Below are 144,179 nucleotides of genomic sequence, written 5' to 3'. Positions count from 1 at the left end.
GTTTCAACGTAGAGCTTTTAAATTAAACTCTACATATTGAAATTCTAGAAGCTATATTTGACCATAATCTTAACAATAGATTGCAAATCATGGCTACATTAAGTGGAATAACGGGTACTCATTTGAAATCATTTGTGTTTATTAAACGTAATACATAAAACAAGTACATCAGAATAGCAGTGAATTCAAAGCAGCGTTCGCCACAGAACAGGTCCTGTACGTTATTTCCATTCAATTAAGTCGGAGGAAAAATTCTGTGCAAGTAGAATTGCACTAGAAAGTGATTTCAAGGGAAAGAAACAAAACTCTTTCAAGCTATGCAATATCGCAATAGATATAGTCAGCTGACATCTTAAAAATTGGGAGAAATTATAAATTCAGAGCCTTGCTAACTATTCAAATAGAAAGCGTTCTCCCACAGCTGCTTTTCTGGGAACTGCATTCGGCAGAATTCTCGCACACAGTTAGTGTAACCTTGGAAATGTCTCTGGGTGTTGATTATTATAAAGAGCAATTGCAAAAAGGACAAAGAAGTGCGAACACATATTTAAGAAAGGTGTTCTTAATCTTTATACTTGAGCTGAATTTCACATGAACTTGCTTCCAGTCTTTCCTTGTACTTGACAAAGGAGAAAATCATCCTTTCTGACCTCCATGGTGGGTACTTAAAAAGGAGATAAGAGTTTTGCCAATATGGCTACTTAGTCTCCCTACCAAATTGCACCACTTCCTTCCACAGTCTTGCTACACACCCCTCTGAGCACACACAGCGCTTAGTTGCATGCAACACTGCCATCTGGTGATGAAGTGTTTTCATTACAGTAAGAGTAAAGACAGTTCTTTAAAAACAGTGCTAATCAAGCTGGCTAACTTTACTCACCCGTGAGTACTTTCGAATATGTAGGAGGCAAGAAAAGGGATAACAGGAAAATGGGCAACGTCCCTTTAAAGCACAGGCTTTTCTTACATATGCAGGTGACATCATCCACTGCAAAAACTTGTGTTTTGTGATGCAATATGCGCATTCGCGCTCTGGCAAGCTGTGGTTATTACATCTGTTACACCGTGCACACCAATCATCATCATCAGAACAGAGGAAAAAGCTGCAGCACGCAGGAACATAACATATAACTTGCACAAGTGTTTCAGCAATACAATAAACAAGAGAAAGAATCCTCTTAAGAATCAGAAGCACAACAAAAACAAAATCATCGTTATTGAAACAAGGTCAGAGAGGCAGGTCATCCTTATGTTTTACCCCAGAAAGAGTCTGTGTTCATAGTTTACCACTTGACATTATTGGGCAGCTGTACCGCCAAATAGTGCGACATTCATTCCCCCCCCCCCCCCCAAAGTCACTAAAATTGAATATCAGTAATCTGTATCAATGACTTGTCAAGTCCACAACTATGCTTGTAACACATTTGAAACAAGGTACATGCAGAAAACAACAAATACTTGCAGTGGGATATGTACAGCAGAAAACTGGTTTTAAAAAGCAGTAAGATAAATGTGACCACTATCATACACTTTTTTTTTTTTTTTTTTAATTTTAGTGTTTTCTTTGGCCTGTAAGAAGATTAGGCACATGTCTATCAGTACCCTCCCAGTAACTTCTGGAGCTGTGGAACCACTTCAACTAATTTTGGTAGAGAGATAAAATTTAAATATAATAAGCCCCTGCAAGTTAATTTAAAAAAATGAAGTCTTCTGAAGGAAAGGTGTGCTTTTCCTTGCTATGCATTTTGTTTTGTGACAGACAGCCAACTAGGATATTGACAGGAACCAGTAAAGCACCGCACACTGAAATAACAGGATTAATGCAGTGACAGGAAGAGAGGAAGAGATGGGGTCAGGGTAAGTTTAGAAGACAGAACAAAAATCCTTCGGATTTTTCCATCCTCTGAACAGATCTGTAATACACAGATATTAATGAAGAAATTAGTGTTCTGGGTTACTATTCTTTTACTTGGATGATAGGAATACCAGATTTCCTATCAAGACTAGGAATCATTCTTAACACAAAGAGCAATTTTTTTTTTTTAATTAAATTGTAGGAGCTGAGGGACATCCAAGAGTCATACCTGCAGAAATGGATCAACTGAAGTCACACAGTCCTCAGGGCAGGAGAAATGAAGCCTCTTTTATAGTTTGATACAAATAAACTATTTACATGAATAGTTCCTAATATTCTTGGGCTGTGACTGCTAACATTGCTTATTCAGTTACTGTTACTTGTCAGCAGAGAAGTCAAAACCAATTTTCAAAACAACATGCCTAGGATGCGCCTTTCAGCTCCTCAAATATCAAAACAATGAAATAACCAAAAGCAGCCAAGTTGCCCTGGCATACTTGCAAAAGGTGCCTTTATTAACTGTATATACTTAAAAGCATAAGGAGATCCTGTCATAAGGCCCTCAGGATGTCAGGCTATCGCCAGTAGTTCTTGGAAGCTTGCCATCTTAACTCAAAACCCCCAGGGAATTTAAGTCCAGCTAAGAGTAATCGTATCATAAGAACACGAGGTGCTCTTGTTGCATTGACATCTCCTTGCTTTTTAAATTATAACAGCCTATTACGACAATAACTCAAAGGAATAAACTAGAGAAAGGAAGCAGCAGAGCAAAGACTGAAAAGGAACACATGCCTGCAGCAGGCTGAATCTGCCTGGACCACAGAACAACAGGGGCAATCTAGGCAGAGCAACTCGGGGAAAAGGATGCCTAGAAAAAGAAGTTCCTCGGCAGCATTCCTGCCTCCGTTCTACGGGACAAAATACGGACGGCATGAAGGTAATGCAGCAGCTTGCTTGTACTTCAGAGCGCTTTTGGATATTGCCACACCACGAGGATAGCTGTCTGCTGCTGCTTCTCCTCTGACAACTATGGCAATAGTAGGATGATTTTTCTTCCCTTCAGGGCCCAGGAAAAAGCGAGAAGGTTCATAGTTTCTCGCTTCGCTGCGACTGAAGATCTTTGCTGCCCACATTTTGATCCTCTATTTACAGTAGCTTCCCCACATGCTTAAGGCACCACTGCTTCTACTGGAAGCAGGAAGCTTATGGTCACTCGTATCAGCAAGCGATACGAGTGTCTCTGAGACGGAGACACCTGAGCTCTTTGCTGAAGAGGAACAAAGTAGGAAGACAAGACACCATGAGTCATTAAGTATAATTCTGAATTCACTTGTGCATACAATTATCCAGGTTGGGGCACGTTTTGAGTGAACAGTTTGTGCACTTAATAGAAAATCAGATTTGGGAAGAGTGAACTCAGTTTGTGACACGATAAGGTTCAGGAGAGTTGCAGGGGACTGACATGAGCACACTGCTGGGCCCAGCGCTTCTACCTTTGTATTCTCAGCGATGCTCTCCCAGCTTAAGATCAAGAGGAGAAGAAGTCAAAAACAGAAAAGTCTGGACTGTGCACTGTATGAAAATGAAAAAGGAAGCTTTTTTATTTTATAAAAGACTGATGAAAGTGAAACCCTCAGGGAATTCTCTGAGCAAAGATTCCTGCTAAGAGTCAACACATCTTAAGTACAGCTGCCAGAAGAAGAGATATCATTTTCATTTTGCATTCAGGGTCACTAAAACCCTCCAAAAATAAGTTTGGAGTAGGAAAGAAAGCGATGACGTCAAACAGCAGAGTGTAGATCTAACAAGAACTCCACCACTAAACGTACATCTTAGTTGCCTGATCACATATACTTATTTTGGTAGATCCTTTTGGTGTAGCCTGAGGACATTACTCATGGGGACCCAGCACATCTCTTCACCTGCCAATGCTCCTTGTGTTAGCCAAGACCGTTCTGGGAAGAAGGAAGAAAAGAAGGGTGGAGGGAAGACAGAGAGAGAACGAATATCCATCCATTACATCAATTTTGCCACTTAATTTTTAACCACAAATATTCCTTTCTGCAATTCAGATACGTGAAATATAATGGAAGTACTTTGCACTCTCTTGCCACACTCAGATCGGATAACATTGGAAAAGCAATAAAATAGCCATTTAAGTGAACCTGAAACAAGCTCTTTGCTCCCTAATTCCTCTCATGAGTTTCCAGGCTGCTGATGTTCAGTTTAAGCATTTTTATAAGGGGGGAAGAAAACCAGCAAAATCGAGCCTTTTAAAAATGGCAGAGCCACCTCAGTGAATGCTAGAGTTGGCATCAACTCATCCTGCCAAGAGCACAAGCAAGCATTTAAAAGGGAACCTAATTAAGGAAACTGACTGGCGCTTGGTCTCATTGTCCATCTCTTGGTGTAAGGAGAAATCAGTCGAGCACAGACTTGACAGCAGTGTAACATAAAGGGCACTTTGCAAACTACCAACTAGCTACAGACTAAATTCTGCACTATGCACTCAGGCAGGGCCCTACCACCACTGAGTTGCGGAAACGGTCAAACACAGAAAGCCTATGAGCCCACAGGCCGATTGACTTTCTCATACCCTACACACAGCGACTCCCTCAGTATTTCACTGAGGATAGGAAGAACAATGCAATTAGCTCTTCTGGTGCAGTGCAAGAGCTTGGTGAATTAAGTTCATCCTCTTCTGATGAGCAGGATTTTTACATGGGAGAAACGTTACTGTTCTTAAATGAACAGTGAGTGTTATTTCTCCAAGAGTCACCTTCCACCAGCAGAGACTTCCCTGTGTCCAGAACCGGAATATTTTTACTCCTTTCCATTTCTTATTTATTTGTGCATATGTGAAAGTGCAAGAATATTTACACAGAGTGAAAAGGCATATTCGTATATGTGTTTATAGAACAAGAGCAACAGAAAGATACAGGTATTTGAATTCGTATCAAAATCTCTAAGACAGTCACATCTTAAGGAGATGGTGCAGTAATAGAGAAGCCCAGAAAAGAAATCAGTAATGCAAAAGCTTTTGTCAGGATGTATTCCAAATTATTTACAAATTGTAACTTATCCCAAACAAAAATCTAAGAAAAACACCTAGCAAACTGCTTCCTACATAGCCTGTATAGACTATCTGTTTAGCATACAGCTTTATAAAGCTTTACAGTCTCTGAACAGGAAGGTCATTTTCCCATGGCTGTAAAGCAAGGCACACTGGTACAGAGCACGACAGCTTCTAAAAACCCCTGAATAGTAGCCACAAACATTAAGACTTCTTATTTCTAATCTAATAGTGTATCTGTACCAAACTGCTACAACCAAAAGTAGAGTCTCTGATACCAGGCTCCAAAACATAAGTTTGCAATCAAAGCACACAAGACAAGAAGGTTTGCAAGAGAAACAGAAGCAAAGGTCATACAGCAAGTCAGCAAAAACCGGGAAAACAAGGCTCAGCACTATCTGATTCCAGTGGTTTTGCCCTGAAATGCATTAAAATCCATCATCAGGCGTCTTTCCATAGCTAGAAAAAGATGCTCTTGAGCACTGCTGGAAAGTCAGCAACTGTTTTTGTCCCACAGACTAAAGCTGCAGTTTGCTAGTCCTCCGTGGTAAAGAGGCCAGACGTTAAACCAGCAGCATTTTTAGAAACATGTAACATTAGATCTGAGGCTTTGGCCAAAGGCCATGTCCATACTGACCTCATTCCCAAAGAGAAGTAACATGGTTAAAAAAAATTTTAATTGAAGCTCTCTTATAGGTGCTTAACCCTAGTACCTAACAGCCCCAGTAAGATCAGGATTTTATTACATCTGCACTGTAAAAACACAGGAAACTGATCCTTAAAACTTCCATCACAAATGGATACAAAATTTTGAAGAGAAAAAAGCCATAGAATTTCACCCTGCAATACCATCCCCAAGCCTTTTGGGTCTTTTAAAAAAAAAAAAAAACACCCACAACACTCAATCTCTGTATACTGTCATGGAGAATTTAACACAGCCTTAACAAAACCATCCCAGTGCTTAGTTCCAATACATTTTAAATGCGTTCTTTATCTGATGTCAGTGTATCACATCTGCTTTTGCCTTCTTTATCCACCCAAAATTGTGCTGGTTTTGCCTCTCAAGGACAGGGTTACCAACCCAAGTCCTTCAGTAGTCTAAAGTCTATTCTACCCCACCTAGCGTACTGTAGCACAGACTAATCGCAATTAGCCCCACCTGCATTGGTCACCACCACAGTTTAATCTGGCAAGGACATACTAGTTCAAAGGCATATACAGTTGCTATACACTATGTTGCACAGGTCACAGAGGTGCAGCTGCACTGCTTCTTGTCTGATGCTAGCTCAAACACTGCTAGCTTGGGCAGAAGAGGCACAGGCAGGGAAAAGGAGATCTTTGTGCCACAGCACACTGTAGGAGACAGGTGTACCTTTTAATAAAGTTACTTACTCTGACTTGGTGACAGGAGCTGTTCTTCAGGCTAAGCCACACAAATCTTTAGACCAAATTATTTGATTCACCTGGATTTCGCCACAGTTTCAAGACTCACCCCCACACAAACACCAAGCAAGGTCAAATCTAACTTCTCCTGCAGTCTAGGATCTCAATCAGTTGTGGCTCTCTTTCCTTATGCAGGGGAGGCAGGGGCAAGAGGGGAAAAGCGTCCAATTCTCTTGGAGTCTCAAGCACGCCAGTGTTTAATGTTATTAGAGAAACAAGTGACCTCAGTCCAGCGAACAAATCTTCCCCCTGCAAACGCAGCTCTTGCCATCCAATCTCCCATTTAGGGATGGATTGCAGAAAAGCTAACCAGCATCTCTTCCAAAAGATCAGAAGCCTTGATGAATTGTTTGACACCTTCTAATCAAATAGCTTTTCACAACAGGCAGGCAGGGAACAGACAATATGTTAAGGGTTTTAAACACATTCTCAAATAAAATTTGCAGATCAATGACCATGGACAAAAGCTGAAGTTAAAGACTTCTGATCGCATTCCCTGCACTTTCTATTGGAAATGAACTCAGTGTATTAGATTTAAAAATTTAGATGCCCTGAAGAGTAGAAGTACATAAATTTAGGGGTTTGGTTACACCTGTTAAAGTAAGGGTTCATTTGCCAAATTCAAAAAAAGCCTTGTATGTCAAGTTTCAGGGTGTTCAAAACCATAGGTTACATGTTTAGATTCAGTTGAGCAGAGCTTGAGAGAGCCAGAAACGCCACAGGACAGCAAAGACGACAACAGCTCTGTGCTGCTGTTTTTCTGCTCACCAGATCCTGATAGTTCAAGAGGCCAAAACTACCACCTCCGCCACAAGTCTCCGGTTATCACCATGTTCAGAGCTCACTTACTGAGAGCAGCGGGGTCACCAAAGACCGGACTACCTCGCTGCCTGGACTTGGTGGGCAGATGCCCAGTTTCAGACAGATGCTGCACCCAGCACAGAGTCCCAGGCCCAGCACAGTTTCTTAAGCGTCTTTCAGCCCATCTCCAAGTTCGCAAGATAGCAAGCTAGTTGTCTCAGACATGGCTGTATGAGAACAGACCCTGCGCCACCATTGCATTGTCCCATTTTCCCCTCATTCCTCTCCTTAATCGTACTTTCTGCAGAGGGTTTGCTCTGGGTTAGGAGTGACTACGCTTCCACTTTAGGGAAGTTTTCAGGCTGCTTTACAATTTGTAGCGCGTGAAGATTTGACTGTCTCTAGCTTCTCGGCTGCTTTTAAGTATTCGGGCCCCAGAAACATAATATGCTAACATTACAAGTCTAATGTAAACTAATTGTTATATTAACATCCTAAATATTACATCAACTTGGTAGTTGAGAACCTCAATTCTCATTTTTAACTTTTGAAGAATATAGCCCTTATGGTGGCTAAAAAAAACTTCAGGAGAGCCTTTAGGTGTTATCCGAACAAAACAGAAAGAACCCAGAATGATCATTAAAATAGTTTTAGGCTAAGTCACAGGGCAAGGGGTACAGCCCTAATTACTTCAAGTTGACACAGCAATCCCTTGATTTCCAAGTTCAAAAAGCTACATAGTGGCATTTGAAATTATATTTTTAAATAAACTATACAATGAGACTTTGAGACTATATAGTCTCAAAGGACACCGCCAAAGTAAAAATTGCAAGCGTAAGATGGAAGACCTGGAGACTCTTGTCACTACAAGGCTGTATAGGCAGCCTTGGAATACAGCTTTTGGGGGAGAGCAGGGGGAAGGGGAGGAAGGAGAGAATGACTACTGATCTTTTCCTGTTTCTCATAATTCTGAGTCATAAAATCTGGAGGAAAGCAGTGAAGTTATCCTTCCAGCAACTGAGAAAGGAAAAACCAAAATACTGAACTGTCAAATATAAACTGCTGTCTAGTAATTTCAACACCTATTCAGAAAAGTAAAGCTGCAGCATATATTTAGGATACAAGTATATACACTGACATAGCATTTATTTATTCAGAAAGTTTACTCTGTACTTGTCCAAAGCAAAGTTTGACAAAGTAAGTTTAAGAGAGAGTTTGCTGAGGGACTTTTGATCAAGTTTTCATTTGAGTTCATCTTTGTTTTTCTGCAAACTCTTCACAGAAGAAAAAAAGTGTACTGCAATCAGAGTTAAGTCTTCAAATCTGAAGCCTTTTTCTGCAGTTAACTTTGTGTTTCCGTGCAGCCTATTTTCATCGCTTTTCCTTATAGGTATCTCTATGCCTAGGCTGAACCGGAAAAAACAGAAAGCATTGATAGAGATGAAAGACAGAAGAATACTTAGGAGCTCCTTGCTCTGAGACGTTGCCAGGAATGGGAGAAAAGAAATACAAGCACTAGCATATTAGACAGCTTTCTTGCGCTCTTAAGCAGAGAAGTGTTAAAAGCAACAAAAGGTCCAGCAAACATGAGATGCTGATTCGTTAAGGACTCATTACATTCTCTTTCCCAACCCAGAAACTCTTGAATCAAGCCTACATCTGGACAAAAAGATTAGACTTATCTGCCTAGTTATGTAGGCTTTCCAGAGCTATTAAAATGCCGTAAAAAAAAAAAAAAGGTTTTCTTTTGACTAGGGAGAAGCTAGCTGCTGGCCATTCATTTGTTTTCCTCTGGGCAAAACAATAGGAAGACTTGATTGAAACATGCTCCTCCTTGTCTCTTTTGCAGCTTCGCTTAACTTCAATAATCCCAAATCTGTATGTGAGCAATAAACTCTCATGACTGTACAACCCTAAAGATAAATGATTTCCTAGACATATTTGAATCTAGTTTTACATGCCTAAGAAGAATCATTAAAAGCAGCATCTTTTCTTGGCAAACACTCAGAGATATAAAAGAACACTTCGTTCCATGCACATGTAGTCGAGTGACTTCAGAGTTCATTCTTCAGTCACCACTACCTAGTGTGACCCCATTTGTCTTTCCCTTCCCACCCCCATAAGCACTTCTTAGTATCTGTTCCTTTGAACAGCTTGTAACACTTTGTTTAATTAAAGCCTAGGGCCTGACATGTATAATTTTCTTGATTTTTCTGCTTATTAAAATTCCCTGACTTCTACTTAAAAATTCAGGAATACTTAAAATGACACATGTTGTAATAGCAAGACTATATTTTAAGTCATGTTAAAGCAAAGAGCAGCTCTCAATATCAACACGCGAGAGTTAGGTCCTACGTTCAATTATAAGGACAGCAACTAGGTGTTTAAAACTGAATTGGGCTTTACATATAAATCCAAAATAAGCCAGTGTTTCTTTAGCTATTGGGCCATTACCCATCAGACAAAAGCATTCAACACTTTGAAAGCTCTAAGCTCTACTAATAAGCTGCTTCAAATTTTATTGCATTCCTCCTATGCTTTTCAGATCAGCTAAATGCTTAGATGTATATTATAATGGTTTACAAAATATCGCCTCTCAGAACTACAGAACGCATTTGGGAATGCAAGTATTTTGCCAAAGAGTTCTCAATCTGCTCTCCTATCAGCATTCAAACAGAAAGGTGGACAAGAGGGGCCGTGAGTGATCTTCGTAAGGATTTCTTGGAACTATTTAATCACTTCAACCTTACCTTCATTTATACTTTGTCCTCTGTGTCTCCTAACAGAAGGGTATCAGGCAGTTTATCTGAAAGGGGCCAGAGCCAAAGCCCTTCTCATATGGGGATTTCCAAAGCAAAAGTGAGGTTGGGAGGCACAGGCCCAAGGACCTTGCCAAGCATATGTAGCCGCAGAACATCACCAACGAGGACTGGTAGCAATTTTTAGACAGCTCAAGAGCCAAACCAGATAAAACCTCTTCCAGTATAGCTTTGGAAACAGACAGATGAACTTTTGCCAGACAGCAGTCCCTACTTTAGTACCAAGTGATAAAACGCATATGTTCCTGGCAGGCTGACATAGCAGCAGTCCAAGAGGCACACAGCCCTCTGCCAGACCAGGGCCAGGACTGCTCCTGCTCAGTGGTCACACTACAACGCCAGCTGGGACCTACTCTCCATTAATCCCTTTGCAGGGTGAGGCACCTTTACTGTTAAGCTGTAGAGGTGCACTGCAAAACATCCCACACTTCACAGACCCTCAGGGCACGTGGAAAACTGCAACTGCCAGTTGCTCAATAAATCAGATCTTTCAATACATCACTTAATTCCTTACATGGGTGTCACTGCAGAGAAATACTTGATTTGGACTACGCACTTCGGGCCAGAGGCAGGTTTCCAAGTGCAGCATAGTGAAAGTGCATTTGAGCACAACCCTTGACTTGGCTCTCAAGCTGATTCTTCTGAACTTCTTTTGTGCTTTCTACACATGAAGTATAGTACATGCAGGTCCTTTCTTGGTCACCACGTGGCATTCAACAAATAACTGATTTTGCAGTCTGAAGCCCAATTTCATGATAGCTTGGCATTTGCCGAAAGGCAATAAAAATAAAATTGTTTCATGGGAATGACATTTTTCATTTGACTAACATACTACCATTGTGAGCAGCTGCAACAAAAGAAGGTGGAACAGGCCTCTCTTCCCAAGTTACTGAACATTATCTAGAACCCATGAACTACAACAAATACCTCTGACTGGGTCATTTATCTGTAGCAAAAGAAAAGCTGGATTCCCCCCTAAGGATATCAGCTACTTCCAACTAGAGCTGCTTTAGTCAGTCCTGCTCTGCTTCACATTAAATTGCATAACTACTCACTACCAGAGAAAGCAGAAGTCTGCCCATCCAGGTGAAAGCGCTCACCATCCACCCAAGATTCACGAGCACTGCAATGGCCACTTAAGAATTTTATAAAGAAAATCTTCATGGAGGAATTCAGGGAAGCTTATTTCTGGAATACACCATAGCCCATGTTCTGCAAGGCAAAACATCCATAAGTCACACCAGTGGCTGTCTTTGTACGGTTTAAACAAACTAGAATAAGATGAACAGGGTAGACTGAGGACTCACCCTAGAAAACATCATTAGCCTGCTGTAAGTTACGGGTTAGGAAACCCTAATCCTTTCAGGCAGAAGGAACAGAATTTCACATCTGTGGTCAACATGCTACTCATTTTTAAGACAGCATCTCACACTAAGAACAAAGCAGACGGAAGATCACTATAATGAATTTATCAGCAGTCAAAACCGCTCAATGAACTTCAACAGTATAAAACTACACATCACACTTGAGGTTGTGCTCTCTTCAAGGTGTAGCCCATTGAGGATACTATTCGAATACTATAAGTGGACTCAACTTTACTATTAATTTACATTGGTTCCTAAAAAGCTCAGTAATAGAACTCAGAGTTTGATCTCAAAAGATAACCTTCACACCTCTTTACCAAACTAATATTGCAATAATCTTTCAAATAGGCAGATAGAAAAAAACAACGTAGAACTCTTCTCTCATCCCTGCTCAACTCTTTCCTCCCACCCCCTTCCCTGTGAACAGGAATCAGGAGTAAGAATCCAGGGCTGCTGTCACAATTGTGAAACTGTTTTAGCCACTGAAATACAATCTAGTACCAAGAATGTCTTGTCATGATCAAGACGTAAAGTTTTGGATGGGCAAAGACCAAACTTGAAATTCTTTTAACCACTGATAGAGCCTGAAAAAAAAAATGACTAGCATACATCTTGCAGTCTAAATCTAGGACCCAGGAAAACATCATTTTTAAGGATTTTCTTGAATCAGATTCCTCTAAATCCAGAAACCAACAAAAATCTGCTTATAATTCTGACATCAAATGAAGGATTTTTTTTTATTGAAGAAGCAGAAAAGTCCAACAAAATAAATATGCAATAAACTACAGAAGTGTTTTATGTTTAGTTTTGAGGCCAACATATTTTCCTTGTTAAATGTTTAACAGATTTCAAGTACAAGCAGCACAACACTGGCAAGCTGCAACTCCGGCTATGTTTCAGTCACATGGTTAATATCATGTCCTGAGAATGTCTTGATGTTTGTGGTTAGCTTTAAATTTCAAAGCACAGATCCTACTTGAAGAGGATACACGCTTGTATTGTTAATTTCTTTTTGACATTGTTCAGATCATCACCATTAGAAGTGCCGCAGGACAGATTACAGCCCTTACTCAGAAAGCTGCTAAACTATAAGCTTCCCACTGAACTCACTTACATAATCCCTGGAAAGGCAATTTTTTCCACAGTCAGTACATTCCATCAGTCTCTTGCTCTTCACCTGTAAGATCTCAGAAAACAATAAAATACAGGTACGATATTTGCATAGGTATTTGGAAAAGTTGCATTCAATTTAGCATTATGAAAGGTTTTTTTTAAATACAAACTCTGCTTCAGAGAAGCGATCACTTAGAATTATTTAAAACATAACAAAAGAGGCTCCATACACGTGACATGACAAAAAGAGCTGTCCGACTGAAAATGAGTCTACACAACATCTATTAATTCCTTGAATGCTTTTTCTTTTTGACTGTGAAGCTCATCACCAAAGCCCAAGGTTTTGTTTTTAAGGAATGTCAAAAAGGCGTCCTCAAAGAAATTCTAGTGATACAATCGTTGGCCTTATCTATGTTCTCAGGAAACACGTTATTCCCACCACTGCCAGTAGCACGGGCTGGGACACACTCTGGAGAGAAAATGAACTATTTAGAGAAAGGTTATAAGGAAAAGCTCCTGCCAGACAACTCTCACACACACATACTTTCTCTCATTTAAAATTCATGAAGATGAAGCGCTGCTTTTGTTTCCTGTCTCCAAGATGAGCCCTAATACTCTTGCCAAAAGCAAGCTAACACAGTGTAATTGTTTTTCATCTAAATTGCATGTCCAACCTGCTTAGTTTTCAAAGGACATTGATGATACTGCTTTGATACCCAACTGCCGGATGACAAAGTACAGGTCACACAGGCAGATGGGCATGATGAGAATTTTAATCATCCTGTCTTCCAGTCAGCTTACAGAACAACAGGGGGAAAAGGGGGAAAAAATATGGGAGAAGAGAAGAGTTATTCATGAGGGTGAGATGGCTATTTTCATTAAGGATAACTTGGAAAAACAAATAAGGAAACAATTCAGAACAGATCCCCTGAGGTGTTTTTAATCTCTTGTACTCCATACAGTTAAAAGGACTTTTTAAAAGGTTACAAAATGAAAGAGAACAGTCAGAAAGCACAAAGGCAGCTTTCTTTTGTACAAGGACACATGCCTTCTGAGAGAAAAGTGGCTTCAGAGTCTGATCTTCACAGAAGACATTTGAAAATTGTTGAAACCGTAAATTACAACCTAAAGTTATCATTCTTAAGCTTTCTCAAGTCCATAGACACACCTGAACTGTATATTCTATTAAACATGAATCTCATTTTTTTCCTCTTAGACATCTTATTTCACCTAAACAGTGAGATGCAGCTCTGAGAAGACAGACCCACATAGAAGTACATAAGGAAAATCGTGAATCAAAACCAGTCAGGTTTTCCACAGTAAACTCTCAATGGTAATCAGCCAATGTAGAAAGACATGACACTCGCTATTGATCCCTGCGCTTTGTTCTGTTATCTCGGGCTAGAACAAAAAGCTTGATTCTGTTTCCCATGTTCGCTCCAGTTAATTTAGATTTTTCCCAGTTTATTGGTTTCTAGTTGCATTTTCTAAGCTCCGCAAAGCAGGAAACATATTGCCTTCCGTGTTGTGCCCATAAAGCACGTGGCTTCAGCAGTTGCGTTATCCCTGCTGGCTCTCTGTAATCTTTTATTTGTCATATCTGAGCACTGGAAATTTCTGATTCAGCAAGCAGCAGAAACCCTGAGCACTTCCGTCACAGACAGGTGAAGATGGGTGAAGACCAATACCGCACGGAGGGAAAGGCGCAAGGAGGGTGTGCGGCTGCAGGATGATCACAGCATGGATCTATAGTGCATTCTGAATTAGGTAAGGAAAGCAGAGGTGGGTTTGGGCATGGGTTTTTTTGCACAAAGTCATATGAAGGCAGAGGTTTTTTGCAAAGTTGTAAGCACTACTGCTGTACTTGCTGTAAATGAAAGGACAGGTATCAGTTTCATATTTAATACATACCCTCCACTATTCTCAAAATAGTGCTCTTGATAAAGCATTAGTTCTTAAGTTCTCATGTTTTTCCTTTTTTCCCCCCCCCTTAGACTTTTCATGTGCTTATGAATACACATGTTCCTGACTGGAGAGAAACAAACCTAGAAAATTTGACCTCTTTCGTTTCATAAAAAACAGTTCTGAGAAATTGATCCAGGCCATATACGCTCAAATCTACACTCATCTGTCGCTTGCCATCTGAACACTGGCCGGTTGTGACTTCTTTGTCAGGGCTGGCACGTTCAGGAAACGGGAACAGTCATTTACCTAGCTACGCAATGCTGAGGGAGATTGTCAAAGCAAACATTTATAAAATACAAAGGGCTTAATATTTGAGGCGTTTTCACTCCCACTGGGGCACAATTCTTCAGGCTGCTAGCGTGCCGACCCTCAACATTTAACCAAATGCTTAAGGCACATGCTTAGCTTGGACGGCCTTACTTACACTTTGAGAAGACTGGCCTTTCTGCTCTGAGCTTTAGAGATGTTAAAGCAGCTTACTCCATCACCCCCACAGCCATACTACCTCCAAAAGTCCGCCCTAATGTTTCCAACACCTTGGAAGGTCCTGTCACCATCAAGACACTGACAAACTGATGAGCTGGCAAATTATCAAGAGAGCCTTCAGCTGTAACACAAGGAATTACAGAGAACCTTGAAACAAATCATAAGAGATGCTTCTATTGTTTATTCCCTTATTAAAGGGGAAAGAGCAGCACGATAAAAAAATAAAGAACCACGTATCAGGATGAGGCGCCAATCTGCTTCAGAAGTAACTGGCCTGGGCAGAATAACGCCAAGCTGGAGAAGTCCCAGACCCTGTTAGCAGGACCATAGATTGTGCATTTACTAAAACCTGGCTGGCCCTGGGCGAAGAGAGCCAAGAGAAGGGGCAGAGCGAAGCAGCGACAGCCATACCCTGAACTTCACATGAGCACTATTGATCTCATTGACTGGGTCACTGAAGCACTGCTGTACATTAAGGAGGGAAGAACAACCAAAAGTTCCATTAATTCAAATTGTTAAGTCAATATTTAACAGCACAGTCAGTGGCAGTTGCCCTCAGATGCACCTTTAATAAAACAAAGGTGAAGCAGACTGAGGCCTACGCAATCTGAATTAGCGCCAAAGATGTATTTCACGGGCCTGTATAAATGTAGATGCTCCTTGCAGCTATTTCATCTGATGTAGCAAGAAAAAAAAAGGATCCTGCTTCCATGTTGTATTATGCCCAAAGAAAGGATAAACCGTTTCCTCTTCACCTTGTGAAGTTTGTTCTAAACGGCTGTGCAGATAACCACTGACGCATAGTTGGAAAGAGTGGGGGGGGGGGGAACGCGGCAGAGAAAATCACTCCAATACACCACTTTAACGTGTCTCTTCTGCTATGTTTGTGGAACTATTTTTAATCGTGCTTTGGAAGAAAGATGAAAACAGAAATAAGAACAAGATACCGTTGAATGGGAACAAGAGATAGAAAAAAGCTTGTCAGTGGCAGTGTCCTGACTTGTTTCAGCTACTGTACGTGCATGACTCTCCTCTCTCAGCTGAATCAGCCACATCCTGATCCGATATTCAAGGCCTGTCTACACAGGACCATTCTAGAAAAACTTCTTTAAAAAAGAAAAATCATCATTTTTTTGTGTTAACACTCTTAAATCACACAGCATTAAACCAAATACAAAGTCGATTTAGGTCACTGTACTTTAATCTCCTAATAACAGCAGGCCAGAACGTACCTAAGCTTCCTCTGACCCGGAAAGTGAGCTTCCCGAGGCCTCATCGGGGCAGCCAGGCTCCCAGGCTGCGCTGCACAACAGATGAGTCAGAGAAACATAGCCTCATCAACAGCTTAATTGCGCTGGATTAGTGTCAGAAATATCTCAATCCATTCAACTTAAATAACGACCGTTATTAAAGTGCATCTCTTTCTGTCAGTGAGGTCACTAAGGTATTGGTCTGGAAGTCTAGATGCAGCTCCTTCCTTTTTCACAGCCATCCTTCCTTTCTGGCAACATCTGATCTCCTCTCCTCCTTCCCACCCCAAATTTATCCATCTGCTAGATAGGAAAAGTACTAGAACAGGGGAGTACGGTTTCTTCTCGATTTAAAGCTAAGACATTTTGTAGCTGTAAATGCAATTTAGATTTTAAGTATTTCTAGGTAAAGGAAAAAAAACAAACACACACACACCCCCTGCAAGAGCTTCTCTCATCAGGCTAAAAAAATCTTGATTATTCTAGGATCACCTAACAGGTAATGCTTTGGGGTTCCATTTCTTCCCACACACTGAAGTTTCATGAAATACTTCACGTGCATGCAATATGGTCTACTATACTTATTTAAGAAACTCCTTCATTCCCTATTTTGCAGGGACAAAAATCAGGCTTTTTTAATCATTAAGAAAGCCCTAATCACCTGCTTTGCTTTTTTTTTTTTCCTCTCTCTCTTCATTTGCCTATTCAGTGTCATGAGGTCCTTCTGCAGTCTTTTGCAGCTGGAATTCCTCCATGCCAGACAGAACAACTACAATCCTGTGCAAGCAAAAGGTAATACATCCAAGTAAAACATATACAGTGACAGTCCCTAAGCTGATTATTTCTAGTCACAAAAGATTTTATGATCAGACTAGGCAGTTCAATGAAAATATCAGCCAAGTGCCCAGTTCCTTGACACAAGATAATGCAGAAGCTGAAAGTTCACATGAATTTAAAAAAAAAAAAAGAAAAAACCACACCCCACAACCCCAAAAGACCGAGTTATCCACCCACCAGGAAACAGTGATATTGGTCCTAGTTCACAAAACTCCAGAAACACAAGTGTTACTATACACTCATCCTATGACCCTCCCATAAGCATTCACTACTAGCTACTGTCAATAACAGCATTTGGACCTTCAAGTTTCAGCCAGCACGGCCATTCTTTATTCCTCCTTTTTCTGAATTAGGGAAAGCATATTTTCAATTTTATGAGCAAACACAGATGACTATGGAATTGTCTGGCTTAATTCTCCAGCGTACATCAAGGTAGTAACAAAGCTAAGAGCAGCAGTTTTGATTCCCTCTTATACCAGTGACCAGACAAACATCCCTCTCATCCTATATCTGAAGGCTGGTAAGATACCTTACCAAACCTTGATGAAATTGCACAGATCGGTAGGATGAACTCATTGAAGTGATGTGCAGCCCTCCAGAAGTCTCCTGGAATTGCCTTTTAATTCTTTAATCTCATCACCAATTTTCCAATAGTTTTCTACATTAAAAAAAAAAACTTTTAATCATTCATACTTAAAGCATCTCTACCTCTATAGTTAACACACAGTATGAGGTTGGCATTAAAAAAAAATGCACACACACATAACCCAAGAAAATAGGATTCTTTTAAAATTATGACGAAATAAAGCAAGAGATGAAGACCAACCTTTGATTTTTAAGGTAAGCAGACTTAAAGTCACCATTTTCATGTCAAGGAGGCATTGTCCAGCTGATACACGTAGAAAAACACTAGGCGAAACTGATCCAAGTCATTTAGCTATTTTGGAAAATACCACAGTGTTCAATCAAAACAAGACTGTTAGCTTTTAGAAAGAAAATCCTCTAATCTTTCCGGCTTTCCTCCTTTCCAACACTGCAGTCTATTTTACAGAAACTGCACATTTTTCAAGGGTTTCAGTAGGCTAACACAATTTAAATGAACTTCTGTAGCAGAGCAGACAGTAGACCTTGAGTTCTTATGCCACAGTTTTCAGCTTAGCCTGTTAGATGATGCCTGGGCCCCGAGTCAATCCAAGAACAGACTGCTTTTCACTGATGTTGAAGACTGCGTTCAGAGAAAAAGTAGTATGCCTCAGGGAGCCCACCAAGATCTCTCAGACCACCTGATCTCAGCTGTATGTACCCACCACTTTAATGCAATTGAAAACGGCACAATTTAGAGGAGGCTCGAGATTACTGTAGTTTAAGTATAAACTTAAGTTTAGGTCACGGACTAAGAGGAACAAATTTACTTTTTCAGAACTCTCAACCTGCGGCAAGAGCTAACTAGCATTTACTGAATCAAAGTCTGCACTTATTAATCCTCCCTTCAGTGCTAAAACCAAGGAATAACTGATAGGAAGACAATAGAGTTACACTGCTTTAAGCCACCGCATACTATCATCAACTGCATATCAATACGTATGTTTTTGCCTTTTTCTGAACGACACTGCTTCCGTTTATTTTAGTAGCAGCCGCTACCATGGAACAGAGCATAATTTCATCCAATTAAATTTGCTTTGTTGCCAGAATTTCTCAAGATCTCCAAGTAAAAAAGCACGTTTTCTTAACACAGTTAACTTCTCAGTATTCCTATTACAAATTTAGAAATGACTAGTTAAGTAGACAATAGATTTTAAAAAAAACTGACATACAAGATAACGAGGAGTTTTCTTTTAGACTACAGCTGTTAAATTTTTGAAAGCATCCACTGTGGCCTAATTATTTTAATTTAAAATGCTCACTAAGTCTTTTTTATTCATGATTTTTATCATCTGCATGGTTCCAAGAAGTTTCACAGTTCCTTTGAAGATTTAAGTTAGAAATCTTGCAAGTAATGGAAGCATCATGTTTTCATAATGCCTGGGTCCAGGAGGCTCTTGAAAGAGGAACTGTGAATCAAGGTATAATAAGCTCCTCTGAAGTGAATTTTTAATTACTACTCTGCCCTAATGCAGTTCACTCTGGCCATGAATATCATCCAGAATATATTTTAAAACCTTTGTTTTCTGTCAATGTACCCTTCCATTAAAAACAGATGACATTTGTCATTAATGATGGTGTAACACCGGTATATCCCTAATGACTAGACTTAAGTTACTACATACTGCAAAACATCTAGCAGAATCAAACTTAGATAAATTTGATTATGGGGCCAATTTGTTGAGGTGGTACCTAGTTAAAAATCACAAATGAGAGTTATTTCCCTTTTGTTTCTTCAATGACTGAATTTCATTGCCAAAAACAACCTCCTCTAGTCAAAGAATATGTTTAATACTAGGAAAAGAGTCAAGTCTTTGGCCAAAAGGACCGAGACAGTTGTTCATTCTGGCATTCACAGGAAGTTCCCGCTTACAATCCCCAAAAGATGTCAAATCAACCCTGCCACGCTCACAACCAACACCCACATGACACCTGAATTCTCATTTAACATCAGTCAAACGGCTCCTTAGCTGCAATATTGATGCCAGAGAGAAGGATCAACACAAGAACATGTTATTCAAAGTTTCTCAACAATAAATTATAATTAACACTTCCTGTCAATTTTAAGATACTCAGTCACCCAGTAACATACTGTGCTCAGTAGTCTCACAGGAGACCTGCATTTGTCTTTTCATGCATATTTCTTCCCAACAGAGACACTTTATCCATTCAAATGAAGCTATATAAATCACAGCGACTGTCTTTTAACTAAATATAATGGTAGACAAAAGTGGCATGCATGCTAGCTGGCAGTGTGATTCAGTGCTCTTGTTGACAGTTTCTCTTTTCGGTAATGCAAACCTCAGCTAGTTTGATAACAGCATGCTGCACTTGGAAATAAGTGTTGTTTGGAGGAGAATGAGTTATTTTCAGTTGTCATTAGAGTGCTGCACCAGGGCTTTGATTTGCGTGAAACCTGATTATATTTAGTATCTGCTCATTTATCCACGTTAAATCAGCAGCACTGCATCAACACACAAAGTTTACCTTTCTGCCTGTATTTCCAAGATCTTCCTAAGATTTCTTATTATTAGACCGTCTCATACTTTAAAAATATGCATGTAATGATATATACACAGTACTCCTGGGTATTCATACATCCACTAATTTCTTACTTTTCCCTTCAACTTACCACCATTTATTTCACACTAAGTAGTAACCGATATTCGGCTTCTAGAAGACTCTTCTCCGGAAACTGCAACGTTTCAGGAGAGGCATGGTACCTTGGTGAGTGCATGAAATGATGATTTGCATCACCCGTTTCTTTGAACGGCACTGAATAAGTGATCTTACAGATGATTCCTTTCATGACATTGTTATGTCATATAGTCATATCTTTATTCTTGTCCAGCTGATCATAGAAAGCACATTACACACACAAGCACTCTATTAACACTCAGCTTACGTGTTAGGTGGGCAAAGCTATTATTGGACTGTGATGACAACAGCTCTCTTAAGGCCAGACACGAGTACCATACTCGTCGAGAACTTTGACGTCAACACCAAAAGTCACGCTAAATCACTAATGCATAAAGAGGGCATAATATCATTCCCTCCTGGGATATCTGGGGGGTTTCAGTCATCAGAAAAGACAGACATTAAGAGATTTCCTTAATTTACAACATAAGAGGGAGATCCTAATTTGTTTGCCTGCTTGATAATTAAAGGAAATTGATGAGCAAAAAAGTCTCTTGCTGGAGACTTTGACCTCAAACTACTTTTTTTTTTTTTTTCTCTTTCTTTTTAAAGCAGCTTACCTTGAGTGACCAGGTAAGGAAAAGGGGAAGAGAGGAAAGAGTATGACCCTGCGGCCAGTAAATACACAGCTACAAACATTATTTCACCCTTATTTAATGCTATAAGGTCACCTTAAATTCCCTCTGTGAAACTGCCTTGGCATTATAGAGGTCAAATAAACACACCAAGTATAAGCAATAACATACATAGGTAGACATAGGCTACAAATAAAGTATGTATGGGAGGATAGCCCTTCATCAATCTTTTCCCCTCCTTGGAAATAACTCAAATCAGGCATTCTCCTGTTGCGGCACCAAAGTGACTAAGATAAAGAGCACAGATGTGCAGAGAGTTAGTAGACAGAAAACACACAGAAAAGTATTTTACACAGCTACAGGTAGTTTATATTTCCCTCCTTCCACAGTCTTGGCTGACTTTTTTTTTTTTTAATCCTTTCTGTGGGGCAGATTCCAGCTGAAGTGCCCTTTCCGCATTGTGTAAATATTAGTAAAGTTTTCCTAGTGCACAAAACACTGAACTCCCAACATAGAACATAAAATACACCTCCTCACTCCAACTCACAAGAAAGTGACTATCACGAACTACAAGCCTTATTCTCCCCTACATCTGCTTTATAAGCTAAGAATAATTCTTCTGCAGTCAACACACCTCCATCAACATAAAACAGGCTCAGTTCTGTTACAGCTGCACTAGCAGGTTTTACCAGTCCTGGGCTGGTTCTGTGCAGCGAGTGCCTCCGCCGGTCTCCTAGCAGGAGCTCTCATAGCTGTGGCAATCTTAAAGCAGGGTGAGAAGAGGCTGTGATCCACAGGACACGGGAAAAGTGGAAAAGATGACAGAAGTTGAAAACCGATGTGAATAATTGCTACGCTTTTCAGTGATACTTAAGGAAACTCTCCACTCGCGTTATGAAACAACTTGTTGTATAAGACAAATGCCAAAGCAGAGAGGAAGGATGTCCTACTTCGAAAAGGCTTGGTGCTGTTGGCAGCTATTGGTTCAAACCAAAATATACTGGTCTGTTAAGAGTCCAGCTATCCTTCCAACCACTGCCCTGCACAACTATTGCAGAAAATGCTTCCCACTGTTACTGAACTAGGGTATTTATAATCTTTCCCATAAAAGACAGAAATTGGAATCTTATTCACATTGTCTTATTTTCATAGATTCACAGTCCCTTTTAATAGAGAGCTGCTCAGGCTCAATTATTTTGCTATCCCCTGCTATGGCTGTGTATCAAACATTCAGAAATCTGAATCAATTCTGAAAAATGAGCAGGCAAATTCTGGTGCATCCTGGTTGCACCTCCTCCTTCATCTGTTCACAAGCTTCCACACAGCTGGCATCATCTTCAGACCACGTTAGGATAAATTAAACTTCAGAAGCTTAGATCAGCAACTTCTTCAGCCCCTAAAGAACTTCACTGAAGCCCCAATTCCTGCCAAGTACAGCATTTTACAGTAATACACATATTGTAATAGGCTAAGGGAAAGGCTGTTAGCATAGTTTGGGGGTTTTCTTGCTTTGTTTTTTAAGGTTCATAGTTAGGAGTCACATGTTTTTTGTTTTGTTTTGTTTTTAAAAAGACCTAGCAATGGTTCCAGTGCAGAAAGTGCAGGAGCCCATACACCATGCACTTGTATGATTGGTCCCATGTACTAAGATTTTCAGAGAAGTTTAGCACCTGTTCCTTGAGCACAGCTGTAAGTATCATGTGCATTTGAAGTACAACATTTTTCAGCTGCACACTTTGAACTTGGGCCAGATTTTCAATAGAGTTCAGTAACCAGCAGCTCCTAGCATTTCACTGTGTCCTGCTGAGTGCTAAGCCCTTTTGAAAAATCTGACTACTTAGGCCTCCATGAGGACGTGTAGTTTTCAGAAGTTCATAACTCACTCAAAGGAAAAACAATTTTCACTGGAACAGTCAAAGCATTTTTTAAATGAGAACTATCGCTGTCAAACTTCAACTGTCCATGTCTTGCCTTTCTGGCATCAGAGGTTATAAATAAAAACACAGTTGAGAAAGTATACCTTTTACCACACGCTTTTCCTGGAATCTCTAATAGTAAAAAAAAAAAAAAAAAAAAAAACACCACACACAACCAAACACACACACCACACAGCTTTTGTCAAACTTTTTCTTCAAGTTCTCACGGACATCTAGCAAACTGCAGCCTGAAAGTCAATATTCATTACAAAGCACTTAAAAATAGAGGCATAAAATCACGTCACCTTACTTCCTATATTGTAATATTCACTTCCATTTCAGTAACAAGATACATATACAAATATGCTAGAAAATTATAGATTTACTTCCTATTCTGAACCCAGTTCAGCTGGCTGTAAAATGACAGTGAAAACTAAGCATTAGATATTGATTAAAGCATATTTTCCACCTATACTTTTGTCATAAACATCTACCAAAGGTAGCAGGAGACAGGTCACATCAATCCTGTCATCGTTCAGTCTAACCTGAAATGGAACCAATTAAAATGCTGCATTACCCAGCTGGTAATTTGCAATTAGCAAACTGCTTATTTACATCAGAAATTGAACGTTGCTGATCAGCAAGAAAGAGCGTCCTACCTCATACTGGGTAAAACCAACTTCTTAGGATTTAGCCAAGTACTGGGACAGTCGTTAGTAGTCTCCTTTTACTCTTGTGAATGATAACTACCCAAAGGATGTTAGTCTGTCATCAGGAAAGAGAGAATGACTTTATGTGAACTGATGATTAAGAAATCATGAGAGGAGGAAGGAAGATGGATCTGACAGATCTCCAGAAAGAAGAAACAGAGCATTAACAAACCTTGCATTCATTCCCAATACAGGTTTCTCTCATTTGAAGATACAGGCTATGCATACCCAAGAGTCAATCCTCTAACCATATAGAGCAAGAAAGCATCTATAGTTGTCCACTAGATACAGAGAAAAGGGTGAAAAAAGTGGGGAGCTCAAGCTCTGACAAGTAAGCAGAATGACTATCTGTCATCCGAGTCCTATAATTTTTTTGAAGCCTTATTATCTCTATTTAAAGTCTTGTGAATTAAGTGTTTTTCTTCACTTTTACCTTGCCCTAAGACCACCTAAGAGTTGCATTAAACTAGTAAAACACTAAGACATATTACCATCTAGCCATAGCAACACTTTATAGCCAGAAGACAGTCATATCTGGAGTCCCCTCCACATCTCTATCCAAGGACCTGGGGGTACATTCCTGCTCCTTTGAGAATGGTTTTGGGATTAGCGACCAAGGTCTGTACAGGTTAAGTGTCTTCTAGGAACCTATACTGACCAATCAAGATCACAGCAACAGCAGTTTAGCAAGGACTGCGTTGAACCATGTAAGTGCTAATTCCTGTGTACTTTGTGTTACTGTCTTTCTAGTCTAGCAGAGCCTAGTTCTGCAAAAAGTGGATTCATGTACCATCATAGCATTTCATGCAAGTGCTTGAAGAAACAGAGTCATAATCAGTGCTTCCTACTGTTTGTCCAGGTTTTTCATGTAAAAAAAAGAAAAAACAGATTTGAAATCAATAACACGGATGAAATCCAGCAAACGTTAGGAGTTTTCTGAGCTGGAAAACTAACTGGAATTATCACTACTGAAGCTGCTCAGAACTCAGCTTCTCATGCAGGAAATTCAAGTATGTTCTTTTAAAGGATAGAATAAAACGCTAGGCTTTCGTATTCTCTCTTAGCCTCAGAAGAAAAGCTGTTGGGTTGTTTTAGTGTCATATTTACTAAATGAAAGGGATTTTAGCATCCAGGAAAGTTTCCTAGAGCAAAGTACCGGTTAGAAATTTTGTGCTCTCAAGGCACCTGGCATCAGCTCTAACAGGAGGTACCTTTACTATCTCCAAATCCACAGGCACCAAAGCATTCCCAGCCACTGCATTCTTGGCAGCAGCCACTGACATAATTGTGACCTTTTAGCCTCTGGATACCTGCACTATGCAGTCCAGCACTAATCCGCAGAGACACGGATCCCGGAGCCTGAGGATCCCCAAACAATCTGCTAGGTGCAACAGAGGTTTCTCAAAAAAAAAAATTTATTTCCACAGAACACCATTTCTCCAAGAACTCCTACTACTTTCACAGCATGTGTCAGCAGCACTACTCTCAACTTGGTTATTTTGGACAGATTTGAAGTGTGATTTCTTTTACAAACAGTTCAGTTCTACTGAACTAGAACAGAGTTACACAAAACATTAAGGCACTAATACAGCCAGCACTAACACACATACTCAATTTGCCACAAGCAAGTAACCCCATTTAGTTCAACTATTAATGGATGTCATGTTAAGCACAAGCATTTCCAGGATCAAGGCCTAATCTAAATTGCCATCCCATGTAAGTCCTACATATGGGATAATACGCACACATACACAGAATATTACCCTTTTGTGAGACAAAGTCAAGAACCAGTAAGCAAGAAAACAGGAGAGTGCTTTTTTTTTTTTTTATTAGACACAGGGAGGAAAAATTGCCTAAACCTAACAGGAATACCAATTTCAGATTTTAATTATTCTAATAGAGTCACTTTCATTTGCAATTACACTTTTCATTTTACAATTTAGTAAATCATCACAGCCGAAATAAATCAGCCGATCTTACTCCTTCATCCCCAAAATTCTGATCTAATTTGCACACAAGACATCATCTCTGAGAAAAGACACTCTAGGCTATACTTTCACATGGTAGAAACAATCACTGAAAACTGAAGAGAAAGCATGTACAAATATTTCAAAGAGATAAGCCATACTGCCAATATTTAAGGACAGAAATCCCACGAAGATGGTTTAATGTTATGCAGCTTAGAACTGGGACAATTCCTTACCAAAACTCATGATGTTAAATGCTTCCCATGACATAGACTTTTTTTTTTTTTCTTTAAAAGAATGAAGAATACAATTAAGAAAACAAAGAAGTCATGATTGCACTCACAATAAGGCTATGTATCCATAGGGGAAAAAATTGAAAAATGATAAGTTTAATTAACCAGAGGTGTGATTACACATAATAGATCAGCTGCAATCGAGTCACATTGTGCCAAGTACTGAGAGGAAGGGCACAGATTTCCCCTGCAGGTTTTCAGTTTTTACATTCACATCATCTTCCATCATTCACACCACTACATTTTCACTTTAGGGTTTAAAAATGCTGTCACACAGGGTGGGGGGTAGGTGGGACACCTTCAGTAACGGTAGTGCTCCATCCAACCCTCAACTTCAGGACAGAATTCAAACAGGAAGTTGATGCCAGTGTAACGTATCACATTTATTCAACGCCAGACAAAAAGGTGTTGATGCTGATTGGCTTTATACTTGTACTTTCCGAGCTTATTTTTACTATACCTAAGAGAGCTTTCAAGGAAATTTGTTTTAAACACACATACATGCAAATAACTTCTCAGGAAAGGATAGGCCCATATTGGAACGCTGTTCTTGTTACAGGAAATTAATCCAGGAGTTGAACCCTGTAGCAGTCTCCTTCTCCACAAAAATTATTTTTCTGCCTAAGAACAGCCCCCAAAGCATCATTAAGCTGCATTGTTTCTTGCCAGAAATTCAAGCAAAACGGAAAGGTCTCCAATCTGGAGGAAGATTGTGACATTTGGGGTCTGCAGTTTGACCCACAAAAAACAATCCTAAGAGCAATTTTACTGTCTGTAATATGAAAGGAGAAAAAAAAAGAAATCTGGTATTTCAGTTTGCTCACAGTGTAAGATCCATAGTATTACAAGGAACAGTTTCCCAACAGGCAGCAGTACAGAATGCTTATGTAGAAAAAGGAATAAAGCCTGAGTTGTTACACTGGCTTGGTTGTTTCTTCTTTTGTGCTTGAACGCTGAAGGAGGTTTCACAAATGAGTTACGAAAATTATTTCCATACATGTAAAACTGGAAGACTATTGACAAATAAAACAGGAGGGGGGATATAACTGGGCAACATATTCTTTTCCCCAAAAGGATGGATAAAAAGGGGTTATGGGTTGAGAGTGTGAAATACTAAAGATCAAAACAAGGGTAAAATTCCATCAGGCTGGAACAAAAAAAGATACTAATAATGAGTACATCTGGATCAGACAAGGAGAAGAGACAAAAAATGTTAGAGCTCCAAGAGCACTTTTGACCCACAGTTTCATATGTGAATAAGGTTTTCCCTCTAAACATACACTGCTATGAACTGAAAGAAGAGTTCTTTATAGCATCAAGCTATATAAATGGGCAGATTCAGTGCACAAACCTTAAGAGATAAGCAATTTCAGATTAGCACCTGGGACAAGAGAGACAAGTTTTAAATAGTTCACACTCCCAGGACTTGCGAATAAATACAAAACTGGTGTAAGGCATCCCAACTGCACACAGATAGGGGATGAACTAATTGTATGGGGGAAAAGCAAAAAATAAAGTGAAAGCTATGCAAAAGGAAATACAGATACAAAACCACAGAGATGAACAAAATGAACAGCTTGAGCTATTGTAAAGAAAATGGAAGACACCCTACATAAGGCAGTAAGCTGAACCGAGAGAAATCCCCATGCTAAAGCCTGTAGAGAAGAAAAAGATACACATTGTGAGAGCAACACAGTGTCTTGGAGAAAGATTTTGCACTTCATGGCATTAATGCAATGCAAAATAACAGAAATAGATGGTTTCTAGAACTCAGCCTCACACCAGATGCGAGACAAGGCAGCAGAAGACAAACAGTACACTGAACACCAAATAGGCAGTGGGGCACCCGTGCACCTATGGAGCTACAAAGAGAGCTATGGGGGGGCAGGGAATAAAAGCTGCAGCCAAAGACAAACGTCACCGTTACACACGTAGCATTAGGGCAATGCAAGTTACAGGCAAAACTCTGAACAAAATTAGATATTCTAAAGTTTTAGGCAGTAGTAAAAGCACATAAGCCATACAAAAGAAATAGACATGTCAATAAAGCCACCATCACTAACAACGTTTTGCCAGTAGCTATAATATCCTGTGGCACCTCTGCAAAGCTATCACAGATTCACAGAACATTGTTACAGGATGAGAATACCCTCTATACTATACACTGAAACAGATAAAAAGCAGCTTAACCAGTACAACAGAGTTCACGGAGAACTTGTGTGTTATAGGGACAATGGGAGTAATAGAGCAAATGCAAGAAAAAAGGCATCATCAGTAACTTCTGAGAGTCGTTACTGCCAAAGATAAATAGTTGCAGAAGGCACAGAGAAGCATGAACAGACTAGTCAGCATTTTCAAGGTTAAAAAGAATAAGTGACTGTAAGTCATATTTTAAAAGTCACTAAAGACTGCTCCCAAAAAAGTCTTTTGGTAATTGTCTGGAAGCATAGCACTCATTTCTCAAAATTTGCTACAGGAGAAAGGGTCAGAGATTAATGCTGTGGGCTTTGTTTCCAGACAACTTTGGAGCAGAAGAGGATCTGAACCACTAGGAAAATAGAAATAAAGCAGATCAACTGAACTAGCTCCGTAGCTTCAGAGAGAGCAACGACAAAGAGCTAAGAAAACTAAGCACAAGCTATGAGATTATTCACATCTTATATTCTGACAACAATCAGATATTGACCATCTTGTACTACTGAGATCAACAATTGAAAAAACATCATTGTACATTAAAGCATTGAAGTCTGAGAACTAAAACTCTCTGCAGAACGCTCCAAGGCTATTTGGGAATAGAAATTCAGCTCTAGCAAACTCAAGCCTACTACATGTGCCAAACGTAACCAAGGATATTCAGCACGCAGGGAGCAGTGGGTGATACGTTCCAGGAAACGCAGTGCAAGCAGCAAGAGCAGCCAAACACTTCTCGGAAACAGAGAGCATCCCGAGCTGTTCTGGGGAGAAGGAAGGGGGGCTCTTCACTGGCTGATAGACCTCGATAACAGTTTAAGCAAGAGTAGCACTGCAGCAGAATAAAACAGAAAACTGATTCTGCTTCTCAACCACTAAATGCAAAATCCCATACGTTGTGTTGTAACCTGTTAGTCCAAATCATGAATTGAAGTAGGCAACAACCCAGCACGTTACAGTAAACTAACACTGATTTGGCTTCAAATTTGGCTTAAAAGAGCATAGGCTACTCGTCACTGCATTCAGGCACTGATTCGTGTTCAACTAACCCCAAGGCAGGATCAGGTGATGCAGTTACTGCCCCCATCATCACATTAACCACATGCCACTGCCTTCCAGGCAGGAATTCACATTGACATGGTTGAGATAAGATAGGTTCCCTCTGTTGAGGCTATTCTGAGGATAACAGCTCCCACCAGGGAAAAAGCACACTGGGTTGATCACGATCACCTTGGTCATCGCCCCAGCAAAAGCTCTCAGGACAGCACACCACAGGCTTTGGCTCAGCCTCTGAGGAACAGAAAGTCCTGCAGATGTTCTCTGCATGGACCAAAGACCTGTCATTGCAACATTTCAGGGACAGGGTGTTTCTGAAAACAAATGACTGTTCACTAGCAGTGTACGTATACAACATAGCCAGGAATTCAGTCATACTGCTCTAGCATAGTGCCACAGCCAACGAAAGGCAAAGCTGGGTCAGCATTAGACTCTTAACAGCTGCATGAAGCAAATAATATGTCAAGCCACCCTTCAAAGAAATAACTGCACAGGAAATCTCATTAACAAGGTCCCAATAAAACATTCAATGCCAAGATGCAGGCCTCAATAGCTGCACCCTTAGCGACACACAACTTCATCAGTACTGAGTACTAATACAGCAGCAGCTGTACAAGCAGCAGCGCACAAAATTGGATAGCCAGACATGCAGAGCCTACTACAATGGTGACTTCTGTGTGTCAGGGAAAGCATTTGAACTAGGAAGTAACTAGCATCATTGATGACATACTCAAAAATACTATATACACACACCCCCTCCCCCTAGAAAAGCCAGATAGAATAGACTATCATAAGAAGGAAGACAGTTCAACTTCAAATCACCCACAAAATACAATGCTTCACTCAATATTAGGATGCAAAAGGAAAAGTTTAAAAAAATCCAGAGGGAAAAGGGTTAGTTTTCAAGTAGATGGGGCAGGTTGCGCACTGCGTTTAAAAGTACGATGACAATGGTGATAAAGTTTTACCATGAGAGAACATAAACGCCCATAAGCAAGGTACAGTAGCTGCATTTAATTGCACCCTATTGTGAAAGCAGGGCAAAAGAGATATTATGCTAAATAGCTGCTTGATGAGGAAACTTGTAATATGCAAAGGACCGGAGAGAACTAGCACTCGGGGCACAGAGGAAAACGCAACTGCTGCACTAGCTTCATACACTCATTTTACACCTCAGCAGTGAACATCCACCTCAGAAGCACCATTTTTGAGAACAAAAACGTTTCAGCTTTCAACATAGCTAGAGAACCGTGTTTTAGCTCTCAAACCTGTCACCACAGACAGTCCAAAGCCAGGAGGGTCTCAGGAAACAAACGCTGAGCATTACAAACGGACAAAAGGAGCGAAGGAAACAGTCCAAGGCTCTCAACAGGATTTCAAGGCAAAGAACAAGCAAAGAGATTCGTCTTGTTCAACGCACAGCTGGCAACGCATGAAGATTTGCTTTTATTAAGGCACTGGTCTAACAGCACACTTAACCTTAAGTTTCTTTTTTAATAAGCAAGTCTGCTCTTTCTGTTTTACGTGGAAGAACTAGATCATTCTATACAAAATGATGGCACAGGCTTCCAGGACACCACATGAATTTTCAGAGAGTTTGCTGGTAGAGCTCTTATTTTCACAAGCTAAAGTGACTAAGGGCTTAGGTTCCTTTCTAAATATAGCATCTGTTGAACTTTTCCTCTGTCACAGAGAAGCTGAAAAGAACACAGTAATTTCCAGTTTTCTATATTAAGTCAAAACTAAATGAAACATTTCATCTTTGCAATATTCAAAGAAAACAGTTTAAAGTGAATTGACACTTCAGGTATTAAGTTTCTGCAGCTGAATATGTCAGAGTGGTTCAGATAATGTCAGAGTGGTTCAGATAAGTAGTTCTTAAATGAAACTACTTGATTCAACTCATACCCAGTAACCTCAATCTTTCCTCTACATCAAATTTCGATTTAGATTGATTGTTGATACGCACTCAGACATGCGTCAGATTTGATTATTTAATCTAAAATCACGTCACTACAGCAGCAGCACAGGGAGGATTTCCTCAATCTGAGAATTATCCCCCACAAAAAACAGATGCACCAGGTATTTCAGCTGCTCATTTTTCATCTTCACCTTACAATTTCTTCAAACTCTTTTTTTTAAAAAAAGGCTTTTGTTAAAAACTGTGAATACATATTTGCACTTTTGCTGTTATCAAGGGTGGAGATACAAAGGAAAAAAAACTTCTAGTCAATGTTTTCCAGCTCTTCTCAACACAGTCAGAGCTTTTAGATACTCTGGATATTTTTTGAAAAGTCATTCCAACGACACACTTTTCCTAGGAGACACACAAACACAAGAATAACTGATTTCCATTTACTCAGGAAAGCACAGAACCAACATAATCAGATGTTAGTGGATGAAAAATGTTCAAGAAACTACAGAATGTTTCCTAGGACTGGTTACTCAGATTACAGAAAGTTTTGACTATTCTGGTACATGAACCCAGACACACAGACTATAGCACCGCTATCTAAAATACTGATTTGTGCTTAATAAGAGATGAATTCACTACGCACAGAATTAGTAGAAGCATTTCAAACAACAGATAACTGGAATCCACAGTTCCATGTAATTTATTCCTCATTTCCAAGACTTCTCATATATCAAGCAATAAATATTTGGAGTGGGTAAGAGGCTAATCAGATTTTTGTCGGCCTCTGTAAAGATTTTCTTTTTCTGGCAGGACTGAAACTACACTGCTGGCACATGAAATACTATAGACTATATTTGAGGACTCCAATGGTAGGAAAAGGTATGCTGTGCGCCCGATTTAAACAAAAGACTTTTCTCAACATTTTTCTAAAACATAATAAACTGAAGCAAAGTACAGCATGCAAGATTTGTCTGGCAGATGAAGCAACAGTCATATCCAGGTTTTTTGTGTTAATGTTTATTGGTTTTCAGCAACAGATTCACTTACATATCTCACTGCCAGTAATAAACTCCGTACTTAGTTCTTGTTTACATTTATGTTACAATTTTAAAGAAATGTAAAAGGAAACATATGCCCCATCACATTAGTTCATCTCGCTGTTTAACATCAGCTATAATGATCTTTTGAGAGTCTGAGTGAAGGCCTGGAGTTTCTCTACATGATGTCCCTTTAGTCTCTCGCAAAACAGCACAGAATGCCTGCCATGTAAAATTAGGCCTAACCTTAATTATCTTGCTGTCTATTTCCTGAGCTTAATTAACTTCTCTGAGTGCCTTTCTACACAGACTGCAGCACAAGGACTAGAACCCATTTCTTCTTATTCAGCATTTCATATTCTCTTTTCCCTCAGTTCCTAGGACAACAAAAAGCTTTTCAGAGTCCTAATTGCTATGGTAAAAGCTGAGATACAAGAACTGAAAGAAAAGCTACAGCAAAAAAAATATTGAGGATGTACAGCCATGCATACTAATAGCAGGGCAGAAATCTGCAAGTATGGAGAGATAATCCATCCTAGCCTCCAGATGAACTGACTTTAAATAATTAATCATCTTGTTAAGTAAATTCAGATTATGGGATTCAAATCCTAGTCATTACAGGTCATCAGGATGTTTTAGATGGAGTACAAATTGACTGCTAATACTTCTGCAGTGCTCAAATAAGTTTAGAATAATATAGCAGCTAATTTGCATAGCCAAGCCTCCTCCCCTGCTCCCCATGCAAGTCTTTGTGATCTGGCTACTTTTACCACAAATGAGAACCACACTATCAACTTCCAGCACAAACTAGTATCTCACATTGCTACTGCTAGAATTGCACTTTGTTATTCAAGACTACAAAAACACTTAATATAATTAAGAGAAACTTGCTCCATTTTTTTCTTTCTTCCATTTAGGAAGGAAAAAAGAATGCTTTCTTTCTGTTTAAGGAGGAAATACAAGAAGAATGTCAAAATGATTGTTTTAATTAAAAGAATATTTTCTTCCAAGCTCAAACAACCTCCATGAGTTATTATACTGCTTTTAGTACATATGACTATCCTCACCTCTACCTTGGCAGCAAGGAGCAGAGTTCTTTTGTTTCCAGGAACGATCAGGTGAGGATTGTGTGAATGGTTAGCCAATATGCAGGTGTTCAATCAAGTTGCTTTTCAACTAGAGCAGAGACAAATCAGAGAGGTAAAAAGCCAGTAAGCACGAAGCACTCATCCCCCAGCCAGAGCTCTGAGGTCTGCTAGGTTTCACAGAATATTTGGTTTAATCCCTCAGGATTTGATCCTGTCCATATTTAACCACCAGCAACAGAAGCCAAGTTCAGATGTAAAATAACCACCAAAAAATCATCAGCTCAAGTGTCCATCCAGAAACCAGGGAAAGCTATGCTACATTGTCAGTCGCTAGGTTTCCTTAACACTCAGAACACCAGCCAGAGAACTGAACAATAGTCTTCCTCAAAAAAAAAACTAAAACTCTGGAATGGTAGACAGATAACTAATTATTCAAGCATAACAAAAACTTCGGGTGTTTTTTTTTGTTTTTAAATCTTCTGCTTTGCAGGGGGTGCTTTTCCCTTCCTGCAGTGACCTGCCCAACTTGCTGTAGGCTGTGCTGCTGTGCCAGGGTGACACACATCATGGTGCGGCACGCTTTGTAACAAAGAGCGGAGGCAAGACAATCATAGGCACATAACATGTTTGTCAGGGTTGACTACTGGCCTTTTGACTTGTGCCCCAGTTGCTTCTGAGGTCCCCTTCCCTCTCTACATGTCCAGGATCCAGGGGAAGGGCAGGTGGAAAGGAGAAAGGCCTTAGTCCAACTGAATTAGTCTCTTCAGGCAGTATCTTGGACATGTTATGGTAAAAAACTCCCCCCATTCGGCTCTTCTCCATTTCCCTTGAACATCAATAAAGTGTCCTTTATACTAGAAAACAACCCACTGAGTAAAGAGTCAAGACTGAAGTTCATGATTTCACTTTCCTTCGTTTGCAGTCACACATCTCGGTCTTTTTGAAAGCCCGGAGACTCTACTTGTGAGCTCAGAAGTTACACAGGGTCACTTCTAGCAGCTACAAGCTACAGTTCTACTAGTATTGCAGGCCCAAGCCCCTCCACTTCTTTGCAGTGGCTTTCACTATGAAAATGGGATAGAAGGGTATTTGGATAAAGCGAATGCCTAGTATGCTCTCCTTCAGTCATAGGAACAGAAACGAGAAAGACATCAAACCCCATACTGCTATGGAAGTAGTACAGTGCAAAGCATCAGTGCAACATAAATGTACAATTGTATACAAGAGCTGTTAAATCCATCCTACTCCTTGAACTTCATGTTCACCCTGTCTTAATACAAACAGGCATACTGCTTATCAGGACTTCTTAAGAAGACATTAAATGGAGTCATGGACAAGACTGCTTATTACAGAAGTAGGTCAAAAAAGAGCGTCTTAACACAGCCTGTTATACTAAGGAACAAAATAAAGAAAAAAGGTTTTTTTAATTTATTTTCATATGAGCTTCCATAAGCTTTATTACTTAAACAATAGGTAACCTTGGTTTCTTTTTCCTTCCCCTACCTCAACTATCTATACCACCAAGCATTTCCCCCTTTCCTCTGCCCCCTCAGGTTCTCCAGGCTGGCTGCAAAGCAAGGCTAGGGCTAAGTAACACAATCAAAGGGTAAAGGCAGCTGTCAAAGTGGCAGCTGGGCAAACCCAGCCTCAAGAGGCAGCAACTCACGCTCCCAGGGCTGGCACTTCAAAGGCCACCAGCCCTGACACCTTATCTCAAATATCAAATGACAGAATTCTTCGGTCCTGGTTTACCAGCACTAGGCTAATGGTGCAAGAAACCATTACCAAGACTAAAGGAGAGTACATGGTCTTCAACCACGTACCTATCACCTTACTATATTTATTGTCTCTTAAAGTCCAACGGCACAGTCAGCAACCTGCCCTCTGCAGTACACTAGCCACTATATAAAAGCTAAATAGCGGCTGTCTAGTTTTCTTAGAGCACATCTTCTGGGCATGATACTGTATTTTAAGACAACCACCAGATGAGCTGGCTATGCTAAATTAAACCTCCACGCAGGAGCGGCAAAAACACGAGTTGTTGCAACCATCCAACAGCAATGGATACTTGCAAAGTGAATGTTAACAGAACTAGCAGCCACCTGGGTTCAGCTGCCTAGAAAGTTTTAGATATTACAGGCACTCTGGAATTAATTCTCACCAAGGGCTGCAACTACACAAACGTATGTAGATGTGTGCGTGCAAACCCACTCAGCATACATGTGAAGAGGAGGGAGGGGAAAGGGATACATCCCTAGCTATCTTTAAATCAGATAAATACCCTGACCAACTAAGAGAATCTATCCATGTATTTATGCTCTCCATCTGTCTACTTACGGAGAGGGATAGGCAAAGAGATTAAGAGGAGGTACAGACACACAGAAGTTCAACAAGTCACTCCGCACCAAAAGTGATCAAATTTTACAAGTTAGAGTGAAGGTTTCACACACATGCACAAAGCAGTGTGGAGTTTTCTCTGCCTCCCTTTGACACAAGGCAAGTGATTGGGAACAAACAGTTTGAGGGACTAACTGCAGTGTGGAATAAGCGGTGAAAGAAAGCAAGTTCACCATATCCCAACTGCATCACCATAAAGCTTTGTAAATACCACTTGCTTGTTAAGGTGGGGCAAAGGAACAACTGGGGAGATGAAGAACTGAAACCCTAGTAAGTAACTGCTGCCAACACAAACTCAAAGCTCATTTTGTTCAGGGAAGCTTTGTCTCATCCAAAAATAGAGTTTCAAAAGTTAGGAAAAGTTACTGGTGCCTCCACACACAAAAAGTTGCAGTGCATGTTTTATGCTTGCTAGAAAATACACTAGGGTTTCAATTGATCTAGATGAATGAAAAATATCCCATGTCTACTGAAGCCACTAACAACTTACTGAACATGCTCAACTGAGCTTCTTCCAGGTTCTCTCTCCTCTCATTAATAGATATCCTGGCAGTCAGCGGAAATAAAACACAGCATTTCAGGAGGAAAGGGAAAAGCCAGCATATAGCTGAAGAAAAACATAAATCGACATTTAAAGCAACCTTTTTTCCCCCTGCAGTTTTGCTTTTTCCACCCCATTGTTTGCATCCTACTGGTTTTCCACAGACATGTCTTTACAAGAGCTAGAGTTTAAATTCACATGTTGACATATTAAATTCATATTAACATACCTCTCTGCTCTTAAGAATTGCAGATTCCCTCCTATACGCTAAGGGATTGAGAGACTCCCGGGCCCGAAAGTTATAAAATGCCACTTGACATGCATACAATGCAAAGGAAAAGTTCCAGTGTCCATCCATCAGTTCTCCCCCTCCTGCCATGCTTCTACTATTATACACATGGGTATCTACTCCTTCACTTGACAAATGCCAATGTTTAGCTCACAGCATTCCCACAGCAAGGTTGTCCCAAGACACTGCAAGAAATTAAAGTACTCTTAAAACAGGAAAGAACTATTAGGAGGAGGCGCTCCTATGAAATAAGAAGCATTCTTACTTAATTCTAACGCCTGTTGGTTTTTTCTTGTTGTATTTTAAGATATCTTTGAATTGAGACTTTTTCCTAATACAGTATCAGCTTTGCTAAACAGTAGATTTGTTAAGTTTTTGTCAAAAGACTTTGGTTTATAGCAACCAACTTCCTAGACATTATTTAGTAGAATTAGAGAGCCTCCAGTAACTCTCATGAGGATAAGCACATAATAGACAATACCCTAAATCAAATGTACAATACATGCAAAGATGTATATTTCCTAGTCAGTTTCTCAATTCAAGTGTAGTTCGCAGTTCTTTGAAGACCATGCTCTCCCTGTCTACCATTGCACAGATTCTTCAGGGGCAACTGAGGACTTCTTCCCCAAACACCGAAACATCCTTATCAATGGGACGAAGATTCAAGCTGCCATGTTTACTCACGAGATTTCAGGCGTTACACAAAAAACTGTTTTGGTACTTCCCTCCACCCCCAACACACACCCCCCACTCTTAACTAAGTTTTGCAGTCATAGGGCTGGATTTACTGTATTTCTAGTCTGGCAGTGCAGTGAGATTACCAAGCTCTTTTCACAAATAGTACTTTGCTGATACCATTAGCTTAAGTCAAAATCATGAAGGAGGTATTAGAGGTGGATATCCTGTTATTTCTTTTTCATTTCTAGAGCGGAATTTGCAAGTAACATGAATATTTATCATTCTGCCCTTCTTATGACCACCATTCCTACTTGCTTAGTCATTACAGGACAGACAGCACTTTAAACACTACTTGCAAACAAACAAAAAGAAGAAATTACAGTAGTATATTTCCACTTCTCCAGCACAATATTCTCTCATTCATGCAGTTGCTGTTACATTAAAATATTGCCATTGGGCCTTAACAGAGTGTGAGGGCAAATCTGCTTACAACATTATATTGCAGTAACTGTGGGAAGTAAATATAATGACTTAAAACATATAATAAACAATTTAAATTGTGTTTTGATACCTAGAGCTGGAGAAAAATTCCTAAGCTTAACATGAAATCTAGAACAATAAATCTTGTTTCAGAAAGCCAACCAAGAAAGAGTGCATACTTATCATAACATCTAGGATACAGAAAGGGCCAAATAGCTGAAAATTCCTGCTAAATAACAGAAGAAGAAAAGAGAGGTAACACAGCATAAAATTGATATAAATTCAGCTGGCAAGATCAGACTAGATATGGCCTTTTGTGATCAACTAGCAAGATCATCCAGGCACCAGGAGTTGGTGGTGACAGGCAATTTTGATGCTTAACAGGAAAACAGAGTAGGGTCTAGGCTAGTTCTTCCTACACATGGGGACATGTTAAACACATACGAAAAAGTAGCTCTGTTTGAAACTGATACAGGGGAAAAAGGTAGAAAGAAACTTAGGTGAGAAAGGCAATAAAAATATTTCTGATTCTTAGAAAGGGAAGCAGGTGAAAAGAAAACAAATACACTTCAGAAAAGCAGATTTCTATAACCTTACAGACTCGGTAGCTAAGGTCTCATGGGACAGATGTCTGAAGAGGAGAAGGAGATAATAAGACCTGGTAACCTTTAAAGGAAACAATAGTAAGGGCACAAGTGCAAGTTATCACAGTACAATGAAAAGCCAAGGAAGGCTAGGAAGACACCAACCTGGCTGATTCGCTTCTTCAGTGATTTCAGAAAGAGCACAGAGTTAAAATTAGCTTAGATAATTCTTTAACAGGATTAGTAAACCAAACAAGAGAAGACAATCCAGCAAGGCCAAACCTCAAAGAGTTAAGGAGAAAATTTTAAGTAAAGTAATGTGACAACCACAGAAAGAGCTGGAATGATAGAGGATTTCGCAGTTCTCAGATTGAGAATTTGCTCCATTCATCACCAAAAAGGTTCAGGTATGATCAGATGGTTCCTGGCACTAGCCCCAGCAATAGACAGGTGAGAACTAAGGCTACCACAGGTTAGGGAGCACATCACACATTGCATGTTTTCAGTCTGGCAGAGCTGTTGAAATTCACCTTCAAATACACGAAGGCTGGAGTCTTCATGAAGAATGGAGCCAGGCTAACAGCAGACTAGTGCTGAGAGGGGAGGAGACGAACCTGCCTCCGTGCTGGCAACACGCCGTTTATTGGCTCAAAAACCATTGCTCTCAAAAGGCCACAAGCAGCAGCTCCAGATCTGGAAGCAGTTATCTTTGAGAGTTCATAAGGATTTGGGAGACCTCAGAAACGCAGAGGGGACAAGAATGGCGCCTATCTTTGAAAATGGGAAGAAGAAAGGGGGAAAACAGGAATCAGAAGCCTGTCAGCTTACCTTCACTTCCTAGGAAATAGCTCACCAAGAAAGCTGGAGCACCACAAAGGTAAAAAGATATGAGATAGAGCCACATAGACTTGTGGCAAGTCAATCTAACCTTCTCCCTTCCTCTAGCAAGGGCATGTGTCCTCCTGGACAGGTGAAAGTAATAAATGCTAAACCTTGACTTTAAGTCTGATTATAAAGCTGTTTCAGATTACATCCTCATGAGAAAAAAACACAGGAAAATAAATTAAAAGAAAGACATAAGTTAAATAGCAAGACTATTATCAGCAAGAGACAAGTTAGAACAGCAGATGGAGTCAGGTTTTACAGAGGTCCATCCCAAGTCCAGAACTATTCAGTAATTCCCTTACCAGTTAAAATGAAAAAAATTAACAGATATACTTAGCAAATTTACAGCTAATACTAATCTGAGAGGGACTGTAAACTCAAGGACTGGATGTGAATTCAAAATTCCAATTAACTGAATTCTGACTTGTTAAAGAGGAGGCTGGGCTCTGCAATAGGAGCAAGCATGACATACTGTGCTTGGGGATAACCAGCTGCACAGTTACAGGATAACAGATGACTGGGCACACAGCTGCACTGCACACAGGTCTAGGTCTACAGCTCACTAGAACAGTTCATAAGCCTAGGGTAAAAGTACCATGGAAGAGTTTTTGTCACCCATGAGAATTTCTACAGTGCAGAAGATGAATTAGTGCCCAAAACTGGGCATGCCCCTCCAGCTGAGGGCAATTTCACAAGAAGAGATATGAACCAGCTGGAGAAAGCAGTAAGAATAATCAGGGGTTTGGAAAACAGGAAAGGCTGAAAGAACAGGAGTTACTCCATCTGGAGAAGACAGAAGGGGAACGTGGTGAAAGTCTTCCGTAAGAGAAGAGGTCACTGAAAAGACACATACAGTAGAACAAACTCTTAAGGGCCATTATCAAAGGACAATAACGATCTTGAAGCTTGAAAGCTCTAGGCCACATGCCAGGAAAGAAATCTTTACATTCAAGACTCTCAGAAATGAAAGACGTAGCCTACAGATGCTCTCTTTGAGATCTGTTTGGACCAATCTCTATGACAAATGCATTGATACCTCAGCATCTCAGGCAGTCCAATTTCCTCCGATTCCAACTCTGTCACTATGAACAATCTCCCACTTTGGAACAAAAAAGGCGTTATGCAGCAGGTATGGTCTGTCAAACAATACATTAGCAGATGCAGCACCACACTGATCCTTTAAAACTTCAAAATGAATTACAATAACCAAGTAAAAAAAGCTGGATTTAGGAAGAAGGTAAGCAATTGTCCTATATGCACACATCTGAATTACAAACAGGGATGTCACCTGCTTCAGACAGACATATTTTCTTTTTTTCCTGCCAATCCCCAATGATTTCTGGATCTAAAGTTTTTTTTAACCCGTATTGCCAATTTACGATACATTTTCTTCGCAACGTTAATATTGCCTCTGCCTTCAGCAATCCCTGAATCATAGCACTGGATCATTACTTGCTTCCTTGTTATTACCGTTAGTGAACTCGGCCCCTGCAAAGGCTGCCATGGAATTACAGAAACCGAACACAACCGACTGATACACAGCATCTCATTTAAAGATACACGCCACTTAAAGCGCTCAAGACTTTTCTCATGCTGAGACATTACCTTTGGAAAGAACCTCTCCCTATGTTGCCCACCCTGCTCTTTAAAGTATTCACTTGTACAAACAACTCAAACGCGATACCAGGAATACAACAGTAGATGGCATAACTACACTGTGATCTCGGGGAAACTTCAGCTCCACGTTTTTTCAAACATCACTTTTGCATAAATCATTCAGACCAAACAATTCTTAAAAGAGCTCTATAGGCAACAAATTCTCTTCGGGGGGGGGGGGGGGAAGTGCTGTGAAAAAGAGCTGTGTTTTCCTGTCAGAGAAAATCGCACTGTAGACCAAAATTTTATAAACATAATCTTGGTAAGAGTCAAACCCTCAATCTAAATGAACACACTGATTTGGGTAAATTAAGTTTTGAATTGAACAAATTAAGTTTTGAATTGAATCAACATGTGGTTGCACCCCTCAGAGCTGCCCCGACCTGAAAATCCACCGTCTATGATTTAGTCCCAAGCTGGGGTTCAGTATTTAGATTCCTTTCTTGCAATTGCAAGCAGCAAAAGTTTAAGACAACCATTATGTTCTTATGTAGATATACATACAGTGTGGTTAATACTACTAACCATTGCGGTAGGCTATTTCCTTCCATGTGGATTTCATGGCAAGGTTGATTTACTTGAACATTATAAGGGTTTTGGTTTTTTAAAGAGATCCTGATTACATTTAGAACTATAGCATATCAGAGGTCTTCCCTTTACCTTCTCAACTCACTCGGGACTTGAGGAATTTTATCTGAAGTTAGTTTTAAGGTAAGTGCCCTCAGTGCATTTCAGACAATGACCTCAAAGTGATAAGTACATATTAAAGCATGTTATTGTAAAGATGACACCATAAACAAAGTATAGACCAATAATATATCAACTTCAGAGACAGATAGCACTAAAATTAAGCTTCTATGCTAGCAAGTGTTAATAGCATCTTAAAGAAAACTGAACTGCATGGTGCTCATTTCCTTCCCATGAGAGGCTGTTCTAAGATGCATGCTGTCTTAATTATTCTTTGATCTTTCTAGCGCGCAAAATGAACTCTCTCAGACATCAGCATTACCTTGCCATTATGATCCTCGTGCACTGAGCTGTACCACGAGCTCTCAGAAGGAACAGAAACAAATAACAGAAAACATCCCCAAAGTGCTGTGGCACCAGAGTAGCTGATAGACGGGATACAGCATCTAGATGCAGCAGCATCCCACAGGGGACACTGATCCCTCTTTAGGATCCCAGATCCTGTTTAATTCTCACTGCATCTCCATTTCTCTAGCCTTCTTTGCTGCTGCATTTCCTCATTTGGAGGAAGGATGCAGAAAAAGATAACAGCTAGAAAAAGATAACAGCTAGAAACTTTTCTATAATTTAAGCTTAAGTTCTGAAGACTCCAGGCAAATAAGTCGCTCTTACGGCAAGCTCAAGCACAGAAGCGACATTACTCCGCTCCCCATTTTCATCACCTCTTCTTTCCTAGCACTTGCAGACACAGCACAATCCATGTCTAAGTTACACTTATAACCTACCATCTAACGGTAGGTTCTCCTGGTGATACACTGAGCACGCACACTTTTCCTATACCACAAAAAGCCCTCAATACATCCTGCATAGCCTAGGAGGAGATCCTTTTGCAGCACTCCAGGACAAAAGTACTCACAGAGGAGGAAAGAGCTAGGTCCCCTTATGGAAGCCTTTGTCAGCAAGGACTCATGACTTTGAAATAGAAATTACGTTCCACGTGCCTGTTCTATTGTTTCAATCAGTTGTTGACATGATACAAGCAGAGGGTTTGTGCAATCACATTTCGCCCCCCCCCCAATGCATTGCAGTAGCCCTAATTACATGATCAAACTTATTTTTAAAAGAGAATCCAAGTCATTCAGCATCCAGGATGCTGGCGGTCAGTAAACAGAGGCTACTCAACATTTTATTTGTTCCCATCACTCAGTATGCGGCCCCACAAACACACACATTCTTCAGGCTCCACATCAAATACTAGATACTATTAATTTAATTAAGCAAAGTGAAGTGTTATTTGTTACCCATCATATTGGCATAGCCTTCTCTTCCAAACACTCCATAAAGTAAAAAGGCACGATTCCTTTAGTTTTCACAAGTGATAAATTAAAGCAGGAGTGCTAAAGTTAACACAAGGATGACAATTCTTTTTCTTCAAATTCGCACTACGTGATTCTTCAAGTTTTCAGAACAAAGTTTCCACTCTGCAGCATTTAGCTGTGAAGTATAAGCTTGTCTGTCAATTAGCATACTCAGAGAAGAAGTAGCATGCAATTAGTGGGGGTTTTGGTTTTGTGAGTGAGTTCGTTCAGTTTTCAGGCATTCGATTTGAGCCACTAAGATTCCACTAAGATTTTGTGCAAGAGGAAGACAGTTCTCAAGGAGAAGCTTCGACTGCCTTAGTTGTAAGGCCTCTCTGCCGTATGTCAGTCCTGAAATGTTCCTATCTACGTATCACTCAACCCCCACAAACCTCCACATTTTGGACCTTATACCTGAAACGTTTATCATTTTCTCACTAGTGTACGGACTATTCAAAACACAGGAAAAAAGCACTCAGAGACTGTGCTTGGGAACAGTCCAGCTACCCGCAAAGAGTACCTGGCCAAGACTCCGTGTTGTGCAATAGAAACTCTGAAAAGGAACAGTTCCCCTCGTTTCTTCGGCAGTCAAAAACAATTTCAAATACGTATAACCAAACCTATTAAATGCATCAATAATGCTCGCACAGTTTGAGATGCCTTGCAACACGCCTTTGACTCAAGGGCATCCTTACAGAGAACAACATTACTGCTTCCAGAGAAAAATAATTTGACACGAGCTGACAGCCAAGGACTCCTCTGACCTTGACAATTCTATTCTCACACTCCAGCCAAGTCAAGTTACACCTTAAAGGGATTCAATTTAGTTTCTAACCCAAACAGGCAGTTTTTGGAGAAGTATTTTACAACAGAAGCAGGTCATGCAACTCCTCCCCCTGTTTGCCCAGTACCTCCTGGAACTCCACCAAAACTTCCAGGGTAGAAAAACATTCAGGATTTGGCCCCAGGAAGGTGTGCTCAGACTTTATCTTACAATTACAATCTCTAAATGAAGTGAATGGCCTTTATATATTTATCCAACAACAGCATTCACTACCCCAGCATGACTTCACGTATCCTCTGTCCCAATTTCCTATTTGCCCATAACAGTCAAGTCATACCTGCCTTATAGGCGATAACATTGTTCCCCGAAACCAAATAAACTTTTCCTTTTGTGTCTGAGGCTTCCTTCAGTATTAAGGCTACTGCTTATATCAGGGCACTAGACAGTGCATCCATAGCCAATATAAAAAAACCTTATTGTTTACTCTAGGTAAACAGCTCACGTACAGTACTCCACGTTTTGCTGCAGTGTCATCTATTACACTTTTAAAAAGTTACAAAAACTGTATTGCAGGTGTGGATCTTTGTCCATGCTGGGCAAACTCTGCTGAGGCTTGCAAATGCAAACCCTGACGTAAGCTTTTTCCACCTTATAGGTAAAGGCGTCCCTCCTACTGCCTGTAAGAGCCCATACATTTTTGCTGGACACCAGCTTGACGCTTCATGTGCCCATATGCCGCTTTTTTTATTGCGGTATTCCAAATTCTGAAGTCATCTCTGTCATGTCAGGCATTATTTGCCTTCTAAAATGGACCACATCCATCACTTGGCAAGTTCTAGCTACTCTATCAAGCATTCGTTCCTTTTTTCCCCAGAGTTTTTATTCACATTCTGATCTTCTAGCAGACACTGACCTCCTGCCAAGTACTAAAAATCAGTTGCTCGACCACTTCGATCTCACTGCAGTTCTGTCGACTCCGATTTAACCGAATGTCGTTAAACATAGCGAGTCCTTCAAACACGAGGCATCAGAACTGAAACTCCTTCCTGAAGATACTCATCAGCTCTCATTATCTGCTTGTAGGGTCACTCGTCATTTCATGTTTCTCTGTTTACCTTTTGCTTTCAATTGCTCCATCCAGAAGTGTTAGCACACTACCAGATGCGATATACAGTAATTACACAGAAATAAGATGGCTTACGCAGAGTTAAAAGATGGCTTTGTACAGCACAGAGGGCAAGCTTTGGCAGTACGGCTCTTCGCTGGCACCGTGCGGTTTCTCAGGTGCCAGGGGTCTGCAGCTCTCCTGCAAGCAGCAGCCAATGCGTTTCCTGCAACCACTTGAGAAACGGCCCCAACCGCTCCTGAAGAGGGCAGCACCGTCACAGGAAGGCAAGCCAGAGAAATGTCTCTCTGGCCTTTTAATTTCTTGGTAACCTACTAATACAGTCATGAGCCACCCAATAAAGAGAGTGCCAAGCATGCTGTGAAGACAATCTGACCCTTTTCTGGATAAGATTAAAGGCTGCCTCAGGTTTTCCTGCAACTTTGTGCTTTTAAAAGAGCTCGAATTTCACGCAAGGTTACCTGAACTGGTCCTTCACAAATCTAAGCACACAAGACTCCTGCATATATTTGTCTCAGGCTATAGTTTCCCCAATTTAGATTCCAATTTTTATTCTTCAGTTTCCTGGAATATTTTTGGACTCTTTCCACACACCAGGAAAAAATAACAATTTTATGGTCACTTTACTGACCCAAGAATATGTCTCTACAGTACTAATTTGGTAACAGTGTTTGAAAAGAACGCGTACCAAAACAGATACCTCACAGAAAATACTAAATTCAAATAACAGAGCTGCAAGTCATTCTCAGATCTATTGACAGTACTCAAGCAATAGCATGGGTATTACCATTGGCTTATGGTTATAAAGTCGTAAATTTAAGTATAGCATTAGAGCTTGCTCACAAAGTAGCAGGTACATTGTCAGTAAGCGCCCGCACAGGCACCGTCCTGTCATTGAGATAGTTAGCAGAAGTATCATACAGTAGTAGCAGTAGTTCTAGGGTTCTTTAGCCATGAGCAGGACAGCTCCAGAACCGATGAAAAAAGGTTTTTATCTCCCTTCGGGATATAATAATAATGACAATTCTGAGCTTTCAACGGCATTGACATCTTGCTGTCTAACAGATAGTCACGTAGACACACATCAGTTTACTACAAGAACAGCAAAGAAAAAGCCCCAAACAAAACCCCCACAGACTCTAAACTAAAATTCAGGCCCAGATTGTACACAGGTACACTTCTGTGCACAGGTTTCTGGGCCAAGACCAAGATCCCAGGCACGTTGTGACTCCTGCTTTAAATATTTGACTAAAACTATCCCATCAGTAGGTGACTCATTTTTCATAAATCTGCCTGGTTTGATTCAAATCAGCATCATAACTAGAAGCCAAATAATTAAGTATGCCAGACCGCAGTAACTAACGCTTTCAGTACAATTGGATCCTGATCCCGAAAAGTGCCACCACAAAAGAACAGAACAAAGAATTGTCACGGTTTCAGAAGAGGAGCCACACTGCCCTTACCAAAGGGCACTTCATGATCAAAAGGCATCAGATACAGGAGGCATGGGGCTAATTAAATAATCAATATTAGCTGCTATTACTAATGGCCAATGGCACAGCTGAAATCTTTTAACATCAGCATACCATATAACCAGCATGCAGAGCTAGATCCTAGCACTGTTAACAATAAAGTCCCCAGCAGCACTCACTGCCTGCCACGGACTCCGAGTGCTGGGGCAGGATGCAACAAGGTTGGAGAGAAACACAAACCCCAGCTGAAAAACAACCCACTTCCTGCAGAGTAGCTTGCTCCATTTCTGTCTTTCACTATGGATCACACTTTGATTGTGACAAAAAAATGCTCTTATGGCTTTCAGGCTATAAAAGTAAAAGCAGTCAACTAAGCCAGTTCTTGAGCAGAACCCAAAGTTTACTTTATACGGGCCATGACTGCTCTAGTTTTCATTTTAACAGACATTAGCTGCCCTCAGGTCCCAGCTATCCCAATCATCTGCTCAGTCTTGCTCTCTGCCCTCACCAGCTTAACAGCTGTGCACGCAGGGGTCTGCGCCACACTCACTCTATCACTTTAGGAGTTCCTAGGACTGCAGTCAGAGGTGCTGGCAGAAATCCACCATTACCCACAGAAAGCAGAGATAAACTAAGAGGTCCCGATACAATCGGCACCTGCTCACATCTCTGCTCAAAATTTGAGCCACCCAGCAAGAGTTTTTGTCCTGTTTAACAGCTGCCAGTCTTGTCTCAAAGTGCTAAATCCCTCTCAACCCAGCTTTGCTTGCCTGCACCCTACATGCTTAGCATGGCATTCAAAGCTCCCCATGTGAAACTGCAAACATCTGGGCTGTTAAATAAAGCATACAGAGGCTGAAAGAGATGTTAGGAATAAGAGCTGAAGCCTCAAGGGGCAGGCACGCGTTCTGATCATGCCCCCTCCCAAAGGGAGAGGCGACACGGGACCCCATTCAGCCTTGGCCACGTTCCCCCAGCAAAGGCAACACAGTCCTGGCCGACTGCTCTGTTGACTGCACTCCTTGCCCACCTCGTCAGCGGCCTCTATAACCTGTTAGAGATTGGTTAGTCCGAACTCTGGGGTGAAAGCAAGGTGTCATGAATTTAATAAGCCAGCCAAAGCCCCTCTGAGAAACACAAACACGTTCAGCTGGCAGCTAACCTCATAACAGGCCATGGAGACTACATATTGCCACCTGCACATTTCCTCCGATTTACTTTGCCCTGGATTGGGAGGAGATGAAAGGTCAGTTTTCCAATAGCACACAAGCACCCACATTTTGATTGACAGCCAGCCGAGGAAAGATTTTTGTACGTCTCAAACGAAGGCCCTTCAGCAAGCACCATGGCAAGCCTTACCAAATCATTAGAGCCTTCTTGCAAACGGTGGTATCCGCCACGAGGAGAGGGCGGACGCCTTTTTTTCCTGCACACTGAACCTTCGTGGCATAAAACCAAGCACACAAGGAAATCAAAACCTCGAGTATCTCCTAGTGCGCACCAGCACATCCAGTTGCTGCCATAACAACTATGAAAGAGGCAGCAGATGAGAGGTTATTTTCTGCACAGAAACATCTGAAGAACTCTTTTCCTCAGGAAAAGAAGAAAAGAACACTCCAAATTTTTTTTTTTTCCTCCTTCAGTTGTGAAAGGATTTTGAACCCCCTGCAAGCAAAAAACCTGCTTTCAAAGTTCTCCCATGTAGTTTTGGCTAGCTCAGACAAACAGGAAAAAACAGTCCTAAAGAACTAAGTTAATTAGAACTGTACAAGTTTACTTGCTTTCGCAGCTGAACAGTTTCTTTCCTTCCCCCCCCCCCCGGCACTTGCAACAAATAGCTGTGAAAGTGCTGTGCATACTTTCAGGAGGAAAAACTATTAAATAGACCCTTTTTCAGTGTAATCCAGCCAGAAAATTAATTTGCCAGTGTGCAAGCCAGGAATTTCAGATAGGCCTTTAAGCACATGACAAACAGAATACATTTATTTATATCCCTAATATAATGCTTAACAGCAAGTTAAATCACAAAATAAATCAGATGAGCATCATGCGTACACAATCTGTTCCATCAGTGAGACAGTTAAAAAAGTCCACAGAAGCATTTCAGATTAATTTGAGAGCTTTTTCTTCCTCCAAAAATACTATATACAGACAGGTTCAGGACTGAAAAACACTCCACTTCACTGTTCCAAATTGCTGTTATAATTCACTAACACACACGCACATTTTTCTTGACCTGTACAGTGCTTGCTTATGTCAACTTTTTTTTTTCCTAGATATTTCAAAACACTGTTTTGTCCCCACATTATTCTGGCCAACACAACCTGTGAACATCTGGATAGGGAAGGGAAACTACACAATTAAGCATTCAGTTTAACAGAAAGGGAAAAAAATACATTCAAGTCTAGATTATTAAAACACGCAACAAAGTTTCTTGCCACCTCAAGTCCCTTGCTGGGGAGAAGGTGAAAGGAAGAAGGGCAAGACACATTTAATGCCCCTACAACGATGCTTGATCCCTGTTTAACTGAACCAGAAAGTCTAGTGCTTATGATGAAAGAGAGGTCCAGCACATTAAATCTTTACTATAGCCTATGTGGTATTGTTTCACAAGCCAAGAAGGCTTGCCCTTCTTAATATAAATACAATAAAAATACAGAGGTCAGTAATTCTAGCTAACTAGAGGTGGCAGACTATAGACTGTACGCCTATCTGCATGCAACAGGCAGAGTTACTCACTAGGTAAGAGGAAAAGTTGGGCAGAAGAATTCAGTCCCCCCAGATCAGTAAGAGTCAGACACTGCAGAAGTCTTCAGAAGCCAGATCTAACTATTCATGAATTCCTAACTGAACTAAAACGCTTTAACATATTTCACTGTATTGCTATTCCTGCTCCCTCCTCTCTCCCTCCCTTTTCAAAGAATATAATGTACAAAATGTGGTTCAGAGACTTTTGTTTCCAAAGAGGCTGAAAATAAGTTGGAGTGTTTTTTGTTTGTTTGGAGGCAGGGATGTCTTTTAAATACACAAAATCCAGAACAGCGGTTTATGCAAGCTATTCTCCCCCCCCATAAATAATTCCAGTTTAAGTTTCCCCTGAATTTTTAGGACTGAAGAACTCAGTTCCACAAGTAATTTCAAAGACTCTAGGACTAGCCCTCCTTGCTAATACCAACCACCATCACACACAATTCTGCATCAGCTTCAGGATCGTGCAGCCTCTCCTCCTTCTCCAGCTCCAACCGGAGCTGCGTTCAGTTGTGCAAGCTCAACTTTTCCAAGGGAACATCTTCATTCTTGCTCAGGTTTATGGCCAGACCTTCCGTCAGTAGATATACTCTACCACTATTAAACTCCTACCTCTTTTAACATTGAGGGGAAGTAGGAAGGGAGTGAGTGATATCCAGAATGGGAGTGTCCACGGATATGAACAAATAAGATTGATATTACCTAATAATTCTTGACCTGTTCAACATGTATCTCTCTACAGGAAAAAAAGAGACATAAGTCAGAAGATTACTAAACTATTCCCAGAGATCTCTCAGTTAAAGCAGGTTCTGCACCCTGTTCATATTTCTCTGCAATCATAGTAAAGCACTGCTATCAATGAGCCCCTCTCCAACCGCAGGCTTGGCAACAACTTTCACACCAAATTTGATCGCAGATTGCCACGTTAGTCTAGTCTGTGTCTGCAAGCTTACGTTGTACAACGGACAGTCTGAATTAGCGCTCATCATCATAACAAGTGTATTCCAGAGCGCAGACAGAGCTGCTAACTACACAGTTATCACTAAGGGTTTGTGATCAAGCATAAACCTCCTGGCACATGCAGAAACAACCCTGATTCCAGAGCTAAACCTCCTTTGATTATATTTCCCTCCCTACCCCCACATTTTCAGCACATAGTCAATTCTTGCATTTCACAGTTAGGCTCAGGTATTTGTCACTCTCCCCAATTCATTTCAGATGTGTGATTTAATACACCAAACACCTGCTATCTTGAAGCTCTCCAACATGAAGTCAAGGAATTGCATAGTGACAAATACCCTCCTCGAGGAGCCATAAAAAAAAACACCCACACAACTAATAAGCTGCAGCTCACAAAGCTAGTGCAGAGCACCAGCTGAGCAGTGCAATAGCTCACTAGTCTTCTCAGAATTATCCCCTAGCCCAAGTCTTTCTCCCCCCACCATTTTTTCCCCTCTTTTGAGGACTCAAGCTACTAATTCATAGAAGTTACTTATTATTCACCACAGTCTGCAACACCCAATTCATTAACTTTTCTGACTTCCCTTATAATTAACAAGCCACATGCATCCACACTACACACAGAGCAGCAGCTGAGGCAGCAGGACCTCACTTAGCACTCATTCGAGCTGGACATACGTTCTACTCTGCAATTACTTAGTGATCCCAAACGTAGAAAACGCAGTATTGTCACACAGCACAGACAACACTGAAACGCAGCATAACAAACATACCTTTGCTAGAAAGGAAACAGATTTGCAACTTTTCTATTTGTGGACTTCTCTTCCCACCGTTTCACAAAGAAGCTGGCAAATAACTGAGGAGTAAGTTACTAAGCACCTGTTCCGACCATCAGGCTGCTTTCAGATCACAGCTTTCTCATTTCTTCCATCATTCTTGGCGCTCAAGCTCTTTGAGTAGTTTTAATTTCTCTTCTTAGAAAAATAACCAAAGTCTATGCCTCATTTATAAGAGTCAGAAGGACTGAGCGATAACAGTGGAAAACAGTTTCTCTGGAAGAAAGACCACTGCAGACATACTAGATCACGTATATGTTCACTGCACAGGTAATCAGAAAGGTCCTAGAGCAGAGCATTTGCAAACAGGGAGTATTTTTAAAGGGTGCTCTCAAACTGAAGCATCACCAGACGAGTTTTTTGGGGATAAACAAACGAATGGAACATTAAACACGCTGAGCTATCTGCTACTCATCCGAAGGTGCAGAAACTCCACATGCAAGAGTTTTGCACTGCCATTCACAGCTGACCGCAGGATTTTATGACTTCTATTTATCACAGCTCAACACTATTGTTGGCCACCGTCACAGGGAGAGGGGCAGCGGGGGCTGCAGCAGCAGGGCTGGGTCCCCCCACAAGCCCAGTCCACCAGGGTGCCAAGACCCACTAGATGGTGCTCTTCTACCGTATATTTAGGATTTATTTAGCTTTACCACAGTAAGAAAAATACTCACTGGAGTGGGTGGGAAGACACTTTTGGAAGAAGGAAAGAGGATGAAGCTTTACACGAACTGTTTTATCAGCTTGCTCCTCATCACTCCTCTGTGAGCAGTACTGGCTCCATCACGTTCACCTGTCTCCTTTGAGACAACATTAGATCAGAAAACTGAGCTTCATCCTAGTATCAGAAACCTCAGGGCAGGGTGGGGAAGAGGGTCCTGTTTTTTAAACTGTTGTTCCCTTTGAAATAATTCAAGGCTCAGATTATTCTAGCAACAATCTCCACTAGTCAGGCAAATACCAAGTCATACCACAAGGCTCCTATGTCACTAATGCAGGGGTTTCAAGTAGTCTTTAACCATTATTGAAAGTAATTTTAACAAAAAATACAATTCGGGTTGGAGGCAACAGAACGTCATTTAGGTCATAGGCAGCGCAACCTGACCTTTAGTTTTCTGAACTTTTTCCAGTTTATACACTGATAAATGTCACAAGTTCACTGCACACAAAAAGAAAGACGATTTTTCCCAGATGGCCTATTTCGCCTTCATTTCAAAGTAACAGTCTAAGCTCTCACATACCCCCTCACACACACAATCACAGACTGAAAGATGCAGCTGACATCCTGAACAGATTAAAAAAAGAAATAAAAAAGCAAAGAAAAAGAAGCAGCAAACAAACTAGGTTGTTTTCAGAAAAATTTTGACGTAAAGGTGGTGGCTGAAACACAAAAGGCAATAACTTTGTCCAGGAAACAGCAGCTATGTACATGCAGGATCACAAGAGGAGGAATAGCGGGTAGAGATATAGGGAAACTTCACTGAAAGAGGAGGAGGAAGAAGAGTGTGGAAAGTACTAAGGTAACAAAACATAGAAGAGCACATCAGGAAGGATGATCATCATGACCAGATAACTGAGATTTAATCAAGAACCTACTTCCAGTGGAATTTAGGAGACAGGTGCCTGATTGCCAAATACCCAAACAAAAAATCAGAAGAGAAGAACTGAAGACACCAATTACCAGCGGGCAGTGAAGAACCACGTTACCATCTATGGACCCTACTTTCTAAGGGAAAGCTCAAAAACAAGGCTGAAACCAAGAGAAAAAGTTAGGTTTGACATGCATTAGGCACAGAACAAATCCAGTGCTTTTTTCCCCCCTGTTTGTAGTTAATCTGTAGATAAAACTGCTATTATATGTGCAGAGTACATAGAAAAAGAGTATTTTTGATTTTTTTTTCTTTCCTTCCTTAACACAAGTCATAGCATTTACTGCATGATTAGATCACTTGGAGACAGATTAATAGGCAATATTAATAACCATAAGATTAATAGGCAATATTAATTATTTTTAACTACTAGAGATCTTCTTATGATAACATTAGGAAGTTAAAAATAGACGTTAAGATGCCTGGTAGCATTGTTTCCAGTTTTACTGGAACACTGGATTATTCCTCCTGTTTTAGCACAAACAAACTTTGTTCCTGTAGAGTACTACTGTATTATAATTAACAAATTGATATCTTGGCATAATAAACTGACCTAAAAATCCACAGAGGTTCACACCTAAAAGATGGTTCTAGACATAACAACAACTTACTTACAGTTCTTACACTTTTAGTTCACTAGCTGGCTCCCTAAACCTTTTGTTCACAGCAAAATATGTTTTTCTTAGGGAGTAACACTCTATACTGAAATATCATCTAATTTCATAATATAATTTATGTAATCACTGGCAAGTACAAAACACTTGTAGTGTAGTAATATTTCAAACATACAGATTTGAAAAAAAAAAATATGTATGGTTAATATTTGAGATATTTCATTTAAAAATAAAACTTGCAAGTTACCAATGCTGCTGCATTAGATGCATTTTACATCCTAGTGCAATCTCATTGCAAGGGATTAGAGAAAGAATTGTCAGGAAGAGATTAAAATAGACTTATGTAAAGCAGGTCATTAAATATCTAATCCCAGTCGCCATCCCCTCAGGGATTTGTGCAGAAACGAACAGACCAAAATTACCGTGGTTCAGCTCCTCTTAGCAATGCCACCTACTGCAAACCAAGTCCAAAGGGAGCATATGCAACTCGTAAGAAGTAGCAGGGAGCCCCTCAGTTCAAGCCGAGGGGCAGAAGTTTTGAAAGCCACCCTCTCCCCCTCGCTTACTTGAGGGATGCGGGCAGCTTGAGCAGTGTTTTCAAACACTCAGCGTTAATTGGTAACAGAGACTAGATCAAAGTCAACCGAGTTCCTTTAACCTGCCCCACATGCTCTCAAGTCTTCAAGTTTCACTTAACCTAATTGTAAAAATGGCTAGTGTCGCTCTGCTCAGGGTGGCGTTAACTTCATTAGTTGCTCTTTGTACAACTTTGAGGTTCCTTGTTAAAACACATACACACACAGAGGTATTTCAGGCTAATAAGGGTGTATTGTTATAATCTAGCATTACACGATTCTGACTGCTTTAAGTAGTTGAAATGGTGCAAACTCTCTTAAATGATAAATACTGGCACAATGCTCAGTTTTCATTGAAATGTATTTTATAAATCCTTCTCATTAGGCCAAAAAACATACGCCTACTAGCTCTAGACAAAGAGACTAAAAATAAATAAAAGCCACACACATCTGCTATTCCACCACATGAGATCCTTCCCCTATCTGATGGTGCATTTGTCTGCCGCATCTTGCCCAGAACACAGCTTCTGCTTCCCAAGAACTATTTTTTTGTTTCTTTTGCAATCTAATGATTATATTAAACTTCAGCAGAACAAGACTCTGGCCTGGATTGACTATTGCAATACAAATAAACAAAAACTCACAAAGAGAGAGGACGAACAGAAAGAGAAAAAAAAGCAACTAAATACATGCTTCAGACTTCTTACTGTAAAGAAATGGCTCACCAGTACATTTGGTGCCAGTATAAAAATCTCAGCTTAGTAGTTTTGCACTGGAGGTTCTTTTCTCCCAGAAAAAGAAAAAAAAAGTACAGTTGATTTTGAGGAACAGGTCTTATAACTCATCTTTCACTTGAGGCAGTCACAAAGCTTGGTATTTTAAGACACCTCTCTCATCATTACACTAGCAGTTCTTCACGAGATACCTAACTCTACTCAAGCTTAGCACAAGGGACCTATAGCTCTGCACTTAAGGTTTCTGATTCCACTCCAGCAGCCAGCCTGCTGAAAACTAGGTATCACCACATTTAACTTGCATCCATCAAGATTTGTTACCAACCTATAAATTAAACGCACAATTCTAGGCGAACACGTCCAACAAGGATAGCTGAACTCACCCAGCACTGAGGCAGCTCATAAGGGGTTTCCATTTTACACTCCTCTGGAGCTAGACCAGCATCTCACCCGTTTGCTAACGAGCATTGCAGCCTCTTTCCTTCTCCATACGCAGGGCTCAGCCCCATCTGCTGAGCAGGTACAGACTCACCCAGCAGCAAACAGGCTCACTCACTGCAGCTGAGATTATAGAGGCCAGCTCACCCCACCTGTGTTTCTCAGCAGCCGCCAGGAACAGCCTCATCAGGTGCCTGCTCTCACCTGGGAGAGAAGCAACCCCAGAGGCGTGCATGTGCACGCTCCTTCTCACAAATGCCCAGGCACAAGAGCTAACCTTCGTTACTGGGACTGTACTTGAAAGCAAGAAGCGGTGAGAGGAGAGAGAGCTGCAGTCAACCCACTCAGCAGCTGCAGCAACTAATGTTGTAGGCAGGAACTGTATAGGCAGCTACTCATGCAGGACACCTGAGAGTGTTTTGGAAAGAAGGATGGTCACCAAATCAAGGGGAAAAACAAAAGCAAAACCAAACAAAAAGCGTCCTATTTGCAAACAAATGAGAAGTTTGCTACTGTAATAGTCCGTACCTCCAAATAATATGATTTCTATGTTCTTCTTTCGCCCTAACGAAGGAAGGACCCCAGGCTTATGTAATTTGAAGTTTATATATGGCTAAATATAATATAATCTTATAGGGAAGAGAGCCACACCAAAGACTTAGCTCCCTTTTTGCCCTGACGAGGCTCCTTCTAACTGTGATGCACTGGCAAAAAAGTTTTGCTTTTAACACAGTTGCATAGAGAAAGATAGCAGATTAAAATAGATCTTCATGTATGTAGGAACTGAAATTTATTGCTGAAAAGACATTCCAAAGGAAAACAAAATTAATCAAGTTTAAAAAAAAAAATTTGTGTTTCACTTCTCAGGAAGCGGCTCTACTGTGCAATCGTGTAAGATTAAATCTGTCTCCCGGATTCTTCCTTCTATTGTTTGTGTTAAACACAATAAAAATATATGGTAAGAGGTAGGAAGGGGACCTAATAATCAGGCCCGTATTCTTATCAGAGCGGTAAGTTGCTACATTTCTTATAAAGAACAGAAAAACATGTCTGAAGTGCTTTAAGTTCCTGGACCTATTTACTTTCCTCATGTGCTACTCCAACCACTTCCTGCGAGAGCCAAGGCGATCAAATCCATCATGTTTTCAGACTGTGTTTATTGATTAGGGCAGGCAAGGTAGCTTTTCTATTAATTGAGTTTTTTCCATGCTTCCTATCTACAAATTAAGTTCACTGTTGCAGCACATGGCTGTCTGACAGAGATCTCATTATGAGCCCGATACTGAAGCTCTTGTTCACTTCACTGATTTTGTGCAGTGCCCCGAAACGCCCATCGCGTTCTAACAATTTGCTGTGTTACCGCATCACGGCTAGCCTTGTTGGAGCTTTATTCCTGTTATCACCTTGTTGCTGTTTTACCGACAGCTATATTACCAGTCATCATCCCGCTGCACGTCCCACATGTTACTACGGCTCCTGCATCTCCCTGGTGCTGCTGCTCTGGGTAAGCATCCCTGGAATTTCACATCTCGGGCAGTAATGCCCACGGTCGTGCCTGTCCAGGCAGCCCTTGAGAGGGGGTGTCATTGCCCACAGTCGACGATGGTATTATACACTGTGCAAACCAGTACCTTACCTACCCACTAAAGCATTTGATGAAGCAGGGCGTCTAGATAAAAGACGGCTAGCGCGGAGTTCACCTCGGGGAAGATGACAGTACTATGGTTAAGCAGAAATTGAGACAGTGCTTATTGAACTTTTGCTGCCTTCCGCGTCAGCATCCACCAGGTTGGTAAAATACTACTGCTTCCCATTTCCAGCAAGAGTTTATTCCAGGCCCCAGCTACAATCTTCACAGTTACAGTAGAAAGTCTGAAAACACGACCTTGGCAAACTCATCACAGATCCTGACTATTTTTTTTCATCTTCTTACACTCCTCAGAGGAAAGAAAAAACAATTCACGTTTACTTAATGCTTGGACTGATAATAATGCAAGCCTCTAGATATCACTCCAAGAGTGAAACATGCAGCTATTTACAGAACTGAATTGCTTTATTTTTTTTTTTAAGTACATCCTTCACGCATCCATGAGGCAGACAATAAGCCATTCACCCACACGGACAGCACCCTGCAAAAAGTCAGGTGCTAGAAGCCTATTTGCTTCTCATGACAATATTCTCTTGTATACTACCACAAAAGCAGAATCTGTTGTCTCATTCCCACCCAAGCCGCTCATTTGAGGCATTTTCTCCTTCTGATTAGCAAGAACCCCTCAGTCAAACGGAAGGTGTATTTTTGGTTATTATTAACAAAGCCGAATCACTCACCCTCACGGGGCAACCAACTCCCATACTTTTTGTCTTGCATTTCTTTATCAGTCCCCAGCGCCACTAAAGCTGTACCTCAAATTTTCCACAGACTTCGGTAGCTCCTAACTTCACAAGAAAACTTTGCAAAACTTCCTCTTCCCTAGTACTATTAGTTCTTTCTTTCTCAAGTCAGTGTTACCGTGCATAACCCCATCTCATCAGACTGTCTTCTCTACTCCCACGGCTTTCTTCCAAGTTCATTGAGTGCTTTTTTTAAAAACAAACAAACAAACAAACAAACAAGGAACAAAACCCCACTCTTTCCTGCCTGGAAGTAGAGGCTCTGAAGCACAGCTCTGCCCGAGTACTCCAAGAGGGTACGTCAGCTCTATACAGCTGCAGAGGATGAGTGAGCCTAAGGAAGTTCACAGGCTGCAATGAGCACAACAACATCTACTGAGGCAGCCACCATACTAGAGAGCAGAAAGGATGTAGCGCACACTTCTGTAACAAGATGAATGAAGTGAAAAACAGTCGCAGGCTTCCACAAAAGTCAGGAAACCACAGTCATTCAGTCTCTTCCAATACGCCTCTAGGTATGCCACCTTCTTGTATGCCACCTTTTCACCTGCTTCTATCAGGGCATCTGGCTGGTACATGGAGTTTTCTGTCTCCTTGCTCAGTAAATGAGTTTCTCCCTTGCTTATGATTCTTCCAGTTTTGCTCTCCTCCGGTATTTACAGCAGCACAGAAAGAGCCACAGCAATCCCAGATATCTGCTTGTAGCTTCCTATATACTCACCAAAGTATTGGTGTAAGTTTATGCAGAAATAGGCACAACTCACTGTATGCAGATTCACTGCATGTCACTGTGGTGGGTTAAGCACAGAGCTGAAGAGATCAAACACTAGTTCCACAGTAAAAACAAGGCACATAAGATTAGAAACAGGAACTGAATAGATGTGAAATAGTTATCTAGGACTGTCTCAATCAATTTAACAATGAAGTAAATCTGATCCATATTTTGTTGCATTTTATCTGTGGAAACAAGAACGGTGCATTTTGGGAATGTGCAAACCAGAGAAGACTGACCAGTTCTTGCACAGGCTTGGTCCAGGCAGCAAAAAGAAAAAGAAGTGGAGGCGATCCTAACCAGGAAGGACAACATCAGCTCTGAATCAGAGCAGCTGCTTTTTAATATACCACAGAAAACAAAAATGATGGGAGCCAAACCAACGAAGCAAAGCTTCAGTGCCTCAGGCTATTAGATAGATCTAGGCTTTTTCCCCTGCTATTCCAGGGATCATTACAGACTAATTATGCAGACTCTTACTCCATAATCTTGTAGCCCTGTAAATCCTGAGATGCAGTACGAACTGATGAAACACCCGCTTCTCCTGCTCTTTATTATAAAACCTATAAGGTTTTGCGGCTACACTTCAGCCAAGACGTAACTGTTACAAGACTGTACATAAAAACGTTCACTGCCATCCCAAATCACTGGTATGACATTCTGCCCCGAATACAACAGCTGGTTTACTGTTGATTTAATTTTGATTCATTCTTGGATGGTAATGAAACTGAATGTTTCGCTCAGAAAATACTCCCAGCCATCTCTGCACCTTATATATATATATTTATACATAAATAAAAATAAGGACTCCCTTTACCATCACTGTAACTTGTAGTCTTTATCCAGTTTCTTATCAGTTACCTGTCACAAGGCACAAAGGCTTCCTCAGCATAAGTGAAAGCCCTCATTCCGAGTACCTAGAATTGATCCCTTTTTCTTCCTATCTGGTGCATGAGATCATTTAATAAGACACAGGAACTTACAATAGGCACGGCACAATTGCCATTGCTAACATACTTCCCTGTATCTCTTTCCCCAGAAGAAATACTTTGGGCATCGGAAAAGTAAACATAAACCACCATTTCTTTTACTGGAATAACTCGCTTTGAAAAGATTCACTAGAGATAGGAGGACAAAAAAAGAAAAGAGAATTATAATTTGCTTAGCACAAAATTGTTACCTTTCAGTGGTGACTGTGCAGACTGAGAATAAAATTGTGTGAGGTTCAAGGACACTAACCGCTTTTTTTCCCCTGTCTGCCTATCAGAAACAATTGCAACAGTGCTAGACTCAACAAGATACAGCCTAGCAGGTAAGCGATAACTGAGTGTCAGTGACAAAGGTCAGAATTAAAAGGCATAGTTTGATAACTGAGAAAAACAAGGATACACATGGCCAAGTATGGGTGCAGAGTTGAAGAAAAGTGAACAGAGGAAGAGAAACAAAAAGTAAAGGGGAAAAGGCTGGTTTTCATGACACCGGGCAGCAAGAGATAAGAGTCAGAGAGCATACTCAAGCCCACAGGGCACAGGGCTGAGCCCGTGATGTCACGTTACCAATTTCTTCAGCGCATGATGAACAACTCTCCGGGGAGCAGTCAGTGTACAGCAGATAACTACACCGTCAGGAGTATCAACTTCTCCCCACACCTGATCCACCGCATCAGACCGAAAAGATACACTGACAAAATTGGTGTCCATTAACTAATGCTAAGAGGTCTGAAACAAGTGACTAAGAAAAAAGAAGTACTGTCTCTGCCATAAGTCTGCAGATGTCATTTTTCTATAGAGATCTAAACCTCCACTGGAAAATTGTATGGATACCCAGAATCAAAAAGACAAAGAGTGCCTGCCACAAGAATTTGCACAGTGCTTATAAACTACAAGATTTGCAAATACTTGCACCAAATAAGGGCAATCTCTGGTTCCATCAAACAGCAGAGATCCCCTTCCAATAAAAATGACACGAGTTCAAGTCATATCCCTTGTACAGGCATCATCAGATGAGCCCATGAGGGCTAACTGCGAACTGTCGTCTCCTTCTCCAGCTCCTGAACAGTCTCCAAAACATCTGACCACAGTTGTGCAGAGCCACTAGAAACCAGGATTAAACTCAGTTTGTCTGAGTCTGATAAGGAGAGCAAAGCTCCATTTCTTGGACCTATAACAGCATCTCTATCACCATTTCAGCTCCCATGAGAGCTGCATTTTGTAGGCCTCTTTCCTTCCTTCCACCAGTCCAACCAGCCGCCACTGCGACACTCAGCGAACGTGAGCCCTCTTAGTAAGCAGGGGCAGGAAGACTCTCAAGCCACCATTGCACAAGACTATTTTGCTTGCCCACATAACTCCAGGGACCCTGCCACAAAGTTAATGTAGCCGTGCCCGAGCTAGTTCTAACCTAGCTTACTCACTAATACTCACTGTGTGTCCACAACAGCGTTTGGCTCATCAGCTAAGTACCTGATGTGGTTAGCACAGCCCTAGCTCGGGTGAGTCGAGAGGCCCTTCAGCACAGGCATACTCAGTGTGGTCATTTTTTTACAGGCTAGAAAGCATACACTCACCCTGTGTTAGTATATGATGGAAAGCAGCAGTTTTAAGAGGGCCGTGGTGCTCGGCAAGAGAAACTAATTCTTTTGTGGACAACAGGAAGAATGTATAAACTTGAAGGAAGGAAATCATGTCATGGTTGCTACTCGGTGAAAATGTTCCCGCAATTACCCTTTCAGGGAAAAAAGTCAATTGCCCTCTCTCTGTACTTGTTCTTTAATGCTCAGGTGAAACACAGTTGCCATTCGGACTTTTTATAAAAGGTTGTCGTTACATTTTACTATATAAATAGATTGTTTTCAAAGATAAAGGTTAATATTAATGGCTTATGAGTTCAGAACGTCACTGAGGCTTTCCAATTGGTTTTAAGGGTATTTGTTTCTTTAAAAAGAATAAAGACTTCTCTATCAGAAGTGGGTAGAATGTGAACAAAGCAACAGAGCCAAGGCCAATTCTCCTTGTGACCACAGGAGGAGAATAGCTTTACTCTGCTGTATTTGTTGAAGGTTATATTTCTGTTTGTTTGCTTTCTAAGAGGAGGACTAAAGTACAGAGATACTGCATAGCCAGACAGCCTTGCGTTTTATTCTACAATCAAGCAGAATCTCAGTAACTAAAAGGCCTAGATGGCTGCAAATTAAAGTTGTACATAGTTCTGGAAAGAGACGTTAAATGAGAAAATGCGGGTCAGGGAAACCAAGAAGTCCAACACAATTTTCGATCTGGTTAAACAATGCCACTAAATACAGTTCGTTCAACGTGTTCCATTTCATAGAGGGTATCTAAGAGGATCAAGAGTGTGTATTTCATTCCTTTTTTGCCTTCCTTCTTTCAAGACTCCTCATATTTATTTGGAATTTCCACTTCCGAGGAAATGTGCTGGCTGCCTGGACCTTTGCTTCTTGCCATTGATGCTAATCCTGTATTTTCATAGTTACTATATTTTCCCTCTGTTATTTCTGTCACAGATTTCATCACAGTTTGCTTAACACTGATCACAAAATAAAATCTCTATTTAAAAAAGGAAAGACCAGTTTTTGAGTCATACAAAGAAACCAGAGAACAAATTGTGCCGAAAGACTAGATTTCTGTGAGCTAACCAGTAAAACATGAGAACAGTCCAATGCATTTGTGTTGCTTCATAACCTATTTATAGATGCTGCAGATCAGAAGAGAGAGTTACATTCCACATGTTTGTTCAGTCTCATAGACAAACCCTTACTACCATGTAGACCCTAACTAACGTTTAAGGGAATTTCTGGAGGACTTGGGCTGTTAATTCAGCATTACGGAAGGTCTTAAAATTTAGAGAGACATGGCATTTGCGTTTTCTGGACTAACCTAATCTTTATAGTCATCTTCAACAAACAGAAAACTGTACAAGTTTGCAGTTAATGTCTGGCATTTTCTGTGAGAAAAACAATGACTAGACAAACCGGTTTTGTTCAGATGTTTTGTGATAATTTGAGAATTAAATTATTATCAGTATTTAAGCTGAACTGCAATGACTTTATTTTATAGCAGCTATGTGCATGCATGAGCACGAATTTGGTGCTGTGGAAGTGCAATGAAATAATGTTGACATTTCAAAAGGGTTGGATATAGTCACTTTTAAAAGATATGCAATTATATTGTTCAAACCTGGATAATTAGAGACACGTAGGTAATTTTTAAAGTAGAATTTGTGACAGGGAACATTATGACAGGGACGCGCTAACCTGGCAATGAAACATTAGTTGAATTAGTGTTCTTGTTTTACACCCCTTCTTCTTCTTTATTCATCAAAACAATTCGCTGTTATTAATAATTATATTCCAAAGACATACTGTACCTAGAATTGGAGAGATTTGTTTCAAAATAAGCCTATGAGGCACTGTGGATAAAAGGAAAACCACTTTATGATGTCATGTCAATGTTACTTATTAACTGATTTAAATAACCAGCCTGAGCTTGAGTCACACCAAGAATGCACTTCCTATCGCAGCGAAACGCTGTGCTTTTGAAATATCACTCTAGAGCGGAACTTATTTAACTCTGCAGTTAACTCCATTGAAACGATGAGAAAAAGGAATTCCTTGGAGGACTCCGTTTTTCGTTTTGAAAGTCAGAACAGCTCCCGAAAGTCAAGTAATGACCCTTCAGTCAGCCCTACAGAGAGTTTTGGATCAGTATTTTTAAGGTAAATTCAGATCTGTGTCTGAGTGTTCTGTATGTGCTTCGTGCCTGGACGGTGAGGGCAGCGACACAGGAGGGCACTGGGACACACACAGTAATGAAAATACCCTAACGAGGAAGCTTAATTTGGGAAGGCAACGCATGCAGAGATGGTAATTTCACCTGTGCTACCGCTTGTGCTGGCAATGGGAGAGCTGGTGTAAAGCAGAAATGTGTGAGGATGGACAGGAGGTGGTTGTTCTCTGCGTCTGCATATCCACTTCAGTAAAGTAGCACTTGGAATACGTATAGCACGGTCCACTAATAAACTAAAGTCTTAAAACATCCCTGCCAGGTTATCAAGGACTATCTGTGACTCGAGTGGATCTGTGTACAAAACAAAGGTAAACTATGTTACAACAGAGAATTTGACAAAATATTTTCATGTGTATTTTGGCCTATAGGAAACTTTACAATGCTTACTCAATTGTCTTTCAAGGGAAACGCTGCTATAAGAACAAAACGTATTCATGTCAGTCGAGGCTTCTAAAGGGTTTTCTAACAGAATGATCTACTGCAAAGATTTTTTAAGGGCAGAGCTATCTTCTTACTTTGGAAGCGTGGATTCATTGTCGAACTGTGGACTCGCACCAAGGTTGATTCATCGCCAGGAAGGGTTCTGGACAGAGGGTGCACATTTTAGGCGCCATAGATAAACGAGGAAAGGCAGTGTCAGAGAGTTACTGGCACTTAGCACTTATACATCCACTGCAGGTCAAAGACAGGTAAATTTCAGTAGTATCTATTTCAGCCCTTTACAAATAAAATAAATTTAAAATATTTGTAAAATAATAAATATTAGTAATAAAATATTATTATATATTATGTTTTGATAATAATAATAAAATATTTACTGTTTCTTAACCAGCCTGAGAATTCTCCCCCAAGCCCTGTCCTCGATATCCGCCCATTGCCCAGCCCGCCCTGAGGAGTGGCTTGCAGGGAGCACCTCTACATATTCTCTGTGGGACTGAATTATTTTTCTTTGTAGAACTGTACAAATTCTTTATACGGGGTGACAGCTAACATCACTAATTAGGTCACAGGTATAAATAAGTTTGCTGGCCTCGTTTTCTCCTCTGGTGAAATATAATTAGGGTTTTTTATTATTATATCTGCATAAAGTCTTTTCTAACAACTCGAATGTCAGAGCATCCACCAGTCTGAACCCAGAATGAGGAAAGAGAAATTACAAGTTTTAATTAGAGCTCTCAGAGGCGCTTACCTAGAATGAATCAGTTAGAGCCTGCTTTTTAAAACAACATCCGCATGTGTATTTGTATGCCCCTTTTGATCTCAGTGTTCAGTTAGGCATGGGAGATGAGTATGTACAGTGAAGCAGGGAGGGTTCAACACAAGTAGCTGATGTTTAACTGCTGCTAATTCGGGCAGCATAAAGTTTACCCTCTTTTCGCTGCCCTGCTTGGAAAACGAAGCAGACAGATTTACCCGCTTCCTTATTTACTAATAGATAACTGGTATACAAACCATACGTGCTCTGAAAGCAATGTGATCAGCCCTTATGAAGAAGAGAGTCCTTTGCCTCATATTTCTCAATAATCAACTGGCCTGCCTTATAGCAAGTGGCAGGGGCAGGCCCTTTGGAAATTCGGTTTACTCAGCTGCTATTTCAGGAAGAAGGATAATGTGATCATAAAGCCCTGTAGTGAAACTATACCTCTGTCAACGGCAAACAGTGGAATAACAGGCTGCAAGAACGAGACAACCTAATAACAAGAGTGCACGTTTGCACACTATGGCCGGACTGAGCTCTCTCACAGAACTTGCTTTTCATGTGTTTGTCACAGTTATGATATGCTTATCCGAAATGAGGCACATGGAAAATCAGGGAAGTCACTTCTGGGAAACGGAAATGCAGGCTTTGCATTTTTAGGTACTATTTTCAGGACAATCCTATTCACTTAGGGAATATTTCCTGTATATGAAGACGCATATACAGAGACAATTTACTATATTAATGATTGCAATTATTCATGCCTGAGGTCAAAGACTGACTATATACCTAAGCTGTTATATACCTCTGTCTTTACCTCACTGTAATTGGCACTCTGCAGATGAGCATGACTTCGCCAGAAACCAGGGGGTGATTAACATTTCACGTAGGGGAGCTCACAGTTTATCACCATGGCAGCATGTTGCTTCTGACACAGAACTGATTTCAGAAGCAGATTAAGGCTCTGGAGCTATAGCTGAAGCGTCAGCCACGTACACAGATCAGAGACTGATATTGATAAGAGCATTGGCCACATGTGCATGCAGCATTTCATCAGTATGAATTTATAGAACTGTCCTGACATCAGGACAAAACATTTTCCGGTAGTCCTCACCAAAATATTGGCAAAAGCCAAGGGGATCTCAACCTCCCCGTTCGAACCTATCCCTATAACGGACGTGAGCTAAAACCCAGCATCCAGATTTCCTACAACTTAGAAAAATCTCAAGATTTGTGGGTTTGACCAGTCTTCAAAATTATCCTGAAAAAAATATGTTGGACATGGGGATGTGATTTTTAAGTAATTTGGGTCAGGACTACTGACTGCGAGTTCTGTGAGCATCGTACTGCTAAAGGATGTTAACATCAACCTTAGCAGTAATCAAATAGCAGAGGTATAAAAGATCTAAGTATATCAAATGCTTGTAAACTAAAATAAAGATTCAGCATTGGCCAGCAACATTAAAATTAGCTGACATAAAACAATCAGAAAGGATTTCCAGTACGGAAAGTAATGTTTTCTAAAGGCATAGTCATGGAAACGGGAGTCAAAAGGGTTCTTGACTCCAGTCCTGGTTTGGCAGCTCATGTGGTGTGTGGTCGTGTATAAATCAATGCAATACTATACATACGTTTTCCATCTATGATTTGGCACTAATATGAAGCTATGTTTTGCATACTGAGGTTTGGAAAACATTACTTAGGAAAAACTGTGTAACTACTTGAAACTGTAACATAAAGGGTAAAGACAACGTTATGTTGCAGTTGGGTTTTTGTTTGGACAGAATTTTGGACAGAAAAAAAAAAGGACCCATACATTCAGTTTTTCTCTCTGAAGATTTTATTTTAGATGGAAATTGAAGTTCTTTTAAGCAAATGGACTTTGGTGTTAGAATCATATCTCTCAGAAATATCTCCAATGCACTGCTGTAACGCTGAGGCTTAGTTCAGACAAATTCAAACAGCAGTGTTAAAGAGAGAAGCAAATATCCACCACCTTCTAAAAGATGTATTATCTTTACAGCTCACTTATGAGCACCTGAAACACTGCCAACCACTTTACTCCTCAATGAGTACTCCTCAATGAGTCTGGGATTTGGCATTTACCCTGTGCGGCCCTTATGACCAAGACATTTCTGGATAGAATTTTCTCTGAGAATAATACAGCTGCTAGTTCTGCCTGAGACAAAACAGTAAGTCCATACAGCTCAGTAGGACAGCTTATTATTCATAATCCCTCTGATGTAAAGACTATAAGAGAACTGATAGCATCATTCATTCTTTTACGTCATTTTGGTTTCTTGCGTCCCTCCCTCTAGTTTTGCTCTCCTCAGGGCAGGAGCCATCAAGTCCTAAGTTCTTTGAAAAGTCTACGTACTATTTTTCTACTGGAAGATTCAATCTATTGCTTACAGAAGCTATATTTTCATTTCTTTACCTAGTTGCACATTATACTGCTGCTCGTTAGAGACTGCCAGACGATCAAGGTTTCTCTTGACTAAATGATCACCAGTTTTACATATACCATGAATATATGTGTGCATGCATATTTGATTCAAGAAGGTATCCATACATATTCCTTTACTATATGCAGTTTCAGCAATTACATACACACCTGATTCATTAGACACACAGCTGTTTGATGTCTTAAACATACTGGTGCCCCTGGCTTGAAAATGTTTTCCCTTTCCCATCCCATACACAGAGATGCTACATTTGCATGTGACCCAGAATTTCCTTTGGGCATATATAAATGGAAGATGACGGATTAAGCTAAGCTGACTCACAAGGGCAGAACAAGCAATATTTGTGTTTAGCTCTTCCTGCCTAGTTGGCCCATGTATTAAATGGTGGTTATAACTGCACAAATTGGGTTTTACTGCCAAGAGATTTGGTACTTTTGTTTTATCAATGACAAGGTCTAGGCATTGTAACATTCCAATAATGCCAACCGTGAAGCATCTGGGACAATGTATGGCTTAGGAAATACGCCCTGACTGCTCTTTTCTCATAAAGTAAGAGGAGACCGTGACCTGCATTTTTCTGGTAAATGGTAATTGCCTGAGTGCCAATTCATAGGCAGCAGAACTGAGTTATTACATGCACATGTTTCCATGAGCATTTTGGAGAGAGATGAATGTTCCTTTACTTCACCAATTCCATTGCGTTTTGCTGAGGTTGCATACTGCTGTTAACCCTCCTTTCCACGTTGTTGTTTTGCTCATGAGCACACAGTGTCTTCTTTGACTCCACGCAGAAAACTGTGTGTAGGTCACTAGTATCAAAATGGCAGTACACGTGCTGATAAAGTATATGTACAATGTGTTACACACTCACTGGGAGAGGAGCTGACACCATGTTACTAATACCCCAGAAGTTGGGTGTGTTTTATGTTTTATTCCTAGAAAGTTCAGCTGACTTACATGATGATTTCTCTGCTTTTTCCTGCTAGGTGCCACAGTACATAATTGTATATTGCATCCAATTGCTTCAGTGCTGAGCCATAACGAACAGCCTCAGCACGCCCCATCGTTTGTGTGCTCTAACTAGCATCCAGTCTAGCTTACCTCACATGCTCTAGGCACTTTCCTGCCCAAAGTGGAGTTCAACCAAAGCAGTAGTCTAGACTCCTTTAAATACAAAACTGGAAAGAATAAGTAGATAATACTTCTGGCATATTGCTCATAAGAAACCTATCACTCGATACAGGTGATATAAAGCAATCTCACATTTTTAAAAACAAACACATGACTAAAATCTTAATCCGGGCAGGGGATGGGATTCAACTGGTCAGAATTGCTTGATATGCACAACTCACTGTTCTGGCCCCTAGTTATCCTCCAGGATCTATTTAGGACCTTGGTTTATTCCATTTCTTTTGAGCATATTTCAAATATGCTGAGTGATTTGCAGATGTTTCTCAACACTCCTCCTTGAGGCAGGACTTTCAGCAAGACTAGATCAGGTCAGCTGTTGCTTTGTCCAGCTGAGTCTTGAAAATCTCCAAAGATGGAGAGCCTACAACCTCTCTGGGCAATCTCCTCCAATGCTGCAGCACCCTCCAAGTGAGGAAGGTTTTTCTCGTTCTAAGTAAGGATATTGCACCTCCCAAGCTGCAACCCATTTCCCTCTGTCTTGCCACTTGTGGCTGACTTGTATATATTCCAGAAATGAAAATCTTTTACTGATTCAACATCTTTCCAAACACATCTAGCATGTGTCTCGTGCTACCACAAATTCTCTATCTATGGTATCTAACATAAATCTGCTTCCCTGTTGTATTTGTACTGAATAATGGAAGGAGTTATTTAATGGGTCTTTCATCCCTTAAAGGCTTCCGAGGCATTTGAATATCTTTCACAGCATTTTACCAGATGCACAACACAGTATGGAAAACTGAAGACAAGATGTAACCAGGGATATGGCCTGTAACCCAAAAGAGCCTGCATTTAGGTCCTGCTAATGCTCTATCTCTTTGCACATCTTAACATCCGATTTTGGGAGTTTTGAACAATTTTTCCCATTAATGGTTTTGACAAAAATCACCTAATTCATGGAAAGCATTTAGACTGTTACACCTACAATTTGGAAATTCGTTGTACTGAAACTAATTGCCAGCTTTACCTACAAGTTCTCTATAGCTACACTTTGTATTCATGACTGTAACAGACAAAGGATATTAGAGAAAGATACATCCTGTGAGATAATATTCACCAGCTTGCTTTTAATCATAGGTTACTGCAGCAAGCATTTCTCTTTTAGATCAGATTTGTTTTCAGCTTAAAAAGGAAAAGGTCTTTCTCCGCAGCTGGTTTTGTGGGTGAAAAATTAAAATACAATCTTTCATACACCAAGCCTACTTCATTAAACATGCAGAAAAAAACATGGACACATTTTGGGTACCTGAATTTGTGTTTAATATAGTAGCATCCATCTCCAAGGGAGCTGTCTGATGCAGTTTTAAACTCAGAATTTTGTTAAAATGGAAATTAACTGTAACATTGGAAGGAGCAGATAGAAGGGTACTTTTGACTTTCACCCTTCAGAGTAGGGGCACTTCCTGGATATAGGAGGAGGAGCAGGGCAAAGGTGTATGAGAGGTCCCTACTGAGGAGAGACGTGTTTAAAGTAGACAGAGTGCCAGAAGTCACTGTAGTGATTTCTGCTCTGTTCCTGCACAAGGATGTTCCCTCCTATTTACACGTGCTGATACCTACCACACAAACTGACAAATACTTAATGAACAGTCTTGATGACTGCACTGAAAGAAAAACATCATACTGTTGATTAATACTGTTGATTGATGCATCGATATTGTTGATTAAGACAATTTCTGACCCCATTTATTTCTGATTAGATTGTCTTTTTTTTTTTTTTAATCATTCACTGACAATATCCTATCCAAAAATCCCTAGGTATGGGACTGCTGTTTTATACTGACCTTGCCAGTGTGTCTCATTGGACCCCTTTACTCTTCCTTTCCTCATATCATTCAAGACACGATTCAAAGTTATTTTGATCAATTGAAGAAATGATCAAAAAAAAAAAAAAAAAAGGAGAGTGAAATTCAACAAGGACAAGTAGAAGGCCATATATTTAGTCACATCTAACAATCAGATAGTCAGGAACTGGAAGAGAACAGCCTCTGAGTTGTCCCTTTATAAAGGTTCACCTGGTCGCAGTGGTTGAACAACTAAACACGAGCCAACGTCATGCTGCTGTGAAACATGTTGACACCACACTAGGATATATAAACAAAGGTAGCGTACGTAAGACAGATAAAGTGATCTTTTAATCTTGCCTCTGGAGCAACTGCGTTTGAAGAGAGATCTGGACCCCTAGAGAGAACTCACAGTGGAGGAAAAAGGAAGATGTAATTTCTACCTTTTTTCTTAAGCTAAGGAGAAGAAGACAATGGGGGCAGTGGAGGAGACAGTTTTTCTTTTTCTTCATGATGAATAAAATAAGACCTAATGGGTTTCAATTTCAGCAAGAAGGATTCAGGATCAAGTCAGAAATTAAGGAAGACTTCCTCTGGATGATGATAGCAAACACTGGAACTGGTTGTCTGGCTACATTGCTGACTTTTAAGAACAGATTAGACAGGCATCTTGTCAGGAATGACATACAAATAGCAGGCATTGCTTTGGGATAAGGAACAGGATCATGTTGATTTTTGCCTATATGACATCACCAGAACGGCAGGTATTAAACAATAATTAGTAAACAGTAATTTCATAATACACTAATTTCTATTTCCTTCCCCAATCTGGATTTCACCCATTACAAAGAGATAAACTACAGTGTAGATTTTCACACAATAGGTCTCTGTTGTTGACAGCTTGGTCTTCACATACTTGCTTTACTGTATTTATTATACATGAGCAATTCTAACTGTATAGTAAAAGCTCCTTTGTGCTTTTCTGCTTACGTAAGACTCGCCACAGCATATCACAATAAAAGCATAAGGTCTTAAAATATATTCCACCCACATCAGCAGCTGCACATTTAACAGTTTAATATAAGGCACCCTCCCCTACATGTTACTGACAGTCCTGGCATCCAGAATTTTTTCTCACTGTGGAGCATCTCGCCTTGCTCTGGAGTTGCTGCACCAAACGCAGTTTGACAAAGCTCGGTCACAGAACATCTTTTTTACATCCTCAGAAAAAACACAAGCTAGAGGCATTCCTTATTACCGCCACTATCATTAAAAGAGCATAACAAAATACAGAAGAGCCACTAAAGAGGCATGTGTTGAAAATCTACCAGAAACAACTCTCTAACAAGGGTTAAGATAGCATGATATGGAACAAAGTATCTCAGCAAGGATTCATTTTTAGCATCTAGGCTGCAGGCATGAATTTCTTTGAACTTAAGTTTCTTCCATAGCGAATACCTTGACAACTTAGCACAGAGCGCTTTGCATACCTTGAGAAACAATGGCTTAATATGACGGCATCATTAAACAGCGGAGCCAGCTGACACTAGAACGACAGCCAGTGAAACCCAGGAGTCAGGGAGCTGCATTCTCAGTTCTTGCACCACTGACAGAGGCAGGAACTGCCAGCAGAGGGGTGAGGAAAACAAGCAGCAGTAGCATTTATCACCTGTAGCTAGATCTGCCAGAGGTTGCAAAGCAAAGGCAGCTCATTTTATTTGGTCAAACATCTGGAAGCCAGATGTCCACCTAGCATAAATCAACATTATTCTACTGAAGTGGACAGGGCCACCCAAGACTAGATGAACCAGCAGTCTGCCTTCAGCCTCTAAAATTAAGGAGTGAAATACCAGCTGAATCCTCTGACATATTTCTAGTGCATCCCAAAAGCCTCAAAAATGAGATGAATGCTTCTCTCCTGGCAGGCAGTCACTCTCCCTACTGATTCTAGGTGCACCAGCGCATGCCTTGGCAGCACATGCAGATCATAGGAAAAGCTCCCAGGGGACCTGCAACTGCACCCCAGAAGAGGGCTCCTAACCAACACAAGGAGACAACCCTGCCTCCCCGACCCTTTCAGCTCCAGCTGTGCAGCTAGCCCACACAGCTGAAATGGGGTCCACTTCATTACCCCTTGGATAAATGGGATGCAGCCAAGTAACAGCAGGTTGTGTCTGGTGTAAGAGGGTTGAGGAACTCAACCAAAAGTTCAGGCATTGTATGGGGAGCATAAGGCAACAAAGTTTCACATGTAAGTGTGCAAGACTTGCCAGCTCTGAACAATTTTTCTTATAAACTGAATTTCATTTATTTGCCATGTGTGCTTTGGTTTTGATATTAAATTATATGTAAGTTTTAGTTAATGTTTTCTCCTAAAGTACAGTTATTTTATATTCCTTTTTTTTCTATTCAGATTGGCATATAGTTCTTAAATTTTCCTGGACTGGAACTAATAAAATCCACCTGGTCTCGCTAAGAGCAGAAAGCAGCTTGTACTTCCTGCAGGGTCTGTGTTCCCAGTCAGTCACAGCAGTCCTCAGCCTCTTAACTAATAACTCTTTTTTTCTTTTTGCTGACTTTCTGAATATTGCTGCTGTAATACCCAGTACTCAGTTCTTTCACTCTTTCCAAGTATTGTGTAAGCCTCAAGCAGTTGGTGAATGGCCACGGGACTCCCAGAGGGCTGACGGATCTGTTTTAGGCATCTTCTCCTCTGCGGCATATGCTAGTATTTATACCCTACCTTGAACCTCCCTGAGGAGGACTGCTCCGCTGTATGTACTCTCCTTTCAACTCCAGTGAAGGCAGCCTGCTGGTTAGAAAGAAAGACTTACTACGGCCTGCAACAAATCAAATTATGGAAATGGGCTTCCTTCTGGGGATGTCTTTCTCCAGGTGGGCCTCTTTTTTTTTTTTTTTTTTTTGGCTTCCTGCTGTGCTGCCCTAGAGTCCATCTTTCAGTGGTGCTTTTTGGGGGGGGGGGGGGGGGACGACTGTCCCCCAAGTGAAACTATTTCTCAGGTATTTATCAAGCAATGATTTTTTCTTGTGTTGGTTCACGCTGACTTGTGCTGAGTGCTGTCACTTCCCTTTCCCACCTGTGTGCAGGTGCCCCCACAAGCCCAGCAGTGTGCGGGGGGGGGGGGGGGGAGCTGACATTTGTTCTAGTTTTCACGGGTTTTTTTCCTTTTTTTGAAAAAAACATGAGGTGACATGAGGTGACTTCCTGGGGCTGCTCAGCTGCCCTGGGGGTGTCGCAGGTGACCGCCTCGGCGGCCGCCCTGAGGCACCTGGCGGCGAGGGCTCGGCGGGGCCGCAGAGCGCCGCCTTCCCGGGGGGGGGGGGGGGGAGCCCAAACCCCTCATTTCCCCCGGCGGAGGACGGGGCCTGCCCCTCCGCCGCCGGCAGCGGGGCCGCGGCGCCGTCACTTCTCCCCCCCCCCCCCCCCCAATAAAACATTCAGGAGCCCTTTTGTGCCGGGCGGCCTCGCGCCTGAATAATTCACGCCGTGTAACGGATCGGCCCCCCCGCTGCTCGCCGAGCGGCGCTGCCGCGGCTCGCTCGGCCCCGCCCGGCTGGCGGGACGGGTTTCCGCGCCCTTCCCCGCCGGGCCGGGGCGGCGCCGCCTCGGGGCGGGGGCGGCGGCGGCAGAGGGCCGGGCCGGGCCAGCGGGGCCGATGGTGCTGATGAGCGAGGCGCGGTGCGAGGCGGAGGAGGCGAAGGCGGCGCGGGCCGCCGGGCGGCGGGAGCCCAGGGGCGCCGCGCTGCTGTGAGTGCCGCGGGGACGGGGCGGCGCGGGGGTTGCGCGGGAGGAAGGGCAGCGGCGGCGGGAAGTTACTGGGGGGGGGGGGGGCGAGAGCCTGGAAACGCTTCTGCGCTGCTGCAGCCAGGGCCGGCGAGCTGGCTGTGCGCGGCGCTGGGCGTAAATCAGCGCGCGCCCTTCGGGGCGGGCAGCGCCGGTGCGGTCGGCTGCGCGCAGGCCGAGCCGCAGGCGCTGGGGAAAGCTGAGGAAACTTTCCGCCCAGCGTTTGAGGCGGGCGAGGCCGAGTGAAAGGGGGCGCCGAGCGTCACCGCTGCGCCCGCGAGAGGCGAGCGGCGACGCCTTGGCACCCCTCGCCCCTCCAGCTGGCGGGCGCTGCGCAGACCGAGGCACCGAAACTCCCCCCGCCGCGCGCGCCCTCCCGGAGGAAGGCGAGAGGGCTTGAGGGCCGGCTGCGAGCGCAGGGGCGTCGAGGGCTTCTCTTGGTGCTAGGCCACGAGGCGCTCGGCGTGGCGGCACCCGTCCCCCGGCTGGGGCGGCCGAGGAGACCCACGCCCCTCCACCTCTCCGGTCGTGGGCTCTCGGTGGCTGCCGGAGGCGAAGATCATCTGTTGCTCGCGTGCTCGTACGCAGGGGTAACGAGCATCGCATAAAAGTCCTGCCAGGTCTCAAGAGCCGACTGGTTTCCTTGCGGGCTGCCCATTCACCGGGGAGCTGACAGTCCTGAGGAGGCTGCGTGAGATGTTGGACATCTGGGTAGCAGAAACTGGAAAATCTGGGGCTTGCAACTTTCTGCTCAAAAGAGAACAAGTTGTGACTTTCTCCTGATTTGGAATGATTCCCCTTCCCAAAGAGTTTTTTCCCTGCAAAGGTAACTGATCTGAAGAAGTAACCTCCAGGAGAAAGGAAAGCAAGTTGCCAGCAACCAGCTGGAAAGAAAGTCTGAGTTGCTCTGTGTTTTTTTTCTGACTGTTGTATCCCTGGTCTCCAGGCAGGTGTAGTTCCAAAGTATGTATGGCAGTGAAATCTGTTGCCAGAAATAACTTGCTTGTTGGACAGCACTAGGACTCAGAGTTTCTTCTAAGTGTCTTAGCCTGGGTGGCGTGAGCACTGGTGGCCAGCCATCAGTGACTTCGGATGACAAATGAGGCGATAATTCTCCCCCCTTCCCTAGAGCCTTCTGACTTCAAGCCTTGGGTCCTGATCCCCTACGCAATTATGCTGATGAATCTAATGAAGTTCTTAAGGTATGCGAGATCTATGTCTGATCCTGCTCTTGAGAACGGGGCCAGCCAAGAGTAACGAGTGCAGGGCAGTGTATCCCAAGCCTAATGTCTGAGATAATGTACTTCCCCAAACAAACTGAACCTCTGTTTTATCCTCAAGCATCACAGTCTTTCAGTGTTGAATTTCGTGCAGCTGCGAAAATCAGGTCGTTCCTACCATCATGATAAATGGAGGAAGTCTCATCACTGTGACTCTCCTCTTCAGCTGATAATTTTTCCCTTTCCAGCAGAACATAGGTAGCATGCCAGGGGAGCTAGGCAAGCTTTTATGCTGCAGGCTGCAAAGTGTGCAGCAAAACCAGCCTGTGCGGCAAAGGAATAGAGATACTGGGCTAGAGGGAAATGTTGAAATGCTTTGTCTTAAATTAGAAAATTGTTTTAAGTGTTTACTGGATGGAGGGGGAAAAAGTTGGAATTTGCTTGTCAAATTCCATTTTAAGTGACAAGTGGATCCTTCTGAAAAAGCGTTGTGCTCATTTGACTGTGAGTTAACCTCAGAAGTTGAGTAACTTTGGTTTGATAAAATTGGAAATATGGGGAGATTCTTCAGCTGAGGAAGAAGGACACAATTTGGGTTTTGCTTCAGAGTTAGAACTGAGTTAGCGGGTTAAGACAGTAGGACCTCCAAAGGCTGGGTTTGGGGTTTGGTTTGGGTTTTTTTGACTTGTTTTTTTTAGTTCATAAGTAAGTGGGGTTTTGTGGGTTTGTTTTTTCTTCCCCATTGTGTATTGTCAAGAAACAATGTGCAACCAGAATAGCTCATGCTGACCTCTGCTTGAAAGAAGTGCAGGCAGAGTTGTACCTTAAAGCCCTTTCCAGTGCCCAGGGGAGATACATTTCTGTGTGTACAGTTATCTGTACTTCTTGGAATTCAGGCATGCTTAAATGTATGTTCACTTTAGAGATGGACTTTATAGCTCTGTATGCACCTACTGCCGCAAAGGTGCCCATGGAGGGTAAGCACTTCTGAAGGATTTAAGTGTTAGAAAGTTTTTCCATGTGGGGGTTAGATTAGAGGAGTTTACATTTATAAAAGAAGAAGATTTTTGTGTCAGGGATCCTGGCAACTTATACATAAACAGTTAAATATGTTCACACTGATTAAAGAATGAGCTTCTCTGGTATGCTTAATAACAGCCATACCTTCTTTGCAAAGCTTGCAGTACAGCTTTGCGGGTTGTACAACCTTAGAGATAACATCGCCTGTAAGATGCGCACAGTTACAATGCACACCCAAAATAGTGAAGCACTGAAAATTTGTCATTAAATTGAGTGTTTCTCCCAAGAGAATCAAAAAAAGTCCCCAGAATGCTGTCCAAGTAGAGTTCCCTGGCCACTGTGTCCTGATGTGGCCTAGAACCGAAAAGGGGTCAATTGTTGCATTTTACTTGAAAGATGTGTATTCTTCTGACTCAAAAGGGGGAGTGCTTTGATGGTCCTGAACCTATCTCAGAAACTGTCTGTCCCACTGGAAGGACTGCTAGATAATTTTGAATAGATGTTGAATTACTGAAAATACAGTGCAGCATGTTAAGCAGAAATAGCAGAAATCTAATAACAAGCAGTTCTTAGTCAGCGTCTGACTCCTCTTGCGCGTGCTTCGTTCTGCTGAATTCAATAGGGCGTTTCCTGGTTTCCACAGATAGTATTGGGCCTAAAACTGTTAAATCTGTGTTTAGGCAAGGTACTCAGTTACAGTATGTGACTTATTAAGAAGCTCACTGGTAAGATGTTGCTAACATTAAGGAGCGCTTTGTTGTCTTACAGCGTAAGGTACTATCCAGTAACTGAGTATAACTTGGAAGTCGGGAGGCTGGGATTTAAAACTATTAAATTATTTTTTAAAATTTATTTTTTGAGCAAAACTTTGTACCTGTTGAAAAAAAATGTGCTTCTGAAAGCACTAGAAAATACTTACATGCAAGTTACACTCTCCTGGGAATAGAGAGAATGCAATTTTTATGGGTTATGTTTATCTGATATGTGTGATGCTGCAATAGCTGGTGTTAACTTATCAATTGATAAACAGTTAGAGGGTTAAAGATGACTGGTTCACCTTTTGTGTGATTGCAGCTCAGTAGCTTTTGTTCTAAACTATGTTACTTGAGACAAATGCAAAATGCAGAAAGGTAAGTGGAAGCTACTTTAACTGATTCAGAGTTGCTGTACAACTGACAATACAGGCAGCTGCCTGTAATTCTGCGCTGATCCAGATTAACTCCTTTCCAATAGCCAAAATTCTGCCGCTTTTCTTTGCAGAGAGGGGGAAGAAGGTGTAGGTGTATGCCGATGTTATACATGTTTTGTACTTCTACTAGATGAGGGTTTGTACACAGTTGGAGTGTCATGTTTTTTAATTTTCCCTTTAGTTTTCCTTGATTTTCTTTTTATGGTTATAAAATAGTTGTAGTACATGATAGTTGTAATACATGACCTGAATAGAAGGTCAGGATTGCAAAGTGGAACACTTAAACTTGAGATGTGACAGAAGAGAGGTTTCTAACCTGGATGACCTCCATTTGTTCATGATGATGGTCTTTAATTGTGCCTGTCTTTTTTCTTTTTGCTGTTACTCTTTCTTCGCTCTACTGCATATACACACTGAAGTTACAAAAGCAAGCTTTTTAATATAGTTGTACATGTGCTGTAACGTAGTGTTTGAACATAGTTTTAATATAGCTGTGCTTTAATACAGTGTTTTAATACATAAATGCATTTCTCATGAGTCTGAACAGGCCTTTTCTTAGTACCGCAGTGCCTCTGTGCTGAGGTACAGAGGCTAACCTGAACCTGGCTAACCACTGGCTATCCTGGAATACTCCCCATGTGCTGCCTTTGGTACTTAGTTGCAGAGATAGTCCATGAAGAATACTTGTTGGCAACATAATATCTAGATGTAAGCTTTGGGCAGTGGGATTTGTTGATGGTATTTGACAGGTGATGCGCAAACATAGTATATTAGCTTCTTACTGCTATCTCCATAAACGCTGAAATTAGGTTAGAGTTGTGTGCTTATCTAGTGATACCATGGCTGGGACTTGTGATCTTAATGCTCTGCAAGCAGCTGCTACAAAGGCCATAAATGTTGCTCTGATTAATTGGAAAGGATATACCCGTTTGACCTCAGCCAGACTAGGAAAAAAGAAGTAAACTTCCCAAGTGGTTAAACTAGTGGTAGTATCTCATCCACTGTGTCCCCCATGGAGTCCTTTCTAGCCTGTATTTCCTTTGTGACCACAGGAGATGTCAGGCCCTTTCAGCTAGAACACACAGAGCTGGTGAACCCATTTAGACTGTTGTTAGGCCAGAGAGATCTTTAAAGATGGCTTGTGTGGGTGGGGTTTTTTTTTGTTTGTTTGTTTTTTTGGTACTTACTTAAATGGGAATCTCTGGGTAGCAGTCTGGATCCAGTTGTTTACCAAATGTCTTCTCAAATATTGTCATTCCACAGCAAATTCTTTCTCTGAAGATAACAGATAGATGGCAAGACAAGCTGTCTGTGGTTCTCTTCTCTTCCTTGGAAGTAAACTTCTTCATCTAGAAACTCCAAAATGCTCTCCAAAATGGCAGAGGAATTTTTAGTGTTTTCTTGCGGAGAGACTTAAGAACAGACACTTTAAATTCTTGTTTTATTTTAGAAAGTGGAAAGGTCAAGGGAAATCCCAGGAGGACAGAGGCGACTGTTCCCAGCCAGCCCCCTGTCTGGAGCTTGTAAAATGGCTTAGTGTGCTGTTCCACGTTGGGATTATTGTTACAGTGATGGAGTTAAGTATTGAGAGACGAGACATCTAAGTAAAAGGGAGAGCTGGGGCTGTAGTGTATGTACCAGGAGAAAGCAGTTGCCTCTTCTGATCCTCGGGTAACTGAGCTTCTGTGCTTTATTTAAAGTATTCGCTTCCTCTTACAAAATCTTTTACCTGGCACTGCCTGGCTTCCACCTCCATCCTTTAAAAATATGACACTAAAGGGAGGAAAGGTAATATGCTTCCAGAAAAAGTAGTAGAAAATAATGTGGAAGCATGTTACAGGTAGTGAGGCAGCAGAGAACCTCAGCAGGATAAAGGATATAGAGGCAGACTGAAGCCTTCATCCTCGGTGGATAGGAGGGGGAAGCCTCCTAGTTACTTTACTATGAGGCTGTAGCTCCCGAGATCCTCAAGAAAATCTCCCATACCAAAGCATGCCTTTTGCAAAGATCCATTCTGGTAGGCACTTCAGCAGTGGTTTAGCCTTCTGCGAATGTTGCAGTAGAAGAAACGAAGTTTGGAAGTGATGTGCAAATAGTAGCCGACAAAGTACTGCAGTTAGGTATCTTGGTAAAACGATGTGATCTGTTTCCCTTTTCTGAGAAACTGAGCTGTGTTGAGACTGGCATCCTTTCTCATCCTCAAAGTACAGTTTCAGCTGCCTTTGGACGGTGGCTTTGGAAACTTTTAATGGTATATGCCCCATTAGTCCATCTGTTGGCTGCCTTTTGCTTCCCTCCCTCTTGCTAGCTTTCCTGATACAGCCTTTTCTTCTTACTGTTGTTGAGGTTTTGTTTTGTTTTTTTCTTCCCTTCTAGTTTAGGCTATTTATGAAAGACAGACCAACTAAGCTAAGGCACCTTGATGGTAATTTTCTAGTTAGCACCTGTTCTAGAAGAGCCATTTAGGTTTGTCTGGCCTTGTCCTGGGACAGAAGGAACGTTATGGTATCAAAGCCCATTGTGTAGCAAAATGGCATATATGCCTATTTTTGCCCATTTATAACACATGCAAACTTGTTATTGCCAGCATAGAAGAGAGTGGGTGTTGCTGTGGAGGATAGCATGTGGGCAGCGGAAGCGATCGTACCGAAGAAAGAAGCTTGCAGGGCATTCGGACGCATGCTCTGTAACACAGAAAATAGAAACGCAAACTAGCACTGGTAGGGATTTGACCACCACGTGTCCAATCTGATTTTAGTAAGAATGTCCATTTTCAGGACTGTAAAGCATAAAAATGCTTCTTTACAGGCAATGTCCCAGTCAAAGGAGCTGTTATGGCTAACACTGCTTAGAACCATTGTTGGAGGCTAGGATTTCCTACTATGAAATAATATATTTGTATTAGATTACTTAGGTTGCCCTGATCACTTCCATGAAAGCATAGACATGGCTGTTGGGGAAAAAGGGTAGGTTGCAAAGATACCTGTAGGAAATTCAGGGTTGCCAGACCCTTAGTGAGCGGGGAGCGTTCAGTAGTTACTTCACGTTGATCATTTTCCATCCTGGATGGAAGGTGGGGTGAAACTGCGTAGATGGACACAGCTAATCTGTTTGTTTTCATCTCCATCTGTGTTGTGTGTTAGGCCTTGTTGTGCACTATTCTAGCTGGGGACCCTACAAATAAAAGTTGTAGTCAGGTATCTCTTGAAACATCTACTTGAAATTTGCTTTGCCCAAATAGCACTGGGGCTTGAGGGGGGAGGGGGCAAGGGGAGTTGCCTTTTTAAGCACAGAAATCTGGTCGATGACTGAGTGATCTACTGTTGATGCCAGTTGTCAAAGAAACCACTATGTGATCAAACCACAATCTTTTCTTCTCTTTGTGGATATCCTGACTGAAGAACCAGAAAGATTTTCTTCTGTTTTGCATCGACTTAAAATACTTTGTATGCAGCATGTTGAGTCATTATTTCTAAAAGTGCCTCGAAAGGAGAAGCTTCTGATCGAGTAATCCCTAGCAGCCTCAGTTTCTAAACTTATTTTTCTTAAACAGTGGAGGAAGCAGTAAATGTGTTGGTAGGATTGCTCCCAATCTCTTAATCTCTTCTATGATCTCTAACCGTTCTTCAGCCTTATAGCAATAGTTAATGTAGCTGTTGGTGTCTGCATTTCTCTCTCTTGGCAGCTAAGACATGTTGCTGTGGAGCTGTTCCTCCAAAGAACAGAGATGCAGCTTCAGATTGTGAGGCCGAACCTATCTACTGACGCTGTGGTGTTGATCCTCTTGTAAAGAGGCTTGTGTTGTTCCTCGGAGAGATTTGTGGTGTTTCTGACTGAGTTACGTAGCTGCCATAAATTTCGAAATGGGTTAGAATCCCTGAGAAGTCATACGGAGCACGTGAGTTGTATGTAGCTGCAGTATCTTTTTTCTTTGATTTGGTATGAACAGTTGGTAGCCCAAAGATTTAAGTGCTTTTACCCTCTCTTCTGCACCCTGAATAAACTGTAGATCATGAATTCTTCCCCTTTTCTTGTTATCTCTGGAAGCCGAAGCTAAAATGTGGCCCAATGTAAGATTGCCATTTTCTTTTCAGTAGGCACTGTGATCCTGTCTTTTGTCTTTCTGGTTTAGAAATCAAGGCAGCCTAGAACCAGTGAATAGAGAATTCTTCCCACCTGAGGGCCTCCAGTCAGCTGGAGAATGAAAAGTGCAGGGCATCACAGTCCAAAGCAAATGTGAAGGAGTATCTTCCCCTAAGATCTTTTGCTTCAAATGCTTCCAGTAGTGTGTCTGTCAAGTAGGTCTGTGTAGTGTACTGTGCTGGCTATGGCCGTGCCTTTTGTTTAGATAAACAACTGTTGAAGATCCTGCTGAGAGTCCCATGGAAACTGCATCATGAGAATCTTGTGGGGCCGGGTGAAAAGATATGTATGAGAGGGCTTCAGCTCTTTGGAGTGGATATCCGGAATGGAAACTCTTGAAAAGACAAGAGAGCTAAATGACTGACGTTCCTGGTCTAGTGTTAATAAAATATCTTGTTATAGAGTCTCGTATTTCAGAGCACAGGGAATTCTTCTGTTTTTTTTTTTTTCTATGGAACTTGATAGCAGTCTGGTTTTGATTAGACAGGGAATACAGCCAGTTAATAATAGATGGTATTTAGAACAGAGAATTTACATACTTGCTAATGACATCTGCAGTGTCACAGTGATCTTGCTGATGTCGAAGTGGTAAGGTAGTGTGAAACTTGACCTAGTTATTATGTGAAATGTCTTTTGAACATTAAAAAAAATGCTATTTTTGTCTTTAACAAGGTTGGAGGGTTTGCTGTTCAATATTAATTCAAAAATTGCATTCATCTTTTTAATAAGGATATAGAAGCACAGACATCTGAAACTACTCACATGTGAGTAATTGTTTCCTAGAGGTAGCTGTGAAATAGAACATGCTAAATATTTCTGAAATTAATTGCTGTCTCTGATCTGTAAAGTAAGATCCACCATAAGCAAAGCACTTTATAGCAGTTAGGCTGGCTTTCCTTCCAATGCCAGCTGCTATCTTAATTCCACCTGTGTCCACAGCCCTGTTTCATCATAGAAATGCATAGAGTAACATGCAGCGTATACGCATGCACACCCATCCACATGCATAGGATATTCAATTAACATGCCGCTGTACAGCTTTACCTCTATTATGCCATGTTTGACTGCTTTCTCATGAGAAGAGTTAGCCTGTTCCAAGAACAACTTGGGTTATCTAGGCTGCCTTCTGACATGTAGTAGTTAAGTCTCAGTCTGGTTCCTACCTGTTCATCCTAATGAACTGACCCTTTCCCTCATGCAGAGCTGTACACCTCTGCTCCCGCAGTAATGTTTTGCTGCTCCCCTTCATCTTGGGAACAAGCACATCTGCAGGCTCTATGTCTGTAGTACAAAGTACTTCAAAATGAAATGCCATACTTCCAGAGACAGCTGTTTCACTTAGCCTATACTTAAGGCTGAAAAGTGAACAGCATACTGAGCATATTACATTATAGAAATACCAAATGTATACTGTGGGGGTAGATTATGGCTATTGGCCTATTATAGCAGCTGTTACGCAGTTCTTTGTGATAAGCGTACCTTGTAGTTTATTTTCTGCCTGTTTTGATAGTATTGGAGTCTCAGTGACTATTTGTGTTTAGCCTTCCAATTGCACAATAAAAATGACAGTCTTAGGTAAAACATAAAGAAACATGCCTCAGAAACATGATAGGACACGTTTTCTCACAAGAACAGTGCCTTGCACCACAATGCTGGAGTATGGCTAGTCTGGGCATCTTGCCCTCTGAGGGACAAGACTTTGTAGGAGCATCTTGGACATATAAACACTTCAGCGCTGTTGTTAGCAGATTAGAACAGTCTCTGTACTGGATAAACTATGAAGAGGACAGCAGAAGTGATCTGCATGGAGTGGGAAAGGTTTATTTCAAGTACAGAGTGAAATAATGCAATTGGATTAGGTAACGTATACAAGTTTGTCAGAAAAAAGCACGATTCTGATTATGTGTGTCCAAGAAAGGTCCATTTAAACTGGAGTGGGGTAGAAAAGAGAGTTAGTGGAGTGAGGGCGCATATCTTCTGAAAGAGGCCTAGAAGGCTGCGGTATGTGTTTAACCTAACAAAATGAAGGCTGAGATGGCTGTTTCAGACTGCTCCTTTAGGGAAAGATAAGTCAAGGTGAGCCTATGCTGAGGAATGGTTCTCTAGCCTGCCGCAGGCTTAGCAGGCTGTTATCTTTTCAAGCATATCTCCTTTTATCCACCTACAGCCATTTCGGCTTGAAGCATGCTGCTGGTATGTCTCCTGGATGCTGCCTGGATAGCCCTCTTCATCTCGCTCCCCCTCCACGGCTGTCTCTAACTGCTGTTGCAAAACAAATCCTTTCTGTATAAAAGACATTAAACTGGGTAACAGAGCTTCTAAGGTAACGTGACTGTCCCATCCTCAGAGCAAACGTTGCAGCAATACTGACGCCTGTTAAGCCCTAGGGAAATATTGGGGTGCTTGTGGTTTTGGAAACAACTGAAGTCAGTACTAACATATCTGGTTAGTCAAGGTGCCTGTTCCTCATACGTAGCTGATGTGCAATCTGTGGGGTGGGGGACTGGCTTGATGCAGCTTTTTGTGGCTTTTGAGTTTTTTAGACCTGTTGCCCAAGCTACCTGGTGGTCTTGATGCTCCTTGTGACAGATCTGGGGAGGCTTTGTAAAAAGATGTGTGGTGGTGGGAGCGGGGATTAGACAATAACCATCCTACAGTTTTTGAGGTCTTTATCTCTTATATGTGCCTGAAAAGTGTTCGTGCTGGTAAGACTTGGTATTGGGGTTTTAAAATAAAAACGTTACTTCATTAAGGCTCATTTTTCCAAACTGTGGTCCATTAGCATATCTCTTCTACATTATCTTTGCTCAATGCTTCTCATTCAAACAAGTTTTGGAGGGGAGAAGAAAACTATATTCTAGACTTCTGTTGGCTTTTAATTTTTTTCTTAGTGAAAAATCCACGGTGAATTAATGTGACACTTCAAGCATAGCTTCCACAGGAAGTCTGAATTTTCCAAGTTCTAAAGAAGATTAGCTCCAAACAAGAAAGTCATCTGAAGTTCAGAAAACTTTCTGCAGTGCAAGGAACTTGACTTACGTGTCTGTCACAAAGCTTTTGTGTTTTATAGAAACCATGCAAGTTGGAAGAGTTCAAGTCCCTCTGACTTTTAAAATGCATTTTCTAATAATGCATCTCTGAACGCTTCATTAAAAGGAAACTTAGTCCACTGCCTAGTTTAATGTATTTCTTTGCACTTTCCCTTTGCTGTGACTTAATCTTAAATTACTCAGGTCCGTTATTGGTATATATTTGAAAAATATATACGTTTTGCCTGCAATGCTTATAAATAATTTTTTAAATCTCTGCTTAGTTTACAAGGATATGATCCCATAGTAAGTATGAGCCTTGGGTTTGAAAATAATTCCTTATAACAACCTTCAACTTTTTTTTTTTTTTTGGAACAATAGAAACAGCTCTTTTATTTTAGCGTCTATTTGAAATAGGCTTGGTAGCAGTACATGTTAAATTTGAAAAATGTGTATTTTCATATGAACAAAAAGCCCTGATGTTTCGAGGTTTGGAGCTTTGCTCTCTGGTTTTTGCAAATATGGTTCACTTGTGTGGAAATATTAGCAGCTATGGTAACCATCACTGTAAGTGTCCTTTGATCTTAATTTCCCCACTCCACCCCCTTTTTTGGCATGAATTGCTGACTTTTGTGCTGCTTTTACAAAGCATTTATGAGGCCTGACTTGTACACAAAATGTAAGAAGGCTTTAATTTGCTAGAGACTTGATGAAAGATAATTGTTTTTAGGTCGTACCTGTGATCAGTGCTGCTCCAGAAGGTCAGCTAAAATAAGATTTTTCTGCTAGTTTAAAGATAGCTGCTAGGGACTTAGCTGCTATATGAAGCTATAACTATCAGAAGCATAAGGACAAATCCTCACATGGTTTTTCATTATATGAGGTGGGGCGAAAGATAAACATCACAAGCCCATATTGACTGATAGGAACGTACCTAGTTGGCAGTGTCAGTAGCATGTATTTGCAAGGGGGAGTCTCCTCGCCCTTAAGATGTCCTCAGCTGCCAGAGAGGATCCTGGGGAGGTGACCGTGGTGCCTTGGGATGGCTCTGCTCTTCACCCACCACCGGCAGCGGGATTAACGTGCTGAGGGCCTTGCTTCAGTCCCACGGTGCTCTGGCATCTGCAAGCAGCTAGAGGGAATGAGTTAAGACAGTAGAGAGTTGGGCATAGTAGTGGCTGATAGAGAAAGTGAGGTGTTCACCAGCAGAGAGTAGAACAGTCTTATGAGTTTAACTGCAAAATAAGGGAATAATTTGAGGGGCAAGGGAAGGAAGTATGAGTGGTAAGTAAGAAAGCATTTGAGAGCAGCAAAACAGCTAACTGGCAGTACTAAGTGAACAGACTGCAGCCTACACAGACTTTTATAGCTGTTCTAAAATCACTGGGTCCCAGCGAAGCTACGTGTGGTTCTGAAAGCTCCTCTTTCTCATACCTCTGGGTCCCTGCAAGTGTATTTGCCTCTGGAGTCGCGTGAACTTACAAAACAGAAGTCACCTTTCTGCTCTTTCTGTAGAGCCACTTGTGCTGTTGGTGGCTGGTGAGCCTGATCCTGAGTCAGGTTCAGAATGCTAGGCAAAGCAGTAGGAAACATGATTTCCAGTTGTTGAACCTGTGGAGGTTTATTGCGTTGAAGGCCTACCAAAAACTCCTGAAGTGCGTCTAACCGGGTGAGTGCAGGAACCTCGTGCAAACTCAGAAACCAAAGCTGTAGTGCAGAGATGTGGGTTTGACAAGAGCTGCTGCAGTCTGGCAGCGGCATCGCGGTGTCCAGAGAGCCCAAGGCAGTGAGGAAGGGCACCAGCCAGGCTCAAGGCCCCGGTAGCTACAGCTGCAAGGTAGCGCTGCATCGCATGGCCTCATTCACCTGGGAGTCCCCGTGCTGTGCTGCTCTTCCGAAACACAGACGTGCAGGAACCTGACAAAATGTGCCTCGCCCTGTTCCTCATCCCACTCGCGCCTGGTATCCCCGGCCTCCCTGGAAGCCTGAGCATCTTGGAATGGGAAACAAACAGACAGCGAGGCTGTGTGTGGCTTAAGAGCTTTGCAGCTCTTGCCCTATGCTTGTGAGAAGCCCCTTGGCTGGGCAGTTCTTTCCGCTTGACATTTCAAGCCAGGTGAAATTGTTTGGGTTCATTTGGATTTTCCAGGTGGAAGCCTGTGTTCCACTTGAATCTCTTGAATTGCTCACTTATTTTTAGCTGACATAAACTAGAATTAAAAGCTGTTGCCTTGTGGTCAGGCAGGACTGATCCAAGAGTGAAGCAAGGGGGGAAACAATTGGTTTTTTTCCACGTTGCCTTTATGAGTGCTGTAACCCTTTCATTTATGAGTGCTGTAACCCTTTCATGTATGCACAAAGTATGATTTAGCGCCTGTCAATTCAGTGCCTCTGCGGTGGGAGTGTTAAGGGGATGAGAAAGCATTAGATAGGGGAATGGCTGCTGTGGATAAACATACGGCCTTTGGAGAAAGCATCCGAGCATCAGTAAGGCGAAATGCCGTGGCTCGTGTTCTGTGACATAAACTGTGGTTTAGCTGCCAGGTAGGAGACCACAGCTCTCATTAGGTCTCAACAAACGTGTTCTGGGGCCTATCTTCTGATCCGAGTTGCCAGTTGCTTTGGTTATGCTTTGATCTTTTTATGCCCTTCCTAAAAGAAAATGGAAATTAAATCAGTCTGGGAACCTCTGTCAACAAAACTTTTGTCCTAGTATGAAAATAAGCTTTTTACTGTCATGACACTTTCACATGATGGCAGTGGCTGTGTTGCTATAAAACTGCAATATATATATTGTGTATATATAATGCAAAACGTTATAATGAAAGCTTCTGTAAACAGAGTTATTCGGGCCAGACATTAAGTTACCTGACAACATAGTTTGGCTTTCTTCCTGCCAGCTTTGAAGTATCCTATAATCTTTCTAAGGCCATAGTCTCCCAAAGGAAGGGGTGTGTGTCGGTATCATATTTAAAGCACTGCTATTCTTGAAACCCTGTTATTAATGACAGTGTTTTTTTCCCCCCCTTAAATCTTCTGAGATAATATTGCATTAGGAACTGAAAAGGGAAGTCAAGAAAAGATTCCGATGGCACATCTCTTAGCCCTTAGACTCGAGCCCGTTAACATATATTTCTAAGACAGAGGCACATGCTGCGAAGGGGCAATTCACTGTGGTGGCCAAAGCTGTTTTTGTAAACTAAACCCAGTACTTTGTTACTTTGAGAGGACCCTTTGTTGTGGAATATTCTGCAGGTGGGCTCTCATGGAAGATGCAACCAAGGGGCAAAATAGGACCCACTCTTTCAGATTAAGAAGATTCTGCTTGGGGAACTTTTCCCCGGATTCCTCTTATAACACAGAGCCACAAATATTTAGTTAAGTGCTAGGTACTGTATTGCAGGATGTTTTTCTTCTCCCAGCTCGCCAAACTAATTAATTTCTCTTAGTCATCAAGTTGAGTACTGAACACAGTCTCACTTAGGAAAACTCTGTTCCTTTTGGAATGGAAGTTAGAGCTACAAATGTTAAGAGTGTTGGAGTACTCGTGGCAGGATTTCAGCTTTTTACCTCCGTTACTAGAATTTCAGTACAGGAGCTTATCTGAGTGGTTGCTCAGATGCATAATGCTGTCAAGTCAGTGGATGCAAACTTTCCAGGGCTTTGGTGTTAACAAGACGTGGTAATTTTGTTCATTAACATGTGCTGTTGTCAACGCATTGCGGTAGCTTTTGACATTGGTATAAATCCTGCAAAACACATTGCTATCTGTTTTATTTTTCCTTCTGCAGTTCAGATGGAGAAAATGGATCAGAGGAAAAAAGAAAGACAGGAAAATCACCTACTATATTGCTGCAGACCCCTACCGCTGAAGTGGAGTGTTTTGATGACCGAAAAAAAGTTGGCGTTGCTAGGTAACGTCAATTTTCTGGTAGCCAGATAATCAGAATGGTTACAGCCCACTGGAGAAGCTGAGAGGCAAGATTTGTCAGTCGTCATTAATCATCCCAGTTGTGTTAGTAGCTGTGTGTAGCTAGCCCAGTTGGGCTAGCTTTAAGTGTGCGAACAACAGGGATCAAAGCCCCTTTCCAGGGGCTGTTATATCGTCCACCACTAGCAGTGAGAAGAGGGGGAATCTGGACTCGTGGGTGGACTTTGCTCCCCTGTACTAGAGAAACATATGTTGCACTGGTCAGTGTCATTGTTGGTTACTTTTCACAGCACTTGAAGCCTGAGAGTTAGTCACGTTGAGCTGCAGTTTAACTCCTGGGCTGTTTTTGAACAAGCATTATATCCCTGGATTAGTGATTGTGCCTGGTAAAGCCATGAATCTTAATTTTGGATTCTTTAACTCGAGCAGTGATGCTTCTTTGCACTGTATTTTGCATCAGATGATTGTAATCTCTCTGCAAAAACACTCATTCTTCCCCTGTTGGAGAATTGGAGTGCACTTGAAACTTTCCTAAAACAAACTGGAACAGTGTTAAAATTCTACTTCAAGAACTTGGATGCAAAACTTGAATACCTTTCACTTTGTCAACTGAGCGGCCAATGCAAAAGTCAGTAGTCAATCTGATATTTTGGTTTCAGTCACAAGGCAGAGACTTGGGAAACATCACTTAGCTTTCTGAAATACCCTTTGAGGAAGCATGCAGCTATGTTTTAGTAAACCCTCCTTTCAGTCTCCTCTCTGTCATACAATTCACCCTGCTGGAGAGGGGTTGACAGTTGTTTTTTTTTTTTTTTTGGTAAGGCTGTCTATAATTTTTTTGACCTAAGCTTTACATAGTTACACACATACGCATCTTCTATGAGGGACCACCAGAAGCCAGTTTCCCTGCCATCTAAATCAGTCCTGGTGTGCAGTCTCTTTCCTAAATTTAGCTCACCTCTACAACACTTGGGAGTTCTCTCCCTCTCCCTTCTTACAGTTGTTATTGGAAACCCTGATCCTCTCAAGTTTAGAAAACTAAGGCAGAGTTACTGTGGGGGATGAAGTGCAGTGATGGAAACTAAGGTTTTTGTAGCACCTTTCTCTCCCCATCCTACCTTTAGCACTTTGCAGCACATGTTCTTCAGGTCATTCAGCAGGTGAAGCCTGTGTTGTGTTGTTCCTTCTGTTCTTCCCCAGTCTGTATCTGAAAGCCTCTGAAAAAAGAGCTAACTTTTTTTGTAGCCTGTTGATGTCCTTTTGTCTGTGCTATAAATGTAAGCTCTCAAGGATAATGTTCTTTTCCACCTGATTTCTGAGGCAGTGTTATCCCACCTCTAATTTTGTTATGCTAAACAGGCCATGCTGTGAATTTCTGCTATATTTAAAAAAAAAAAAAAAAAAGACTTTTTCCCAGCCATTCTTGGACGCTTTCTCTGTACTTATTTTATTTCAAAGTTCCTGGGTTTTTGTTTGTTTCCTCTCCCCTCCCTCTGCCCAGTACAAATGGCCGAAGCTCTACGGATACAACTTCTTATACAGCTGGCACGCGTATAATCCCTTTTTGTGTATTGGAAACTTTGTCCCCAGAATTGCTGGCTACCTTAATGATTTCATTCCGTCAGCACTTCATAGCTGTCATCTGACTTGTGCACCTGTATTTCTTCTCCGTTGCACTTTGCAAATGAGTTCCCACTTTGTAGTAGAAGTTCATAGCTTTGAGTGCATTACCTTGCACTCCTTACTACTTTTATCTTACTTTCATTACTGTGCTATTAAAGAAACAATATTTCATGTGTCCTAAATAAAAAAAAAAAAGGAACTCTGAGCTAAGATCTGTGATAATTCATCAGGTTGCAGAAATGTATTGAACTTGATTCCTCCTCTGTTCCAACTAGTAATTTGGAATATTCCTTTTAAAATACAAAAAGACCTTCTGTGAGGGCTGATGTGGTTTAACACTGAGGTAGATTCCTCTTGAGTGCTTGTGTAATCCTTGATGAGTCAGATAAGAGTTACGGAAGAATTCATATGCTTCATGGAGATGCCTATCTTGTTGATAACTACCAGGACTGATGAAATGAGGCCGAGCGTATTACATGAAATGCCTTTTTTTTTTTTTTTTTTTAGGATGAAGAACAGTGCTGATAGTCCACCCATGACAATGGACATCAAGAGTGACTCCAAGATTGAGAGGAAAAAACGTGTCTCAAATCAGGTAGTGCAGAGGATATACTTATTTATATTTACTTAGAAAGAGTAAGTCGATAACTAGGGTGAGAGTCTGAGAGCATCCCCATTTAGCAATATTATAGTTCAATGTAGCATAAGGACATGTGTTCCTTTCTTCATCTGTGTGCTCTACATCTCTGTAGAGTAGTGTAAGGACTCGATAGCCATATGGCAAAAATTGAGATTGATGGTAAGTTGGGCAAAATGAGAAGGTACAGGGAGGAGAGGAAATGAAATGGGTCACTTGATTATAAAAATATCTAATAAGATATCTGTCTTTGGGCATGGGGCTTCTTGTTTTTTTAGCTGAAGGCAAATGCACACTTTCATAAGCTGTTTATGGAGGTTCCCATTGATGAGCCACTGAAACAAAGTAAGTATTAATCCCTTTGTCCTTGCTGACTCTGGAAGATAGATGCTGGTGACATTCAAGAGGCACTATCTGAATTTTAAAAACCTTAAACTCCACTTGCCTGCAGCTGCAAGGCTTTCATCTGTATGCCCTAGGTGTTCTGTTATCATTTTGCAGAATTTTGATGTCTTAAATCATCAGGTACTGGGCACCTTTGGGAATTGTTGCCTGCTTTGCACTTCTAAACAGAGTAGTAATCTGGTGCAACCTTTTGCTGGTACCCAAGTTTGTTACTTAATTAGAACTGGTCAAGTGACTAGGTGTTTTTTGTTGTTGTTTATGCTTTAAATTTTAAAAGCCTTAGTTAGGAGAAGGATTCACAATGTCTAAAGATTCATTTGTTCTCTGTGACAGCTGTAACAAATGAAGGCTACATAGATATGTGTTACAAATCTTTTCTGCAAGAAGGAATATAAGGCAAACAGTTTATGAATGAGATAAATGGTGTGCTCTGTGGCTACAAAGTAAAGGCAGTATTATTTTACAAGTGCTTCTACCTCTATTGGTCCAGACGAAGGCTATAGTCCTAGAGCCAAAAGTTTTGAGCCGAGCCTTCTATTTCATGAAGCTCTTTACATTTACATAATACAGTTACCTGACACCTAGTCTGAAGGTTATAGGAAGCTAGTTGGTACTCTCAGAAAAGATTCTTGGCTTCTTGGAGCTGGTTGTATGTTATGTGTTTCAGTCTTTAGTCTTCAGATGTTTTGAATTTAAACTTAGACTTGTGAAACTTTCTAAGCTCTTTGAAACAGTAAGTTTTACTAGTACTCAAGTGTGACAATGTTTATCAGAAGATATAAACCTACATAGGTTATGGCTTTAAAATTAAAAAAAAAAAAAAAAAAAAAAGCTTGTGGTGACCTGAAAGATTATAGACTGTCTGTGTGTTCTAGGTTTTACCTGTGCTCTGCAGAAAGAAATCCTGTACCAAGGAAAGTTATTCCTTTCTGAAAACTGGATTTGCTTCCATTCCAAGGTTTTTGGTAAAGACACTAAGGTTAGTAAAAAAATCTTTTTATGTACAGAACAGTAATGCTATTTCCCAGGACTCTGGTCATCGCCAGAAGTTCATGTTATTGCGGAAGGCTAGACTACTGCTAATACTTCTGGCTGACTGTTACTGGATACAGTGACTGTCGTGCAGCAATACCAAAAAGTTACTTTAGAGCTGGAGCGCTATTATTACTAAAGATCCATTCCCTCTCCTAAGGGACTTCCTGTCTGGAAAAAAGGAGATGAAAGGAAAGGATCTGACATGGAGCAGTGAGGGCGTTGCCAAGCCCACATAGCAAAAACTGTACAAAAAACACTCTTGGGAAAAGTATGAAAAAGAAGGTGAAGACGAGGCTGAAGAACAAGGTCAAGATGACTGTTGTTGGGCAGCTGGAGGGAAGGGAAGAATCAAGCATGTTAAACATGAGAACAATTACAGATGGAAAAACTGAATCTGGTCTCAGAGATGAGTGGCTAAGGGATACGAAGGATTCCTCTGGCTGCTCCTTCTGTTCCGCATGAACAGAGAGCGGAAAGAAAAACCAATGTGCTAGGCATTTACTTCTGAGCCTAATGTGAAGAGCAGACTACTTTCTGAGTAGTCAGGAAGATGGTAACTTGTTAAATCATTGTATACTCTTTCTCAGTGCAGCTACTGAGACTTTCAAGAAGCATTTTTTACTATAAATGACCTGCTTAAGGCTTAGCCCCTCTCAGGTGAATGCTATGCATACAGATAAAAAGAAATCCTGTCCAACAGTTAGTGTTCTGTTCTTGTTGTTTTGGAGGTTTGGGGCGTTTTTCTTTGTTTACATAAACTCTGCTCTATCTTTGAGCTTTCATTAGGAAATAGAACTTGATTTACTGCAAGGATTTCTTTCTTTTCTTTCTCAAGTACTTCCTTGAACAAAGTTCCTTTTTAGGTCTGGACTCCTGCTCAGTGAATAGGGTGCTGAACTGCACTGTACTTTAATTAAGGAAACAAGTTGAGGAGCTGACAGTATCTCTTTACTCTGCTGTGAACAATTTTGATGGTACACCACCTATTTTCGAAAGGACCTTTAAGAAGGTGAAATAGGTTTGAAGAATGACTAATGACGTTGTTGTTCATAGTGATCTTATGGCTTATTGTGTATTACTGCCCGGCTCAAGAAACTGTAGTTATTGCTGGTTGTCAGTTAATGGATGCTGTTAGTCATCGATAGTGCGTTGATGCAGACGGCATGTATGTCAGTGAAAGCCATGTGGCACAAATAAGGAAACCAAAACTAACAAAGGGTCAGATACTGATACTTGTAACTTCTAGCAGCTATCTTGGCAAGTAGTTTCATTAAAATTGATGAAGTTATTGTCTAAGTAATCTCCTGTTCAGCCCAACTAAATGTAGATGGGTATACTCCAAGCTGAGGTGCAATTTTCTAAAATTCTAATTAAGCTACATAAATACAAAGGAAGTCTAACAAAGCTCTATCAAGTAGAATAGAAAGAACTAGAAAAAGATGTAGAAATAGAGTCATACAGTACTAGAAAGTGTTATTTATGGAATATCAAAAGAGTTCCAGATGTGGGGATATATGCATATTTATGTATATGATGCACAAGAGTAAAGGTATAGCAGGGCTGAGCAGGGTAGACTATTTCTAAATATGGTCGCAGTGTTATTCCATCGGTGTTCAACTCTGGGTCCCTGTTTAAAAAAAATACTTGGTGGGGGGAAAGTAAGGAAGGTCACTTAAGGAGTAAACTTGGTCATTCACTCCCTCTCTGTCCCCCATCACGCTCTAGAGCTTTGTTCAGCCACACAGAGCAGGCAAAAATATTTTTAGAAATGTTAGCCACAAAACAGTATGAGAATCGGAGATATAATGAAAAATAATATAATGGGGGAAGAGGAAATCAAGTTTGACAGGAGGAAGAACTTTCTTAGTAGTAAGGCATGTTGACAGTTGCCATGACACAAAAGCTGTATGGCTTGGAACCTGTAAAACCATCTGAACTTAGCCATAAAACTGTTCTGTTGTGAGAAGTAGCAGGATTACCTGTTCTAATAAATCCTGCACCATGAATTCTTCTACCTACAGAATTTTTGTTATTAAAAGCTTGGGGAGGTGAGGGGGTTTAGGGGGAAACAGCCAGGCAAGTCAGTAGCTCCGAGTCTGCAGTGAAAAAAACCCTGCTCTTTTAAAAATAAACTGTTTCTGCTGTAGGACTGAATAAGCTTTGAAAGACTGCACTGTCTCTCCAGGTAGTTCTGTATTGGCCTGGAATCTTTTTCATGGAGCTAAATATCATCTTACATGTTATCGTTTCCCTCCACGTTGCTTACAGGTAAACCGTATTTCCCAAAAGAATTTCTGCTGCAGAGAAATAAAATACTTTGCCGTGACTTCCTCATTTTAATCTAGTGCTGGGGTAAGAATGCAGTAAGCAAATACTTAATCCCACTTAAGCACTCCTTTGTCTTGATTACAGTAATGTTATCCATCAAAATAGCATGCAGCAGAATGCCATTAACATCTCTGATTTAAAGTTCTTTGAGGTGAACTGAACCAGTTATACAACTTCTAAGTTGCATTTTTATTATAATAATCATTCGTGGGGTTTTTTTGCTGAAAAAATCTCTCCAAAAGTAGTAAAGCCAGTTCAATTGGCTCGTGATGGTTCTGTGTTATTACTGTCAAAAACACTTCATAGCTGTCCCCTTCACCCTCACCTTCAGAAAAAGGTTTTATAAAAAAGTGTTGCAGAACTTTGTGAAACGAGACAATAGGCAGTGCAAGAAGTGTAGCGGAGTACCTGTTTAATGACCCCTTTTCAGAAGACTTGGCCTCTCAAGCGGAACAAATAAGAGTTCACATATTTTTAAAAAGTCAGGAAAGAACAAGTAGTAGTCAGACTTACAAATCCTTAGACCTAGGCCTTCAAAATTATAAGCACTGGGTTTTAGGTTGGGTAGTTTTGTTTTTGTTTTTTTTTCCTATGCTAGCATACTTTCTTAACAAAACTAAATACCAAGTTTCTAGCCTGTAGGTGACGAGCGGAGATTTGGCCAGCCGTTCTTAAAGAGCGGCTGACAATCTTGGCAGACTAAGGCACAGAAATGCTTTTTTGTTACCTGAAACAACATGAGGTAGTTCCATGATTTGACGTTATCTTGTCCTTATTCTTCTGAGCAAAAGTTAACAAAGTTTTACAAAACTGCTGCTCAAAGACTATTTTAACTGACCTGCGTTTTTTTCATTGAGTGCTATGATCACTTACTGATCAATCTGCAGGCACTTCTGTCTCACTTCCAGATTTCTCAGGTCACTGTGACGGTGTACGCTTACGGAATGGTACCAGGAGCTATAGCCCATCCATAAGTGTCCTGGATTGCTGTGTTTGCCTAACTTGCTATCAGTAAGTTCTGGACTTCTTAATTGAAAGTCAAAGCAGCAATTCAGTCATGAATTGTAATGTGGGGTTTACAAGAACCACCTGTACAGAATATCTGCATTGAAATACTCTGAAATGCAGCAGGTAATTTCCCCTGCTAATAGGGTTGAATGTAAACAAGAAGCAGGAAGGAAAATTAAGTACTCTTTCACTGTAAGTGTAGAAAGGCTCGATGACACACAGGGATCATTTTAAATAAGTCAGTGGGTGTGTGGCTCTTTTGAAATACTGAAGGACAAGCTGTTTACTCAGCTGCTTGTTGCAAACTAAGGGCTCTGAAAGTGGGGAGGAAGAACAAGAGTTGTATGGTCATTGCTCAACAAGCATCTCCTGCCTGAGATGTTCTGCAATGTTCTGCTTCTAAACAAAGAAACCTAGCTTTAAGCCTGGTTTGTTGTGCAGGTACATAATGAACTGAATCTGTAGTCTTGTAAGAGCAAAGGGATCAAAAAGAGGAAGCACAAAAAAAAGCTTGAATTGGTATCTGATAAAAATAGAAGTAAAAACAGTTAAGAAGTAGTATTAGTCTAAAACCATACCTGCTCCATATGGAACGTTAAGAACAGGGACATAGGAGAGAAGTCTTTCAATGAAGAGCGTTGAGAGTCTGACTTGCCACAGTTGGTAGGTCGGGCTCCTTCTGAAAGAGCATTCAGACTAGTATGCTTGTGTTGTGCTGAGACTCTAACAGTATGATGGTCTTGTTTCAGATTAGTATACCTGTGCTCTCAGTGACACTATTAAAGAAAACCAAAACTGCCCTTCTTGTGCCAAATGCTCTGATCATAGCAACGGTCACAGATAAAGTAAGTACTGGAAGGGGGTAAAGCTGTCTTACCCTGTCTGCTTTCTTTTTCTTTTTTGTCCTCTTTCCTCTACTTATTTGCAGTTGTCATGAGGGATTCTTGAAGGTGCCAGGTGCCATTTTATCCAAGCAGAGGACTGGCCATATGTGGCTGTTTAGACTGAGACCCCTGGAGGATTTTTAGGATGTAATTTGGGCTTATTCTGCCCTGTTCTCTCGTGACAGGCAATGGCTTTTTTTTTTTTCCTCCCTTCCCCTAACTCCCTGTCTCTTTACTGTAGGTCCAAAGAAAACAGAGCTATGTAGAACTTTCTGAGAAAATAGGAAAGGAGATCTCTGGACACCACCTGTTCTCTAAAATTCATCCTTCCCTGTTCTCCAAGACTGCTGATTGGTGGCAGTGAGGGAACTGAAGCAGCTGGTCCAGAAAGCAAGTGCAGAGAGAGTTACCTGCCCAACTGGCAGCTCTGACAATATGCTTGATTTTACTTGGGTCTCTCATCTGATCAGTGATGCCATAGATGCAACACACTGTAGTGGCTCACAGTGATAGTCAGGAGTAGTAATTGCATCAGTCAGGAGAAAACCTGATCACCCTAAGAGCAACTTTAGAACCAGTGGTTTGTGAACAAGGAGAGGATGTACAGTGACTTGTGTTTTGAAAGGGACAGGGAAGACATAGTGCATAAAGTCTTAAAATAAACAGAGCACTAGGCTATGCTCTAGGTATTACAGCAGGGCATGGGAAGTTCTAATGTGCTTTTTTTTCTTTTTTGCTCCTTGTGATTAACCTCTGTTTATAGGCTTAGTGGCAATGACTGTTTTCTCTGCTGTATGATAGTCCTTGAAAATAGTTACCTGATCAGCAAAGCCACATATCACTTTTACTTAGATAAAAGGAAGTTTTTTACTGTGTGCCTTTTCTCAAAGTTTTGCAACTTTTGTTTTTTCAGTACATGTTTGTCTCCTTGCTCTCCAGAGATACCACCTACAAGCTATTAAAATCCATCTGTAGACATCTTGAGGTAAGTACTAATGAAAGTGAAGATGATATATAGATTTATGTTCGTACCACAGCTCTTCTGCTCCTAAAAGTTAGGCAGTTGCTAACTGTGTTCATTGTTAAAACTATTTTTTCAGGATACGAGTGTCGGCAACAGCCCCAATCCCTCTTCTGCTGAAAATAGTTTCAGGGCTGATCGTCCAACTATTCTGCCTCTGGTAAATGACTTGAGTGTTTGTTCTCTTGTTGCATGGCAGCGTTCATTTTAAGTCCTGTTTATAATATTCTAAACTGAAGCAAATCATGCCCTTCTTCTAAAACTTCCATGAGCTTTTCAGCCTTGGGAAGCAGTGGAAGTGATTAGCATAGATGTACTTTGATCTGATTAGATGCAGTATATGTGCACACATATGCTGTTTCTAGCAGTCAAGTTTCAGTGCTCCGTACCAACTTTTGGTTGCTGCTTCCCCTGCCATGGATGACAATTCGTCATGGCTTTTGAAGTGTTTCTAGCAGCAGTCCTTTTTTTACAATCCAGTTCAAACAACTGAAAGAGCTGTGTAGCCATGTGATGACCAGAGTGTAACTTAACAGTCTTTCTCTTGCTGACGTACCTAAGCTTTTCACCTAATCTAAGGTAGGGGATGAGACTTGAGCTCGAATTCTGGTGGTCGTAAAGCACTCGTTGTGCTAACTTGATCTCAGCATCTTGATATCAGAGCTTATTGCTGGCCAGCCATTTTTAACTCTCTAATCATTGCTTCAGTTTCTCAAGTGAGGTCAAAGGAAATCAGGCTGTTTAGATTTAGATCAGGGCTGATCTTTCTTGTGACTTATTTCCTATCAGGATTTCAATGAAGACTATTCTGATCTGGACGGTATAGTGCAGCAGCGGAGGCAAGAGATGGAGGAGTCCAGCAGTACAGGCTCCCAGACTCCAGAGCTGGAACACTTCCAAGGTGAGAGGGGTTGTGAGGCCTGAGAAAAGAGGAATAGCCTAGCTCTCAGTTTTGCTTCTGTAATCCCCTTCTGAGGTGAAGGAGCATCTGAGTTCACAACAGTCCTGGAGAACTAGTTGTATTTTAAGGTCTTCCTTGGAGCCGCAATAGCTGTGTTTCCATCACTGTACACCTGCCTTATTAATCCAGAATTAAGTAACGATCCTGTCAGCAGCAGATCTGGTTCATGTCACTGCTGCTCCCAGTTGCTTATGCATGCTCTGTCTGCTCCCTACCATCCCAGGGGTTTTACCCTATCACTAATGCCAGCAGAGATGTAATGTGAGAGATGTTCATCCTTTAAAGATGAAATAAACTATTAAAGAGTAATTCAAGTCACAGTGTAACTTCTAATCCATTTAAACAACTTTACGTAGAGGTGGGTTTTGATCATCAGGAAAAGTTATCTTTTATCTGTTTGGGGGTTTTTTGTTTTGGTCTTTGCAGTCCTTAAGACACTTGAAGATCTTGTCCAAACTGACATTTTTAACGTGACTGTAGTTTTAAATAGCTCAAATTCTTCACCTGCTCTGCCATCATGCTACGCAGAAAGACATGGCATATGAGTTCAGAAATATGGCAGAACTTGTTTTGTGGCACATACTGAATGTCATTAGCAGCAAGATCCTAGGGTATTATTCCATTTAATATGTTAATACACACTAACATGTTGGTATTTTATTACTTCAGGTTCTATCTTGACTATAAAAAAACTTCTATATTAGAAGCTTGTCCAAACATTATCAATCCTCTCTTTCTTAAATAGCAGTTTTTAGTTGGGTTCGTTCTTTCTTAATCTTTTTTCCCATGTCTTTTGTTCAGCTCTATGATTTGGGGTTATTTGCTTTCATTTGTCCTTGGTATATACTGGGTCTATATAATAATTTGTTGGTGTTTGCAGAGCAATAACTAAATTATGCTGACATTACTTGCTAAATTAACACTTCTGAATAATTATCTAACTTGCTGTCTTGCTTCCTTAAGGCTAATAACTACTTCAAGCCTTTCTATCTTCTTTTCCCTCCAAAAAATACTCAGCTAAAAATATCTCCCTAAGAAAAGAAATGAGCTGGGGGAAACCCGTCAGTTGTAATTCTGTTTTTTTTTCATCACGGCGACGGTCCTAGATATGCAAGGCAAAACAACAAAACAAGTAAATAAAACGGAATGTGACTGGATTTTTCTGTCCTATCTCACCTGGATGTCTTTTGCATAAAATGTCAGGAACTGGAACTACAATTTTCTTTTTAAAGTAACAATTTGGTATCTCCATGTGAAGTCATTGAAGTTGCTTGGCATCATCACTGCAGCACGTTCAGTCCTTTTGAGATGACTTTTGTGTCTGTTTACAGACTTACTTTTAGCTTCCTTTGATTTCATATTTCAGCTTTATTAAAACTGTTGCTTTTGACAGATTTTCATGTTGTTGAGACACAGACCCACTTGAAAGTTTCCAAGACTGAGGCAAAGTCCGTCCGTTCAGATGTACACAGTAAGCGTGTACCTGAAGGAAAAGCCAGGAACACTCCTCGAAATGGTAAGGAATCAAGGGAAGATCTTCAGCTGGTTAGTTAAGTCCACATAGATGTGTTAGTTCACATTAGCTATGGGCAATCTTTCCTTCTGTTCATGTAATTTGTTGCATGCTTCCTAACACCATTTGTCTGCTTTGGTCTGCTTTGATTAAAATGACGCTTTGTTCTTTTTCTAGCAGGTCATTCTGAAGCCTTCAGGTTCTTCCACAAAGTGAAGTCTCAGAACCTTTTATCTCTGAACCAAATACTTATATTCTATGCAGTTCTGTAAGTGAACAATTAATACCAAGACTGTCAAAATATTAGGATTTTCTTATATTTACATAGATTAATACTATCTAAGTCTCACTTGAAAAAGAGGAGACTGAGGGGGATTGTGGCCTTCATACTTTCCAGAAGTAGAAATGCCAGGGCAGGCTTAACGAACCTTTAACTTGCAGAAGCAAAGGGTATTTTGGGGGAATGTTAAAGAGTTTAACTACTTGCAAGTTCATTCTAAGTGGCATTAAACAAAGCAGTACTACACAGCTGAGACTTTCAGAGCTGCCTGAGTGCCACTGAACTGTATTCCTGAGGTGTTTTTAAGAATGACATCTTTGCAATACAGGTACCAATATTATTTAAGTGGCCTTTACGGTTGAGCTTGTCAGGTACGTCTCAAGCTTCCGTGTCCTTACGAACTCAGCTGACATACCTTATTTTTCTTCTCTTACAGTGTCTGTGTATTAATATTTTCTACCTTCTACATGAGATACAAAATCAATGTCCTAGAGGAACGTCTTATTTCCATGACATCCTTTGACTCGCATGTTAAGGAGTAAGAATACCCTCTGTAAAATTATTTTTAAAGAACTTTTTTTTTCCCATTATCTGTCACGCTCATCTAACGTTCTTCAGAAACCCTCGTGATGCTTGATATCTGTACTAGCCACATCTAATAGCTTTCTGTTTGAGACTTAGACCACAACACATCACGCTTGTACTAAATGACTGCCATCAGCATGTTTCAGATAGCTGTAACTTCATGAAGTTAACTACTGAAATGAGCTCCTTTTCAGAAAAATGATTTGGGGCGGGGGATATAACTTCTGTCTTTAATGTCACTTGATTAGCTTCAGATGATAGCAACCACTTCATAATCTTCAGGCTAGTTAATCTACCTTGCTTGTATAATGTTTTCTAAAACTTTGGGCTACCTATGTTCTTTCTAGAAATTGATGTCCTGTCTCACTAAAATTGAAAAAAAAGTTCTCATGTTGACTCACAGCACATAAGAAATACTCGAGTTGCTTGTGAAAAGTCAAGATCCTCTTAGTGCCCAGGAAGACTGAGGAGGGAGCAACGTAGGACTGCTGATGTTTTCTTAGATGTCTCCCAGTGCTTATTTGATAGTTCCATTCTGTAGCTGTGGGCAGAGCCCAAGTCACAGGTGTGAATCTGCGCATCCCCCCTCCCCCCCCCTTTTTTCTTTTTCTCCATGTTGTACGGACAGGAAATCCACAAACAGGTAGCGCAGAGGCATACAGAAATATGCCACTGTAAGTTGTACCAGCTTCTTACTCTTTTCCTAGGACGGAATATAGTTCAGCTGGACGCTTGCTGAGAAAACTAACCAGTTGCTTTAGCATTGAATTTTGAGTTGGGACGCTTGCTGAGAAAACTAACCAGTTGCTTTAGCGTTAAATTTTGAGTTGACTCTTCTGCTTCTTGTAACTGATATTTTCTGAGCTGCTCTGAAAAACATAGCTTAAAGCTTTTTGTGCAAGTTTCATTACAAGACCTGCAGCCACACATAGTGGGAATGTTGACACAGCCAGCCAGCTGGAAAAGCACCACTTTGAAAACCAAGGAGAAAAATAAAATTCAAGCTAGAGCTGTACCCAGGCTAGGTGCAGTTGCCCACTAAGTGTTTCAAACTTGCTGCAAGTTCTTCAGTAAGGTCAACAATCCATCTGTGTGACAGATAGGCCACTCTGATGACATGCTCTCAGTCATGTTAAGCTACCACTGTGCTGCTTAGGATCCAGTTGCTCTCGGCTATATTGTGTGGACAGCGCTTGCGCGTATATGCCAGAGGGCAGAGCTAGGCTCTTGATATCCAATTTAAAGAAACAGGAGGGAAGTGGTTCTTTATCTGAAACAGGCTTGCATGTATATTTTATTACAGTGCAGGGAGAAGGGTAAACCTGTCTAATAGGAGGCAATGTTAAAATCTATTTTCCCACTTCTGTCCTATTTTGATTAACAGGATACTGTGGCCCTCTTCTGAAGCACTGTTTTACTAACAGGAATCTCCTGTTTTTTATCATTCTGATCCCAAACAGTACGAGACAGAGGATGATCTCATGTGCCCTTTTACAGTGTCAAGGGGTTGGGCTTTTTGGTTTCCTCTAAGTCACAAGACATGGGGAACTTACGTAACTTTTCAACTTACTACTAGTAGGAATAGCTGTAAAGTTTTCCATCCAAACTTCTGGAGAATGAGACCTCCCAAAGAATGTAGTCAAGAGTGACTTAGGCGTGTGTTTCTGTAAACAAGTAGAGTTCACAATGTTACCATTTAAAGTATTTCTACATGCATCTCTGCTGTGTTTTTCCTCTTTTCATTTTCCTCACACTTGCTTCCTTTTGTTTGACAGACGACCAGCGCGCCAAGGTTTGGGATCTCATCTGCAAATTAATGCTGATGCCCTCTGTGATGAGTTAACTGCTAATCTTATAAAACTGGAAAAGGTAACTTTATGATATGAGTCAAATGCTGAAACACTAATCAGGTTCTTGCAAAATTTCTACAATTCCTCACACTGAAAAGTGCTGAATGACTTCTAGATCTGATACCAGGAGCAGCATGTTTTCCTACCAGAAATGCTGTTATTGGACTGTAAGTTAGCCCACATACAGGCACTGATACATGTGAAAGTTTTTCCTCTTATGACAGGCTGAGGCTTAAGACCAGGAGTGCTAGTAAACTGGACACTTAAGGGGTGATGACTGCATTTAATCATCTTGATTGTGGTCCACCAAGGCTAAGGATTTGAACTTAGCTTTTTTTATTATTATTTGATGACATTTCCTGTGTGTGGCGTTGGTTTATTTGTGGGTGTGGGGTTTTTCTGCTTTTAAAGGATGGGGTTTTCATATGTAGTCAGCCTCTCCATACAGAGTGGCTGGCATCTGCCTGTTTCTCTTCAGTAACACAAACGCTGCTGTGCCAGCTGTGTGATTCCCTGTAACTGGCCTTTATTTTTTGTCATTCTCTAATCACAAAACTAAATGCACTTGAGCTGGATACCTACTCAAAACAAGAGTGGGTGGGAAGCCTTATTTCTACTTTAGGTGTCAAACATACCCAGAAGTTTTGGGGAGGAGAGGGTGCCACTGGCCAAGCATGAAAAAAGGATCAGTGGATTAAAAATAGTTATTTGAATTGCTATGCACTTAAATCATGTGGGATATTTTTGCCTCCGTTTCTAAAACTGAGTGCTTGCCAAGGTCTTTCAATACCTGTTTCTCCCAAAGCAAATTTCTCAAATTGCATGAGGCTAAGATTATATAATATCACTGTTTACTGTGCTGCAGAGATTTCATGGCTCTGCCAAAAATCAAATGGGAATCCTTCCCTTCACCACCAACCCATTGTCTATGGAAACGTGGAGTAACACTGACATAACAGCTCTCTATGCTCTGGATAATAACAATATGAATGTGAGGAAAAAATGCTTACCACGTGATTGCCAGATACTATCTTTAGCCAAATTACGCCATTTAAGGGATTACTGCCTTCCGGCTGCCTAGGTCAAGCCCTCAGCTGGCAGGATGGTTCATGGGAGATGTTCATTTCAGTGGGAAGCTAGCCAGCCTTTTGCAGCAGGGCTAAGCCCGGTCACAGTCCCTTATATAGTCTCTGCTGGGAGATGCAACGAAAGGCAGCTGGATGGTAGTAACTTTCAGCTGTTCCCAGAGAAGTGGCCTTCTGTCCTGAATTACAGGGACTTAAGCCATGCGCTTTGCTCGGTTAGTGTCCAAAGAATTGAACCCTTAAATAAGTCTTAGTTTGTCTTTGCGAGATATTCTAGGCACTATCAACTGCTGGTGATCTAAGTTAAATGGATATTGCCTATAGCTGCTTATTACCACATCCTGGTCCTGTCTAATCTGGATCAGTGGTGGTTAAACAGTATGCCTGCCCCTACCCTTGTACTGCAAAACTGGTAGAAATCTAAGACTCTAACAGCCTTATGTTCTCTGAGCAAAGCTACTGCAATCACTGTACCTGTGTCTAATGTCTTAGTGAAAAGTGTTAGTGACTGGCTTCAGCAGTAAAGCTAACATGAGAGTTTGTTTAGCATAACTTGCCTTCTCTCTCCCTCCCCTCCTGCACCACTGCAGCATTGAAAACTAGAGCACTATAATGATCTGGGTTAAAAACTACCTATTACTCTCCAATTAACAAATGTTCAGTACAAAATTACGTTGCAATGACTCTTTCAGTGTGACCTTGTGATTTTTACCAGCTGTACTCCATACTTGGAACCAAGGCACTTCCATGGCTTAGTAGAACATTGCTTTGGCATTTGAGTGGGTTTTTGTTTGGGGTTTGCTTTTTTGACAGGCATCATCATTTTACGTTGTTAAAATGAACTGGGTGAAGGGTTAAACTGGAGAAGACGGAATGTGGCCTTAATGTGACTTCTTCCCTTATCCTAATGTATTTAATGAGAAATGTATGTGTAAGAGTTGATTGAGGCTTATAAAATTAGCTGCTTCTTACTGTTCTCATTTCTCCCAAATGTCTGTCTTGGAAAAGATGTGCATCTGGCTAGAAGTCATGACACAGAATTAAGAAATGGCATCCTTGAACACAAAGTACAATAGCTCCTCAAGTAACTTGAAAGTCTGAAAGTAGCTGCAACTAAACCTTCTGTAGACAGTGATGGCTAGTTACTGAGACACAGAACACGTGCTATGGGATGTGGCCTGCTGTATCCCTTTCCCCCTGCTTTTAGGGACAGGGGGATGGAGGGGGAGAAATGGGCTGTGTAAAACAGATCTGTGCAAATTATCCTGAGGATGTGACTGCCTGGCTGGCATTGCCTTCAGCTGAATTGAGAGAAAGTGAGTAACTGACAGTCAGTGCACTAAATCTGGCACATGCAATATGCTTGCTCATGAGAAGAGCCTATGTTGCTGCACACAGGTCGTAGCCTGTGTAGTTGAAGCTGTTGTAAAACTACTTGAATTACCCACTTAAACCTAAAAGTTGTGATTTTTGAAGTTTGAGTCTTTTATCGAGGTTCCATCAGGTCTAAAATACTAGGGGGTTTTATCTGTCTCTTTATAACTCTAGGGTGTATGGCTTCTGGTGTTTTGGGGTGCTGTGTGTGGGTTGGGTTTTTTTTTTTTTTTTTTTTTTTTTTGTGTCTCTACCACTCTCTCATGCCTAAGGAAGAGAAGGATCTACAAGGGGAGATTGCAGGAGATAATCATAAGCTACATCACCTTGATTTCAGTTGCTCAGCTAGGCAGGCTGCGGGCTGATTGCATCTAGATGTTTTCTTTGACCCTAGCACAGGAAGCATTTAACACGCATACTGTGGGCATAAATAGCTGTGACAGAATGCCTACAGAGAGAGTACTGAAAAGAGTGCATCTTGGTGCGTGTTTGGTTTTTTTTAATGCAGTATGACACTTCCTGCCTCCCAATTGTTTTTTGTCTCTTTTCCTAAGATACAGAACAACTTACAAAGACTGCTTGAAGATGGTGAATGAAATGTTGATGTTCTTGGACTGCTTCAGACCTCTGTCTTCTGCTCCTGACAAACAGTTCCAAAAGAGCTCTGCTGGCCAGAGCTCAAGCTTCTTATTTTTGATCCAAGCCAAGTTAACTACTGTATATCACATTTCATAATGTAGAAAGACAGTCTATTCTTGAGGAATTACATATATTTTGAAAATAAGTTTTCTTCTCTATTGATGTACAAAATAATGGGTTTTATAGCTTGTTTGATTCTAGACTTGCTTTACACCACTGTAAACCTGGTGTAACTGCATTTACCTCAGCATCTCTTTTTCTGTCCTTTGTCATACAAGCATAAATGGGAAGAATTTCAGTCGTTGACCCATCATGTGCAAAAGTATGTTGTGTGAATGAGCTAGGTATCTGTCTCACAACTGTGGCTCTAAATCAATGCTGTGCTCTTGGTTTTCATGCCTTTCAGACCTAGCATCCCAAAGATTGGGGAACAGACGTCTCTGGATTTAATTCTACGGGGTGCTGAGTGTTCAATATGTGCTTAGTTCTCAGGTGCTGTAAATAGGCTCAATTCTACTGTCTGTGGCACTGCATCACTGCTGAAGGTGAGGTCTGTTGCTACTGAGTATTCAATTTCCATTGAAGTCAAGCTTGAGATAAGTACAGACGCACCAACTTAACAATCAAACTACTTGTAGTTAGCAGTCTGGCTGTGACGTATCTGCACAGCTTAGAAAAGCTGCTACATTTTCTGTCCACTCATACAGTCTCTCCATTAAGTTACTCTGTGCTAAGAGCTGCAGTCAGCATTTCCCAGAGTTACATGAAGTCTTGGTTGGCTGAGCGAGTGCAATTCACGTTCCAGTTAAGGGACATCTAGTCCTTGTCTGTGACTCCAGAGACTGGATGTTTCCACATAATAGGAACTGGTGAATTAGTGATGTAGCATTAGAAAGAGTTTCAGTAGAGTGAATGAAAGAATGTGGATGCCTGCTTTATTGTTTTCACAGTGCCTGAGATGGGATAACTGCTGATTTTTAGCTTTCTGAATCACCAAGCAGGCTAGTTAGTTTTAAAAAGCAATATTTAGGATTATTATCAATTAGTATCTGTAAAATAACAGCATTGTTTTTATATGCTATGCATTCTACAACCATTTCTGTGAAATGTATCTTTTGTTTAAATAAACCGTTTTTTGTAAAACAAATGACTCGGGAATTACTTTGATTTGGGTCAACCCAATTCCATCTATTTTAGTGAAATGTGATACTTGGGATCCGAGCAGGCTTATACCTCACAGTACAAAGCTTGGCTGTTCCAGCAGGCAGGAACAGCTTTCTGCTAATGCTTGCTTTTACCCAGCTATACTCTATACCTTCCCAGACTGCGGAGACGGACCAGTAGGAGCAAGCTTGCCTCCTGGAGTTACTCACATTCCCTATGAACTCAAGCAGACTTGACTGTTCTTCCTCTTACAGTCTCTCTCCTTCCTTTCTCAGCCAGCTTGGGATTACTGGAGTATTCATGTTTTTCCAAGAAAACAGTTGAAAAAGCTGTCTTTTCTTTTCCATACTTTGCCCTCATTGTCTTCTGTTAGTTCCATAGCTTGTACAACTTTCTGGACTCTTACCTCGTCCTCCTTCTCTACTTCCTTCCTTTTAATATTTCTTTTAATAACAAATATGTAGGCTTTTTTTATGGCACTTTAAAAAGTGAGGCCACGTATCCTCTCTGTCAAGGGAACCTGTCAGGGAATCTTGACTGTCCACCAGCTGAACCAATCGGCCTGTTACTCTGCTACATCAGTGAGGATGGTGCTTTACTCTAACAAAACAGATGGAGGGAGAACATTTGGCAGGTACTTTAGGAAGTAAAGGCTGAACCCCTATCATTAGCCATCAGTAAACAGAGTAATAGCAAGAGTGAGTGAGCAAGTAATCCAAGGTAGATGAGTGCCCTTTAGCCTGCATGGCAGTGTGCCAGGCGCCCTGACTCTGGACAAAGGTGAAAGTCTTTTCAAGGGAGGAGAAGCAAGTTGCCCACAACTGGGGATCATTGCTATGTGGCTGTTGGAGCCTGTGGCTCTGTGTTCACCTCAGAGCTCGTTTCATGTGGCTGCATTTTCTCAGCCTTGGTTCGTACCCTCCTCATTTTCCTAGAAGTAGGATGAGGATGGCCTCAAGGATTTAGCACTGTTCAGAATGGCTGGCAATATATGATACCTCTCCCAAACTGGGAGACAGAGACCGCACAACACCTTGTGGGAGTAAAGTTTAAAAGTGTGGTTTGAGCCCAGCAGTCTTTTGCCTTAGTCCTGCTTGGAGGGAAGGATGTGCCAACAGCAGTGACAAGCAAGGAAAAGCTGCTCCAACTGTGGGAGGAAAGCAAGGAGTTGGGGGCTTCTTCCCTCCCTGCCTCTGAGCTGGTACAAAGAAAGGCCACAGGAGCAGTCTTGCTGGCCTTTGAGGATTAAGTGCTAGTTGGGGAAAGATGTGCAACTTTGGGGAAGTCAACCTACACCAAATGTTTAACACATACAATGTTTCTAACTACTAATTTGCTGTACCAACTGGAGAGCTGACTAAAAAGTCTTTTTAATTGTATCTGCCTGTTGTCCCTAGCAGCTTACAGGCTGGAAAAGATGAGGACTGAGCTTCAGCAGCTGCGAAGCATCCAGTACTGCTAAGTCCTGGCAAAGCACTTTGAAGCTGCAGGTTTAGGGAAGGCAACAGGAGCATATCACTAATGCTTTTTTTTCCCCCCTCGGTGCAGTTGCTGACCTCATTTTTTCTTCTCAACAGGCTTAGTCCAAGTGTCTTCAGTTAACGTGAGTTCTTGTTCTAAGAAAACAAAACAGCTGCTTGATATTCTCCATCTCATAAGAAAATGATTTTGGAAGTAACTGCCAAGACTCTCTGGTTCTGTGAGTGGGCGTTGTAGGTGAGACCTAACTTTTCCACAGCACATGCTGAGAATATCCAACAACTTGAGTGGCCAGGTATTTGCGTGGTGAGAATATTTAGAAGTGCTTTTTCTCCACCTCACTAGTATGAACTAGACCAAATGTTAGGTCCCTGGGAGAAGGGCGGAGGAGGGAACACTGGAGTATGTTAAGGTTTTCTGATTATATAGGAATTCTTCTACCTTCAGGCTCCTGCTAGGGTAGGAAGGGTCCTTCTACCTCTCTTTCCTCTTCTGCCTTCCCACCTATTTTCTTGTGCATCTGCACAAATAGGAGAAAGGAGGGAGGAAAACAAGTATCATGGATTCTGTTGGGGGGAGTGAGCAGGAGAGCTGCTGGGTTAGTTTTCTGCTAAATTAGCCCGCTGAACTGGTGGGGGAGTGGAGAGGAGGGATTCAGTTTTCTGCTACTGCTGGTAAGAAGGAAGCAGCAGCAGCAGCAAATACTCCAAGGAAGGGGTGGGAGGATGAGAAGTCCCCTTTCAGCAGAGTGTGAACTGCAATAACTTCCTGTTAGCATTTGCAGAAAAGTCAAAGGGTGTGTGTGTATTTGTCTGATTTTTTTGATACCATCACTGCTTTCACCTGAATCCTTATGCAGTTGTGTAGTAATGCTCTTCACTTCCTGCTATGCCTATGATTTCCCTTGTGCTCTCATTTCTAAGCTTCCAGCTCACAGTCAGCTGATGAACACTAAATGAAGCTCCAAGTTGGTGCTAGCCTGGCCTTTGATGGCTATCGCTGGGATAGTTCAACTGCAGCTGCTAGTGAGGTGTCACTCCTGAGAACACAGGAGGTTTCACATTTACCGAGCAGGTGTGACATGCAATAAAGATGATGAAAAAGCTGGCTATTTATATAGAGAACTAAGCAAACAGTTTCTTTTGTGCTCAGTGCCTGAGCGTATGCTTTTATAAACAGTAGAGGGATAACTTCAATAACCTCGTTTGAAAGGATTTTTTGCCAGCACCTGCTTTCAGTTTGCTTGGTGAAAATAGCCGAGTCTTTGACATGCCAATTTGCTCAAGTGCAAAAATGGACTAATCTCATTTGGTACTTCTAGGTATATTGTTTGAACTCTGTGAAACTTTTTAGCTAAAAGTTGTTGCATGTAATGAGACTTTACAGAAGTTTTCTGCTGTCCTGGGCTATAAAGTCAATGTAGTCTGACTTTATAAATGTGGAGCTTCATGATGGCCTATTGCTTAGCTAATAGCCACAACAAAATACGGCAATAAGTTTCATTTATTTGCCTCTTAAGTTATTCCCTGTTTATCAATAGCCTCCTTGGGTTTTAAATAATCAGTCAAATCATTATAACTCAACAGCGTAGGCTACGTGCGCTGAGTCAGGAAGATCAACTTTAGGGTTATATAAAAGAACTAGCACTCACAAGAGTTTATTCCCTGAGCTTCTACAAGATGTTGTGATGCCTGAAACAATTCCTATCCAAAATGTAGGCAGAATTAGCTGGTGTTTAGACTTTCTGCTTCCTCCTCTTGATGGTTCTTACTGACCCTCAAGTTTCCGTTTAGCCAAACTGGCCAGTGATACTGTGCCTGCTCAGCTTGGATTAAATCTAAAAGGATTTAGGTAACTTGCCTTATGGCAACATGGTTAAGAGCCCTTGTCTACAGCTGCCATGACAGGACACCCTTCAAAGGGCATGGTCCCAAGAAGGAACTGATTAGGTAAGTGCTCTCAGAGTATACCAACAGGATTGGTATAACTGAAGCTTTTCTATAACCCCATCAGAAGCTTTTCTATAACTATCTTCTGTGTATCTGCTGTCAGCTCCATTACAATTTACATGCAAGTGGTCAGGCTGCAGCATGGTAGCAAGGAGACTTTGAGCAGAAATTCAAGGCAGTTGTATGTTAATGAAGCATTCCCTAGGCTTGTGCTTATAATACCTACAAAGAGTAGAAAAATATTCCCAGTATCTCCTACTGAAGCTACAGCTGCTTTGTATTATGCTTCCCTCCCCGCCCTGCCCAATACAGGGCAGGATTTATGCCAAAAACTTCCCTCCCTGGAAGGTCCAAACCTGTTTCACCATTGTAATCCTTGACAGGAAGGAGAAACTACCCTGAGCTGAACGTCTGTTTACCAAGTAGGCATCTGCGCTGAAACACTTAGAAAGAAATTAGGTCCTTGAGAAGAGCCTCCTCAAAATTAGTGCCCTCCGTGTAAGTTTTCTACTGACTAGGCTTGGCAGTTGCTGGCCTCTGTGAATTCAGTTTAGACAGCAATTTTTCCCCAGTATCAGGTGTGGAGCCTGTGCCAATATGTTTCTATTGCGTATGTGACCTGCTTGCCTTGTGAACTTCTGTACTGAGTTGATTTGGATACCGCTTAAAAGCTCATTATGTTCTTAAAGTTGAAAAGATCACCTTAGCCTTTTCTAGGCTTTATATTACAAACAGCAAGCTCAAGTCATGACGCATGATGAGGTAGGAAGTGCATCCTGTTTTGAAAGAATAATATTCCATGTTAAACTTCCTAACAAGGATTTAATAGTCTTTGGCAATGCAGGTAGCCTGGGGGTTGGGCTGTACAATAAAGGCCTCTTCAACTGCTGTTCTTACTTAATGGTATTGATAAGGTAATTTTCCACTGAGTAGGCATTTTACCAGTGCTTAGCAGGAGATTAAAGGGAAATCATTCCCGTGTGCTGTCAAGTAAGAAATTAAAAATCAGCTTTTCACACAATCTACAGACAGATAGAGATGAGGGCTCTTTCCATGGGAAAAAAGTAATGAGCAACTTAATTATAACCTTACATGCTGGACCTGGCATGCAGGGCAAAATGTAGCTCTGAATCCTTCCAGCACCTGTGGCTTGCTACCATGCCAGTATGCACACGTGGCTGCATTCTGGAGCGGAAGCAAGGTGAGAAGAAAGTCAGCTTATACTAAAAGTTATTTCCACTACCTATGTAATGAATCATGAACCTTCTCTCCTAGGATGAATTAGTTGAAAAATAAATGCTTTGTGAAATTGGTTTAAAATACTAGGGCCAAGAGATTGCTATTCCCTCCCCTCCTCCTCTCCCCCAGCAGTTTTAAGTGATGCAGCTAATAACTCGCATGAAAAAAAAAATCTAGATTACACAATTTGGAATTGGTCAAGCTTTCTAAACCATGTCTTTCTGATCTACTGTAACTGATAGATGGAAGATGGTTGTTGATTTTTAAAGACTCAAACTTCTTGATTGTGAGAACACATCTTTCACACTTCTCTTGACACATTTCTGGTTCTGAAATCACTCTTTGACCATCAGAGTAACCTTCCCATGAAAACATTTATTGGTTTGGGGGTTACTTGAATTCATGAAAGCATGAAAGTTGGATTAGGGTTAGGACTGAAGAAAAGAAGGTGTTCAGACCTGGATCCCAGGCAGCCCTTTACTTTGTTACTCACTGCTGCCTGTTATCTGTCCTCTACCTCCATTTCCCTTCTTGTGCTGCTCAATACGATCTGGATCAAAAAGTGGATCTGCTAAATGGTAACCCATCCAAAAATGTTATTTTTTTTTTTTTTACCAGTTATCTGAAGGTGAAGGAGAGTCTGTAAAGCAGCCTAATATCAAGAACTGCTTGTTGAGCAACACCTGAAAGAATATACCTAGGAACTCTGCTGCTCTTATTACTTTTTCCCCCTCTATTGTTTTCTGTAATTCGATTCCACGCAAAGTGAAACAGCATTGGAATGCTCTGAGGAAATATCTCTGTGTGCTTGTCTTGTACCTATACGCTTCCCTGAGGGTCCGCTGCTGGCCAGTGTCACAGACAGAGCTCTGGGCGAGATGGGCCTACTGCATCAGCTAAGGCTTCCATGCAACTGTGGTTGCTCCCCTCAACTGTCAAAATAAGAGAGAAATTCCTCTTAATATGTAACAACATACGATTACCAAATAATATTGCATTTGTCCCATGATTTTTTTTGGTTTGTGTTCCCTCAGGAAGCGGACAGTGACGCATTACATTTCAGAGTGGTATTACTAGTTTCAACCTACTGAAATCAAAGATTTTATTTTAAAGGTGTGAGCCTGTAATAGCAAAGTTGGAAGCGTGTCTGTCACAGCAAGTATGCCTCACAATAAGATGGACTGTAGCTAACTGCAATATTCATTTTTCTCCTGCAAAAGCAAGGTTACATGCTGACGTGCTTTATTGGATTTTTTTCCTCCTTGTCTTGAAAAGTGAAATTAGTCTCTAGGCACTAACTCCAAACATAGACTACCTCCTTCATTTCTTATTTTCTCTTTTTATCACTTTTCTTTTTCCATTCCCTTCTGTTTCTTCTGTTTCTTGAAAAACTCCATCCTCTGCTCTAAGGAACAAATCTTTCCCTAAGTTATTGGATCTCTTAATGCTTATAGTAAGCTCTATAAGCTAATACTAGATATTCCATTTATGTTTCTGCATTTGGTGAAAAATATGGGGAGGAGGAGTGGGAATGCGCTAGGGTAATACAGTAACAACTTCATCCTATATTGTATGTCATTTTTAGTAATCACTGTAATTTTAAGTTTCATCACTTTAGATACAATTAATGCAAAATGTTCCTACAAGTGATAATCACAAATATATTTATTTACTTAATCATTTTGCCTGAACACAGAATATCCCAGCAAGAGAAGTAGTAAACAAGAATGAAGATGGATATTCATGGCATGTTAAAGTCTGTTTTGTGACCCTTTCTTCTCTCTCTCTTTTTGAAACATACCTTTTTTTCAGCTCTCAAACTGAGAGATCTTTAAGCTAGTTTAGTTTCCAGTGCGTGCGTATTCATTGCGGTCTGAATACATCTATTCTCTCTTTTACAGTGTGTGATAACGTATTGCAAAAACAGAGACATTCAAATCCCATGGGAAAATGGAGATGTTAATGTCTAAATCATAAAACATGCATTTTTTCCTTTGACGATTCTTCCTCTGGTATTGTCATTATCAGTAAGAACACTTCTCTGTTTTGTTTTGGTTTTTTAAAATTCCCTGAACTAGCTTCCAATAAAACTTGTTACAATATACTCAAGAGTACTTCAGTGAATGTACAGTAGCCACTCTGCTCAAGCCCCTCAATTATTTTTACATGCTGTTCTGGGATGTCCAAGAAAGGCGCTTTGGAGCGTGGACCTGAAAAGCTCCAAGCGGGATGGGATTTTTTCCCTCCTGCCTTGAAGCTTTGCATATCCAGCTCTGCTCAGAGGAAAAGGCCTGAGTAATAGAAGATTTCCACACCTGTCCCCTGCAGACAAAATCTTTCCATAATGTACCTTGCCTGGGAAAATTTTGGAACTCTGGCTACTACAGTTCACCACCTCTGCTAGTTGTTACTTCTGCCTGTGGTATCACCTCTTAAAGGTATGTGTCCCTGCTGCTGGGAGAGGAGACGCACTTCCATTTGGTCCCACTGGGGGTCCCGCTTGCCGGGCCGTGAGCGGTGGGGTTCGCCTCTGGGCGCATGGCCTCCTTCCTCACTGCATGGCACGTGTCTTCTCACTCACCGAGGGACAGTGGATGCTCTAGGAGAGAACCATCTATTCCTCGCTAGGTTGAACTTGACACAAAAATCTTGTAAATGAACTAACTTGTACACATGCTAGCAACCACAGCCTAATGATGGGAGATTGTAGCGTGCTTATCAATCATACTGGGCTTAAAAGTGTAAAGTAAGTGTTGCAAAAGTTTTGGCATCATTACAGAGTAATGAGGATGTGCAGTTTGAGGAGAGGAAAGGCAGATCTTTTATGAGCTGAAATAAAGTCTTGATGTTTGCTCCAACATACTTTGTCCTCACATCTTTAATCAGTCTAGTACAAATTTTGGCAGCCTTACTAAGAAGCTAGAAAACTTGTTACAGCAGAAAGTAAGCGGTAGCAACCTGGATTCTCTAATCAATTTAGGATCAAGAAATTGTCCAAAGGACAAAACTCTCTCTATATAGTGATGGTCTTTATTTGGACTCCAAGGGCAATTCCTTATTGCTTTGCACCGCAGGCAATTGCAAAACACACATGATAAGGCAAATTAAATGTGAATTGCTGCAGTGGCTGGGAGCATACAGGCTGAGCAAACAGTGGCTTCTAGCTCAAGCCGCTGACGGCCGTTTGGCAGCAGAGCAAATGACAACATGAGAGAAGCTGCACTCAGTTAAGTTGCTGCAAGCTGCTACTTCAAATATAGATTACTTGAGGAAAAAATAGGCCAATAATTTTGCTACCAAAATCTTGCAGGCCTTCAAAAAATCGTGTGAGGGCATAGTTCAGAAAATGCAAATGGGACAGAAGAAAATATCCATTGATTCCCTCTGTTCTGGGATCAGTGGTTCTTCTTGGTCCTCTAAATGACTTGTAACATGCAAATTTCTCTCCTAGGGCTAGCAAATTAAAATAGGAATTTGCTAACCTAGGACTTGATTAGCAATAACGTGTGTCATGCACCGGGCCACAGGAGTGCTGGGATTTTTGGATGACTAACACTACTTGCCTTTCCTCCACTTATCTAGCACTTGCAATGAGCAACCCCTCACAGGACCTTTGTGGCCAGCTACATTAGTGTTAGTTATTGTACTACTCGTAGGGGTGTGTGGCTAATGTCTTTCCTGAAGAGATTAAAAACGAGCACAAAGAAAATAGCCTTGCCTGACTGCTAAGGATTTAGTCAAACAGTTGCCTGAGTCACTTGATATGCATACACATTTCTGACCTCTGTAACATGAAGCACTTAAGCATGGCAGGCTGTGACAGATGTCCAACCTGCTAGCAATTGCCTTGGTTAAAGGCCAGTAAGGCTTTCCTGCTGCTACCCATCTTCCTGCTCACGTGCTCCTTCTTCCTATACTCACCACTATGCCTGTGGTGCAGTAATCTGCTTCAAGGAAAATCAGCTGGGTCGTTTTAAACAGTGTACAAAGGTGCATTGCTTCACCTGTGCTGCCTCTCTGACCTGGATTAGAGCATCCGACTGACCAGTCTGGTAGAGGAAGGAGAAGCTGGAGGTGATGTGCATGGTAAAAACATATTTACTGCCTAGAGCTAAATCTGCAAGAGGCTGCTTTGGATGTATAATTCCCTTTCAGTGGTGCTTAACCATATTCAAGAAAGAACTTGGATGGGATCATCATCTTCTGCACCTCCCCACCACCAGGCTGTAAAAGAAAACAGTAATAGCTAGGTTTTGTGAGATCCCTTCACCCTGGCTCTGCAAAACCCTGAATCAGGCAGCCAAAGGCTGCATGACTGCAGCTTACTCAGCATTGGGCAGGTCAGCAGGGCACAGAGACAGAGAAGCATAGGCTGCATGCAGGCACCACCAGGGGTAGGAGGCAGCTTAATCCAGACTTTATTCAGTCTCTAATCCAATGTGCTAGCCAAAACCCTGCTTTACAATGCTCTGGCCACAGCTATGTGCAATAAGCTCTCTTGTTACCGAAACCGCTGTGTTTTTACCACGTGTAAAACTGCGATGGGTAACTGTAAAGAGAGACTCATTTTCCTGGATGTTTTCTAGGCCAGAGCAGACTTCTCTCAGTTTGCGAGGCTGTCGCACAGCTGCAAGCGCACACTACTGTCTTTCTCAGAGCCACTGCAGTCAGGCTGTCACACCCGTGCTTCGCTGGCAATGAGGACTTTATTTGATAAAAGCCTGTGTCCCCGAGAAGGGATGCTGGTACCTCCGATGCCTGGCAACAGACTCTGCTGACAGCAAATTGGGAGGAAATAGGTGAAGGCCATCCTCACTTGCTTACTCTCCAGCTCTGCCTACTACCCTTGTCAGGGCACGCGTTTGTACCTGGGGCAGCTGGCAGCTCTGAGCCTGCCTTTCAACATGCTGGCTAGGGAAAAGGAACAAAGGGAAAGGCAGCAATGCTCTGTAAGGAAGGCAGAACAACCAAGTTACCACCACCCCCCCTCTGAAATTAGCTTACTGAAACTCATGGCCTCTCATCTCCCAGTTCCCAGTCTTTCCAAGACTTGCCGTATATTGTGTAGGAAAGGGACATCTAGCAGCTCTAAAACTAAACTAAAACAAGCGTCTGCTTATTTGTTCTCAAGCAGCAGGTGCCCGAGTACCATTACAGGAATCCATCTCTATGCTTAGGTGAGCCTCTGCACTCCAAATAAAACAGCAGGCACTGTGCCTTCTGCCTTGCTTAATGAGCTATTATTTCTATTTCTATTTCTTTTCTCATTTCCTAGAAAATTAAAGCAGCAGAATAGCATATTTCAGAAAAATATCCCTTGTACCGCCGTCTCTCCTGGTGAAGAGCTCTAGAGGAAACTGAAGCTGAACAAAGGTAGTTCAGAAGAGAGAGGAAGATGTGAGAACTTTGTACTTGGGCCATGCTCACTGTACCCATCCAGTCACTGTGGGAAGACAGCAAGGATTAATAACTCCAGTCCTAATTAATTAAACAACCTGGCAGAGACATATCCAGCTCCAGATTCTCCACTCTCAGCAAAAACAATTCTGGGGTAATTCTACTGAAGTCAAACATACTAAACCAGAATAAGCACAAAAGAAGAGCATAATTATTTTCTGCTCTGCTCCACTGATTTACCAACCCACAAAATAAAGGCTGACTAATCTCACCTCAGCACTGAGGAACGAGAAGCTATGAAATGATGAAGCAGAGAAACAATTAAAACAAATACAAATCATGGAAATGCCACAGAAAACGTATTTTTGTCTCTAGGTTATTTAGGAGAAAAACGAATTGTTCCAACTTGGGTCATATCAGCTGTAATAAAGGTCTATGCCAGAACTTAGTTTGCTCTCTTTTCTTAGTCGTTTAACCCCTTCAGTCAAAATATGTTTTCTGCTTATCTGAGGACCATCATGAGCCAAGCAAATCACTTAACCTTTGCAAAACATCAGTAGATTCTGAAATGCCGATTTCTTGACCCAGTTTCAAAAAACCACCAAAGAGGCAGGTTAACTTTTGACTTACAGAAATGAGCAACTTTGTCATTTGAAGAATTCATTTAAAAAGAGTTGTGCAAAGTATGCTTCGTATTTACCATTTCCTGCTGGAACATCCCAACATAGAATAACATAGGCTAAGCTACTGGCAAGGTTAGCTTTTCAGCGAACGTTAAAACAAACACAAGCATCAAAATAAGAATGTTTCCTCTGCTCTCAGAGCCTTTTGTTTGCTTTCTATCATAGCAAACAGTTTGATGGCCTGCCCTACTTTCAGATCCATGCTCCAATCAATGAACTCTAGCAGATTTTGAAGTTTAAGATGATATTGTCCCATAGTGAATGTTTATCTATGCTTTATCTACCCTAATTGCAGCCTAATGTGTTAGCAAACAGCTTTTGACTCCTTTCCCTGTACTTATCCAGTTATTCGCTTATCCTTTTATTCCTTTATAACACATCCAAAAACATACTCTGTCCATCTATCCTATTTTTGTGTACTCTGCCCCATTTCCCATAGGCCGACCTCATCCTCCCCAGCATTCCCAATGTATTATTGAGCATCTGAAAGCATGGTCCTCTTTCTCCTCTGCAATACTGCCAGCATCTTTCACCCTGGCTTTACCATCTCCTTCACTGGTAGCTTCCAGTTCCTCATTCTCACTTTCAAGGCCCCTCCTTTTTGTGCAGCCAACTCCAGGGCAGCCCAAGTCATGCCAACAGCTGCTTGCTGCTTTCCTATGGGTTCCCTTGCCCAGCTCTGCTGCTCGTCAGACCCTGCAGGGAGCCACTGCAGCATTAAGTTGATAGAAAAATAATCAACAAACCAACTAACCAAAAAATTTGGACATAAAATTGGGATAACAGGCAAGACAGGGTCACAGCAGCCAATAGTGGCTCAAGCTGCCTTGGAACGGCAATGCTTGGTTCATCTAGGATCACTGACCACTTTTAGATCTTCTACCTTGCGCTCCATCCCTATCTTCTTTCTTTTTGCCATAAGTTCCTCTCACTGTCTCTTTTGTTGTCACCCTCTAATCCCATACGCCATTTCCTTGAGCTAAGATCCTTGCATTGTTTTTTCGGCCTCTGAATATCCAATACCATAAAAAAGCTTAGGATGATAGCTTGTCTTATATTATATCATGGAATATCACCATGACCTTACTCTGCTATTTATTCTGCCTCAAATCAAGACCATTTGGGTCAAATTGAGAGAAGGATGTCTCTACTACTCCTTATGGGGTGAACAAGAATCCCTTATTCATGCGAACAAGCAGTTTCTCTAATCCAGAGTCATGAACAGGTACAATCATAAGCAAATACTTATGCATATGAGCTAGAAAGAAGTTTACGCTCTGGGAGCTATATGAGTATCTTGCACACTTATGGTGCCCAACTAACGTGTTACAATTTTTAAAATACCAGCAACTGCGGTTAAAAATGTAGCATTTCATCAGTGACTCATGAAAACTCAAGTGTTTCATTGGTAAGTAGCTTCCAGGACCAGGTTAAAAGAAACATAACTCAAAGAAGAGTTATATGCTTAGGATGCTGCACATCCTAAGGCACTTCTCAATTGCAGCAGCCACATTGGACTGAGTGGTTTATATCATTATCGCCCAGTCTAAATCATGGACCAATGAGTAGTCTCTTGAAAAGCACAGAAGGTGAGAGACCATAAGAGCTCAGACATAGTTTGGGGATTAAATAAAAGCCTTAGAAGTTAGAAGCTGGAATTCATTCCCTGCTCTTCCTCTGCCTCTTATTTTTAACCTTGCTTGCTATCATTTCATTACGTAAACTATTGAGCTAACAACACTTCCCCAAATAAGTGAACCAGCAATGCTAACTTCATTACTATTACTAAGGAGGTTTGAGACACCTGTAGGGATAGTGGTAGGGAAGTAAACCACAATTATCACCAACTTCCAGCTTTCCAGGCTTTAATGCTGTGGAAGGACACACCTTCCTCTAAGACACAGAAAAGGAACTTGTACTGCTTGCTCCCTTCAGCCCAACTTAAAAATTGGGTTGCAGGAAAACAGAGCCATAAGGTCAGAGAACAGTAAGGTACCAGGTAAAGCGTGTATTAAATAATTTGTTTGCTCTTCCTTGGCAATGAGTACTGAACTGAAATACTTTTTTTTCTTCTTTTGGTTTTTGGAGTTAATGTTTTATACAACAACTGCATTAATCAACCGAGGCTTAAGCAAAGTGAAGTGGATTTAATTACCAGCTAAGAAGTAATGTTCCCAGCTGTGCTGGAATATAAAAGACATTCAGAAGAAGAGGCTTGTGTTTTACACATCTGCCTAATGAATGGTAAAGCTGTTCTGTGGTGACCTCATGTGCAAGAGAGAATTGGAGAACAAATACGTTCTGCCTCTCTTCAGCAAGCTTTACTCTGATCAACAGCGACACCGAGAGGAACACAACGTAAAGAAATGGTTTGCTGCACCTTACTGTCTCTGCTCCAAAATACAGAAGCGTTTCCCTGTTATCTGCAGGAAAGCAGTAAATTGGATACCAAAAAAAAAAAAAAAAGGCGACTGATAATTTAGCAAGAGAAAGAGATATTGTGAACGAGATTGTATCTTTCTATCTGGTACCTGCAAAAACCACATTCAAAATACAAGGTTTGACACCTAGCACTGCAAAAAGCAGTATAGTGGCAACTGAGATTTGCAAACAAATGAATTCAATTAATCCACTAGTTTTCAAACACTAGGCATGTTGCAAAGGACAGCGTGTTTTGCACATCAAAGAATACACATTTCAGAACACTGAGCAGAAGACATTGCAAAAGTCCTTGCCAATCCATCATTTTTACTCAGGAATTTAATTCTGTGTGATTACGTCATTTGCCCGTGTACCAATTTTAACAATTTGTGTCCCATTCCACATAGGACAATAAGAATATACACTCGTGCCATACGTGCGCAACACATTGGCGCAGGCAGCACCGTTGAGATGGACGATTCAGAAAAGAATCGGGGAAAAGAGCTCTAGTGTAGCGCCCCATTTACATATAGCTCCTGTTGAGATTAACGCAGAAGACTTGAACGGATTAGTGTAGGGTAGTGAGTCCTGAAAACAGCAACTCCACGTATAATTTCTCATACAGTAACATACGCAGGAGGCACAAATTAGAGTTCTGGTAATCACAAGGTTTTGAACCCATCCAGCAACAACCCATAGATTTAAAAGAAGGGAAATATCACAAGAAAACAGCATGATATAACATGAACGGGTTGTTCTGTGAGTACTGAAAGATAACAGTGAGCTCTTTCCAAGTTCTTTTAAACTCCACACTGAAGGATGGCTGTTTGCAAATATCCAATTTGAGACCGACTATTGACTAGTAGCATCACCTGGCTGAAAACAGTTCCACTACCAACAGTCTGCTATTTTCTCTACTGTTTGAGCCTGTGATAGGATGCAATAGAACCAAAGGTCACAGCCTGCAATTCTGATTTTTCACTATTCATTATAGACGCAATTGCTATATTTGTTTATCAAGTTACAGTGACAACTGTAGACTTTGTATTTTTCTTTGGCTACAGAGAATATAGCAAAAAGAAAGGAAGTTACTTTCAAGACTGTCTCCATCAAGGTCATTTCACAGTAAGCGATACAGTGCTAACAAATGAATTATTGATCACGTGTCATTTACCACTTGTTATTCACTGGTGTTACACACTCAGCGGTAATTAAGTTTATGCAACAGTGGAAGCTGCCGACAGCATTTGTATTAAACCCGCAAGTTCCATTTTGTTGCACACACCAGCAGCTCCCAGACATATTTTATGAACACTCGAACTGCCTTCCTCTGGGTGAGAAAACCCAATGACAGCTAATGCTCTTTACCGTCTCCTGAATGGACTTTCCTAATTAAACTAGAAACTGAGGAGTGTGTTTACAGTATCTTTAAGCCTACTTTAGTTTTATTACTTCATCATAAACATGACTGTTTATAGTCATCTACATCCTTGCCAAAAAAACTATTACAATCCACAGTTGGAGCCAGTCTTTAAATGGCGCTCTGCCCCGACCTGCTTCACTGAAAGCCATTCACCTAGTCAACTCAGAGAAGCTTCTTTAACAACAGGTAACTAAATAAATAAAATGGGGGGAGCGAGATTGCAAAAATCATCTAAGGAATTCAGAGTTGTCTGGGAAGCCGACAAAGTGTTAAAGAATCAGTTGTACGCTACAGGCTTAGACTGTAATGCCATACCAAAACTCTGTGACTATGCCGATATCGTGATCTTCGGAATAGTGCTTTAAACACTCGGCAAAAGTCAAAATGAAATTGTAATCTACTGATAGAGACGTGTATTTGCCTACGCAAAGGAGGCTTAATAAAAATTATTCATTATAAACAGAGGTAGTTACAAAGGTGCTTGAAGATGACTGCCCTCTGCAAGACTACTGAAAAGTCTGTGTCGAAGAAGGGATCAGTGCATATCAGAATTCCAAGTTAAGCTTCAAAAAAACCCAAAGTTTAGCATGTAGCTATATAGCACAATCACCCTCATAATTACACTCTTATATTTTTCCTATTCATTCTCACTTTCAGATAATGATTTGAAGATTGGTCAGACATTGGACAACATATCTCAGGACAGATGGCACGGCCAACTTTATTCCTGTGCATAGAAACTCCATTTTAAGTTAAACCAATAGACTCGTGAAATTATTTTACCCAAAAGAGTAAAGAGGCCTTTACTTTACAGAAAAATGCATGTGGCATGAACAGAAAAGGGCTATTTATTTTGAACTTGTTTACCTGCTTGGAATGAGGCTATCCAAAAACTATTAATAAGTGGCAAGAAAGGGAAAAAGAAGCTCTTGACCTTACTTTTCATTAAGACAGTGCACCATAGTGGTTTTCAGTGCCACAGAACAATGTCAATAAATACAACCTCTATAATTTGAGCTATGTTCACGATAATTAAATTTGGAAATTAGACATCTTGCCCTCTATCTGCTAATGATTTATCTGCTGCTCAGGTGACTTCAGTTCTATGTGTGTGTAAAAACGCACAGTATCCTTTCAAAAAAGCTATTTCCTAGTTCAATGACAAAGCACAAAGAACATGCAGGGAGCTAACCGGACCTTAAGAGCCTCATAAATTTCAGTAGGGAAAAGCTTAGACTACCTGTTCTCTAGAAAGTGCCACCCAAAATACTTTCTGCAACACAGATGTACAATTTCAAATACATAGCCTATTTTAAAACTAGGTATTACGAAGAAAGAAGGCCAGATAGCGTTGCAGTACTTTGGACCTTTAACACAATTTTGCCTACGTTGTTATTACGAGATCTTAACATCAAGATAAATCAAAAGCCAAATGAGAGTTCTAGAATTTGAGCCCAAACCAGTCGGCCTGGCCAGGTTCAGCGATTGTGGAAATTTGGTACTTAAGACTGAGAGGAAAAGAAACTCTTCTCTAACAACAGCGCATTAAAAAACTTTGAAGTTATTCATCGGAAAGCTCCAATCAGCCTAGAGCATCACGTCTTTTCTCTTTTCGGATGCTGAACAAAACTCCCAAATGAGCTCCTGATGATTGTAGTCTTCAGTAGCCAACAGAAAAGCCCATCTAAGGTGAAACAGCACAGAAGCAACTTGCCTTGCCCCAGAAAACTTCCTTCACAAGAATATTCCCTCCTGGCTACATCTCTGATTCTTCAGCTGGTCTGGTGGTAGGGTGTCACAAGAGCCATGACAACCTGAATCAACTGTGAATCCTTCTGGCCTAAGAGGAGATTCCAAGAGACCGCAGTAGCCTGTGATCTTAGCCCTTATGTCCCAATACAAGGGGTAAAAGTCTCCTTTCTGAAGGAGAGGCAGGAAAACTAAAGCAGTCCGTTTAGCCAATGACATTTCTTCCACCTAGCAGCTCTGTATAAGAAAACAGCTGAACATACCTGCTCCAAAACACTGTACAAAAAACTTAGAAGCCCGAAGAATCTCACAAAAAGTACCTTTATTTGTGCATTGAAAAATAGCTGTGTACTGGACCCTCCAGCAGCACCAGGTATCTGTAGGACACTCAGTAATGTAGTCCAAAGCATGGACCTACTAGCGGTATATATCAGCAGATGGTGTGGGATACAGACAGGGCTGATACTGAAGCACAGAGATAAGGCAAGAGAAGATTATTCAGGCCACTCGATTCCAAGTTTGTTTAGTTTCAGTCACCATCCCTTCTTCCCAAAGACTAAATAATTTTAATTTGAAGACTAAAGGAGTAATTTGATACACTGAAAGTGAAACGATTTTAGAGTAGTTGATTTCCTGACAGAATTATTATCGTTGCTGCAGTTGAGTTTCAGATAATTTTCTTCACCATGAGGCTTAGAAGGTACCTCATTCTGAAATGCTAGGAGAGTTCATGGCATGGCCATATGTAAGGTTGTTACTGAAACTTGATTCCTTGAGCCAAAGGTAAATCCTTGCTGTAGTTGATTGTACTGGAAGAGAAACAAGTGTTTAGAGAGCAGTCTTGGTCATCAAGATTATGTAGTCCGTTTCCTATGTACAAGGCTTTTGATTGCTGTCATGTGTATACAAGAGACCTCTATAATGTATTTGCCTTTTTCAAGTTATGAATTGACTGTACTACAGTTTTCAATATAGTAACTATATACAGAGAAAGACCACATTGCCCCTTCCCCGTTATCTCTTCTCTGACAGAAGAAAGAGAACACAATCCTCTATTTTATTTCTTACTAACCGAATGTCCACACAGAAAAATCAAAGCGAGATTTCTCACACTGGTACGCCTTTGCCTGCTAACCAGGTTAGCGCAGGCAAAGCCTGGGGATGGCAGGAGGGAATGGGAAACACAGACCACTACAGGGTAGTTGTCAGGAGATTTATGGAGAGATACTTGGCAGTTAAGTAAATTACTCATGACTGGCAACAGTGGTCTGTGCTCTCTGTGGTTCCCACATCACATACTTCATGATAAGTTTCAGTAATTTAATTTTTACATGAGTTAACATCAGGCAAGATGAGAGAAAACAAAAATCAAAAGGAAACAAACCAACTATGTTTAAAAAAGAATTTCTTTCTCCAGCTCTTAGGATTCACCCTGCTCAGGAAAAGGATTTTTTCCTTTCAAAGGACAAGAAAGAACTTTAACTAGACCCTTCCCATAAATTTCCATTAGGAACACAAATGCCAATTCTTCCAAGAAGAAATGGTAATTACTCTGTTGTTACATGTTTTTCTCACATTTACTGAAGGTAACCTCCAGCAGTCAAGGATGCATGTATTTTCGACTTTGGCAAGTTTATCTGTAATTTGCATTTATTTAGAATTAAAAACTTGTCTCTTACCAAGTCGACCGTCTCATATAAAGTTTCCATGAATCACTTCCAGATTCTCTTCCCCCACCAGTGTGCTTTTCACCACCTGTAGAAAAAACAAAAAGGTTATGTGAAAACTGGAATCTTTTTCGGCACCAAAATCTGGACTAATTCCAGGAGTGAAACGTTTATTAAAAAAAAAAAAAAAAAAAGGATGGAAAACTATTACATTTCCCATGCACTAAACGCAAAATAAATTACAAGAATACCACCACATACCACTCATGCAGTCAACTCTCTCCCCGCTCTCAATCCAAAAAACATCTGCCTAAAGTTGAAGGTCTCATCACACTGGCACTAGAGATTGCTGTTTTAACGACATTTTGTTTTAACTTGAGATGCTAGTACAACAATGTGCTCGTTCTCATACCGGTTAAATGCTTAGGTTAATATTTCTTCTTCCCTCCCCCAACTTTCTTTGGTATATACAAAAGAGAAAAAAACAAGCAAAAATGTTTTTAATGACTCTCTCACAAAAATACTTTACACTGTAATTTTTATATATACATGCAAACATATACCACAAACATGCTCCAGACTCCTTTAATTAAAACTTTGATTTTAACAGTTTTGCACTCAGTCAGATCTTTAAACAAACCAGAACACAACTTCTGGGCTACGTTTCCTTGATAAGGAAAAAAAGTGGTATGTGGAATATTTAAAAGCCAAAAACAGGTATTTTTCCAAAGCTGAAACTCAAGGCCAATTTCCATTGTTTGCTACAGCAGTGTAATTCAAAACAAACTTCACTGATTTCATCAGATTTAGTCATTTACATGAACAGACTGAAGCCTTGAAAAATAACATGAAGAGACCTAAACTATACTAGCTTCAGAGTTGTAATGGTTTATTCTCATCCGCTCCAGAAGCTTCTCTTTGCATGAGAAGCCAATACGGTCATTAAAAAAAAAAAAAAAGAATCCACTCAGAGTCAAGAAATGAAACCTGAGGAATAGTACCAAGTCTTACCACGTCTCTAGACCTAATACTAGAGCACTTGATCATTCACAGACAAAAACACAGACCGTGCAAATAACATACCAAAAGCACCTCCAATCTCAGCCCCACTGGTTGGGATGTTGACATTCACAATGCCACAGTCAGATCCCTTTGGCCTGTGAATGGAGATAAGATTCAATTACTGCTCAGTATCAAGAGATACTCCTTCCCCTAAATGAAGACTATAAAATGCTCAGCTAGCACTGTGCATAGGTTTACAAGAGACATGAAAGACAGGGATCCTATCCTGTAGGAAGATAGAAAAATAATCTGAGCTATACCCAAGCCAGCGGAAAATCCTGCCCAAATCCTTGGTGAAGATGCTGCTGGAGAGACCTTGCTTTACTTCATTATTCCAGGTAAAAACCTCTTCTTCTGCCTAGGGAGAAGCATGTCAGTGGTTAAACTATGCCTACTCAAAGCAAGCAGCTAGAAAGAAGCACTGTGGGAAAATCCCCAACATGCTACGGCCACAATGCAATATACTGAATGCCATTTGGCAAATACATATGCATCAAGTCAGGGACAGGATACCTCTGCCATTGCAAAGAAAGACACAACCTGCTCTCTGACTTGAGCAACAAAAATCTATTCCTATGCAGACTCCTGTTTTAACTCCAGCGCTCTTCAGTGAAGATTCATACAGCAGCTTCGTATTGATTTATGCTATTACAGTGGATACCCCACAGTGCAGAGCAACAGTTACTGCTTCTTGGAACCGCTAGGACAACTGCATGGACATGACATAAACCTGAAATCTCTCTTGACTTTTCTGTCAGAATTCCTGACACCAGACTAATTTTCCCTTGCTATTTTACCTTAAATTTCAGTACATAAAGTATGGGGGCAAATGTCTCCGTGTGCACAATGGGTGCATCATGAGGGAGGCCAGTCACAATGGTCGGTTCAACGTAGTTTCCAGGGCGATTTATAACCTTCAAAACACATAAAAGAAGAAACAGCCAAGTAAGTTCAGCCAAACCAGCAATCTGCTTAGCTACCAGTGTAGGAAGGGAATCCTTCATGGTCTGATTACTATAATTGTACCTAGCAATCAGAAACGGAAGGTCAGGCCATCTGAGTAGATAAATATTTTAAATTTGACTCTTCTTTAAATATTTAAAATACAAAAGCATAACTTAGTCTGCTAGGCAGACAATCAAATCTCAAACTCGAACTGCTGACAAAAATACGCTTCCCCTCTCCTACCTGCAAGCTGACTAGTAAGCCAGGAAGAGAAATTTAAAGGCATTAGAAGTAAAGAAGGTGCCAGTAAAACAGAAGAGTTCCCAGATTGTAAGTCCACAAGAATTAAACATCCCACATGATGGAGATGTGCAAGTAACACTTGAATCTCCAGGATTTCTTCAAGTTTGATATTGTGAACCCAGGGCCTAGGGACAGAACAGCCATTTTTCATTACACGCATGATACATACCATTTACACCGCTGTTTTTATTTTCATCATCCTGTGTGACTAGGGAATACTTCAAGAAATGGAGGAAAGCTCCTAACCATTTCTTGAAGGAGAAGGTGGCTTTCAAGTAGTGTGCCATCTTTACCTTAAATGAAGGACTGCAATCCTGACATTCTCAGACTAACTTACCATCCTATAATGGCTGACATGACTAACTGCAGTACGATCTTGGCCAAAACCACCATGTTACAGCATTTTTTTTTAGATCAGTAATTATAGCAGGAAGAATAAAAATAAGTCACCTTCCCACCACAGACCACAGAGCCACCTTGTTGTTTTGCTTGTTCTACTGCATCAAGGTACATCTTCACTGCTTCTTTGGTATGAAGAGGCCCGTACAGCGTGTCAGCTAAAAAGCAAGGATCCAAAGACACTCTTTCAGGAAAACTGTGCATTTTCCTTAATATTCTTATCATGACATTTGGGGAGCCATTATTTACTCTGTCCAAGATGAACAATAGTAGCTGGATTCTTCATCTCCCCTTCACAGTTTGTATTCTAAACGAAACCAGTTATCCCTATTCCCTGCTAAAGTACTTCAACAGGTAAAATTAGACAGCTTTGATCTAAAATCACTTTGGAATTTCAACCAAAAAAGTCAAACACCTCTCCTAAAGCTATGAGTTGAAAACAGCTACTTACAATCCCATGGATCACCGACGCGGACCTGGGCATAGGCCTTAGTAAGCTTTCCAACCACCTCATCATGTATGCTTTCATGCAGGAACTAAACAAAAATTGATAAGTGTTGTAAGACAGCGAAGCCTGTATCACTACTCCTGAAGTACTACTGCAGTTTGGAGAGGGCAGAAGGGAGCGCGGAGGTAGTGTGGCTCATATTCAGCAAATAACAAAGTTAGAAATAAACACATAAGCAAGGCCTCAAAAGAGCAGCAACACCATGAAATCAAATCATGAACACCTGAGAAGCAAACGAACAGAATCCCTGTTTTAATTTAACTCCATCTCAGATCAATGACATCAAGATGTTTTGTAAACTCTCAAGTTAAGTGCTTCAACACTCATTTGATTCTTATTTCTGAAATGTGAGGAATCACCACCTTTCCTATCTGCCCAAATTTAATCAAATCTTTTTTTGATGAATATTTACCCAGTCAGGCCAATATTGAAAAGAAGACTACAGAGCCATATGAGGACATTATAACGCACTTGAATTTGTTGAAAATGACTGGATAAAAAAAGGGGTGGGGGGGGCAAGCACCACGCACCCTTGCTTTGCTGAAATCCAAACCCTACACCAAAATTTGTAGCAGAAACAGGCAAATAAGCTCTGGCAATTAAAACAGAGAGAAATGCAAGAAGTACAATGAGTTTTATTTTTGTGACTTTAGCACCAGGTACACCTCGAAACATATGCAAGGAAATTGTTTAGAATTAGAATTACAGTGGCATGACACATTACCGTCTTACTTTCCTATCAGATTGTTTTTAGACAAGTAGAAATGTGTTCCAAAGACTACTGGTTGTCCTCCATAATATGAGGTATTTTTAATTTTTTTATTTATAGATAGATATTTATGTTTATATATCTATTAGAATTATATATTTTTATATGATAAATTAGGTAAATTTACCTAATAACTATTAGGCATTTCCTGAGCTTAACATTTGGAATTAAGTTCAAAGTCAGAGCTACCCAAACCAGTCAATACACATTTACTCACTAGTCTTCTGGCTGTTGTGCACCTCTGACCCGCTGTTCCCACAGCAGCAAATAGAGCAGACGGGATGACTAGGTTCAGATCTGCATCTTCAAACACTTAAGGAAAGTTAAACATCAATATGTCACTAAATTAAGCAGATAACATGCAAATTAGTGCTTATGTGTTGAAGGTCCTCTAAGTTCCCCAGACATTAAACAGAGTATAATAAACTCTGACAGGCTGGCCAAGAAGCATTGGGAATAGTAGCACTAGCATCTTAAACTAAGATACACAAGAACACCTCAAAACTCTTATTACTTATATACTCGGAATTAGAGCCACATGCAACTGGACTGTCTGACCTACTGAAAAAGACTTATTCCAGCAAAGCTTGTAAGGAATTTCAGCTTCATTTTAACTCAAGAACCTATAAGAAATTTCTTGCTGTTTCTTCACCTTGTCTTCCTGTCACTTGTAAGAATTCTAGTAGCATAAAGAATCAAGGGTAAAGTGTACCCAAGTGGTAAGCAAAAAAAAAAAAAAAAAAAAAAAAAAAAGGCTAAAATGCACAGGTACGCAATATTGTGAAATACAAATGAAAACAGCTGAACAAATTCATGTGGCTAGAAGACAGCAGGATGGTTACAGTGAAGCTAGTATGCATAAACCTCAAAGGATCCCAAAGACATCATTCAGCTTAACCAGTCCCACAGAAGTCCTGTAAGTACCCAAAAATACTATTAAAGCTGGGAAGAAGTCCAGGCAAGCAATGTTTATGCCACCATTCAAAGCCAATTTCACAAAAGCGAGACCTTCCAATGAAAAGGGAAACAATTTCTAAAGTATCAGAAAGGTGAAATGGAAAACTGTAACACAGCAGAACATCGCTTTAGGTATGTAGCGAGTCTGTACTTTTTTTTTCTGCCACATTGCCCAGTTTTACTGTATTTATATCATCTGGGAACTAGATGATTCCCTAAGCTGCTTAAATCTATAAAATATGCTACTGTATATGCATGCTTTGCTTTCAAGACACTATTTTATCACTTATGCTACTTAGATGTCTATTTACTGTCAACATATATTCTTAAAGCAAAAAATGTAGTGACTGAGAGATTAGAACTATCCTAAAATCAAATTTCATTAGCAGCACTGTCCACATCCCATTACTGAAGGAAACTGCCTCTCCCATTTCCTTCTTTCCAACAGCGCATACATGTAAGAATTCAAACTGTCCTTTTTGTCTTAAAACACTACTCCTCCTCAATATTGAAGACATACAGAAAGATACCTTCTCCTAGGTACTTTTTAAACCCCCAGTGTCAAAAAAGGACAAATTGTTACAAATGTTTCAGTGCTAGCTTTCAAATAACGCCTATGGGACTAAATTGTTGCAGTGCATATTACCAATAATGGCATTGTTTCCTCCCAGTTCTAGCAGACTTCGACCTGACAAAACACACAAAACACAAGTTATGTCAGTCACACATGTATCCACTGCACCTCATTCAGTGATACATCTCTGGCTAGAGCTAGATTTCATTAAACATCTTTAAACATCTTTCTCTGAATATACAGAAGTTTTGCAATCTGTTCTGAATTTTCAGCAACACTCTTCCGAATTGCCTATGTATAAAATGCAAAAGATCCATTCAGAAAGTTTTCTGTTCAAAACTAACACAAGTTAGAATCCAGCAGCATGGACTCAGGCCTATACATTCCAAATATCTGCAACAAAAAAGTCATCTCAAAGATCATAACTTTTCTCCTGCATTTGTACGGAGTATAAGGGGGGCGGGGTCAGGGAAGGGGGAAATTACATTTTTCCACACACAGGTTCCCAGAAGATCATAGACCCTGACTGTCCACCTTGACAATCTCCATACAACTACATTCATGGAAAACCCCAGAAAATTAACTGTAGGCCTGTGGATTTCTGGATGTCTTAGGAAATATCCCGAATTGTGGTAGAATTAACTACAAAATGCAGTCTCTAGCTGTGAGCAGTTTCATCATCACATTTCCACTGAGTTGAAAGAAATAATGAAAGACAAATTAAACAAGCTGTAATTTTAAAATCCCCTGGGGATCCCCTACTTTTCCCAACCAAGGAAACAAATGAAGAGGAAAAGACCCCCCCCCCCATACTCACCGAACCTCTCCTGAACCATTAGCGCTACTTGCTTGCCCACCTTCGTGCTGCCGGTGAAAGAGAGCAGGTCCATTCGCTCATCTCTCGCCATTGCTGTCCTGCACGAGACATACCACCGCGCTTAAGAAGAGCAAATAGCTGGGAAAGCTGGTCACTGCTTACAAATAAACCAAATGCAACCAGGGAGATCTTTTAAAGCCAAAGGCACATTTCTGAAAGACATAGGTCAGTGACGGAACAGGAGTCAGCAAAGCTTGCTCTTAGTCAGAAAAGCAGAGGAACAAGGCTGTTTTCCTCCCCTGCTTCATGCCACATCATTACCAGAACATCACTTGTACTAACTTTGAAATCTAATCCAAAGAAAGTAGTAAGACCAGCTCTGATTGTTATGTTCCTTAAGAAAATAAGCATGCCTACGACTTTTTGCCACAGTTATTATCTATCTTGTTTTGTCTTCTGTTGAAATACTCAAAAGAGGTATCCAAATACACACTTGCACACACTATTACCACACTGCAATAATCAAATGAAACAATTTGACGTGTGCAGCTTCCAAGCACAGGTACGGATCTATGCTCGAGTGCACTGTCCTACATGAGCATGGAAAATGGGGATGTAATCTCCTAGAAAGGAGTGGGAGTGGTTCAGGAAGGCTACTGGGCTAGAAGGTAAAAACTCTTAAGAGCGCAGGAGTGGAATTTAGCATTAGCTATGTTCCTTAGTTTTGAGCATATGTACTGCATGGTTGTAAAAAGAATGGGATAGATGTAGAACATAAACTGAGTAGTGGCTCTTCACCAAACTGGAATTTCTGTTAAGTTACTTATTAGCAGCTCATGTCACAACAGCACACAAGAGATATTCATTATACATTTACAGTGAGGCCAGCACTTCAGACTAGCTGATAAAAAAATGACAGCAACAGGCACTTGCATTTAGGGGGAACTCCTGGAAATTAGAATATTCTTTGAGGATCTTCTGCCTGTAAAATTATTCTTCCTCCTCTATCCTTCTTTACAAGGCACAAGAAATGTTACCTACCCAATTTCTGCTCCACCACAAGCCAGAGAACAGATTGCTCCAGGCACTTTGTTATCCTCCAAGACTTTGGCAATTATCCTAGAATCAAAGATGGAAAAATTTCTGAGATCTCCTTCAGATGCACGTAACAGGGAGTAAACCCTTAACATCTGTGTCAGCATGCACGTGAACAAGCTGCAGATATTAAATGAGCAGCAGTCTTGCAGTTAATTTTAATTCACATGCACTTTGTACAATACATAGATACACTCCTCTCCTCAAGGATCTTGGTGTTACAACTACTGCTCGCACAAAAATAAGACTCAAAATATATTCCACATGCATCCACAAAGCTGTCACAGAGAAGCATTACATCAGTGCATAAAAATCTTGGCCATACCGTCCTTCACCAGCTTCCACTAGAAAGAGATATTTCTGTAACTTCACGGAGTTAAATAAAATACTCAGGAACAGTTTGGGGCCATGTTCTCAGTAATTAATATTAAAGCTACAACACTTACTAATTAGTTATTTGAAATGGGCCTATTTATATTTAGCATTTATATTTAAATGCTATCTGTAGCATGCAATAGACAAGCATTTAAAATGCTAACATAATAAATGCTTCGTAACAAACCTACAGTACATATCACTATGACATTTATTCTTCAGAGTTCTTCTCCTTTGTATTGGGAATGAATTTTGAACCCTGGGAGGACATGCTGTGGTGTTACTACTTTTGGATAATAAAGGTTATGTGGAGGCATCATCAGGAGATAGGTCTACACAACCAGTCAGGAGATTTTGTCTTAAAAACAGGTGCTGATGCTGGGCTGAGACTCCCAAATAAAGGGATGATTCTGAAACATGAGTGTGCCGTTGCGGGGAGCTGAATTTCACGAGTGACTCATTTTCTACAGGGAGACAAACCACACAGCTAGCCCTGCTTCCAACAGAGGAATAGCGCTGTCTCAAGAAGAACCCTTAGGTATCCTGCTCCTGTTTACATAACAAGGGAAAAAGTTCCTCTCACCACCAAACACTGTCTCACACAGAAAGCCTAGAAGGTAAGTTGTTTAAAAAGCAAAAAAGAAAAGAAAAAGAAACCACAACTCACTTTGTAACAGCTACACTAATGAGAGAAGTTGTAGGAGCGCCTTTCCTGAAAAGAAAGAAAAAAACCCAAATATGTTCATATGAATGAAATTATTTTCCTTTTTATTTTCCAAGAATGGAAAACATCCTCCAAGAATGGAAAATATTTCAAACATGTAATTTTTATGGTATATCAAACACAGCACACTTAAGTCAGGCAAGTTTTCAGATGCGTGTTAAAATAGAAACTCAAAACATTTCTTTCCACAGCTGGAGCAGTCAGAGCTTCTGCTGAGATCAGTGTTAACAAGGACTATATAAGACATTACAGTGAAGCAGGTAGATAAAACGGAAAGGAAGGAGAAAGTAAACTACTTATTTAGATTCTTAATCATAATTGTACCAATTCTGAAAATATTAACTTTGTTTACTAATAGTGCTCCAAGGCCCCAACCTGGATTCTTTATTAACAGGCCATGTAGCTAAGTCCTGGAGCTCAACACCTCATAAAAAGGGTTATCACAAAATAAAATGAAGCTTTTTGATTGCAAGTGATCTTAAAAATAAATAGACAGAAATTAAGCCTATATGAGATGGAATCATATATAGAGAAACACTAAACATTTGACAGTAATTACATGCCTCAGACAATACCACTGTAATTTTAAAATACTTTTAGCATGTTGGAGAGCAATATCTTACCAGAGGCAAGCATTTCCACAGATCATTGCAATTGCACTGTTCCACCCATAAACCGCTACAGGGAAATTAAAGGCCGTGATGATTCCTACTAACCCTACAGGGTTCCATTGCTCTATAAGGGCATGGCCAGGTCCTGAAGGCAAAGACACAACATAACGCAATTTGCATCCACCGAATGCTTTTTTAAAAAAAGGACATCATAAAGCCTTACAAGCACAGCCAGCTTTGTTGGTCTTCATCACTCATTCATCATTCATTGCTGGCCTTCATTCATCAGAGCATTAGTTTGCAGAGAGCTGCCCAACGGTTTAATTAAGGTCTCTGCACTGAGACAGGCAGAACTCAGCTTCTGTCCTTTTCACAGGCCACTGTAGACTTTTTTTTTTTTTTTTTCAAATGGTCAGAACTTAACAACCCATTCTGAAACAAGGAGTTCATAAAAAATATGGAAACAATGCACATTCTTAAGGACAAAAACAGACTGAGTTCTGCTGCAGCCAGAATATGTTTTTCTAGTAGTAGTTGTTATGAAAGTATTAGGAAAAAAAAAAAATTAATGCAGACATCTACTACAGAAAATCAGAAGTAGGAAGAAGAATGTCACAAGCCACACATTAAAACAGGAGGACACGTGCCCGTTTCTGCGTCTAGCAAGACTACATGTAAATAGTTCTGGCATATGACAGCATCTCGGTGCATAAGTTGTTTCCCATAGCCTATGTTCAGGCCACAGAAATGCACAAGAGTGGCTATTATTACAGTGAAAGTTGTTTCAGTACTCTACAAACCAGGTCCTATCATTAAAAAAAGAAAAAGGTTTCATCTTAATTTTCAGGCAAACTCTAATACTATGGTCAAGGATAAAACACATACAGTATTAAACGTGTTCCACAGCTTACTATAACAAGGTCAGCTAGACCAAGAAAAAAAAAAAACATCAATAATCACATGGCAACAATTATTTTTGCTATTTTAACTATTCAGTTAACAGGAAGGCTTTTGTTTGCTAGCCAGTAACTGATAAAAAGGTGCCTCATTTCTAAGCACACTGCTGTACTTTTCACATACTTTCTTCCAGCACCTTTATTAACAGAAAAAGCAAAGAGAATCTATTGCTTCAAGAGGCAGAGGGAAAATCTATAATCTCCCTTCATATATGCCACAGAATAGATACTTCATCAGGTGACACTACTGCCTACCAGCAAATCAATTCCTAGACAACATTCTTCCTACAGAACTCACAGTGCAGAGATTTTTCTGCAGTACATCACTGTATAGTCAACACATTTTATCTCCATCCCTTCATTAATGCAAAAAAATAGCATGCATACTTACTTTCTGAAGGCAAAATAGGTCCACCGATCATTCGGGATAAACCAACAGCATAGTCACAGACGTCAACATACTCCTGCACTTCCCCGACACCCTCAACAAAAATCTTTCCCATTTCTAAAGAGACCTGAAAACGTTAAGAGCAAGACATAATTATATTTTTCAAAATCCACATGCATTTCCAATATATTTTGTCTCCTGCTAGTGTCAGGACTGTACACCAAGTAAGATTTAATACAATTTTTTTCATTAGAAGAGATGCACCTCTTCCAGAGTTATTCAACTTAAAGAAAGAAATATAATAACCACAACAGTTGAATAGGAGTCGCATTCCCATAGAATAGGAGCTACTCAACAGAGGAAATTAAGACTAAACTACTGAAACTACATCCACAAGTAACGAGGCTCATAGGCTCGGACCAAAGCAACACTGCATTTCCTTCAGGACATTTTCATTCATTCATGGAATAAATTGAAAAAGAAAGATTAACCTGTTCCACTAAAACAAAACGCTTGGTTAAATTTTTCATAAGCAAACTACAGATCTTACAACATCTCAAAGTGAGTTTGAGAGATCCAATTTTCAGAGACTGCTGAAAATGACTAGTCATCCGTAGTCTTTTAGTGACCCAGGTTGTTAAATACCATTTGTTGATTGTTTTTTAGTTAGTTCTAAAAGTTAGTTCTAAAATTAAAGTCTTCTGCTAAAGTATGCTAGATGTGCACAGCAGACACATTGGAGTAAGCTGGTACTTGAAGGTGACATCCCAAAAGTGAGGAAGGTTGAGGGCTGTGCTTTGAAGAAGCTCTTAAGTGAGGAAAATGAACTGCCACGAGAATTTATTCCCCACACAAAGATTAGAATAAAGGTGACTAAATATACCTCTAGTTATCTGCATAATGCCTGTGGTCCCAAAGCCCTGGGAAAACTATAAGCATGCTTCAGCAACATGCAATCAGGTTTGTCAAAAGAGCATACAGCAAACCTGCCTCTCCACGCTCATCAGAGAAACTAGACTGTTTTCGAACACAAATGTACATTAGCACTCTAATTCCACCCCCAAAACTCTGCTAAGGATCCAACATCAAGGGAAATAGCAGAACACAGTTTTGAAGGTTAGCCACATGAGCTTGACTACACATGGAGTTATTCAAGAACGGCTGGCTATTTCTGAATAGCAGCACATAAAGACAACTCTGTTAAAGAAAAGTGGTTAAGTTCCGCACCTGTCTCCTTTACGGCCCTAGCAACTAGCAAGCGTTTTAAAGGAACAGCACTTCAACCTTTGTATCCTACACAGCTCTGCAAGAAGATCTCATTAAGACCATCTCACTTCTGAAGTCCTAGACCTCCACATCTAAGTTCTCAAAATCCTGCAGATCACCAGAAAGAGGTCATGGTTAAAAGCTCTGTATTAGAAGAAGGGTTTTTTTCAGGACATTTTTTGTATCAGACAGTGTCCTATCTGACACGGGAAGTGGGAAAACAGCATGGCAACAGTTTTAACCATCTTTGTAGCCAGAGTACAGGCTCCGAATGAATTACAATTTCTTTTCTTATTTTAAATGTGAAACATCATTTTCAGTGTAGGATGACAAATAGCAGTCTTATATTTTTCTTTTTCTTTTTTTTTTCTTCTTTTTTTGGTAGAAGTTCTTCAGGAAAGCTAACAGAACCAACAGAGCATTTGAATAGTTATGAAGGTTAGTATTGCAGAGTGGTACATTAAAACCAGAGCAAAACAGCTTTGACCTTTTTTCCAGAAGTCAAGCTGCTTTTCAAAACACCTTACCAAACTTCCTAGAACTTTGATTTTTTGTCTCAGGGCATCACCAATCTGTCGCACTATTTCTCCACGTTTAGGTGCAGGAATCTAGGCAAAATAAAAGAAAATAAAAGAATCTATTTGAGATTGAACAGATATGACTTCTGCTACATATATACTGCTAATTTTCTTCCCCTGCAGTGAGATGCACTGATTGCTGATTCCCCTATTTTCTCAAGGCATAGTTACTAAACTCATTTTCATTATGTAAACCGGTCGACTTTTCCCGCCCCATCAAGACTGACAACGCTGCACACACTTATACCTGTTCAAAACCTCACTTCCATTCAATACTACCAGAAACATTCAAATTACTAGTTCTGCTGCTTCTGTTTAATGTCCCAAAACAATTAACAGGACGTCAGGAAACATAAGCCTGGGGCTTTTTTCCTTTTAAATCATAGTTCTTAGTTTCTGATCTTTTGCAGTATTTTCAAACCTTTTTTCAATATTACAGTAGCTACAGACATTTTATGTTAGCAGATACTGAGATATATAGCATCGTTTTCTAATCTCAAAGCCCCAGCTACTGACAAATTAAACAAACATACCAAACATCAACAGATTTTTTGATGAGATATCAGTATATGTTAGATAAGAATCAATAGATAGGATCAATAATAAGCCATGCACCTGCAATACTTTTTACAGGATTAGAAACCAGTGATGAACAGGCAGCTGGAAAGAGAGAAGTGAGGAATATATAAACCATGCAAGCATATATTTTCACAGACAAAATCTTTCAGATGAGCTCATTAAAAACAACGTAATTCACAAATTAAAAGCAAACAGCTTTGAGAGCAAGCTTCAAAGCATTAGATACGTTGATCCTTTTTTATCTGTTAGAGTGCTTTCAGATTATTTCCAAACACATTATGAGCCTGCACGCACTCACCAACGTTATATTCACTTATTTTAACAAAAAGCATATACTAACATATTCCAAGGGAGCTGAGGAAGCATTGGCGTTTGTCCTAAACTTTGTTCTCTTCAGGTAAGAGAAAGTACTTTGCTGGGTAAACACAGAATGCCCAATACCATAAATAAATAAATAAATAAATAAAATCAGGCTTTCAGCTTGTGTCAAAGAGATATCAGGTATCTGCAATGACAAGCTTTGCATGGCCAGCAAAAGAATGGAAGCTGGCTGGACAGAGCTTGCACAGGGTCACTTGTAAGTACAGCTTACTAAGTAAAAATATTGCGAGAATAGCATCACGAGCCATTGTCTGGTACAGCAAGGCAGCAATAAAGTTTTGGAATAACATAGCTGCTCTGTGAAGTATCAGGACTGAATGGGTGGACAAAAAGTGACACTCGTACTTCCTCATCCCAAAAGAAAGAGATTATCATCTGAAGTTAGATATTCAAGTATTCTGCAGGAAGGCAGCATGCTGCAACATGAAGTTGAACACACCCAGTGGGATAATTTGCTTGCTACAAGGTTTTTTAACTTAACAGACCTTTTGGCAATGGAATTCAGGCACAGACCTAAGGCGAATCTGCCAGGCTTTTAAAAACAAACATTTTCCACAAGTCAATGTCCTCATCTTTGTATCTTAATGGCAATGTGTGTGAGTTGTCTGAATTTGTTTATTGGGGTCCTCATGACAGAGTTTTGCTTTAATGTACAGAACATGAACGTTTTTACACCTCCAACTAAAAGGGCAATTTAATGGCCTTTACCTGCCAGAGAGGGATTTTTAGAAGATAAGCCTGTTAACTTACATCAGCCCAGACTTTCCATGCCTCCTTAGCTTTCTTTACTGTTTCTTCATAGTCCTCCAAACTTGCCTAAACAAATAAGCATGTCAAAGAAAAGAGTGAGAACAGAAAAGTGAGAACAGGAAAAAACAAAACAAAACAGAAAAGGTACTGAGTTCAACTGAAGCATAAGGTGTTCCAGTGGATAATGCAGAATACCATTTTTTACAGGAAGTTATACCCTGTCATAGTTTGATCCCAGTCTGGTATGTTGATTTCCATGTGCTAGCAGAAGAGTTCCTTGAAGGAAGTTATTGTCAAAGAAAAATGTTCAGGCAAGTATATCTGTGTCCTACACAAAAAATAAAACTTAAGCAGTCGTCTTCCTTCAGATGACAAAGGCTGCTCCATAAAAAGTAGTCATAATGGAGGCATTCATCATACTTTATATATCATATTTTAACCTCAGATACCACTATTATTAGAAAATAGTGAACAAAGACTGTGAGGATCAGCAGCTTCGCTGGACATTATAGGCTAATGGAATCCTTACCTAGGAAAGGAGTGGGTTAACTGTTCTCGTACTGAAAACTTTCATAAATTTATCATGTGAATGTCACATTGTTCCTGCTCACACCTCTTCCTGTCCACATAGCTTCACTGAATAGCAGCAATTCTACAACTATTCTGCCTATTCTGCATTTGTTTCTCAGGAAACAAATGAAAATGGACAGCAGAGACCTCCTTTCTTCGCAACATCTGCGAGACTATGGAGGAAAAAAAAGATAACAGCCTGCTGCTTCTTTTCAGAGAAGTCAGAGGCTCATTTCTAGTAGATAGACTGTCTTCTGGTAGATGGATCTACGTTGTGATCCAACAGCTTCTAGATCCCTGGAGTCGCCAACCTCAGGAGGTCTGCACTCCTCCAAACCTGCTCTAGAAAAGGACCAGCTACCAGAACAACCAGAACTTCTTCGTTCTAGGCACTAAGGTGGGGGGACTCCCCCTTCCCACAGAGCTGTCGGTCTTTATACTCCAAATGCCCCTTTTCCAGGCTTCCCCGGCTGCACGAGGCTTACCTGGCGGACTCTGGCTATGGGCTCATTGTTGGCAGGGCAGTAGGTCGTCACCACCTGCAGGCAGACATGCAAGAACAGAGAGGCTGGGCGTCAAGAGCATATATATAGGTAACGGGAAATGCTCAGGCGTTTATGGAATAAAGGCAGCATTAACTATTGGACATTATGCAAGAGAAGCCTCTATTTCAGTAGCACAACTACACAGCGTAGCCAGACGGCCAAGAAAAAGACTTGAACCTGGAAGAAACACGCCTTCGGAACAGCCTAACTGCTGATGTTAGCTCACCGGGAGTACATCACCGCCGAGGAGGGGCCGCCGGGACAGCAGGGCAGGCCCGGGGCCGGCGACCCCGCCGAGGCCCCGGCTGCCTGCGCCCGCCCGCCCGCCCCTGCCCAGCGCCGCCCGCGGGCCGCCACCCACCTGGCCGCTGCCGCCCCAGCGCCCGTTGTAGACGCCCGGGTTCTCCTCCTGGAGGCCCAGCTCGCGGAGCCAGGCGTAGCGCGGCTGGCTGACCAGCAGGGCGGCCATGGAGCCGGCGGCGCGGACACAGGCCGCGGCCCGCGGCGGCGGCGGCGGCGGCAGCAGCAGCAGGGAGGCAGCGGCAGCGCGGCGCAGCCCCAGCATCGCCAGCGGGTGGGGGGGCACGCGGCAATGGCCGCCGCGCCCCGCCCCCTCGCGCCGATTGGTCAGGGGCGGCGGCGCCCCCCGCCCGCCCCCGGCCCCGCCCCCGCCCTGCAGGGACTTCGGGAAGATGCAACGAAGAGTGTTTAGAGCCCCTCGTCCTCCCGCAGTCCGGTCCCCCCAGCCTCGCCCCCCAGAGGATACCAGCCCCAGGCGACAGCAAAGCTAGCCCTGCCGCGTGCCCCATACCCGGCCGGGGCGCAGCGCCAGGCTCTCCCTTGTACTCGCATTGGACAGACTTTGCAAAGGCGCGGCCCTCCTCGAGGGCTGATGAAGGACAGAAAGGTCGTGGTGCTGAGGAACTTGGGGAACCACAGCTGTCACCCCTACACCCATGAAGTGACTTCATCAGCGGAGGTTAGAGCAAAATCTTTCCTTCACGCCAAGGAAGCAGAGCCTGTTTTCTCAAGCTGACACCAAAATGATGGTTGCACAACTTTAAAGCTCGATCCCTTTCTAAAATAGGATGATGAAAATTAAGACGGCAAGCACTCTGGGCTGCCCTAGTTATACCCCTCTTCAGCTAGTGCCTTCTGGTGTTTCTGTACAGGATTATTTTTCCAGCAACAGCTGGAAGATCACTCATCCTTTCCACTCTATGAGTTGATAACTGGTTTCTCTTACACTCAGTGAGCTAGAAAATGCTAATACAAATAGTAAAGTGAGGAGACGGAGAGGGGCTAGGGGAAATCATGCTTTCTTTACACTATCTACAGGAGTATCTGCAGTCCACTAATGTGGTTACCTGTCCCATCCAAAACTTTTAGAAACGAGGCTTTTAAAACGAGGTATGACAAAAGTAACTACTGATTTTGGATGCCTTTGTTTTACAGTGTTCAGGTGGAACCACAAATGGGGGTTATATCGTAAAGTCACTGGCAAATGGTAAGTAGCCATCATTGAAAACGCCAAATTAAGTCTATAATCCCTAACAAAGAACTTCAAAAGAAGTCCGTTCCTCAGAAACCACTGTACCAAAGTGCGGGAAACAACAGCATTGTTTCTTCAGGACCTCTGGAGCAACTCTCTCCAGTTCCTGTTTGACGCTGAGTTCATTTGTCAGAGCTTCGCTCACTGTAGCACCAGTCTACCTACAAGTACAAACATTTATTTTTGCCAGGACAGAGGTGCACAGTTTAACAGATCCCAGGAAGTGCTATTTTATGCAACTCTAAGATTAGTAGAAAAACATCTGTTTCAAACTGCTCCGCCACTGGGTACATGGTCCAGATTAGTCAGTGGCTGATGCTCTCATGACTACCACCTGTTCTGTCCTAAGTTTCACTGAATTTTACTGGTTAGTTTGATTACAGGGCCACTGAATCTTCTGGATCCAAATTCCACGCTGCCTTATACTCTGGGGGGACTTTCTGTAAAATGCATCTCTGCTTTCTAAAGCCTGTTAAGCATTGGTTTGGCTTGAATTAAAGTCAATACACAAAAGGCAAGAGCAGAGAATTAAGCCAGATATTTCTATGACTTCAGCTGGCATCTGAGAACTTGTAACTCAGCTTTTACTCCTGAGGTCCTCCACAAGCCTATCAAAGTCGTCCAGAAAAGTCAGGACTGAGTATTTCTAATAGCAGAGGGGAAATAAGAACATATAGGCATCCAAACAGGAAAAAATGTGGCTATTATAAGGAGAAATAATATTCAGCAGTTTGTATCATTGTTTTCATCCTGTAACTCAGTGCTGTTTCGAGAATCTTGGTGAATAACAGTAACTTAAAGTTCTAGGCCTGCCACTTATCCACATGCCAAATGTCTTGTGATTTTACAATTTTTCTTTTTCTTCTTTCTCCTTTCCTGTACACCTCAATTGATATGCACTCTTTATTCCCTTTAAATGGCTATAGGAATTTAGATGATTTATTATGGTCACTAATTAGCATTTGTTTTCAGGAATAAAATTATCATTTGTTTTCAGGAATGCAATGTTTTCTGAATGACCAAACCAATTAGGGATAAACCCTCGTACTAAGGTTAAAGCACATACTTAGTACACACTTAAGGGGGAAAAATTATCCCATTGATCTCAAGATGACGACTAAGTGCTGTAGCTTATCTTTTGATTTCCACAACTACACAATTTTGCTTACTGGTAATAGTATTAACTATAACTGATTTGCCCTTTAAGAAAAGGTTGCTCAACTAATTTTGTCAAATGAAAAGTATCTTTGGATGCTATAATCAAATTAGTGCTATAAAGTAGTCTGGCAAGGTTTACAGGCAGAGGATTTTAATCCGAAAGTCTGTTGCTAAGGTACTACATTAAGACTTGGCCTGACAGGCTAGTCACGGGAGAAATTCATTTTCTGTGGGCAGATCATTCTATGGGAAATCAGCAAACCTAGATTCTGTTTCTGGATCTCTCACCAGCATGTTCCACAAGCTTGGGAAAATGACTTAAGCTCACTATCTTGTAGCTTTACGTACTCTGCAGATACTGACCTGCTTTGCAAACCACTTCAGGAAAAGTGCTGCATCAGAATGAAGCATTATTATTATTAGTAGTAGTAGTATAGTATGAAAAGACACATTCTGGTCTATAAAAGCAAGAAAAGAAAATTATTGTGTACTCAGTTCAATAGCTGAACATGTCACTGGTGTCACTGCATGCAAGACTGAATTCTCACTTGTACAAAAAAACTGGCTTTGGATACTATGAAACCTGTATCAAAAAGGCAGCAATACATTTAACTATGAGGGGAACATATGAAGAATCTTCAGCAAAAGCAACTTGAAATTAATGTGTCTGAAAGGTAATACGTTTTCTTCAGTAAGATGATCAAACCTTACATCTATCTACAGAACAAGCATAGTCAAGAGAACAGCAGTACAAGCTTCTTTCCTCTCCTTTGACATTGTGCCTTCATAGCCTTGACCTCAGAAAACTGTTCTTAGGATGATACAGCAGGTCAGTCTCCATAGCTATTTTTCCATTGTCCAGTCTGCAGCTGAAACTGGAATGACGCCATCCATTACTTTCATACACGCCACCAAAAACATGTCAGATAACAAGTTCCAATCACATCTGACCCAGAGTGAACTTATTTTGATCTAGTGACCCAGAGGTATAAAGCAGCTCTGGAGTTGTTCTATCTCCTGGTAAGCGTTACTCCTAATATAAACCTTATTCCTAAAAGGTTAATTTAGTATCTGAGATCAAATAGGCTCCAGTTGGCTGTACAGTATGCAGCATCTGGTGAAGTGGGAACTTCAGCAGCTCCATCCATAGGTGCCTCAGGGAAGAACAGGCTTTTAAAAGAGCCCCTGATCCACTTAATTAAGAGGCCTTTGTGGCCATAACTGTCATTGCCTATTATTCACTGGCACAATAAACCCCAGGAAGAACAGAAGCCCACGTGTTTGCGTTTGAAACACGCAAGATGCCTTGCAGAGATTATGAACTCCCGCGACCCTATTGAAACTTCAGAGAGATCACCCTCAGAAAGTCACTAGAAAGACAGGTTTTCTCTCAGTGCTAAGTACTGAGGTTCTGAACTCAGTACCTACACAGAATATAGCTGATTCGGCCTGATGGACTTTGAAAGGTTGCACTTCTACTGTATTTCATAATCTTGTGCAGACTTTTATCTTTTCGGGGTTATATCTATGTATGCTCAAAGGAGTATTTCACAATGACAAATTTGCAAGATGTCTTCAACCTCTGGATTGAATTCTAGCAAAAAAGTAGGACTGTCAAATGCTTAGCACGCTAGCTGAAGCACTGAACAACATGGTTTCAACTCCTAGCTCCTCCACAGACTTCTTCCATCACTGTAAGTAAGTAATCAGTTCCTCCAGCCATGACTACCTTACTGGTCACGCCAGAAAGAGAGTCAAAAGCCTGGCATTGGGCCTGACTTGGCTCTGTTCATCCATTTTGCTACAGGGCATCTAAACAGTTCAGACTGTCGCTGTAACAAGTGGTGCCAAATTTCTTCTAGGAAGGACTCTGGGCCAACTTGTCTGCATCATATTGAGCTCTAATCAGCTATGTAGTACTAGTCACGCCAGTCGTACCATTTTTGAACCATCCACTGTCATACAGATGTAGATAAAGATGTGGTTAGACCTGCACAAAAGCTTAACACGAGCCCATACTTTCTCTTCCTGGTGTGCCCAAGCCCACATCTAAATTCAGGTGTGCCTACAAAAACTGTGCATGAAACAGAAGCGTGAACTCAGGCCAATGCCTGAAATACAGTATAGATAACACCCTGTGCTTCTGTTCCATACCTGTAAAGCAGGAACAATAGCAGGAGAGCTTGGAGGATACAAAAAGGTTGTGCATCAAGAAGCTATATTAGTACCTAAGCCTTAACATGCCCACTTGGGGTACAGAAGATTAAAAAAAAGCTCCATATCTGACTACAGTATGAATTTTTTTCAGCTTGTTCCACATGTTCATATTAAGCCTGATATTTTAGGCCTGTATTTATTAAAGCAAATTTCAGTGAGAATAATTCTAATGTGCAGA

At 41.1% G+C, this 144,179-nt stretch overlaps 2 protein-coding genes across 9 annotated transcripts; one reads left to right on the top strand and one right to left on the bottom strand.

Moving 5' to 3' along the window:
* The first annotated feature begins 62,204 nt into the window (after positions 1-62,204).
* LOC138064840 (GRAM domain-containing protein 2B-like) lies at positions 62,205-105,891 on the top strand. 8 transcript variants are annotated; one of them, XM_068928931.1, is made up of 14 exons: positions 62,205-62,477; positions 87,384-87,506; positions 89,654-89,741; positions 90,062-90,128; positions 91,064-91,167; positions 95,309-95,404; positions 96,357-96,428; positions 96,544-96,624; positions 97,254-97,365; positions 98,819-98,941; positions 99,116-99,206; positions 99,655-99,756; positions 101,579-101,672; positions 104,667-105,891. In XM_068928931.1, the coding sequence occupies exons 1-14, from the start codon at positions 62,356-62,358 to the stop codon at positions 104,706-104,708; spliced, it is 1,317 nt and encodes a 438-aa protein (XP_068785032.1). In that variant the 5' UTR covers positions 62,205-62,355; the 3' UTR covers positions 104,709-105,891. The 8 variants fall into 8 exon arrangements, with proteins under 8 accessions (XP_068785032.1, XP_068785033.1, XP_068785036.1 ...); XM_068928932.1 differs by having other exon boundaries at positions 62,284-62,477; positions 99,119-99,206; positions 104,667-105,890; XM_068928933.1 differs by lacking the exon at positions 62,205-62,477 and adding an exon at positions 72,836-72,955.
* Positions 105,892-122,560: 16,669 nt separating this feature from the next.
* LOC138064839 (alpha-aminoadipic semialdehyde dehydrogenase) lies at positions 122,561-139,693 on the bottom strand. Its single transcript, XM_068928930.1, has 18 exons — positions 139,436-139,693; positions 139,015-139,068; positions 137,960-138,025; positions 136,199-136,279; positions 134,409-134,532; positions 133,074-133,206; positions 132,394-132,438; positions 131,298-131,375; positions 130,257-130,354; positions 129,512-129,553; positions 128,126-128,220; positions 127,083-127,167; positions 126,683-126,789; positions 125,782-125,898; positions 125,245-125,342; positions 125,006-125,079; positions 123,935-124,010; positions 122,561-123,064 (listed from the first exon to the last, which is right to left on the bottom strand). Exons 1-18 carry the CDS (start codon positions 139,637-139,639, stop codon positions 123,010-123,012), a joined length of 1,632 nt encoding a protein of 543 aa, XP_068785031.1. The 5' UTR covers positions 139,640-139,693; the 3' UTR covers positions 122,561-123,009.
* Between the last annotated feature and the right edge of the window lie 4,486 nt (positions 139,694-144,179).

Source organism: Struthio camelus, chromosome Z, assembly GCF_040807025.1.
Source record: "Struthio camelus isolate bStrCam1 chromosome Z, bStrCam1.hap1, whole genome shotgun sequence".
NCBI classification, from domain to species: Eukaryota; Metazoa; Chordata; class Aves; order Struthioniformes; family Struthionidae; genus Struthio; species Struthio camelus.
This window is presented reverse-complemented; position numbering and strand designations above follow the sequence as displayed.

What these genes read in the sequence shown, in the direction of transcription:
- LOC138064840 (XM_068928931.1), top strand. Translation starts at nt 62,356, where the DNA reads ATGAGAAAAAGGAATTCCTTGGAGGACTCCGTTTTTCGTTTTGAAAGT. An exon ending in TTTTTGGTAAAGACACTAAG is followed by an intron (nt 91,168 to 95,308) that starts GTTAGTAAAAAA and finishes GTCTTGTTTCAG; the next exon opens with ATTAGTATACCTGTGCTCTC. An exon ending in TAGCAACGGTCACAGATAAA is followed by an intron (nt 95,405 to 96,356) that starts GTAAGTACTGGA and finishes TTGTTTTTTCAG; the next exon opens with TACATGTTTGTCTCCTTGCT.
- LOC138064839 (XM_068928930.1), bottom strand. Translation starts at nt 139,639, where the DNA reads ATGCTGGGGCTGCGCCGCGCTGCCGCTGCCTCCCTGCTGCTGCTGCCG. An exon ending in TCAAAGTTCTAGGAAGTTTG is followed by an intron (nt 134,533 to 136,198) that starts GTAAGGTGTTTT and finishes TAACGTTTTCAG; the next exon opens with GTCTCTTTAGAAATGGGAAA. An exon ending in TGTGGTGGAGCAGAAATTGG is followed by an intron (nt 130,355 to 131,297) that starts GTAGGTAACATT and finishes TGTCTCGTGCAG; the next exon opens with GACAGCAATGGCGAGAGATG.